This window comes from Coenobita brevimanus, chromosome 51, assembly GCF_032717465.1.
Source record: "Coenobita brevimanus isolate Jiangsu-jjx chromosome 51, ASM3271746v2, whole genome shotgun sequence".
NCBI classification, from domain to species: domain Eukaryota; kingdom Metazoa; phylum Arthropoda; class Malacostraca; order Decapoda; family Coenobitidae; genus Coenobita; species Coenobita brevimanus.
In genome coordinates, this window is record NC_137004.1 from 102,023 (window position 1) to 213,331 (window position 111,309).

Here is a 111,309-nt window from a genome sequence, read left to right on the forward strand (position 1 = left end):
AGCCTGAGTAAAATCATGTAGTGTTTGCCTAAATATAACTTTTAGATGGACCATTTGCAGAGAAAGTTACTTTGAATTAGTTTTTGTAAGCCTGTGACTGCTAGTAATTGTTTTAGTTTTATAAAATGCTTTGGTGTTAGCATGAATAAAAACTGCAGTGGATCAGGTCTGGTCAAAGTGTTAAATGGTGTAGGGGGCACAGGAAGGCTTGATAACAGCTCTTCCTTAACAGCCTATCTATCCATCTATCTCCAGACGCCTTAATCCCATAGTGGGTGGCCACAAACAAATCGCCTCCATATCGCCCTGTCCCCTGCCATTTCACTGTCCTGTCCTCAGCTCAGAACCCCCTCTCTCATATACAACCTTCCCTCATAACAACCCTTTTTGTATATTACACGTCAACATTGTGTACTGTTATTTATGGTGCTTGTATAGTAACAGTGTTGGCATCAGTAATTTACAAAAGCACACTGAGATGAGATGTGCACAATAAATGGCACAAAAAGTGGTGCTGAGAAATATCCAAATCCACCAAAAATACAACTGTAAATGACAATGTTGTACTGATTATGAAAATTGATTTTGCAGGATGAAGGAAGCAGAAGAGGAAGTCTAAAAGATAACCAAAGAGACGAAAGATGTGGCTAAGGTGATGCAAGAAGGCGGCAGTCTGGTGAGTAAACTGAAGAACAAGGTGAAGATGGTGCAGAGAGGGAGCCAGGATACAAAAAGCCTTTGTTACAAGTAAGGCCCAGTATTTTATTCTGTCTATCTACCTATCTACAGCCAGACAAATAAGACATTATTTTTTCCATCTATCTGTTGCCAGATACCTTAATCCCGTAAGGGATGCCAACAAACAAACTGTCTCCAAGTTGCCCTGTACCCTGCCATTTCACTGCCCTTCCCCCAGCGTACACCCCAGTCTTTCATATAACTCTCTACTCCATCCCTGCATCTCATCCTTGGTCTGCCCCTCCCTCTGCCCTCCTCCACCTCACTCACACACACTGTCCTGGCTAGTGTCTCAGTCTCCATCTTCTCCACAAGGCCAATCCACCTCTGTTTATTACCCTAATATTTTCTATCACATTATTTTACTTACCATAAGGAAATCAGATGGAGGGTGAGAGACTGACGAGGAAAGTGTATGTGAGTGAGGTGGAGGGGGGGAGAGGGAGGGGGAGGCCGAGGGTGAGATGGAGGGATGGTGTGGAGAGATATATGAGAGAGGGAGGTGTGAGTTGGGAGCAGGGCAGTGAAATGGCGGGGGACAGGGCGACATAAGAACATAAGAAGAGAGGATAACTGCAGTAGGCCGGTTGGCCCATGCTAGGCAGCTCCTAGAAGAGTAACTGAACTACTAGAATGAGATAAGGATAGCAAAGACGAAGGCTCTCCCCCTCCCTCCAAACCCTCCAACCGAAGCCGGCAGGAAAAAGTCAGAAAGAACACCACGCAGTATAGAAAAACTGGCGTGGACATTTTACAGGAAAGTGTGAAAGGAGAATAGACACTATCATAGTGTAACCTGAAAAGGAAAAATTGTGAATTAGTATTGGTTATAAGATTTCCTTTTTTCTATATCCACCCCTTATTTGTCATATGCTTATCTAGCCTATGCTTGAAACTTCTCTTCATCCCACACACCACCTCACATGCTGCACAGATTTCTTCTGTGAATATCTTGCACACACCTTCCACGTCCCCCATCTGCTACAATCCATATTTACCCAATCGCTCCTCTACTTCTCTCTTATATTCTGCCTTTTTCCATCCTCTTGTAACCTTTCCACCCTCATTGTATGAACCACTTCCTCCTGCCCTTCCCTTCTTCAATTCCTCAATTTCATTTGGACCTTGATTCTCGAAGAAAAAGCTATTCAAGCTTTGATGGTTATCAGCTCCAATTATTCTTTTGCAAGTACAAATGATGATGCGGAGCAATTCATTTCAGTGTTTCCAGATTCAGACATAGCAAAAAAACAACGAACAAGAAGAGACAAAGGTGGAATACTGTATTCAGTGTGGTATTGCACCATACCTAAGGAACTGTGATAAATCTGGTGTCCACAGATTTTTTCACTCCACATCTTTCACGAATCACATTACTTCGTATCCTATCCACTCTCTGTACCCCACATACGTTCCTCAGCAGTCCTCAGCAGTCCCATCTCCACTGCTCTCACTCTTGACTTTTCATTTCCATGCCACACCATAGTCTCACACACTCCTTCATGTAAGCCTCGTGCAGCTGCAACCCTCAAGCCTCTATTTCTTATCAAGGCCTTCATTGCACCAGTTACATTTCTTCCTTGTGTCACTCTACTTTCAACTTCTTTTGCACATTTTCCTCTTTTTTTCTGTCACTGTTCCCAGGTATTTGAACTCTCTCACCAATTCCAGTCTCTCTCCATTCACTGTAACATCACACTGGGAGTCACCTTCTCTCTCATTTACCATCACTTTACTTTTTTCTACATTTACTCTCAAGGCACGACGCTCACAGACATCAGCAAAACTCTGCACTAGCCTACCAAGTTCTTGTCAAGTACTTGCAAGCAGTACTGCATCATCAGCATACAACGAACTGGAGATATTCCATCCATCACCATTCATTACCAACGCCATCCCTCTCTCCATTACTCGTGTTTTTACTTCTCTCTTCACCCCATCCATGTAATATATTGAACAAACATGGGGACATCAAATAACCGTTTCCCACGCCCACACCCATTGTGAACCATTCACTCAGATGCCCATTTACTCTTACACATGCTTCACTACCATCATATATATATATATATATATATATATATATATATATATATAAAGTATATAATATATACACACGCACACATCACGACGCATACACGTACATATACACGTGTAGGCACCTACACGTATTCGTCAAACACACGCACATACTCACCTATACATGAACGTCCGATACACACACGCACACACGTCATACTGAGAAGACTGTTTACAATTACTTACACATGTACTTCAAATATACACACAAGACGACACACCCACACGTCACACTAATAAGATTGTACACACACACACACACACACACACACACACACACACACACACACACACACACACACACACACACACACACACACACACACACACACACACACACACACACACACACACACACACACACACACACACACACACACACACACACACACACACACACACACACACACACACACACACACACACACACACACACACACACACACACACACACACACACACACACACACACACACACACACACACACACACACACACACACACACACACACACACACACACACACACACACACAAAATAAATGGCTAAGGAAGAGGTGCTAGGGAGTTGTAGAATGAGTTTATAGCTGTAATTTTTATCAGAGCGTTCCATTAGGCTGTATGTATAGCTTATCAGACTTAACATGGCTGAGATCTTCATTTTGATGCTTATTTCCCAAAGCTGATTACAGGCTGAAGAAGACAATACCACAGCTCTTCATCCCTCGCACAGCAACTTTTTCGTAACTAGCATCATATTGTATCGTCAGGTTCTTGTTACAGCTCAGCATTCAAGATGGAGAGATGGCAATTTTAGGCCAAGTTAAAGTGAAATTCTGTATCCATTCCATATCACCTTTTCGTGACTATACAGGTCTTCCTTTAACACGGGCCGGTTTTCCATCCCTGTGTAGGTCATTTTACTCATTTCACGTAGTCCAGTGCCAGGAAATGACAATGGTATGGCTCTACATCCTTTACATAGCACTTCTTCCTGACTAGTAGCATGTTTTGGTGTTCATCTGTTGTTACAACTCAGCATTCAAGATGGAGAGATGGTAATTGTAGGTCCATTTAGGGAAAAGAGAGAGTATTGCTTTATATTCTAGTGTTAATGTATCCTTACAGCTCAGCATTTAAGGTGAGGAGATGGCAATATTAGACAAAGTGAAAGTGAATAGAGTATGGTAAACATCTAAGTATAATTTCTGACTTTATTTGCTACGGTCCCTGATGCTTCCTCTACGACGGTTTTCTCTTATGCACCCAGGCTCCTAAGACCCATTCCCAGCTGAATAACATCGTCTGGAATCTAATAGAATAAAAGTACTAGAGTTGCACGATCATTGGAGGGTTAATATTTACAGCATTAACGTTCTCAGACATTTATAAATAGCTCACAGGTGCATAATAGCCTCTTGTATTAGCTAGAATAAAGTAGTAGAGTTTCCCTGAAGATGAGAGGGCCTCCGTGCCCTCTAGGGGTTGTAAAAGTAGTTGGGTAAAGTTTCACACAAGTTTCTGGGCTGAACAAACATGGCATTCCATTGGTCAGTCAGCGGTACCCGGACGATAAGATGGTGAGGCTGCGTTGGCTCCGTCTCCTGATGTAAGTGTTAAATTTTACTGTTTTGGTGTTAAATTTCGCTGTTTTTGCCATTAACATGATTCAGATAGGACACAGAGGTATCTTGCTGCCAACCAGGAAGTGACATAGGTCAAATAGATCCAAAAGACGAGGGCAATAGACGTCGTTTTGCTGGTTAGGGGATAGTGATGGTGTGTAGGCTTCTCCTCTTGCTGCAAGTGTTGGGTTTTGCTGTTTTTGCCATTAAGGTGACTAAATTAGGACACGGGGATATCTTACGGTCAGCCAGGAAGCGTTGTAGGCCAAAGAAATTGTTGAAAATAAGGGAAATGAATGTAATTTTAATAATCGTGTATCGTCACCTAGAGCTATAGTCCAAATTGTTTAGTTATCTATAGCCAGACGCCTTAAACCCGTAACGGGTGGCCACAAACAAATCGCCTCCATGTCGCCCTGTACCGTGCCATTTCGCTGCCCTCCCCCCAACGTACACCCGCCTCTCTCGTATACTTCTCTACTTCATCCCTCCATCCCATCCCCTTCACTATGCCCATTTTATTATAACTTGGCCTAAAATTGCAATTCCTTTATCTCGAATGCAGAGTTGTAACAATAGAATATTATGCTAGTCACGAACAAGTGCTGTTTCAAAGACGCAACTGAGACGCGTGGAATAAACTGCAAATGGACGAAAATTTGGGCCAAGTTAAGGTGAAAGGAGTACAGTACAGAATCATCCTAGATAACATAAAAGTTTCCGGATTAAAAAGAACTAGAAAAAAATCATCATCATCATCATCATTATCATCATCATCATCCTCATCCTCATCCTCATCATCATCATCATCAATCATCATTATCATCATCATCATCATCGTCATCATCATCATCATCATCATCAAAATCACCACACCACCACAACCAACATAATAGCCATCATCATCATCATTATCATCATCAAAATCACCACACCACCACCACCATAACCAACATAATAGCCATCATCATCATCATTATCATCGTCATCATCATCATCATCATCATCATCATCTATCTACTACTACTATCTACTGACAGATGCCTCAGTCATCGTCATTATCTTCATCATCATTATCATCATCATCATCGTCATCATCATTAAATTTTTGCATACCTTCACTCTTACAAACATGCAGACAGTTTGAGTTACACACTGATATACACACAGTATATACTCGCAAAGAGCACGCACACAAGTACGCACACACTAAGAACGCACACACTAAGAACGCACACAATAAACACGCACATATTCAATACGCACACAGTAAACACGCACGCACTCAACACGCAAGCACTGAACACGCACATACTGAACACGTACACTTTGATCACGTACACACAACGTACACACTGACGCACGCACACCCTGCGGCATGTACGCACTATATACGCTCACACGGAGCAGGCACACACTAATGCACGCACGTATTCATTCACGCAAACACTGACACAAGCACTGATCAGAGCACGCACGCACAATAATATACGCACACAGTGATACACACAGGCGCTGATACACACAGGCACTGATACACACAGGCACTGATACACACAGGCACTGATACACACAGGCACTGATATACACAGGCACTGATACACACAGGCACTGATACACACAGGCGCTGATACACACAGGCACTCATACACACAGGCACTCATACACACAGACACTGATACACACAGGCACTCATACACACAGGCACTCATACACACAGACACTGATACACACAGGCACTCATACACACAGGCACTCATACACACAGACACTGATACACACAGGCACTGATATACACAAGCGCTGATACACACAGACGCTGATACACACAGACGCTGATACACACAAGAGCTGATACACACAGGCACTGATACACGCACACTCAGATACGAGCACATAGATACACGCACACAATGATGCGCACACACACACACACACACACACACACACACACACACACACACACACACACACACACACACACACACACACACACACACACACACACACACACACACACAGATGCATGGGCTCAATGATGCTCGGACATTTTAATGCCCGCACGCACTCACGCACGTACCTACGCGCACACACACACACACACACACACACACACACACACACACACACACACACACAGTAAGTAAGTAAGTATTTATTGACCACAATATCCAGTTACACATACAACATTTCAAGCAACAATAAACCTTAACATGATAATGATAAACAGTACATCAGATATTAGCAAACAATTATGGTCCACAAAACAAGCGAAGTATTAAAGGGTTGATCAGTGCATCTATATAGCCTTAATGAAAGATGGAAATCATTACACTTCTGATTAGAAATGTAACTACAATGTAACCAATCACGTTTTTTACGAAAAAAAAAATCCCAGTGATATATCATGGTTAGAATAAGAGCATACAAAATGAATTAAATACACTTTAAATAACATAGGTTATGGTAAACATTGTAGTACACAGTAGCCAAAACAGGAAAGGACCTTATACGCTATCTCCTCAATAGGAAACTGAGCATCGTCACCAATGATTTGACTCAGGAAGTAAAGTTATATCTTGTACGTATGTGCTGAGTCAGTGGACACACCTCCAGTACATGCAACTCTGTTTGCACAGCACCACATGGACAGAACCGCTCTGCTACCGGGAGACGTCCCCGTCCACGCCGATTCCAACGGCCCGTCTCAATAGCCAGATTGTGACTGATTACTCGCAGCCGACTAAATGCCATTCTGTGTACCTCACTAGTTTTACCACGACATTTATAGATCTCGTGAACTGTTAAGGTAGGGTTCAACACATTATAAATTAGGCTTCTAGAAGATGTAGAGTTAGAAATTGATTGCTTTAAAGATTCATTGCCGACTTTAACATCATCAACAGAATTATTAATTAAACTCTTAATGTGTTTACTTGTTGGTGTGTTAGCCGCCATGGTCAGCCTTACACACACACACACACACACACACACACACACACACACACACACACACACACACACACACACACACACACACACACACACACACACACACACACACACACACACACACACACACACACACACACACACACACACACACACACACACACACACACACACACACACACACACACACACACACACACACACACACACACACACACACACACACACACACATGAACACGTTCGAAAACACAGACATAAAGACAAAGACAACGTAACATAGAACCACACCAACATCCTACCACACCTCCAGACAAACAGCCACAGGTCTGCATAGCCTCGCCTCCAAGGATACACGCCATCCCTCCACACAAACACCCACTCCTCTACATATGTAACCTCAACACACAGCTGTACCTCCACCTACGTAACCCCAACCTCACATTAACAAAAGTTGTTCCACATCAACACACGTAGCCCCACATTCACTCATTCATACACGATAACATCTTCACAAACGTCGATTCATCAACACATACATATCCATAACCCGACACACAAAGTTCTATTTCTATATACGTAGCCATATCTTTAAATACATCTAGTTATCCATGAACGCATACACACACACACACACACACATACACACACACACATACACACACTTTTACGTGTACACAGAACAGGCGAAACTTGGAATGTGACACCCGTAGACTTTCAGAGAGCATAATTTCTTATAAAGCGATTTCATGGGCGACCGAAAGTTAGGTTAGGTCACTTTGGGCAGGGTTTGGTCTGATTAGGTAATTTTTGGTTGGGTTGGGTTCAGTTCGACTAGATATAGACGGATTAGGTTAGATTGCTTTAGAATACGTCGGTTTGGATAGGTTTTGGGTTGGGTTTTATTTGGCTGGGTTAGGCTGGGTTAGGTTCGGTTGGATTAGGTCATTTTATGCTTGACTGGGTTGGGTTAGGTCGGGTATGGTATGATTAAGTGAGACTGGGTAGGATATTTTAGGGTTAGATGCGGTTAGGCTGCGTCAGAATTGGTTAGGTTAGGTATGTGGATGTTACGTGAGATTGTGAGGTTAAAAACAATTAGACTGGGTTAGATGAGGTTAAGTTAGATTAGGCTGGGTTAATTTGGGTTGGATTAGGTCATTCGAGGTTAGGCTGGGTTCAGTTAGAGCAAATATAGATAGGTTAGTTGAGACTAGGCCTATATAAATTGGTTTATGCATTACGGTCTATTGTTGGTCCGTCCTTCCAAAGTCAAATATCATAGGAGGTGGGCGTGGTTTTGTGTGTGTGTGTGTGTGTGTGTGTGTGTGTGTGTGTGTGTGTGTGTGTGTGTGTGTGTGTGTGTGTTCGCTTCGTGTTTCGTCTATTTTATATATTTTGTGTGTGCCTTGTGTGACTGAAACTTTGTGTTTGTATGTTTCACTTCTCGTGTGACTGAGGGTGGACTGCTTAAGAATAGCACCCTTTATAGTCACGATTGCCTCTTCCTCAGTATAGCATACGTTTTTTGTTTATTTAGCTCTCTCTGGACGATTGTGTAAGAGCTTCGTGGAAAATACTAGAACTAGAAAGATGGCAGTAGATACAGCCTTGTGTACCAGATATCCTGCCCAAGATTCATTAGCAGATACGTTGCCCAAGTTGAATAAACAAACAAAGTTGAATAAACAAAACGCCTCCAAGTCGCTCTGTCACCCACCATTTGACTACCCTCCCCCCAACTCACCCCCCCTCCCTCATATACCTCTCAACTCCATCCCTCCACCTCATCCTCGGTCTACCTCTCCCTCTCCCTCCCTCCACCTCACCTACATACACCCTCTTAGTCAGTCTTTCATTTTCCATTCTCTTCACATGTCCAAACCACTTCAGTGTATTTCTCCTAATCTTCTCAACCACATCCACATCCAATATGCCGGGAATCGAACCCAGGACTCTCAGGTGACAGCCAAGCAGCATACCACTACACCACGACCAGGTAAAAGTTAACTCACGTTGTCACAATCTTGTAACCAACGTCCCTCCGCCCCCCACTGTGGGCCTGAAGAGGGTGAGTTAACCCCCTGGCACTCGGGCAAGTAGATGCTTTTAATCTATCCCAAGCACTTACGGCAAGTCAGAATGAAGAGAGAACCCGTATTTTTACACACTCTGTTTCCTATGCTTTACTCTCGGGTGGATCAAAGCGTTTAGGATTAGCTGGGATGGAACACTAGAGTAATCCCTGTCATGAGAGGGTCACCATACCATCTTTTGGCTATAAGAGTAGCTAAGCAAAGATTCTAAGCTTGGTAGGACTCGCTGCTTGCCTCTGTCAGTCAGTGGCCGCCGGACGACGAGAGGGAGAGGGAACGTCGGCGCTTTCTTGTGGGTACGTGTTGGAATTTGCTGTTATTAGCCATTCAGGGGGGTAAACTAGGACACAAAAATATATTAGTGGCAGCCAGGGAGTGTTATAAGCTAAAGACATGTAAAAAATATGGGTAACAAGTGTATTTGTCGGTGAGACGAAGAAGGTATCAGTGAGTAAAGGAGATGGGAAGGTAAGGATACGTTGACTCAATCTCCAGAGGTAAGCGTTGGATTTTGCTGTTTTTAGTCATTAAGGTAATGACATTAGGACACAAGGATATCTTGCTGACAGCCAGAATGTATCATAGGCTAAAGACAAGTAAAAAATAAAAGTAATACACGTCAATTTGATGAGACAAGGGGGCAGTGTGTGAGGGAAGGGAGCCGTGCAGCATCTCAGTCCTGGCGTCTCAGTACCAGTGAAATAAGTAAGTATCGTCCTGTGGATTCTCGTGCCGATCAGATTGGTGGACATGGTTTGTTTCCCCTTTGTCTCTGTGCACGCAGCAGTACAGATCAGAACTTGAATATAAAGTGACTACTGAGTCTTGTATTTTAGGGTGAGAACGTGTTGGCAAAAACAAGCTTAGTTCTGTAGTCGTAAATCTGCTGTAAGTGCATTCACGTACACACGCATCTGCTCAAAAAAACACACAAACACAACACACACATATACTCAGACGCACACCCACGTGCACACATGTACACACCTGGACACACACATACATACATGCATGCATACATACATACATACACGGAATGCACCAAGGCGCACTTAATTTACCTATATTTACAAAGTTTATGCTCCTGGAAACAAGCACCCACATATGTTTCAATACACACATACTGATTCATGCAGCCATTGTTGCACGTATACAGTGATGCACGCACACACGCTGGCACAAATACACCGATGCACACACATGGATGCACGCACGCATTGATGCATTCAGACACTGATACACGCACACGACAATGTATGCACACACTGATGCACACAGACGCTGATGCATACACACACTGATGCACACACTGATGAGTACACACACTGATGCACACACATTTATGAATACTCATGTGGACACATTTATGAACGCATCCATTAATACACACACACACACACACACACACACACACACACACACACACACACACACACACACACACACACACACACACACACACACACACACACACACACACACACGATTAGACTGTATGATACTCATTTTTTATAGACGAAGATAGTCGTCCGGTTGCAGCTCATTTTCCATAGCTCAGTAACAGAATAAGGCAGTACTATGGCCAAGCATATTTGTCATACCACTTCTTCGTGACTAGCACCATATTCTAGTGTTAACCCCTTGTCACAGCACTTTATTTAAGAAAGAGATTGCAATTTTACTCCAAGTTAGAGTGAACAGGGTATAGCTATGATGACGAAACACATATTTGTCTCTTGGTTTCCAGATCACTGCACGCGCACTCCTCAGGTCACGTCTTCCATAGAACAGACAACAGAGGGACAGACAGCGTAACTGAATGGCAGGCTAGAGATGGAGTGAGAAGAAGAGGTACACAGAGAACTAGAGATGATACGCGCAGATCCACCGATATCGGAAGGAACAAGGCAATGGATCAGAGTGGAGAAAGGTGAGAGGGGTCCTTATCCTGCAGTGGTGTATCACAAGCTGATAATGATGATGATGATGATGATGATGATGATGATGAAGATGATTGATGATGATGATGATGATCATGATCATGATGATGATGATGATGATGATGATGATGATGATGATGATCCTGATTGATGATGATAATGATGTTGATGCTGAAATGATGATGTAACTCCGTGCAAACTCTAAAACAAGGTTAGATGATGGTGATGAATATGATGATAAAGGTTATGATACTGATATATCTTTTGTACCACATTTTTAACAGTGCTGGGATGATGATGACATGCTGCTGCTGCTGCTGCTGACGATGATGATCATGATGATGATGATGATGATGACGAGGAAGATGATGATGATGATTACGACAACGAAGACGACGACGATGATGAAAAAGACGACGATTTTCAAGTCATTGGCTGAGTCACCTCTCGCGTTCCTTTCTGTTTAACTACGTGTTTTAGTGACTGAGCATTGTGTGTGTGTGTGTGTGTGTGTGTGTGTGTGTGTGTGTGTGTGTGTGTGTGTGTGTGTGTGTGTGCTTGCTTATGTTCGTGTATGTATATCTTGGTTGATGATACCATAGTTATTCAAGTGATAGAATTATTTCCACACAGTCATAGTTTTATTTCAAGGGTAAATATAAGGCCAAGAATATAGGACCTTTTACCTATACAGTTACGAGACACTTACGCTGTATTATGTAAAGCATATTACATCCCATAGATCACATTATGGGGTTTCAGAAGTCACTGATCATCGTCTCTTTATGTATCGTTAGAAAGTGGATGAATATGAGTGAAGTAATACATATATTTTGGTCTTTATTTAAATGGAAGAATTAAGCCCACATACCCTTTTTTTATTTTAAGGATACAACACATGATTATCTACATTTTATCACAGTAGCTCTAGGACCGGCCCTGACCTTCTGCTTCTCACTAATCATTTTCGTATGACAGGTGTTGTACTCATATAGGTTTTAGAGATTATAGTGAAGCCAAGTTACGTTCTACCAACTCCACATTAAGTCACACACCATCACCCCCTCACACCACACCATACCATACCACCCTCCCACACCGTATCACACCACACCACACCAATCTCTCACACTACACGACACGAAATCACACTCCCACACAACACAGAACCACCCTCCCACACCACACCACACCACAAAAATTCCTCCTCCCACACCACACCACATCACATAAAACCACCCTCCCACACCACACCACACCACTTATAACCACACAACCCTCCACACACCACACCACACAACCCTCCACACACCACACCACACAACCCTCCACACACCACACCACACAACCCTCCACACACCACACCACACAACCCTCCACACACCACACCACACAACCCTACACAAACCACACCACACAATCCCCTCACCACACTACACCACACAACCTCCCTCTCTACCACACTACACCACAAAACCCTCTCACCACACCACACCACACCAAACCAAGGGGATTAAACAAAGGGGTTTGAAGCTCCCGCATCTCGTAATTCTGAGCTTGTTTCCAGGTACCTTCACACTCACTCCTCTGGTCACATCTTCCACAGAGCAGGCAACAGACGGACAGGCAGCGTAACTGAATGGCAGGCCAGAGATGGAGTGAGAGGAAGAGGTACACAGGGAACAAGATAGATGAAACTCGCAGATCCACCGATATGGGAAGAGGCTAACAACCAATGTATCAGAGTGGAGAAAGATGAGAGGGGTCCTAATCCTCCAGTGGTAATGTCAGGGCCTGATGATGATGATGATATTAATGATGATAAAGATGATATTGATGATGATGATGATGATAATGATGTTGATGCTGATGATAATGATGATTTAACTTCAGTACGAGGTAACAGAGTTGGGATAACGGTGGTGATGATGATGATGATGATGATGATAACAGTCATGATAACAAATTTTAACGAAGATGATGGTGATGATGATTGTAGTTATGATAATGATAGTAATGGTAATAATAATAATAATGACAATTATAATAATGATAATGAAGATAATGATGATGATTTTTGTCGGTAGGTGGACGGACGGACGGAACTGCAAGAACTTGGTCAGCAGTTAAAGATCCACGATTCCCCATCCATCCATCCATCCAGCCATCCATCCATCCATCCAGCCATCCATCCATCCATCCAGCTCCCACTGATGTTAAAAGCTAAGTCAAATTTCCGTGTCATACGCCTTTTGGAAACAGGGCAGTATTTTAGGAAGCCCTGGAGTCTTCTCAGTGCCCCTTCCTTAGCTATTTATTTTTGCATAGCACGTCTTAACATTTTCTTGTAAGCTATTAAAATCGTCTTCATATCGGCAGAGTTTACATCTCTCTCATAAAAGAGGGTGTTGTGGTGTAATGTGCTGATTAAATCGCTAAGGAAGAGATGTAAAGAATTTCCAAAGCAGCTTACAGTACGATCCTGGATGCAGAAAAAAAAAAACTGAAGCGAAGTTAACTCATGTTTTCAAGTCAAGAAAAAGATTAATTTTATTTATATTTTGTTATGGAGAAATTTGTCCAGATTTTCACATTAAGGTGCAGTATATTCCTAGATTTCCACTTTCCTTTTTATTGAGCCAAAAGCGTAATAGTGAAAAAATCTAATGAAAAATCGAATAGTCTCTCTCTTGACCCAGTGCCCGCCTACCTACAAGATTCCATTGAAAGCCGATTGCAAGTTTTTGATATATCTTGGCCATAGATAGACAGATAGAAAGACAGACAGACAGACATATAGATAGACAGATAGAAATACAGACAGACTGAGAGATAGATAGACAGACACAGACAAGGGTGAATACATAACCTCCTTCAACTTCACTGGCTGAGGTAACTATAGGCACATAAAGCAGTCACCACATAAGCATTATCAAACCCTCCAGCATCCCACCACCAGCATCCCACCACCAGCATCCCACCACAGTTTAAGGATTTGAATTTCATAAAATCAGACTTTACTGTTCTACCAGAAGACCCGCCGACATGTCGTAAAAATACCCCCGCTAATACCAATAAACCAGTCCTGTATGAGACAGCCCTAGCATGTATTCAGTATGGAAGGTGGGTGTTAGCGCCGAAGTGATGACATGTAGAGGTGTGCGGTACGTAGGAGGACTACTGGACCTTGAAAGCAGGCTGTGAAGCGTATGTCCAGAGTCGGTCACATAAAAAAAAAAAAACAGCATCCCACCCCCAGCATCCCACCACCACCAACCCACCCCCAGCATCCCACCACCACCAACCCACCCCCAGCATCCTACCACCACCAACCCACCACCAGCATCCCACCTACACCATCTAACCACCGGCACACACACACACACACACACACACACACACACACACACACACACACACACACACACACACAATACTTATACTGTACTAGTACACAGAACAGGCGAAACTTGGAATGTGACATCCGTAGACTTTCAGGCAGCAAAATTTCTTAGAATTTTATTAGCGAATTTACGGCCGATCGAAAGTTAGGTTAGGTCACTTTGGGCAGGGTTTGGTCTGATTAGGTAATTTTTGGATGGGTTGGGTTCAGTTCGACTAGATATAGACGGATTAGGTTAGATTGCTTTAGAATACGTTGGTTTGGATAGGTTTTGGGTTGGGTTTTATTTGGCTGGGTTAGGCTGGGTTAGGTTCGGTTGGATTAGGTCATTTTAGGCTTGATTGAGTTGGGTTAGGTCGGGTATGGTATGGTTAAGTGAGACTGGGTAGGATTAGGTAGGGTTAGATGCGGTTAGGCTGCGTCAGAATTGGTTAGGTTAGGTATGAGGAGGTTAGGGGAGATTGTGAGGTTAAATACAATTAGACTGGGGTAGGTGAGGTTAAGTTAGATTAGGTTGGGTTAATTTAAGTTGGATTAGGTCATTCGAGGACAGGCGGAGTTCAATTCGAGCAAATATTGATAGGTTAGGTGAGACTGGGCTAAATTAAATCGGTTTAGATGTGATTAGGTTGGTTTGGGTTAGGTGAAGTTGAAATAGGACAGATATGGGTAGGATTAGTGATATTAGTACGGATTAGATATTGTTAGGAGGGATTTCACTAGCACCGGCCACCGTAACATTGGCCTCGTCTGGTCAACCTCAGTTTTCCTTTCACTTTTCCCTGCATATTTCTTTCCTCGACTCCTCATGTTTCCTTGTAGCCTCAGTTCATAATCTCCTTTCCGATTCCCATGCTCCAGTCAAGTTACATTTCCTTTGCCTTTTCTTTATTCGTATTTTCATTTTTTTTTCTCGTCTAGGAATTGTTTCCCGTAAAACTTCCGTTCCTATCGCCTGTTTCTTTCTCTTTCTCGTCCAGCCAGCCTTGTCGTCCATCTTCTTTGTTTTTACTCTCACGGTAATACAAACGTTCCTCACCTTCTTCCCTATCCCCCGAGAGGAAATGGTGGACTGCTGGAGAAGCGCTAGGCAAGCCTGTTGTCCATAGGGATCATGTTCAGATGAGCCTATGGGTACAAAGAGGATGAGGATGAGGAGACGGATGATGATGATGATGATGATGATGAGGAGGAGGAGGAGGAGGAGAGAGACGAGGACGACGACGAGGACGAGAAGTGAAGTTAAAAACACACACACACACACACACACACACACACACACACACACACACACACACAAATAAGACTCAGAAAACCTTATAAACACAACCCCCTCCTCCCATCTGATTCTGTGACCTACGTTTTGGCTTTAGTCTTTCTCTCCTTATTTCACTCTCTCGTAAAAGTCTTGGTCCCTGTCGAAACGCCTAAATTTACTGCATCGTCAGTGGTGTATGCATCTCTCCTGAACCTAAGATCTTCATATTAACTGGTGTATCACTTGAAGATATGAAGATCATGTTAGACTGGTGTAACGCTTAAATATTTATCCACTATCAGTTGTGCCGAGTGCGAATCTTTACGAAAAATAAAACACCAAGTGAAAGATACCCAGTCTTCATGGTAATCATAGTTCACAAATGGGTACTGATCGTTCGTCTCCTCGGCAGGTAGTCCTTTTTCTTCAGTCCTCCACCAAGTTTGCCCTAAGGCTGCTTTATCGTTCACGCCTCACACCAGCAAGCGCGTGCCTTTATCACTATGAGTAATGAAACAAAACGTAACAGATGCAGTTGGATCTCACCTCCCCACCCCACCCCTCCTCCCCATCCCCCCTTTTCTTCGGTAAGTTGAGAGTGTGGACAGGCGTGGTTGCTTAATATGATTAAATATACGTATTATACCAGTACCCATTATATATCTTAACAATCTCTTCGTATTATAATTATATATTTGTAAAATCTATACGTATATTGCAGGTGGGAAATGGCTTATATGGTTTAGATTGGATCGGTAGCATCTTGAAACCCGCTGCTGCACCGCGCATGTCCAAAGCATCAGGTGTACCAATATTTCAGATGGACGGAGAAGTTTTGTTGTCCATAAAATTCGTAGATAAATATGCTCTTTATGCCCCATACTCGTATGCTTAGAAATTAATTAGTAGCATGTGTGATTCCGTGTGATATGCGTAGGAAGTGGTGTGGTCTGGTGGGATGTTGACGCTTTGACCCGGAAAGGTTGTCAGCCCTGACACTTGCCACCTGCCCTGCTCCCACACACCATCGTCTCTTACCCCGGGCACCACTGCAGACTAAGTATTTTATTTGTTGAGTGATTTGTGTCTTCCGAGCGTGTTGGCGACATCTTCAAGAACACGAGTGGCCGGCTGTCGTTGGCCGGGTGGTGGCGTGGGTCTCAAGGTGTGGAGGAGAGACGGTGCCAGCCTGAGGTCGTTGAGGACGTAAGGTGGACTGGCCGGCCACCCCGACGCCACCGCCAAGGTCAGCCATATTGATCTTGGTCCAGTTAGTGAGCGCACGGTGTTTGATGATTACCACTTACTGTAACTTCCTTCCTATGTCAAACTTGTTCATTTCTTAACGTGGTACTTAGTTCGATGTTAGAAGTAAGGCATTTATTATCGGTGTTCAGTTAGTGAATGGTTCAGCTGTGATAGTGCTTACCTACCTACCTGCCGGTGTCGTACATGTAATTTTCTAAGCGTGGTTGATGATTTAGTCTGGGAGTTTTAGCTGGATATTATGGGATATTTAGCTGGATATTATGGGATTTTTAATGGGATATTTTGTGGTTGCGAATAGTCAGTGTGTAGTTGGGTCAGAGATGCGTATACACTTCATTATGCCACGTGTATACATGTCAGCTTTGCTTATACACATCATTATGCCACGTGTATACATATCAGCTTTGCTTATACACATCATTATGCCACGTGTATACATGTAGCTTTGCTTATACACTTCATTAGGCCACGTGTATATATGTCAGCTTTAACAGTATGTATATTTCTAGCATAGTTATCAGCAAAACACGTTTCATTGGTATTTAATAATTACGCCAGAAATTGCATTAGCATTCCTTTACTTTAACTTGGCCTAGATTTTCGTCCTTTTGCAGCTTATTTCACGTAGCTCAGTGATAGAAAAAGACAATGCTACGGCTCAGTATCCATTCCATAGCACTTCTTCATGACAAGCATCATATTGCAATGTTAATCTACTGTTACAAATCAGCAACCAAGATGGGGATGTGATAATTTTAGGCCAGGTTAGAGTAAAAAGGGTATAGTATTAATTGTTAATGAGTACTTTGCGGGTACTTTGACCGACCACGTGCTGAACTGGTCCTTTAAACCTACACAGTTACTGCCCCTCCCACACAGTTACTCCCCCTCCCACACAGTTACTGCCCCTCCCACACAGTTACTGCCCCTCCCACACAGTTACTCCCCTTCCCACACAGTTACTCCCCCTCCCACACAGTTACTGCCCCTCCCACACAGTTACTGCCCCTCCCACACAGTTACTCCCCCTCCCACACAGTTACTCCCCCTCCCACACAGTTACTATTACTACTTCCCTTTCTTCTTCCACATCACCTTCTCCTCCTTCCTCTCTACCTCTCAATTTTCCTTCTCCACCATCTCCCCATCCTCCATCTCCTCCTTTGTTCTCTCTCTCTCTCTCTCTCTCTCTCTCTCTCTCTCTCTCTCTCTCTCTCTCTCGTAAACCACCCAGCGTGTAAGTGCCGGCGTAAGTACACGTTGAAGGGCTCATTCGTACTTACGGTAATGGGATTTGCGTTCAGGAGTGGCTGTGTAAGTAGGATGTCATGTAAGTCATATTCCGTGTAAGTGTGTACGTGTGCGGCATGGCGGGAGGAAATGAGGAAGGAGACGGAAGGAAGAAGAAAGAATGAAAGGGAGGGAGAAAGGAAGATGGGAAGAAAGGGAGGACGGGGGGAAGGAAGGAGGGTGGGTGGGTTGGCGGGGTGGTAGTATAGAAAGAAGGGAGGGAAAATTAAAGAAGAGGGAAGGCTAATAAAACCGTCTAACTTTTGCAGTGAAAAATTTAATCCCACATCCCGATTATATTACAGTAAATTGGAAGCTTATTATCCATCCATCAGTCCATGCATCCTTTCCTCTTGCTTTCTCATCCTTTCTTATTCCCGGCCTCTCAGTCCGCCTCTGTCTTTCCCTCCCTTCCCCTTCTTCCTTCCTTCTACCGGATCCTCTCGTCGCTTACCTCAGTTCTTCTCTTCCATTCCCTTCTTCTCCCTGTACTTCTTCCTCCCCCTTTTTGCCTCTCTTCTTTCTCCTTTTTCACTTCTCCCTTTCTCTCTTCCCTTTCCCTCTCTCTTTCACCTCTAAACTTCAGAAGGCAAGGTATTGACTTAGCGTCGGATTTCCCAAAGAGATGGAGGAAGAAACCAGGGGGAGAGAGAGAGAGAGAGAGAGAGAGAGAGAGAGAGAGAGAGAGGTTCAGTAAGATATCAGTGAATATTGCTGAGGAAAAAAAAAAAATATGTAATCTATGAAAAGACTAGATAAAAAATATACTGTAACATCCGAGGAAAATGCGATGCAGGCTGAATGAAGTAATGATTCTCTCTCTCTCTCTCTCTCTCTCTCTCTCTCTCTCACCCGAACACACACACACACACACACACACACACACACACACACACACACACACACACACACACACACACACACACACACACAGATCACATCAAGTCCAGTCATGGCAGTTTTGATTCAGTGACTCCCATTTGTCATGTAAGTCGTCAGATCTTCCTGTGTTGAGGTACTGAGCCCAGTTCATTACTCTCCATCTGTTTTTTGAGAGAGAGAGACAGAGAGAGAGAGGAGGGAGAGAGGGGGTGGGGGTTATTGCTTTCCTACTTTCGTCTTCCTATAAGCCTCCCCTGCCAATTAGAGGAGCTTAGGTGGGATGGGTTGTTTAATGTATTTGGTTTTCGGATATAATTATGACTTTGGTCTTCTTTTGATGTGTTGAGAGAGAGAGAGAGAGAGAGAGAGAGAGAGAGAGAGAGAGAGAGAGAGAGAACGTGTATGTATGTATGTAGGTGTTAGTGTTCAGTATGTGTATATGACCGAAATTAATATTGTCCATCGACTCGTTAATGCTTGTCTGTTCGTTCGTACTTATATTTTTCATATTAGCCCATCCTTCTTCATCCTTAATCCATCAATCTTTGTATTCATTCATTGATTTTATCACCCATCCCTGTATTCATTTAATCACTCAGTCTTTGCGGTAAAATTAATCAGATCCTCCTCTTTTCTCCTGCCTTTTTCCCCCCTCTCTCTTCGTCCCATTTCCCTCTCCCTGATTCTCTTCCGTTTCCTCCCCTCCTCTCCCTGCTTTCTCCACTCATTCCCTCTCCTATCCCTCCTCCTCCCCTCTCCCTGCTCATCCTTCCCTCTTCCTTCTCGCCTTTTTCCCATTGCTTTATTCCAGATCTTTTTTTCTTGTTCCGGATCCGATTACAGCCATAAGCCCCTCCCCCAGCCACTGAGCCGGCGTAGGAGGGGGAGGGGGAGGAAAGAGATAGGGGAGGAGAGAAGGAAAAGAGACGAGGAGGGGAGAATAATTTGAAAGAGTGAAAAGGAGAAAAGAATTGAAAGCTATTAGGGATGAGGAGGATTTGAGGTGGGGAGAAAGGGAAGGGAGAGAGGAGGATAGGAAAGCTAGAATGTGAAAAGATAATGAGGAAGGAAGAGGAGAGAAGGGGAAAGAACTGGTTGAAGTTTTAAGGGGGGAAGAATTGAAAACTAGTAAGGAAGAGGAGGAGGTGGGGAGAAAAAGAGGAGGGAAGGGAGAGGAGTGGGAAGGAAGATGTGAGAAGCAAGAAGAGGAGAGGGGAGGAACAGGAAAGATCGAGAGAGAGGAGGAGAGAATGAGAAATACTTTGTGGGAGTAGAAAGGAAACAAAAATTGTTCTCCTATATAATTGCACACGAATGTCTTGAGTAAGTTGCAGTGTAACAGAAATGAAGTTACTGTAAGGTGTGTGTGTGTGTGTGTAATTATTCACCGGGTCGGTCAGGATCACTTGATGGTCGTGATCGTCAGCTTTTACCCTCCCGGAAGGGAGCTGAGAGCTCATATAGTCCGATCTAAGGGCAAGGCTGGACCTTCACACACCCACACACCCGTCCCCTTGCTCAAGGGGGACAGTAACCACCCACTTCGTCAGTGAAACTTTTCGCAACCTGAGCGAGGCGCGAACTCCCGTCTACCAGATGGCAAGCGAGAACGTTACCACTGCACCAGCGAGCGGTGTGTGTGTGTGTGTGTGTGTGTGTGTGTGTGTGTGTGTGTAACAACTCCTCCAGTTGCAAATATTTTAACTTAATTTGCCGTGTAAAACTGTGAATATCGTTATAATATTAAACACAAAATAAATTGCATTATACGTGATACAGTTACGCATCCAGCACACAGCATCAGGATATACATTAAATAAATGTACACGACACATGAATATACCTGGTAGGGGGACAGGTGTACCCAGGATCCACACATGTGTATGGGTGTGTGTATCCTGGGTTTATCGACGAACCACACCTGTCACACATTGTCCAGTCTTCCACACAGGTGTCTCATGAACACGATATCAAGAACGAACTAGTGTACCATTTCCGCTGAACAAAATAATTAGGAGACAACAGATTATACTCGTATACAAATAAACGTGTTAATATCAGTAAACAGAGCACTGATTCCGGATGAAGTACACGGAAAGAAGAAAATAAAGGGTTGATTAGTGTCTTTACCTGTGCGGAATAAAGGTGGGGGTGGGAGGGAGAGGGACAAAGAAGAGGAAGGATTGGGAGGACAATGGCGGTAATCTGTTTTGCTCCAAGTATTGTTCCTTCCAGATTCCTTCTCTCTCTCTCTCTCTCTCTCTCTCTCTCTCTCTCTCTCTCATCTTTACCTGTCTTTATTCGCGCTCAATTAATTCATCGTAAGTTTAAGTGTTTAATTCACCTTAAGTTTAAATCCCTCCCTCCCTCTCTCTCCCCCCTTCCCCTACCCACGCCTCCCCTCCCTCTTTCACTCTTTCTTATCATCTCTCCTCCTCTCCCTTCACAAATTTCCTACTCCCTTCCCTCCCACTTTCACTTCCTCCCCCTCCCTCCTTCCCACATCTCTCCCCTCCTCCTCTTTCTCACTCACTTATACACACAGATTATTCCCCTTCACAGTTGTAATCCCTGCCTTAATCCCCGCCTGAATGTTGGTTTAAATCTGGCAGATCGACAACACTAATCCCTTCTCATCATGGTGACCCGGTTCACCTGACCCGCCCTCCCTTGCCCCCACCTGACCTTGTTATTTTTTACCTTTTTCACTTTATCCTTCCATTCTTTCCTCGTCCGCCCTTACATTCCTTTTATCATTTACTCATTCATTCATTCACTTTCATTTAGTCATTCACTCTCACTAGCCCCCTCATTCACTCACATTCCCACTCATTCATTCACTGACCACTCATTCACTCACATTCTCACTCACTCTTATTCCTTTCTCTCTGCACACAGAAAACAAGATAGAGATGATACGCGCAGATCCACCGATATCGGAAGGAACAAGATAACAGGCAATGGATCAGAGTGGACAAAGGTGAGAAGGGTCCTTATCCTGCAGTGGTGTGTCACAGTTTAATGATGATGATGACGACGATGATGGTGATGATGATGATGATGAATGATGATGATGATGAATGATGATGATAAAGATGCTGATGCTGATGATGATGATGTAACTCCGTGCAAACTCTAGAGCAAGGTGAGATGATGGTGATGAATATGATGATAAAGGTGATGATACCGATATAACTTCTGTACTACATTTTAAACAGTGCTGGGATGATGATGACATGCTGCTGCTGCTGCTGCTGACGATGATGATCATGATGATGATGATGAATATGATGATAAAGGTGATAATACTGTTATAACGTTTGTACGACATTTTTAACAGTGCTGGGATGATGATGACATGCTGCTGCTGCTGCTGCTGACGATGATGATGATGATGATGATGACGAGGAAGATGATGATGATGATTACGAGAACGAAGACGACGACGATGATTACGACGACGACGATGATAACAACGGCAACGATGATGACAACGACGACGATTTTCAAGTCATTGGCTGAGTCACCTCTCCCTTTCCTTTCTGTTTAACTACGTGTTTTAGTGACTGAGCATTGTGTGTGTGTGTGTGTGTGTGTGTGTGTGTGTGTGTGTGTGTGTGTGTGTGTGTGTGTGTGTGTGTGTGTGTGTGTGCTTTCTTATGTTCGTGTATGTATATCTTTGTTGATCATACAATAGTTATTCAAATGGCAGAATTATTTCCACACATTCATAGTTTTATTTCAAGGATAAATATTATGGTAAGAATTTAGGACCTTTTACCCATAGAGTAACGAGACACTTACGCAATATTCTGAAAAGCTTATTACATCCCATAGATCACATAACAGGGTTTCATAAGTCACTGATCATCGTCGCTTTATGTATCGTTAGGAAGTGGATGAATATGAGTGTCTGAAATAATACGTATATTTTGGCCTTTACTTAGATGGAAGAATTAACCTCACAGAATTATGCACTTTTAATTTTAAGGATACAACACATGATTTTCTACATTTTATCACAGTAGCTCTAGGACCGGCCCTGCCCGTCAGCTTCTCACTAACAATTTTCGGATGAGAGGTGTTGTACTCATATAGGCTTTGGAGATTATACTGAAGCCAAGTCACGTTCTACCAGCCCCACACACTAAATCACATTCAATCACTCACCCACACCACACCACACCATACTACCCCACCACACCATATCACACCACACCATATCAGTCTCTCACACTACATGACACGGAATCACACTCCCACACCACACAGAACCACCCTCCCACACCACAAAATAATCCTCCTCCCACACCACACCACACCACAAAAAATCCTCCTTCCACACCACACCACACATAAACACTCTCCCACACCACACCACACCACAAAACTTAAAACCACTCTCCTACCCCACACTACACCGCACCACACAACTCTCAACACCACACAACCCTCCACAAACCACACCACACAAACACCTCCATACCACACTACACCACACAACCTCCCTCTATACCACACTACACCACAAAACCCTCTCACCACACCACACCACACCAAACCAAGGGGATTTGAAGCTCCGGCATCTGTTAATTCTGAGCTTGTTTCCAGGTACCTTCACACACACTCCTCTGGTCACATCTTCCACAGAGCAGGCAACAGACGGACAGGCAGCGTAACTGAATGGCAGGCCAGAGATGGAGTGAGAGGAAGAGGTACACAGGGAACAAGATAGATGAAACTCGCAGATCCACCGATATGGGAAGAGGCTAACAACCAATGTATCAGAGTGGAGAAAGATGAGAGGGGTCCTAATCCTCCAGTGGTAATGTCAGGGCCTGATGATGATGATGATGATGATGATGATATTAATGATGATAAAGATGATATTGATGACGATGATATTAATGATGATAAAGATGATATTGATGATGATGATGATAATGATATTCTTACTGATGATAATGATGATTTAACTTCAGTACGAGGTAACAGAGTTATGATAACGGTGATGATGATGATGATGATTACAGTCATGATAACTATTTTAACGATGATGATGATGATTATAGTTATGATAATGATAATAAAGGTAATAATAATAATGACAATTATAATATTGATAATGAAGATACTGATGATTTTTGTCGGTAGGTGGACGGTCGGACGGAACTGCAAGAAATTGGTCAGCAGTCAAAGATCCACGATTCTCCATCCATCCATCCATCAATCAATCAATCCATTCAGCTCCCCCTGATGTTAAAAGCTAAGTCAAATTTCTGTGTCATACGCCTTTTGGAAACGGGGCAGTATTTTAGGAAGTACGGGAGTCTTCTCAGTGCCCCTTCGTTAGCTATTTATTTTTGCATAGTACGTCTTAATATTTTCTTTTAAGCTATTAAAATCGGCTTCATATCGGCAGAGTTTACATCTCTCTCATAAAAGAGGGTGTTGTGGTGTAATGTGCTGATTAAATCGCTAAGGAAGAGATGTAAAGAATTTTCAAAGCAGCTTACAGTACGATCCTGGAGGCAGAAAAAAAAAAAAAACTGAAGCGAAGTTAACTCATGTTTTCAAGTCAAGAAAAAGATTAATTCTATTTATATTTTGTTATGGAGAAATTTGTCTAGATTTTCACGTTAAGGTGCAGTATATTCCTAGATTTCCACTTTCCTTTTTATTGAGCCAAAAGCGTAATAGTGAAAAAATCTAATGAAAAATCGACTAGTCTCTCTCTTGACCCAGTGCCCACCTACCTACAAGATTCCATTGAAAGCCAATAGCAAGTTTTTGATATATCTTGACCATAGACAGACAGATAGACAGATAGAAAGACAGACAGATAGACAGATAGAAAGACAGACAGACAGACAGATAGAAAGACAGACAGACAGACAGATAGATAGACAGATAGAAAGACAGACAGACTGAGAGATAGATAGACAGACACAGACACGGGTGAATACATAACTTCCTTAATCTTCACTAGCTGAGGTAACTAGGCACATAAAGCAGTCACCACACAAACATTATCAAACCCTCCAGCATCCCACCACCAGCATCCCACCACAGTTTAAGGATTTGAATTTCATAAAATCAGCCTTTACTGTTCTACCAGAAGACCCGCCGACATGTCGTAAAAATACCCCCGCTAATACCAATAAACCAGTCCTGTATGAGACAGCCCTAGCTTGTATGGAAGGTGGGTGTTAGCACCGAAGTGGTGACATGTAGAGGTGTGCGGTACGTAGGAGGACTACTGGGCCTTGAAAGCAGGCTGTCAAGCGTATGTCCAGAGTCGGTCACATAAAAAAAAAAAAAAACAGCATCCCACCCCCAGCATCCCACCACCACCAACCCACCCCCAGCATCCCACCACCACCAACCCACCCCCAGCATCCCACCACCACCAACCCACCCCCAGCATCCCACCACCACCAACCCACCCCCAGCATCCCACCACCACCAACCCACCCCCAGCATCCCACCACCACCAACCTACCCCCAGCATCCCACCACCACCAACCTACCCCCAGCATCCCACCACCACCAACCTACCCCCAGCATCCCACCACCACCAACCTACCCCCAGCATCCCACCACCACCAACCTACCCCCAGCATCCCACCACCACCAACCTACCCCCAGCATCCCACCACCACCAACCTACCCCCAGCATCCCACCACCACCAACCTACCCCCAGCATCCCACCACCACCAACCTACCCCCAGCATCCCACCACCACCAACCTACCCCCAGCATCCCACCACCACCAACCCACCCCCAGCATCCCACCACCACCAACCTACCCCCAGCATCCCACCACCACCAACCCACCACCAGCATCCCACCTACACCATCTAACCACCGGCACACACACACACACACACACACACACACACACACACAATACTTATACTGTACTAGTACACAGAACAGGCGAAACTTGGAATGTGACATCCGTAGACTTTCAGGCAGCAAAATTTCTTAGTGAACAATTATATAGCAGATCGAAAGTTAGGTTAGGTCACTTTGGGCAGGGTTTGGTCTGATTAGGTAATTTTTGGTTGGGTTGGCTTCAGTTCGACTAGATATAGACGGATTAGGTTAGATTGCTTTAGAATACGTCGGTTTTGATAGGTTTTGGGTTGGGTTTTTTTTTGGTTGGGTTAGGTTCGGTTGGATTAGGTCATTTTAGGCTTGACTGAGTTGGGTTAGGTCGGGTATGGTATGATTAAGTGAGACTGGGTAGGATTAGGTAGGGTTAGATGCGGTTAGGCTGCGTCAGAATTGGTTAGGTTAGGTATGAGGAGGTTAGGGGAGATTGTGAGGTTAAATACAATTAGACTGGGTTAGGTGAGGTTAAGTTAGATTAGGTTGGGTTAATTTAAGTTGGATTACGTCATTCGAGGACAGGCGGAGTTCAATTCGAGCAAATATTGATAGGTTAGGTGAGACTGGGCTAAATTAAATCGGTTTAGATGTGATTAGGTTGGTTTGGGTTAGGTGAAGTTGAAATAGGACAGATATGGGTAGTAATAGTGATATTAGTACAGATTAGATATTGTTAGGAGGGATTTCACTAGCACCGGCCACCGTAACATTGGCCTCGTCTGGTCAACCTCAGTTTTCCTTTCACTTTTCCCAGCATATTTCTTTCCTCGACTCCTCATGTTTCCTTGTAGCCTCAGTTCATAATCTCGTTTCCGATTCCCATGCTCCAGTCAAGTTACATTTCCCTTGCCTTTTCTTTATTCGTATTTTCATTTTTTTTTTCTCGTCTAGGAATTGTTTCCCGTAAAACTTCCGTTCCTATCGCCTGTTTCTTTCTCTTTCTCGTCCAGCCAGCCTTGTCGTCCATCTTCTTTGTTTTTACTCTCACGGTAATAGAAACGTTCCTCACCTTCTTCCCTATCCCCCGAGAGGAAATGGTGGACTGCTGGAGAAGCGCTAGGCAAGCCTGTAGTCCATAGGGATCATGTTCAGATGAGCCTATGGGTACAGAGGATGAGGATGAGGAGACGGATGATGATGATGATGAGGAGGAGGAGGAGGACGAGGACGAGAAGTGAATTTAAAAATACACACACACACACACACACACACACACACACACACACACACACACACACACACACAAGACTCAGAAAACGTTATAAACACAACCCCCTCCTCCCATCTGATTCTGTGGCCTACGTTTTGGCTTCAGTCTTTCTCTCCCTATTTCACTCTCTCGTAAAAGTCTTGGTCCCTGTCGAAACGCCTAAATTTACTGCATCGTCAGTGGTTTATGCATTGCGGTCTTTTGTTGGTCGGTCCTTCAAAAGTCAAACATCACAGAAGGTGAACGTGATTTTGTGTGTGTGTGTGTGTGTGTGTGTGTGTGTGTGTGGTGCTTGTGTGGTACGGGTGACTTTTTTTTTTTTTTTTTTTTTTTTATGCGAGGAAGAAAGAACCAAAGGCCATGAGCCCGCAGTAACAGTTCCCTCCAAGAGAAAAACAAAATACAATATAGAGCCAAATTCAAGATCCGATCATTTTGAGATGCCTGGACACACTGCGTTTGAAAGACTGGAGATCATAGGCAGCAGGAAATACAGACAGAGGGAGACAGTTCCAGAGCTGACCTGTTGCATAAATGAAAGACTGGGAGTAACGGTTAACTCTTGCATTAGAGAGTTGGACAGAAAAAGGATGAGAGTTTGCTGCCAGACGGGTGCTACGCGCCCGTCGTAGAGGTGGAGGAATGCAAGCAGACAGTTCAGAGGAGCAGTGACCATTAAAGTAGCGATAGAAAAGAGATAAAGATGCAACAGTGCGGCGAAGAGACAGAGGTTGAAGGGAGTCAGTAAGAGGAGGAGAGTTAATGAGACGAAAAGCCTTTGACTCCACCCTATTGAGAAGAGCTGTATGTATACTGTGCGTATAACACTGTGTATGTATGTATGTGTGTACCTGCGTTTGTGTGTGTTTGCGTATGTACATGCGTGTGTGTATGTGTGTGTTTTTTCCCTGCATTTAGTGTCTGGCCTTATGTATGTAAACTGAAATGAGGCCCAATGACATGCCAGTACCCTGTTGTTTGCTATGTAAATTCCACATCCCGACTACTTGTGTTCGGCATGCTGTATGAGTGTGTATGAAGGTGTATGAGAGTGCTGGAGTGTGTTTGAGGGTGAATATGTGTGTATGAAGGTGTATATGAGAGTGTATGTGTGTGTGTGAGTGTGTATAAGTGTGTATGAAAATATTAGGGTGCTGGAGTTTGTGTAAGGGTTTCTATGTGAGTGCTGGAGTGTGTTTGAGGGTGTATATGTGTATATATTAGGGTGCTGGAGTGCTTGTGAGGGTGTATGAATGTATATGAGTGTATGTGAGTGTAAATTTGTCTGTATATGAGAGTTTGGGTGTATATAAGGGTGCATTATAGTGTATGAATATATATGAGATTATATCATGTGAGTGTATGAGTGTATATGACGCCACTTCGGAGCCACAAAGCAGAATATACCAACAGTGAGTGTGTTATATTCTTTTCACTCGAACTTGGCCTAAAATTTATATCTTTTCCATCTAGTCATATAGACGTGCTGTGGAAAGTATGCAGAGCCGCAGCAATATTTTTTTTCTGCTACGGAGCTGTATGAAATAAACTACACTAGGACTAGACTCTAGGCCAAGTTAAGGTGAAAAGACTATGGTGTACCCTCGGTTAAGATAGGCTACACTGGACCTCTTCAGTGTCAGTGCATCCAGTCATGTCCTTCGCCTCTCACTGGTCCCCCACATGTGAGATTTGGGATTCTTTAATATGTGGACAGTGTGTAACATTGTCCCCCCTAAAAGTAAGACTTGGCACCACCTTACCCTTTCCCCCAATTAAGACTTGACCCACCTTGGCGCCCCGCCCCCCAAAAAAAATAAAATTAGGGCTTGGTTCCGCCTTGACCCCCCATTTTCTCTTCATTCATCGAGACCTAGCTACACTACGAGAGACAAACAAAGCATATGAGATGACAAGGCCTCTCTCGTCATCATCATCTCGGGTAGAGGTTGGTACTAAGCAAGGTGTCCTAATAGGTAGTCATTATTCTCTCTCTCTCTCTCTCTCTCTCTCTCTCTCTCTCTCTCTCAAACTGTTTAAAACTGCCAGATCATTACAAAAACTCTAAAAGTAAAGATATTAATGTGAAACAAAGTGCAGATAGCTCACAAAGCCTCCCCACCAGCTTAAAACTCTTGTCGCATTCGGCTAAGCTCTAATCGTTGAAGAGAGAGAAGAATGAGCTGCAGTAAGCTTGAGAATGTCACTCCACGGTACTCTAGGTGGATTATTGTCTGCCTGAGATAATCTTGACGCTAGTATGGGTTGGAACAGAGAGAGTCTTTTGTTATTTCGTGCACAGTTTTGCAGCTTCGCACACACAAGGTACATACGAACATAGGGTGCTTTTGTTAGTTCTGTCTTTGGTATTGTTATTGTTGTTGTGATTGTCTTTGTTACTCTAAATGCAGATAGTGTAGTTGTTGTTGATGTTGCTATTACAATTTAATTTGCCAACTAGGGACTTTTCAAACTGGAGAGGATAAACGTAGCCCTCATTAACCTCTTGACTGATAGAATTAGATACAGCTTTCATTAACTTCTTCACTGATATAGATCTTTTCATACTAGAGAAGATAAACACAGCCTTCATTAACCTCTTGTCTTGATTTTTTTTTAAGTTAAGAGATGTTACGTGCAGCCTTCATTAACCTTTTCACCAACAGAGGTCATTTCCAAACTAGAGAGGATAAATGCAGCTTTCATTAACCTCTTGACTGATAGAGATTTTTTACTTTTAAATTAGCAGAGGTTAGATACAGCCTTCATTAATATCCTCACTGAAAGGAGTTCTTTCTAAAATTAAAAGAAATGATCTGGTGGTGACTAGACTGATACAAAAAAAAGTATGTCATTGTAATCAAGTGGTTAAATACATCATCGTCAGTGGTTTCAGTCCCAATGCTGTTGTATGTTACCTGAACTGCATCCAGTCGTATGGTGTTGGCTGGAATGAAATATAAAATACCGGTAATTAATTCTGAGCCAGAGTGACAAAGTGTTTATTGATATTAGTTTTATTTACGTATTTATTTATGTAGTAATTATATTTCGCATTGCTCCTCTGGATTTCTCTTATACCAAGAAAAGTTGAATCAGGTGACATTCTTTTTTTTTTTATCCATATGCACGGTTTTATGCAGCTTAGGAAAGGCTACTCCTATTGAATAGGCTATTTTATACTTTATCAGATCAAAAAGTCTCTGCTAAGTTGCATAAAATCATCTTAGGTTAGCAGTGATAAAATACAAAATACGTCTCTGAAGGGTTAAGGTAATCCAGAGTGCATGTCATGGAGCCATTATAGCGTCTCATCTCTCTCTCTCTCTCTCTCTCTCTCTCTCTAACCTGACCATGATCACCCATCCCCCTCTCAGCCCAGCTGATAGCCAAGAGTTTTAGTCAGATTGGAAGGTCGATCTGACCAGCAACCAAGGAGACTCATTCCTACCCCATAGCTAAGTTGCATCGAACTTACAGAACTACGACTTAGTATTCATGTCGTGAGAGTGGTCCCGTCCAGTCCGGTCCCGTCAGGTGAAAACAAAATTATTATAGTTAGAAGTCCTAAAATGTATCGCATCAGGAAAATAATATCGTAGAGCAAGCCTTTGAGCCCAGGGGTGTCTCTCATTTCATGCTTGCCCTTTCCTAACGATTTTCTTCAGCCTAAGACAGATTTTCCGAACTGGAAGGGTTAGAATAAGCACTGATAAACCCCTTCAATGCGAGTGGCCTTTCTCAAGTTGAAATAAAATCGTCTATAGTCCTTTCATCTTAACTTGAGCCAGATTTTCATCGTTTCTCAGCTTTTTCACGTAGCTCATTGGCAGAAAAAGACAATGTTATGGGTCTACATTCTTTCCATGGCACTTCTTCCTGACTAGCACCATATTCCAGTGTTAATATATTGTTATAACTAAGCATTCTAGGTGCAAAGAAGACAATTTTATGCCAAGTTAAAGTAAAATTTGTATAGCAGAAGCAAGAACAAAGTATCTAAAATGTCACTTGGATGAAATTAAATCATCTGGTTGTATAAAGAATGAACTTATCAAGAAGGTCACCCAGACACGAAGAGCCAAACTCAGCTGCACTCAACTCCAGACGCGACGATCAGGTGGTCACTGTAATTTGCAGCTTGATAAAGACCCCAAAGGATGGCTCATGTACTTCTCTTTCTGTTGCCGTGTGTGTGTGTGTGTGTGTGTGTGTGTGTGTATGTGTGTGTGTAATTCACCGGGTCGGTCAGGATCACTTGATGGTCGTGATCGTCAGCTTTTACCCTCCCGGAAGGGAGCTGAGAGCTCATATAGTCCGATTTAAGGGCAAGGCTGTGACCTTCACACACGCACACACCCGCCCCCTTGCTCAAGGGGGACAGTAACCACCCACTTCGTCAGTGAAACTTTTTCGCAACCTGAGCGAGGCGCGAACTCCCGTCCACCAGTTGGCAAGCGAGAGCGTTACCACTGCACCAGCGAGCGGTGTGTGTGTGTGTGTGTGTGTGTGTGTGTGTGTGTGTGTGTGTGTGTGTGTGTGTGTGTGTGTGCGCTTTGTCTCATGTACGAGTATAATCAGATTCAGAAATTCTTGATGTTTGGACTATCACCCTTTGTGGACACAGAGAGACTGCTTAGCTAACACCATAGTCTAACCATTTTAAGAAGTTATATCATGCCATTCTCCTACATGTACTATACCATACAGAAACTTACAACTGTTCTTCTTATATCCCCCCATCATGTACCACCCGCTGTACCACGGACTTGTGAAATCAGCTGCAACCTCCCTTTTCTTGCATCACAACCGTATTCTTATTTTTTCCTCATTTCCTTTTAATTCAGGTTCTCATTTAATTCACTTTCACATAATGTAATCCTTCAGTTTCTTCTCTGTCTTTAGCCTCATCAACTCACCATATACTTTTTTCTTTTTTCTCCTTCCCTGTTTAGTCCTTGTGTTTCATATCAGTCCCTTAAATATCACTTGCCCCTTCTGTTTTTCTTTTCGCTTTCTGGTGACTCTTCGCATATCCTACTCTTCTCTTGACTTTCACTTACCTCTCGTTATTTTGTTTTTCTCGTTCTCGGCTTTCTTCATTTTTCATACACTTCCCTCTCTCTCCTCCTTACCCTTCTTCTTCGTCGTTTCTTTCCTTTAGTACTGCAATTTGCCTCCATTCTATCCCCTTTCCCATAAACCAAGTCTCTTTTCGTAGACCAGTATTCTAAGTAACATAGACTGCTTCGTAACACATATTCTTTAGCGATTTATTTTGCATGTCACACTTTAGCAATCTCTTCTATACTGCTTATGTACTTTCAGTGTCGACATACCTGGAATCAATAACATACAAGGAGATATCGAGGTTTAATGCGCAAAATGAATGTCTAAAGAAGAGGTGTCACGAAATATCAAAAGCCACTTATATACGGACCTAAATTCCCATCTCTCATGTCTATAATTTCCTCGTACACACATCTTTACCTAATCCTACACTTCATCTCGCCCTCGCCTCCCCTTCCACTCTTTTTTCTCATTCCTACTTAATCTCTCCATCCTTTCCCATCATTCCCTTTTCACTCTTTGCTCTCAGTTTCTCATAGCGCCCCCTCCCCTTTATTCTACCACTCCACCTTCCTTCCCATTCACTATTTCGCTCGCTTTCGTCACCCTTACATCCACACTTTCTCACCACCCCATCTCTCACACAATCTTTCAGGCTCCATCTTCATCTCAGTGCTTCAAATCTTTTCACTCAGCTTCATCTTTCACTCCATCTCCTCCCTCACCCTCACATCTACTCTCGACCCTCTCCTTCACCCTCACCCCTTCACCCCACCCTTTTCCCATTCCTTCCCTCACTCGATCTTTCTGTCATCTGCTTCATCTCATCCATCACCTTCATCTTCTCCGTCACCCTCACCCCGTTTCTCTATTTCGTCCCTCATACCATCTTTCCCGTTTCTTGCCTCACGCCTATTTATCTCTACGTCACCTCCTTCATTTAGTCTCCTCTTTCACCTCCACCCCTCCTCCCAATCCCCTCCATCACCCTCACTCCATCATCTCGCCCCCAACATCACCCACATTTCCCTCTCACCCAACTCCTTTCTTCTCCCTTAGTCTCTACCCCCTCCATCACCCAGACACACCCTTAACCTTACCCCCTACATCTCCCCACCCCCTCTCCTCACTACCCTCTTTATCATCTACACGCATTCACCCCACCACCTACATCACCCATACCCACCCGCAACTCCACTCCCTCCGTCTCCCTCATCTCTCGTCTCCCCTCTGTCATCCTCCCTTCATCATCCCACACCTTACATTACCCTACTCCACCTCAGTCCCTGCATCACCCCACCTCCCGACCCACACCACTCACCCAGCAACCGATTTAATAATACCAGGGTGTCACTTGGCGTCCCCCTCTGTAGCCCACCAGACATACGGACTCCACATCACGTCACAGGCACACAGGCACGGGGTCTTTATTTTTTTCTTTTTTACACTTTCACTGAGGTCCTCTCTTAGTCGCACAGAAGGCTTCGTAGCATTTCTTCCTAAGCCATTTGTTTTGCATATCGTCACCCTCATAAAAAACTGCCTAAGTCATTTTTTGGCGATTTCTGGATTTTTGCCTAAATCAGTTCTTCATCACGTGGCGCACCTATTGGTATAGCTGCCTTTGCCAGGTCAAGGGTGTGAGTGGTCTAAAATGCGCCTCAAGTTTCTGCCTAAGTCATTGAAAATTAAGAAAATGAGACAGCCTTTTTTCGATTTCCCGAAAAGTAGAAAAAATGACTGAGGCAGGTTGTTTATGAGGGTGACAATATTACACCTGGACAGTCGCTTCTGCTCTGTTGACTTCAGTTTAATATCGACATACTTTGCATCAGCGACATACAAAAGAATACCGAGGTTTAAGGTGCAGAACAAATCGCTTAGTAAATGTTGCCACGAAGCTTACAGTGCCACTTAGAATATAACTCTGACTTGGGTATTGAGGAGGGACGCCTTCATGTGGTGGTACTGATAACGAAGGATGGTTCTCCTACCTGGTTATACAAACTTCTCTCAGTTCCCTCCCTATCCTTAGCAAAGAGGATGTTGAACTGTCAGGGAATAACAACTTCAGCGTGCAGTTCATCCTGTTAACGAATCAGATGAATCTGGGTTGCTGCCGCTACTACTGCTATTACTACTACTACTACTGCTACTACTACTACTACTACTACTACTACTACTACTACTACTACTACTACTACTACTACTACTACTACTACTACTACTACTACTACTACTACTACTACTACTACTACTACTACTACCATCTCGATTAACCTTGTGTGTGTGTGTGTGTGTGTGTGTGTGTGTGTGTGTGTGTGTGTGTGTGTGCGCGCGCGCGAGTGTGTGTGATGGGAGGGGAAGAGAGAGAGGCTGTCCATCCATCCATCCATCCATCATCCAATCCTACGTTGCCCCATGAGGAGCATAGGAGCCCGGGGCTAGGCAGTTGGTGCTGACATTTAAGGTGAGAGTGACCAACCTCACTCATCCCTGAGTGGCATTACGTGAGCAATAAACCCCAACCACCCCTTGGATATAAACCTTCACCGGCTCAATCCGATTGAAGCACAATAATTACCCACTAAACCACCAGGCTGTCAAATTTAGTAATTGGTGTTATAGTAGTTTTCGGAGAGTCACTCCCCTCGATTAGGCTAGCAAGGTTAGATTAGTCAGTAAGTGAAATTAGCTTGTTTAAGGTGGTTTGCTAAGGTTATGTTAGATTAATTAAAAAAAAAAAAAAAGGCAGCCTTAACTATCCGGTGTTCCAGATTACCTAAGCAGTTTTGGTCCTGTCACTGAAATTGAGTGGAAGGAGATTTAAGCAAGTGTCTAATTTTTACCGTCATGATAATGATTACTGGATTCAATTACCATGCATCCCACATTATAAAATGCTGTCAGATACGATACAAAGAAGCAGCAGGGTACGTTCAAGCTTCTCCAGGTGCTTCAAAAATTATAATCATTCATCTTTCACCTATTTCTTCTCCTCAGGACAGCCTATTCCTTCGCATTTTCAGTTTGGGTAATAAAACCGTACTATGACAGGCAAGGAAAAGACCCAAAAGCATCCTCCTAGACAACGACATGCAACGGTCCATTTACATATCCAGGTCCTTACTTCAGTTGTCGTATGAAAAGACTGGCGTGAATGAGATCCTACCCACACGATCTTTCATCTTTATCCCGAACTTCTTTCAAACCCGTTCGCTTGCTACCATTCCTAGAAGAGGTTAGTGAAGTTATAAGAGTAAATTATCAATGACATATATGTCGACGGAACAGGCAGTAGAGTGAGAGATGTAAGGAAGGTAAGAGAGACAGAGAGACATAGACAGAGAGAGAGAGACGAAAAAATATAGCTAATAACAGAGCAAGAAAAGTAGGAGCAGGAACTACACTGCATGGCTCTACATAACCGTTATCCTGTAATTTAAAAAAAAAAAAAACATTTGTAAAGATTGCTCTTATCTGTGTAATCAGTGCTCAAAATAACTTAGAAATAAGTATCCAAGGAAAAGTGGTCAGTTATCATTATTCTGGGAAGCTATTATGACAAAAGATAAAGAGAGATAAAGAGTATGCATTTAGAGGACAGAGTTGACCAGTTTGGCAATAAAGCAGACAAATATAAACGGACTTCGTAATCATCATCATCATCATCATCACCACCACCACAATCAACTCTAATTCACTGTTTGCCATTACCTTGAGTGGGGTGTGCAGAATCACGAAACAGAAAGGAAAGAATATTAAATTTATAGAACCAATCATCCGTGCCGTGTAATATGTCACCCATACATTTCCTCACCATTCAAGTGTTCTCTTTTTTTTTTTATGACATTGTTACTGATATTTTTTGTGATCACTTTTGACGTCGCCACAGTGATAGCAGTATAATCGAAGAACTGCACATCCTAGGTATTTTTGATATTATTTCTTTCTCTTTATAACTGCAAGGAACTTAACATTATTTATACTATACGCTGATCTACGTTTCTTGGCTGCTACCCACACATCAGAAAGTCAAACAGCAGAGGGATAATGTCAACGGATAGCCACACAGCTTAGTATATTTCACTGACCTGGTCTGAAACTTCTCTCTATCGTGATTGCTGTGTTGTAAGTGGAGATTAAGAGTACAGAGGAATGCTAGTCACGAAGAGGTGCTGTTTAAAAGGATATAGAGCCATAGCAGTTTTTCCATTACTGAGCTGCCTGAACGAAGCTGTAAAGGGAAGAAAATCTGGGTCAGCTTAAGGTGAAAGAACAATAGCATGCTCATCACAGCCTTTGAATATTCACCCTTTCAGCTCCAGAACTTACCTTCCTTCCCTGCAAACATTTAACTGTCGCAGGTAAGCTATCTTTTTGTAGGACGAGTAAGAGTCATTGGAAGCATCTGTACTTTCCTGTTCTTATCCATACTGCAAAAACTAACCCAACTTAAAACACAGAGCTGATGGTAAGAGTCTGTGAATCTACCAGAAGACGTGTTGCGCTTTCTACCTACCTTGGGAAAAAAACTTTCAGATAAAAACATAAAGCTTGCCATACGACAGTGACAGACAATGGGACAGATATACCAAGGGGGAAGAATGTAATTATAACCACAAGCATTTACCCTCAGTTTAAATGAGCTTCTCTTGCAGTAAAATTCATCTTGGGTGAAACACACACACACACACACACACACACACACACACACACACACACACACACACACACACACACACACACACACACGTAGCCAGTCTAGCATTCACACACAGCCACATGTCCACACACCCAGCCCCTCCCCCCCCACACACACAGCCAAGTCGCCACGAAGTTTCCAAAGTCACATGCAGTGGAATATGACACAGAAGACCCTGGTTGTGTTATGATTTTTAACCAAAAGAATCCTAATCATATTTTTCTTTCTAAATCTTAATATCTCAAGATTCTATTTAACCTACGAAAGATCTGTGGCAGTGAAGGTTAACTAAGATATTAATCCTTTCGAAGGGGTGACGAGCGGCCAGTAACAGGAGCAGCCAACAGAGAGCTATGTGGCATTTCTTTACTGCAGTGTGTCGCCATATCCCGCCCCACACCACCACACATCCCCGCCAGTCCCTCTCTACTCACCAGTCTTCGAAACTACCTAACATTATCTTTCCAGAGCCAAGAAGTGTAGATGTTGATACAAATAAACGTGAAATACAATTATGTCTTAGTTTCTCTCCTAACCTGAGCATGTCATCAAATAAATAACTGATATCTTGTGTAATTACACTTTTGAAATGTTAACAGGCTTAAATATTAGCCGTAAATAACAAGCATAATTAAGTAAGCATTCTGTGAAAATGCTCTGAGTACATAATGGGTTAATTAAGGACGCCAGAATTTAAGAACAAACCAAAGAAAAGCCAGCGAACACAGGCATGACCAAAAGCACCCCACATGGCCTCCCTAGCATTGGGGTACTGGATATGTTGGTACTCCACTATCTGTGTTAGTCATGGAGGCTCAGTAGTACCCTTAAGACAAGTTACTATATGAAAATCTAGTTGGAAAACTTTGAAAGCTTAGAAGTGCAGAGATACCAAGAGCTGAGATAATGCTCAAAATGTCGTCTCTTGAATTAAAAGGAACCGGTCAAGTCAGACACTGCTCACATGTCGTAACTCTACCGGACATTTCTAGCCTGAAGGTTCCATACTATTCGTCAATGAAGGCTGGAATGCTGATCTCTCAAACTACTACTACTACTACGACTACTATTAACAGTAAACTCCCAGCCCAAAAGCAGTCAAGATGGAGAGTTCCCAGCCCCTACATCACTTCAAAATCTCTTACCTAAAATCTCGTGGCCAGTGACATGCAAGATTTTCGCATGATAATCTGTACGTAGAGCGAATAACATGCTAGTTTATGGAATACAGGAGTCTGCCACAACTCTCCATTTGGGGAAAGGAATGGTTAAAGGAAAAAACGTAGACAGAGGCGAGTGGGAGAAGGCTGTGCTATTAGACTGTTCGGGTGTACTATCGATGTTTTCACTGCCTTTTTTTCTCATATACAGAGTGAAACTAAAGCTTTATTAATCCTCAGATACGCACATCATTGTTAACTGACGTGATCTGGTACGAGTATGGCTGAAAACAAAATATGTAATCAGAAATGCGACCAGAAAAAAAAAAAAAAAATCGTTGCTTCTGCTACTAGTGGATGTTATTACAGTCAACCGAGAAAGCCCGATGAAGTTAAGTGTTTGGCCAGATTTATATATCTGTCTATCAGTCTGTCTGCCTGCCTGACCGGCTGCCTGTCTGCCTTTTCTGCCTCCCTGAATGCCTGCCTGCCCGCCTTTGTCTGCCTGCCTGTCTGTTAGCAAGATTATAAGGAAGAGTAAGCAGATTATCTTATTTCTTAATTTAGATTTTGAATTTACCGTTCTATACAAGCCCTTACGTACTCGGGAACGTTGTCGCTGGAATCCAAGCAGGAAGAGTCAGTGGACAGTGACTAATTGTTCGCAGTTACCCATCCATTTTACTGCTTTCTCTGAATAGCAAGCCCACCCCGACTTAATCAGTGGTGTCACAAAAGGTGCGCGGGGAAGTCAAGCGAGCAGATCATCTCCGTCATTAGACTTTGAGTTAGGTTAGGATGAAGTAATTCGTTTTTCTTATAGAATTCAGTAAAAGGTCAGGGGTACAAGACAAGGATAAAGGTTCAGTCAGCCGTCATGTCCGAGCGAGAGGCTCATCAATTTCGAAGCATTGTGATGAGCAAGTAATAAACAGTAGCTCAGAGATAGACTCCGTGGAGAGAGTGCATCAGTTCGTCACGTCTACACGATTATTTGATTTTCTGTTACAATACTCTAGAATCACAGGTGTTTATTGATAAAGTGGACTGGCGTTTGAATCGGCTGTGAGGCACGAGAGTTGTTGGCGTCACTTCATAAGCTGGTGGATAGATTTTGCTGGATTTTCTCGCCATTGTCCTCCTGCCTGTGATCTCGCCTTGTTCCCGCTGCACCCTCCAAAGGTATGCTGTTTGGCTTTTTCTATACTCGCGGCTCACGACCCTGAGGTTGTCATTATCGTACCCTGGCAACTTACCATTCAAAAGCGCGACCGATTTCGTATCATATTATGCACGAATCAATATAATAAGCACGAATATATTATACACGAATATTATTATACACGAACATATTATACACAAATCACATGCGTCTCATATAATATCAACCTCAGAGGCGTGCGCCACGACTATAATTCTGTACTCGTTTTACTCTAACTTGGCTCAAATTTTCCATCCCTCCAACCTGAATGCTGAGTTGTAGCAATAGATTAATGCTAGAAGACGTAAGTCACAAAAAAGTGGTATGGAAAGGAAGCCGTAGCGTTGTCCGTCTCTTCCAATGATCCATGTGAAGTAAGCTGCAAAAGGACGAAAATTTGGGCCACTTAACAATGAAAAAATAATATACTACGTGTTACAATGATAATCTAGGACGTTGTGGACAGTTGAGAAGTTTGCGGTTTGCAATAGAGGGACAGGAAGACAGAGAGACAGACAGGCAGAAGACAGACAGATACAAGGCAAGGAGACACAAAGGGGAGACGAAGCGTGGCATTATTATTAGTGTAGATGACTACAGAGCACATTGCATTTGTGCCCTAACTTTAAAAGCATGTCTTCTCATGCAGAGGTTCTTTGACGAGTAGTGAACTGACAGACACACACACACACACACACACACACACACACACACACACACACACACACACACACACACACACACACACACACAGATAGATAGATAGATAGATAGATAGATAGTTTATTGACCACAGCTTACAATATATTCTCATATACATAATCACAAAAACATATATGCATATAATATGTACAAAAGATTATAACAAATTCACAATACTAAACAGCCATAGTCCACAAAATAATTGATCAAAATACAGCCAAAAGACTTACCGGTATCTAAGCAATTACAATAACAAAACAAATGATGAATCAGCTGACAAACGTTAATGATACACCATTAAGATATCATGAATTACTTTGCATGTTTTTTCAAGAGTAAAAGCTTCTCCGAAAAGATCCGCCATTCTCCTAAAATTATATTGTTCTCTGATATCCTCTGTTACAGGGCACACCTCTACCACATGTCTCTCTGTTTGAATAAGACCACAGATACATAATCTCTCCTCAATGGGAAGACTACCACGCCCCCTCCTGTTCCACCTTCCAGTCTCCACCGCCAAGCTATGGCCACACACACGGAATCTTGTGAATGATATACGATGTGACTCGCTGACCAAGTGTTTTATTTTATATATGTCATGTAATACAAAGTCAAGATTAATTTCTCTATAAACACGACACCTAGATGCAACTGAGTCTGTAATCATATTGTGAACATTAACAATTAAGGAAGATTTGCCGGACATTTCGTTCTGAATGAACTCCTTAACAATTTTCCCTGTGTGCGTCCTTGCGTCAGTGGTAATTCTGATGGCAAGTGACAGCGGATCGTCACGCATAACAGATCTCTCTAACCACATTCTATGAAAAAACTTGTGTTGGGACCACTTAATAAAGTCCTGAGGTGTCGGATAGCCCGCCTCAGCATAGCACACAAGGTTGGATGTCGACCTTCTCACTCCCAACAATTGTTTCAATGCCCAGTTGTAAAGTTTAATGACGGGTTTAACGTCACCACCAACCCATGACTCACAACCGTACATTAGGGATGAGATCAAGGCTGCATCAAACACTCTCCTTTTTACAATAAACGGGACATCATTATTCTTATTTACAAAAGACACATATTTCAAAACATGACATAGCTTGTTTTTTGCATGCAGCTGAACGGCTGAGGACACGGAGCCATCATTCGTGAAGGGTGAGCCTAAGTACACGTAACTAGAACATTGCTCAATAACCATGTCCCCCACGTAGATCGGCTCCGCGTCCCCATCCTCGCCATTTATCACAAAAAATTTAGTCTTACTACTGTTTATCATCATCCCATAATCTTGACAGTATTGGTATGTTATCTCTAGTTTCCGTATCATGCTATCTCTGCTTGTTGAAAGCAACACAGTATCGTCCATCATGACTAGGATGTGTAACCATTGTAGAAATCCTTCTGGGTGACATTTCTCCTTCATTACCTTTATCATTTCATTGACAAAGAGTACAAATAAGAGGCATGAGGTCGGAGATCCTTGCCTAACACCTACTGTAGCAGTCATGACGGCAGCGCCCACAATACTCTCCGTTACCCGGTACATCGCTGCTATTGCTGCTAGCATCACCACGCCACAACCTAACCTCTTTAGAACTGAAAACAACTTTCGTCTCGGAACTAAATCATACGCCTTAGAAAAATCTATAAATGTTACAAAAAGTTTTAGTTTCTTTCTCTTTGCAGTATCAATAAGGAGGCGCAAAGTAACTATACTGCATGTTCCGTACAACCGCGGTTCTTTTGCGCTCCTGCCTGTTCCCTGAAAGGAGTAAACCATCTTCCTAACCGCTCACATAACACCATGTCATATAGTTTAGCTATGCAATATATGACACTGATTCCCCTATAATTATTAGGGTCTCCTCTGTTTCCTTTCTTAAAAATAGTGAACATTTTTGCCCTCTTCCATGAGCTAGGATACAAACCAGAGAAAAACACATTGTTAAATAACGTTGTAATAGCAAGTATCCACTGCGCTGGGAGTAGAGTCAACACACCCGGGGGGAGCCCGTCTGGCCCACACGCTTTATCAGGCTTTATTTTCTTTACTTGTTGGTGCACCTGTGCGGGCGAGATGGGCTCATCCAGTACGGGGATAGTGACATCAGTTGTCACCTCATCTACAAACTCATTGTTCACATCCTCTCTGTTCAGCACAGACTCAAAATGGAATTTAAAATCCTCATCACTGGGGCACAAGATTTCATCAGGTCTGTCCATGTTAAAGTCTCCTTTCCAATCAATTGCTCTCCACACTCTTGCGTCATCAGCGTCATCCAGCAGCCTCTCCCACCTACCAAGATTGCTACCACCTATCTCTACTGCTCTGTCTACCCTGCCTACATTGTCCTCCGCACACGAGTATAAAGCGTCTGTGATGCGCTTCTCAAAAGCTTCAACATTTACATAATCTTCATTAGGTACTCTTTGCATAATATTATTCACAAATGCTTCTTTGTTGATTCTGTTAAATCTGAGTGACTTTCTCATTAAACAAGTCTTGCCAGCATTTCCATGAAGGGCTGCGTGATCCCCTAGCGACCCCGCCCTCGTCATGAGACTGTCCAAATCTACGCCTGAACACGTAACTGTTACTGTAATGGGAGCATGATCGGAAGGGAGGTCGCCCCGCCTTAACACAGAAAAATCACTCATATAGTCTATCAGAGACGGTGACGCCACACACGTATCCACCTCCGAAACCCAGGTGCCGCGTCTCCGATATGTTTTATCACCAGGAAAATGTTTGTCAGCATACATGAGGTTATTAATGACAACCAACCTGTTATCAATACATATAGTACACAATAATTCAGCGTTATCGTTAGCCCTGTTTACATCATCGTGAATCACTGGGTATGACATATCATTTACATTAGGTATCTCCGCTATCGACAATAATTGCCTCACACGTTTCCCAAATCTAGCATTCATGTCACCGATTATGATGTATCCTTTATATGTGTACCTAGAATTTACTTTTACTTGGATTGAGGCAAATAAGTCGTGGGAGTAATACGGGGAGTCACATGGAGGAATGTAACAGAAGCCAAACAACACACCCTCAATGTTACGAAACTGCATCCAGACTTGATCTCCAATGCTTGTGTCGACATCAAATACCAACGTAGATAACCAGTTCTTAATACAGACAACCGTTCCACCCCGTTCCGCTGAACCAACTACCTTACTCCTATAAGTCACATATCCGGGGAATGACACTGACATAGACGTCTTAACCTCATTAATACTAATCACATCATAATTATGTAGCATCTGCTGCACATTTGTTTTTTCTAACTTTGTGTTCACTCCACCTATATTCCACGACAGTACGCTTATTTTCCTTACTTGCTGTGGTGATCCAAAAAAAAATGAGGGTTCCAGCTATCAATTACATCTGCATCCCTATACAGCTTCCGTTCTCGCGTATCAAGACGAATCGTGCATCCTGCATTCTCCGGTCGAGCCTTCTCTGTCGTCTCTGCTTCACGAAGTCGCTTCCACTCTCGCCTGACACTCGGGTGGACATCCCTCTTGACGTAAATCCTGTTGAAATCACTCCCAGAGGTTTTAAGGCAGCTGGCATTCTCCAAGATGAGACTGCGTTGATTTTTATCAGCCAAAGTGAACAAAATAGGGCGGCGCCTGGTGCCAGATGAAGCGTTGTTTCCAGCCGACGATGTGTTCCACCCACACCTGCTACACCAATTTGGGACCAAATCTTGCCGATTTTGTCCTCATCTGTCGTGGCACCGTCCAATGCTTCGTTTTCATCAGGCACGCCGAGAATAACGATGTTCGACTCTCTCTCTTTTCGGTCCAGTGCTTCTAAGAACTGCTGTTGCTTCACCATTATCTCAGCCTGCCTGTCGACCCGAGCCTTGAGTTCAGTGTAGTTTTTGTTCAGTATGCTATCAGGGGAGGTAATCATGTCTCTCAGTAGTTTCACCTCATTCATAACATCGTCAAGTCTCTTATTAATCTTCGACAGTTCACACACACACACACACACAGCATCCACATCAAACCATTCATCCCCAACCCCCACACTCCACACACAACACATCCACACACACACACACACACACACACACACACACACACACACACACACACACACACACACACACACACACACACACACACACACACACACACACACACACACACACACACACACACACACACACACACACACACACACACACACACACACACACACACACACACACACACACACACACACACACACACACACACACACACACACACACACACACACAGCACTCTCTAGTGGAACTTGCTGGTGAGGAAATGTGTGTATGTAACTGTGATGGTATCGGGAGGTTGCCATGGTAACACACAGGCACCTCGCACCACACACACACACACACACACACACACACACACACACACACAATTTATTTTTGGGTAGGGCTGGTAAAGAGATCTGTATGATCATGAGAGTTAATAGAGACAGCATTAACACTCTTATAGTAGTATGACTCACTCTCAGCTGAATGCCATCGCCCAGCAGTATCTGGAATAAAATACTAGAGTTGCCCCTACTATGAGAGGGCCCGGGAACCATCTAGTGGTTGTAAAAGTAGCTGGACATGTTTTTCGTCTTGGTAGGCGTCGCTACTTGGCTACTTTTGCTAGTGGCCGTATGACAGTGGAAGGACGAGGGTGTGTGTGTGTTGCTGTGCATCCCTGAGGTAAGTGTTGGATATTTGCTGTTTTTAGCCATTAAGGTGACTACATTAGGACACAAGGATATTTCACTGACAGCCAGGAAGTATTATGGCCAAAAGAAATAATACCTATAAGGCTACTAGACGTAATTCTGATGAGACAAGGGGGATGTTAGTGTGAGGGAGATGAGGAGGCCTTGTAGTCCAGTGTTACCGTTTTGTGGAAAATCGTCTGCTAATGTGGAAAAACAAATGAACGACGAGCATGGATGTGGGCAGGCGGACGTCATTCCACACTAGTGTGGAATTTTTTTCCACACTAATTGTTCACGTTATTTTGTAGGAATACGAGGAATTTTGTCATGATTAAACCAACGAATATGTAGCGTTTGTCTATAATACTGTCATTTAAAACAAGGGAGAATACGTCGTTGAACAGTCTACCTCTACCCACCCGGCGATATAATTAAAAAAATATATATATTATTTAGAAGACTCGTGCCAACCATTAGCAGTGCACACTTTGTAATATTAAAGAAATACAGAAACAATGTTGTAAATCGTGTACAGTTGATATACTAGAAAACTTGGATGTGGATAAACTTACTTGTCTCCTGTCTTGTTATTAATCAACATATGCTGACTTATTAACTCTCTTAATCATTTAACGTCCTTACACTTGAATCATAATAGGTCTGACATCATTAATTATACCCTCTCTTCCAGTATTCACAGTATACCAAATTTTATGGTAGTTATACCAACAATACATCCTCTGTCATCCTGGTTACTAAACGAGACCGTGTGCAATAATGACGTCACAACCAGTGTGCAATTCACGGCAACTCTGCCTTGTTCCGCCTCAATGTTGGTGTCTCAGCACCAGTGAAATAGCAATGTGAGTGTCGTCCTGTAGATTCTCGTGCCGATCAGACTGGTGGACTAGGTTTGCCTGCCCCCTTGTTCATGTCCACCCTACAGTACAGTTTGGGACCTGAATGTAAACTGATAAATGCGATTCAGATTTCAGAGGGACAATGTGATGGAAAAAAAATATTGTATGTAAGTTATTTTGTCCTGAAGCGCATGCACACACACACACACACACACACACACACACACACACACACACACACACACACACACACACACACACACACACACACACACACAGTACTCTCTAATGGAACTTGCTGGTGAGGAAATGTGTGTATGTACCTGTGATGGTGTCGGGAGGTTGCCATGGTAACACACAGGCACCTCGCACCACACACACACACACACACACACACACACACACACACGTACGCGTATATTGTGGTGGTGTTCCTTCATTTTACCAAGGCCGAGATAGTCGTTTTTTTGCAGCTTATTTCCGGTAGTTCAGTGAAAGAATTAAACTTACAGCTCTACATCATTTCCATACCACTTCTTCGTGACTAGCACCATTCTAGTGTTAACCCCTTGTCACAACGCAAAATTTAAGAAAGAGATTGCAATTTTACGCCAAGTTAGAGTGAACAGGGTATAGTAGTGATGCTGCAACACACGTATATTTGTCCTACTGTTTACAGGTCAGTCCACACGCAGTCCTTAGGTCACGTCTTCCATAGAGCAGGTAACGCATGGACAGCCAGCGTAACTAAATGGCAGACCAGAGATGGAGTGAGAGGATGAGGCACACAGAGAATAAGATAGAGATGATACTCGCAGATCCACCGAGCAGGGACGGAACGAGTTAACAACCAAAGGATCGGAGTGGAGACAGGTGAGAGGGGTCCTTATCCTGCAGTGGTGTGTCACAGGCTGATGATGATGATGATGATGATGACGGATGTTGCTGCTGATGATGTTGATGCTGCTGATGCTGATGATGTTGATGCAAACTCTAGAATATGGTTAGATGATAGTGATGTATTTGATGATAATGGTGATGATATTGATATAACTTCTGTACTACATTTTTTACAGTGTTGGGATGGTGATGACATGCTGCTGCTGCTGACGATGATGATGACGACGAGGAAGATGATGATGGTGATGATTACGACAACGAAGACGACGACGACGATGAAGAGAACGACGATGATGATGACGACGATCTTCAAGTCATTGGCTGAGTCACCTCTCCCTTTCCTTTCCGTTTAACTTCGTGTTTTGGTGACTGGGCGTGTGTGTGTGTGTGTGTGTGTGTGTGTGTGTGTGTGTGTGTGTGTGTGTGTGTGTGTGTGTGTATGTGCTTGCTTCTGTTCGTGTATGTATATCTTGGTTGATGATACCATAGTTATTCAAATGGCAGAATTATTTCCACACATTCATAGTTTTATTTCAAGGGTAAATATTAGGCCAAGAACATTGGACCTTTTACCTATACAATTACGAGACACTTACGCAATATTCTGAAAAGCTTATTACATCCCATAGACCACAGCACAGGTTCCATAAGTCACTGATCACAGTCTTTTTATGTATCGTTAGGAAGTGGATGAATATGAGTGAAGTAATACATATATTTTGGTCTTTATTTGAAGGGAAGAATTAACCTCACATATTCTTTTTAATTTTAAGGATACAACACATGATTTTCTACATTTTATCACAGTAGCTCTAGGACCGGCCCTGCCCGTCTGCTTCTCACTAACCATTTTCGGATGAGAGATGTTGTACTCATATAGGCTTTAGAGATTATAGCGAAGCCAAGTTACGTTCTACCAGCCCCACACGTTGTCACACACCATCACCCTCTCACACCACACCACCCTCCCACACCGTATCACACCACACCATACCAATCTCTCACACTACACGACACGAAATCACACTCCCACACCACACCACAAAAAATCCTCCTCCCACACCACACCACAAAAAATCCTCCTCCCACACCACACCACAAAAAATCCTCCTCCCACACCACACCACACCACACCACAAAAAATTCTCCTCCCACACCACACCACACCACAAAAAATCCTCCTCCCACACCACACCACACAAAACCACCCTCCCACACCACACCACACCACATCACACCACACAAAATTACCCTCCCACACCACACCACACCACAATAAAATCCTCCTCCCACACCACACCACACATAACCACCCTCCCACACCACACCACACCACACCACACAAAACCACCCTCCCACACCACACCAAACCACAAAAATCCTCCTCCCACACCACACCACACCACACCACACCACACCACACAAAATTACCCTCCCACACCACACCACACCACACAAAATTACCCTCCCACACCACACCACATAACCACCCTCACACACCACACCACATAACCACCCTCACACACCACACCACACCTCACACACAACTCTCCCCACACCACACCTCACACACAACTCTCCCCCACCACACCACACCATACCACACCAAGGAGATTAACCTAAGGGGCCTGAAGCTCCCGCATCTATTAATTCTGATATTGTTTCCAGGTAACTCCACACACACACACCTCAGGTGACGTCTTTCACAGAAGAGATAACAGAAGGAGAGCGAGCGTAACTGAATGGCAAGCCACAGATGGAGTGAGAAGAAGAGGTGCACAGAGAACAAGATGGAGAGATCATATGATGCAGATCTACCGAGCAAGGACGGAACAGGCTAATAATCAATGGATCAGAGTGGAGAAAGGTGAGAGGGTCCTTATCATGCAGTGGTGTGTCACAGGCTGATGGTGATGATATTGATGGTGATAATGATGATGATGCTGATGGTGGTGATGCTTTAACATCTCAACGTATGAGGTTACAGAATGCACAGTGAGGCTGCATAGTCAGGAAATGGATAGTCAGGAAATGGAAGAATATGAGTGCATTTAAGTATTTATGTAATATGATGAATAAGGATGGAAGATTACAGGATGAAGTGACTGAAATACATCAGGGAAGGAGGGTTGCTTGCTCTCTAAAAAGTAGTGATTAGGAAGAGGGAACTGAGGATGATAGTGTTAAAAAAAAGTGCACTGCATGCTGTGATTCCCACTTTAAAGTATGGAAGTGAAGCTTGGATCTTGCTGGAAGGACACAAGTCAAGAGTGAGAGCAGTGGAAATGAGCTACTTGACAGGAGCATGTGGAATTTCATAGAGAGACAGACAGACAAATGGGCAGATGAAGGAGCGTTGTGATGCTGATGTGGATGAGAATGAAAGCGTTAAGAGAAACACTTCGAGATGGTTTGGCCATGTGGAGAGGATGGCGAATAAGAAAATGACCAGAAGAGTGCACTTGGAAGGGTAGAGTTGGAAAGATAGAGGGGGAGGGGTAGACCGACGATGAGATGGAGGGAAAGAGTAGAAACATATGACTGGGATACTTCAGCTAAATGGTAGAGGACAGTACATCATGAAGGCGATTTGCTTGTGGTCACCCCTTACGGGATTAAGGCGTCTGGCTATAGATAAACAGATATAGATAGAAAGGTAGGTGATGATGATAATATGATGATGATGATGATAAGGAGGAGGAGGAGGAGAATGGTAATGATAATGAGAATGACGGTGTAAATAATGATGATGATGATGATGGTGGTGGTGGTAATGAGGACGACAACTACGATGATGATGATTACGATGAAGATCATGATGATGATGATATTGATGATGATTTTTGTCGGCAGGTGGAAGGACGAACAGCAGGAACTCTACCATCGGTCCAAGCATCCACGATTCCACATCCATCCATCCATCCATCCATCCACCCATCCATCCATCCATCCACCCATCTCGCTTGATGTTAACCCTCTCGCACACAATAAGTTTCAGTAAGTTTTCTGGCTCACGATTTTATACAACCAAGCCGCCCGGCCGGGGAGCGCGCGCGCGGCAAATTTGAGCGAATGAAACACATTCTTGCCTTATTTTCGCCACCCAAAAATCCATGTATTCCCATGAAACCTTTCTCAAGGTAGGCATCGATGTTTGTTCTGTCTGATAAACAGGACCAAAACACAGGAAAACACCAGCAAAAAAAGTTATTAGCCCTGGAAGCATGGTCGAGTAAACTGTTTTCACTTCCCAACATCGCCGTTTGAATGTTTTCCATCATACAGGAAAATGATCTAATAAGTTTTTATAGAGAATTTCATCAGCGCCGATTGAGATATGATGTATACTTTTCGAGAAAATGGCCAAAAACTGAAAGCCATTTTCGGAAAAAATTCACTGACCTCTGATAGCTAAATTTTCCCAGACACCTTATGTTTTTATTACATAGTAATATGCCCAAATTCACCAGCTTTCCCAGTCTCAAAGAAGAACCCCATACGCCTCATAGTTCTCGAGTAAATCGAAAGAAAGTACTAGGTACTCCGTCCGTGATTGACTTTCGTGAAGCGCGCACGGCGTACGCAATGTTCCCGCCTACGTAACAACGAATTCTTATCATAAATATTACATAGTTATGTATTGTACATACGTAGAATTTACTGCTATTTATCATGGTTCAAACGTGAAATCGATACGTCCAATAGTTTTCGAGTAATTGGCCGACAAAGTGAGAGTATTACTACGAGCGTTAATCAATGGTAACAGCCGCGAAGAGACACTCATTTCCACCGCCTTTTCTCGCACAAAACGTAATACAATGCTTACATTTTGGTATTGATCATACGTAGAATTTAATGGTATAGATCATGGTTGTTACAGAAAATCGATAAGTCTAATAGTTTTCGAGTAATTGGCCGACAAAGTGAGGTTAGTACTCCGAGCGAATGTCACTGATAACAAACGCGAGGAAAAAAAAAAAAAATCGCCTTTTACCCCCCAAAACGCTACCAAAGGCTTACATTCTGGTATTGATTATACGTAGAATTTAGTGGTATTGATGATGGTTGTAACAGAAAATCGATAAGTCTAATAGTTTTCGAGTAATTGGCCGACAAAGTGAGGTTATTACTCCGAGCGAATGTCACTGATAACAAACGCGAGGAAAAAAAACATTTCCCTCGCCTTTTACCCCCCAAAACGCTACCAAAGGCTTACATTCTGGTATTGATTATACGTAGAATTTAGTGGTATTGATGATGGTTGTAACAGAAAATCGATAAGTCTAATAGTTTTCGAGTAATTGGCCGACAAAATGATGTTATTACTCCGAGCGCTTGTCACACAACAACCGCTAGGAACAAAAACATTTCTCTCGCCTTTTACCCCCCAAAACGCTACCAAAGGCTTACATTCTGGTATTGATCTTACGTAAAATTTAGTGATATTGATGATGGTTGTAACAGGAAATCGATAAGTCTAATAGTTTTCGGGTAATTGGCCGACGAAGTGAGGTTACTCTTCCGATCGCTACCAACTTTTACACACAGTTTTTTCCTTGCACACCTGCCTGAAGACTATGCTACCAACTTTTTTCCCCCCTATCTGTACAGACTGTTACATCTTCCATGGATGTTTTCCTATTGTTATAACCTACTACACATAAACATAACTCTTCTATAGTTACTGCTGTGGAGATTTACTTTCTTTCATATGTGTAATCTGTAGGAGAAAATGGTTATTTGTCTGAAAGTTGGAGAGGTAATGGTAATAGATTATTATATATATATCAACAAAATTTGCAGAACTCACTTCCTCCAGGGGTGTTGTCCAGTTAGACCAGGGATTTGAAGATGAGGAGTTATGTAGTGTGTGTGTGAGTCAGCTTCTCCCTGAGAGTATGAGGCAACGCTATTTTTAGCACACACCACACTCGTTTACGGAAACTCGCAGCTTGTTTGACGTATATTTCATACAATTCCATACGCATTTACACTATCAGAATCACAATAATTCCAGCCCTAAAACACCGGTAATTCTCCCCTCCCGACTTCAAGTTTGCCCCTTCACAACACTCTGTTTCATGCCGTACGTAACGCTTGCTGGCTCCATAATTTCACCAAGCCATCCACAGTATCTTTCACACAATATATATTTATGCCTTGGCTTCATTTATATACGTATTTCCACTCACGCCATACGGCCTACGGGGGGGGGGCGGAGTGGCGAAACCCCGCTACACTGACCATGCGTCTATTTAACTTTAGTATCAATTGCTTCTTCATAAGCTTTCCAGCTGTCTGAACAGATCAGCAGTAGTTTTAAAAACTAAAATAACTTGGTTCTGGTGCTCAGTTTGGTACGTTTATTTTCCTTTTATCAGAACTGGCGCGGCAAACTTTGAGAAAAGTCCCTCAAGTAACTCCTATTATTTTTTTTACTAGGTTTCTAATGATGTCCATAGATCCGTTGTGGCTTTAATAGTTTCCTAGACAACGCAGTCTTGGCGCTGTTCTCTGCCACCGTATTATACCATGTCATATAGTGTTCTCGCTTGCTTGCTCTCTACGCTCGCTCGGTTGAACAATAAATCACTGAAGTAAAGGTGGTATAAAGCCCCCTAAGCCGCCGTAGTATTACAACCCTCGGTATGCAGTTCGTTCCCTGTGGCCTTGTAACTTTGTGTGCCCGAAGCGCTTACAAAATAACTTGAAATAATTTTCCTTTCGTAACTAGACTCGTTTCACTTTAACTTGGCCTGAGTTGTTGTTGTTGTTCTTGTTACATCTTAGGTTCCTCGGGATGTGAACCCTGTGTTATATTGAAGGATTGTCTGTGTTGTGGTGGTGTGGTGCAGGAAGTGAGTGGGTGTGCTGTGGTGTGGGGGTGCCACGTTGCAGTATGAGCACAGGGGATTGTATGTGTGTTATATTTTGTGTTAGTATTGTAGCAGGGAAGGTTGGTGTACTCGTGTCTCTGGGTTCGGTAGTGTCTGAAGGGTGTATGTCTGGTGGTGGCACATGAAGGATGCTGTTTGGTAGAAAGTTTTGGCTGGCTGGGGTGTCTGTGTGTTTATGTATGTGTTTGGTATAGAAAGTTTTGGCTGGCTGGGGTGTCTGTGTGTTTATGTATGTGTTTGGTATAGAAAGTTTTGGCTGGTTGGGGTGTCTGTGTGTTTATGTATGTGTTTGGTATAGAAAGTTTTGGCTGGCTGGGGTGTCTGTGTGTTTATGTATGTGTTTGGTATAGAAAGTTTTGGCTGGCTGGGGTGTCTGTGTGTTTATGTATGTGTTTGGTATAGAAAGTTTTGGCTGGCTGGGGTGTCTGTGTGTTTATGTATGTGTTTGGCAGAAAGTTTTGGCTGGCTGGGGTGTTTGTGAGTTTGTGTATGTGTCTGGGAAGTGTAGAGTCGGGTGGAGGAGGGGATATGTTGCAAAGATACTCTGTGTAGTGTTGGGCGGTTGTTTGATTTTGTTTGTGGAGAGGATGATGCAACATAAGGTTACAAAGGTGGGACGGATCTTGAGCTGAAGTGATGAACTGTGTGCCTCTCATATTCACTTGGTCTCTGACTGAAATTAGTTATGTTTCTTGGTGTAGGCTGTCAGTACTTGTGGTCTTAGTGTCTTCTGCTATCAAGGTATTGTTTTCTGTTCTTTAAAGCTCCTTCGTGTTTGTGTTGGATATGATTACGGCTCAGCTTGTGCGGCAGTAATTCACGGTTGTTTTAATGTATTACTTATAAGTGGAGGATGGAGTTGGGATGTATATGAGAGAGGGTGTGAATTAGGGGGAGTGATGCATAATGACGGGGGACAGGGTGGCATAGAGGCGACTTGTTTGTGGCCACCTCTTACGGGATTAAGTCGTCTGGCTATAGATAGATGGATAGACAGATAGCTTATAGTTTCCATACGGTTTGCCGAGTAGTAGCGATAGTTATCACTAGAATATGATGGTAGTCACGAATGAGTGCCGTGGAAAGGATGTTGGGCTGTAGTATTGGCTGTTTCTGCTACTGATCTGCGTGACATTCTCATATGCTTTAAATGAAACTCTGTGTCAAGTTAAAGTGAAAGGCGTGTATGTTTGTGTAGAAGGAACGAGAGACAAGGAGGTATTCTGTGGCCTGTTTTCTTTGTGCTTCCTACAAGACACAGTAATAGTTATGACGGGGCATTGATGGCAAGTTTGTGGGTCAGCACACACTTACGGCCTCTCATTATACAAGGTGGTCCATATATTACGCCACCCAGTTCTTGTGTGTTGCGGGCACGGCTCAGTGAACATTACCAGTGTCTACCCTGCATCATTATCTATTTCCCACAACCCTCTTCAGGCTTAGCTTTATAATATAGGCTTTAATTTAGGTCCACTGATTGCATGGTGGAGAATTCCCATAACCTTTTTTATGCTTAGCTGTATAACATTGTATTGTATAATCTTTTATATCCACGATCACAAGGCTGAGTAGTAATTTGGTGAAGCGATCAGAATGTCTTAGCTCATCACAAAAGCCGTCACCAGAACACACAAGACTGCAGAGCGCAATATACTTATCACCTATATTAAGTCAAAGCCACAGAGTAAAAGGTAATGAAACAAGACAGAAAATATAAGTTTTCATTATTAACACTTCAGTATAGAATACATTAACAGAGACAGTAATATAACATATGCATTCAAAAGTAGCATTTGTCCACAGAACATCCTGGAGGGGAGAGACCCGACTTGCAAGGCAGATCACACCATCACCACCAGGCTTCTCTCGGCAGGTCAGGGCAGATCACCAGCAGCAGCAGCAAGTCATCTCACGGCTGGGGAAGACACGACACCCTGCCGCCGCCGCCGCCGCTGCCGCCGCCACCACCACCACCACCACCACCACCACCAGGCATCTCAGAGTAGGGGAAGACACCACACCACCGTCAGGCTTCTCACGGCAGGGCAGACCAAACTTCAGCATGGTATGACAAGTGTGGCAAGGAAGCAGCGTCAAGGCAGCTGACTCCAGCACGACCTGTGGACCAGATGTGTATTAGTTCAAATCAGTGTTAGCTTTAGTTATTTAATCTTCTATCTATCTCTATCTATTGCCAGACGCCTCAATCCCGTTTGGGGTGGCCACAAACATATCGCCTCCAAGTCGCCCTGTCCACCGCCATTTCACTGCCCTGCTCCCAACTCACACCCCCCTCTCTCATATACCTCTCAACCCCATCCCTCCATCTCATCCTCGGCCTCCCCCTCCCTCTTCCCCCCTCCACCTCACTCACATACATTCTCTTATTCAGTCTTTCACCCTCCATCCTCTCCACATGGCCAAACCACCTCAGTGAGTTCTCCTAACGCTTCCTATCACATCCACATCCACACCACAACTCTCCTTTGTATCCTCATTCGTCAGCCTGTCTCTCCATGTGACTCCACAGGCTCCTCTTAAATGACTCATTACCACTGCTCTCACTCTTGACTTGTGTCCCTCCAACAACGTCCAAGCTTCACATGCATACGTTAGAGTTGGTATCACAATACTGTCATGTAGTAACTTTTTCACTTCCATGCTCACTTCCCTGTTTCTTATCACTGCTTTCAAAGAACCAGCAACCTTTCTTCCCTGCTGTACCCTTTCAAGCACTTCACCCTCCAAACCTCCATTCTTCTCATCAAACTACCCAAGTACTTAAACGTACTCACATTTTCCAATTCCTCACCATCCAACCTCGCTGTACATTCACTAACTTCACCTCTCTCAAAGACCATCACTTTACTCTTCCCTACATTCACCTTTAGATTCCGTTTCTTACACACTCTCCCAAACTCATCCACCAAGCCTTGCAGCTCTCCTTCGTCTTCATTTAACAACACAGTATCATTTGCAAACAACAGTACAGGGAGTTTCCAAACACTACCTTCTCTCACAAGGCCACTCCAACATTCACTACCCTACCTTGTACCTCTTTTATTACCCCATCCATGTACAGATTGAACAACCATGGAGACATGACACATCTCTGTTTCAACCCAACCTTCAAAGCGTGGACTCATTAGACTGCTCAGATTCTGTTGGGAATGGCACACAGTTAGGGAATTATATCACCAATATTTTATCCCAATTTCCCATACAGGGTGTTGCATGAAATGTTTGACAAACTTCAGAAAGTTGTTCTTGGGGTAATTTTGAGTTAAGAATTGCTGCATCAACCTGGGCTAATTTCTCGTCTATTATGCTCAGGTTCTGTAGGGAATGGCAGCAGATTAGAGACTGGTATCGCAAAATTTTATCCCCTGCCACCACGACCAGGCCGTTTATTTTTAAATCCCATTGTAAAACTGTAGAGATATATCGGCAGGACAGTAAATAGTGATCCTACTCTGGTACTCTGTATGGAATTTCAGAGAGAGAGATGATGATGCCACTGATTCATGGGGTTATCTTTAATTTAACAAGAAACACTTTACTTACCTCTCTATTCAGTTTGCACGAAAGCCTTATTGGAGATATAGTATATTGAACTGGAAGGACTGCATAACTTACATCCTTCATTAGCCATTGCTGCTACCTTTAAATAAGAATGATCATACTGAAGGTAATTACTAGCAGCCTTCATTAACATATTACTGTACTGTAATTAGGAGAGAGGTTTCATAAGTTAATTGGAAGTCAGGAGACAGCAGGAATATACCATTACTGTTGAGGGGGATGAATTTGTGTGTAGGCTATGATATAGGAAGCATATCTCAGAATATGGATGTACAAGGTTAATCATATCTTGTATAGTACTTACACTTTCAGATTTTATAGCTTTTCCTTTTGTAATCTTTACTGAATGATGCAATCAGTTCATGATTACACATTATATAATCTCAGACTTCATCTGTGTCATTGTAGTTGGCTCACCTTGACAAATTTTAGTCCTTCTGCTGCTTAGTTCCTGTATATAAGTGGCAGAATAAAACAGTATTATGGTTTTGCATCCTCCCCATAGATCTTCATTGTGATTTGCATGATAATCTAGTCTTTATCTCTAGAAACAGCTCAGCATTCAAGGTGGAGAGATGCCAGGTTTTTGTCAGTTTAGGGTGGACATGTAGTCTATATGGTTAGTCTTTATTGTTTTATGTATTCATTATTATTATTATTATTATTTTTTACTGTGGATCAAATTTAGCGATTCATCTCTTCCGTTTATAAATCGGTACAACAGATAGGCTTTCATTCTCAAGGTATGACCACTGAGTACTGTACTGTCTTCCTGTGCAGTGTATATTTTGTCATTTGTACTCTCATTTTAAGTTTCATTAAAGAATTTGTATCATATGTTTAGTTTCTGTGTCACTCAGTGTGTTAAGTTTATGTAATATATGGTTAATTGTTTAAGTCGTGCCGTTGGATAGCAGACTTAGTTTCAGTTTTTACTTTCTCCCTTTATATAAGTAGCAACTGCTCTATATTCTTTCCATAGCACTTGTTCATGATTAGCATTAAACTGCAGGCTTAGGTATTCCAAGTAGCTCAGGAAATTTCGAAATATCTCCTTCTAAAGCGACATTAATAGGTACATGACAATTTAGTTTAGTCTGTGCATGTTGTTCAATTTCCCATTTTTTGTAACATGTAAAGAAATAAAATACAGTAGAAGTTTTAGCCGCTATCCTAATGGGGGCGCGGTAGCATGGTCAGTATAGTGCTGGCTTGCTAATCAGGAGGACCCGGGTTCAAGTCCCGGTGTGATAGAGGTTTCTTTAAAATGTGGCTGAGGGAAGTTTGCGTAGCAGACTTTCCTTAAAACCACAAGGCCCCATACACTTCAGCTCACACACACGAAGACACTTACACACACTACTACATACATACACACATCAAGACACACACACCAAGACACTTACACACACGCTACTACATACATACACACATCAACACACACACGCTACTACATACATACACACATCAACACACACACGCTACTACATACATACACACATCAACACACACACACCAAGACACTTACACACACGCTACTACATACATACACACATCAACACACACACGCTACTACATACATACACACATCAACACACACACGCTACTACATACATACACACATCAACACACACACGCTACTACATACATACACACATCAAGACACACACCAAGACACACACACGCTACTACATACATACACACATCAAGACACACACACAAGACACGTACATAGCCACAGCCACCTTAACATAGTAGACACACCACACACACACAGAGGGTGGGACAGACACACCACAGGCAGACAGAGAGGGACATATACAAAACACAGGGAGTGAGAGAGAAGGGGGTTTTATTAAAAAGTCCAATTTTGGTATACCTCCTGTGGCAAAATTGATATAGCCCCCCCTTTAATATTTTTTGGATATTTTCATTTAGTGCCCCCCAGGCCCCAGACCCACTCGGCTGAACCAAATTGTCTGGCGTCAGCTCGAACATGATATACCAGAGTTATGCCGGTCATGCGGGGGTTAATGGTGAGTGTAGTAACTGTCAGGCTCCTATGACTCACTCAGCCGAACAAAATCGTCTGTCAGCTGGAATGGAATACTAGAGTTGTCCCAAGCACCAGAGGGTTAAGAATCTTAACCCTCTGGTGCTTGGGACAACTCTAATACCCCATTTCAGCTGACTCAGACGATTTTATTCGACTGAGTGAGTCATAGGAGCCTGAGTCATAGGAGCCTGACAGTGTCAATACCGACACCATTAACCCCTTCACGACCGACATAACTCTAGCATCATGTTCCAGCTGACGCCAGACAATTTGGTTCAGCCGAGAGAGGATCCTAGGATCCTGAGAGACACTATAACATCACAAACAAAATGCAAAATGCCTTCCCTCCATCTTGAACGTACTATAATTCATTTACATTAAGTAAGCTCGTATTTTCGTATTTTTGCAGCTTATTTCATGTATCTTAGTTAAAAGAAAAAAAAAACTACGAGCTGGTGAATAAAACCAACACTTGTAGACGACCTTACCTGTGTCGTAGCAGGAAGGGATGTCCCTTCCTGCTACGACACAGGTAAGGTCAGATAGGAATTACACCTGACCTGTCCGGTAATGTCCCCCCCAAAATCCCCCTTGAGTTAATCCCTGCTTACAATCTACCCCACCCCACCTCTCCTTTACCCCACCCTTTCACACACACACGCATAAAAAGGAACCCTTGTATAGTCAGTACGTCACTCCCTCTCACTATCTTGACCACTGAAAATGGTGGCAGTGTCCACCGAAACTGTTTGGTAATTATATTCTTCGTCTACAAGTGTGGGTTTTATTCACCGTCTTTGATTATCACGCAAGAGTGATTCATCCAGCCAATACTACGAGCTCTGTATCTTTTCATAGCCCTTCTTCGTGACTAGCATCGTATTCTAGTTATCTATAGTTACAACTGAGCATTCAAGTTGGAGGGATCACAACTTTAAGCAATTACAGTAAACAAACAAACAAAAAGCAAGTGTCGTCCTCTTGACCTCTCGTCTTCGCAGGAATGCAGCGGTGACGCCATCTTGTGCGCGGAATGCGTGAAGTGCAGGCTCTTGAGTGGAAGGAGCACGGAGCCACGGGAGACTTAATAATATTCGCTAGTCAGCCAGTCTAGAAGCCTGGGACATTTGCCTGAAATAATAATAATAATAATAATAATAATAATAGAAATAACAAAACCAGTCATATACATAATTCAATATCTTAGTCACTCGATCTGTCCATTCCGCCCCTTCAGTACGAGGACGCATTTCTGTAAGCTATTTTTTTTCTAACATGGGAGGTTCGATACGTTTGATTGAGCCTATCCATAAGACTCCTAAAGCTGAGTAAATGCCTCTGAAAGTTGCAAAATATAAAATATAAAACGTCTATGTGATATAAAAACCTTTGTTCACCTCCGGGACTCGATCTGAGGCACCTAGAACAAGTGCTGACGTCATGTTTACACTTTGCTACCTTGAGACGATTTCCTGGAGCTTAAAGAAACCCTCTCGGGATAATGGGACAGACACAATAACCCCTTCAGACAGAGAATGACTTAGTTACTTTGTTCTAGGTAACTGGACGATTTTATTCAGCTTAGGAGATCCCCTCGTAGTGAAGGGGTTGATGGTGACTATCTAACCCCTCCAGTACGAAATTTCTTTCCAGAGTTGAAGAAAATCGTCTGGAGGAAGAAAGATGAATACGGAAAAAAGTGTTATTGTGGACAATTAGTTAGATAAGACTGGTTTGGTTAGGGTAGGGTAGGGATGGGACGGTTGTGGCAGGGTGGGGTAAGGTTGGGTTAGTTTTGGCAGGACGGCGTAGGATTGGGCCGGTTTTGGCAGGGTGGGGTAGGACTGGGTCGGTTTTGGCAGGGTGGGGTAGGATTGGGTCAGTTTTGGCAGGGTGGGGAAGGGTTGCTCGGGTTTGGCAGGGTGGAGTAGGACAGGGTTGGTTTTGGCAGGGTGGGGTAGGATCGGGTTGGTTTTGACAGAGTGAGGTTAGATTGGGCTGATTATGCCGAGGAAGGGCAGGGATGGGTCGGTTATGGCAGGGTTTAATAGAGGTGGGTCGATTAGGGCAGGCGAGGGTAAGCATGGGTAGGTAATGGTTGTGTTGGGGAGGGTAGGATAGGTTATGGCAGGGTAGGATAGGGCTGGGTGGTGGTGGGCTGGATAGGGTAGTGTAGGGCTGGGTAGGGTAGGGTAGGCTGAATCAGGGTAGTGTAGGGTACAGAAGAGAGGTGGTTATAACTGCCGTTTAGTTCCGTCATATCCAACGCCTATTTCACTCAGTTATACTACACTGTCTCATCAAATTTGGGGCGATCTTCTCTACGATTTTTGTTCTTCTCCGCTTAGTTCAGTCCTTTAGTTCATTCATGACCCTTGGTTTTCCTTTTTATTTTTTTTTTATGTGGTGGAGCGCAGGGGCATGAGGCTAGACCACCATAAGTCCAGAATATTTAAGGGTAGGCCACCAAGCTACGCCCTGGTAACGTCTACACATCAAAACATCTGTCCACCTCTGGGACTTGAACTGCAGAGCGCTGGACGCTGAGCTCCCGGTCTGCGGATGTCACTTTTACACTTTGTTAGCTTCTGACGATATCCTACAGCTTCAGAAAACCCTCTTAGGATGACGGGACAGAATCATGTAACCCTTCAGACCAAGAACGATTTATTTACTTTGTCCTAGCTGACCGCACGATTTTCTTCAACTTAGGAGATCCCCTGACAGAGAAGGGGTTGATGCTGGCTGTATCTAATCCCTCAAATTCAAAATTCCTCTCCAGAGCTGAAGCAAATCGTCTGGAGAAAGAATGAAGAAAACTGAAGAAAGTGTTAGAGTGAAAAATGAGTTAGATAAGATTGGTTTGGTTAGGGCAGGGTAGGGTTGGGTCGGTTATGCCAGGGTGGGGTAGGGTTGGGTCGGTTTTGGCAGGGTGAGGTAGGATTGGGATAGTTTTGGCAGGGTGGGGTTGGACTTGGATGGTTTTTGCAGGGTGGGGTAGGATTGGGTCGGTTATGGCAGGGTGGTGTAGGGATGGGTCGGTCTTGGCAGGGTGGGGAAGGGACGGGTCGGTCTTGGCAGGGTGGGGAAGGGACGGGTCGGTCTTGGCAGGGTGGGGTAGGGACGGGTCGGTCTTGGCAGGGTGGGGTAGGGACGGGTCGGTCTTGGCAGGGTGGGGTAGGGGCGGGTCGGTCTTGGCAGGGTGGGGTAGGAATGGGTCGGTCTTGGTAAGGTGGGGTAAGATCGGGTCGGTTTTGGCAGGATGGGGTAGGATTGGGTCGGATATGGCAGGGTGGGGTAAGATTGGGTCGGTTTTGGCAGGGTGGGGTAGGATTGGGTCGGTTTTGGCAGGGTGGGGTAGGGATGGGTCGGTCTTGGCAGGACGGGGTAGGATTGGGTCAGAGTTGGCAGGGTGGGATAGGAATGACTCAGTTTTGGCTGGGTTGGATAGGTATGGGTCGGTTTTGTCAGGGTGGGGAAGGGTTGGGTCGGTTTTGGCAGAGTATTGGTTAGGTTTCGGTTGGTTTTGGCAGGGTGGGGCAGGATTGGGTCGGTTTTGGCAGGGTGGGATAGGAATGACTCAATTTTGGCTGGGTTGGATAGGTATGGGTCGGTTTTGTCAGGGTGGGGAAGGGTTGGGTCGGTTTTGGCAGAGTATTGGTTAGGTTTCGGTTGGTTTTGGCAGGGTGGGGCAGGATTAGGTCGGTTTTGGCAGGGTGGGGTATGATTAGGTCAGTTTTGGCAGAGTGGAGTAGAATTGAGTTGGTTTTGGTAGGGTGGGGTAGGGTTTGCTCGGTTTTGGTAGAGTGGGGTAGGATTGGATCGGTTTTGGCAGGGTGGGGTAGGATTGGGTCGGTTTTGGAAGGGTGAGGTAGGATTGGGTCGGTTTGGACAGGGTAGGGTAGGTGTGGGTCGGTTTTGGCAGGGTGGACAAGGATGGGGTCGCATTTGGCAAGGTGGGGTAGAATTGTGTTGGTTTTGCCAGGGTAGGGTAGGAATGGGTCGGTTATGGCAGGGTAGGGTAGGATTGGGTCGGTTTTGGCCGGGTGAAGTAGGATGGGGTCGGTTTTGGCAGGGTGGGGCAAGATTGGGTCGGTTTTTGGCAGGGTGGGAAAGGATTGGTCGGGTTTGGCAGGGTAGAGTAGGACTGGGTTGGTTTTGGCAGGGTGGGGTAGGATTGTGTCGGTCTTGACAGGGTGGGGTAAGGTTGGGTTGGTTTTGGCAGTATGGGGTAGGGATGGGTCGAGTTGCGTTGGGGAGGGTAGGATAGGTTATGGCAGGGTAAGATAGGGCTGGGTGGTGGTGGACTGGGTAAGGCTGGGTAGGGTAGTGTAGGGCTGGGTAGGGTAGGGTAGGCTGAATCAGGGTAGTGTAGGGTACAGAAGAGAGGTGGGTATAACTGCCGTTTAGTTCCGTCATATCCAACGCCTATTTCACTCAGTTATACTACACTGTCTCATCAAATTTGGGGCGATCTTCTCTACGATTTTTGTTCTTCTCCGCTTAGTTCAGTCCTTTAGTTCATTCATGACCCTTGGCTTTCCTTTTTATTTTATTTTTTTATGTGGTGGAGCGCAGGTGCACGAGGCTAGACCACCATTAGTCCAGAATGTTAAAGGGTAGGCCACCAAGCTACGCCCTGGTAACGTCTACATGTCAAAACCTATGTCCACCTCTGGGACTTGAACCGCGGAGCGCTGGACGCAGAGCTCTCGGTTTGCGGATGTCACATTTACTCTTTGCTAGCTTCTGACGATATCCTACAGCTTCAGAAAACCCTCTTAGGATGACGGGACAGAATCATTTAATCTTTCAAGCCGAGAACAACTTTTTTACATTGTCCTAGCTGACCGCATGATTTTATTCAGCTTAGGAGATCCCCTGATAGAGATGGGGTTGATGATGGCAGTATTTAACCCTTCCAGTTCGAAATTTCTCTCTACTGTAGAGGTGAAGAAAATCATCCGAAGGTAGAGAGAAGAAAACAGGAAAAGTTATGTAGTGGTGAAAGGGCTGTACAGGGAAGGGTAGGTTAAAGTAGGGTAGAGTTGGGTCGGCAATGGCAGGGTAGGGTAGGGTAGCCTGAGGTAGGCTAGTGTAGGGTTGAGAAGAGTAGGGTAGGGTAAATTGACTGAATAAGTATATACAATAAAATCTGGCGATACAACAACCAGGATCATATGCCGCCGGATGACGAGAATAAAAGCACTCGAAAAGATGAAATACACACACACACACACACACACACACACACACACACACACACACACACACACACACACACACACACACACACACACACACACACACACACACACACACACACACACAAAATACAATTGATAATTAAAACAAGAAAAACACTAAGAACACTAAAACCAGTGTATACTAAATTTTAAACGGTAGTGCAGCTGCCTACACCAAGCAAAAGTTTCCCCCTCCACCACAACAAGCATCCTCTCCAAGTACCAACAGAAGACTACAATCCCTCTCCTGCCCGGTGCTCAGAGAGGTAACGATGGCGCAATTCCCCAACAGTGGACACCATCAGCAAAAGCCGAAGAGTCAGGGGGACGAAGCATTCCACACAGAAAGTAGGGGGAGAGTCCTCCATTAAAAATCAATGAGAGAACCAGGAATGGCCCATTCGGAGCCAGCATAAAGCCGTCTCCCACCTGCATTCAGACCTCGGCAAATGAAGGGGCCCGTTTACCCACAAATATCACACATTTTGTTGGCCCCCACCGCATCCCACCTACTCTGCCAGTGGGAGCAAACAGTGAGTGGTTAGATGAATATCACTGAGCGAGGCAGGGGAGAGGTGAGGATGGGCGAGAGGCAGCAGCCTTTGCCAGAGCGTCAGCATGCTCATTGCCCACAATGGTACAAAACCACAAAGCAGTCCCTAGCAAGCACAGCCATTCTAAAACACTGTAGACAACAAAAGAGGATTGGACGGGAAAACACAAAATGGAGATCGGCAGAGTCGCTAAAAACTGTATAACAAACAGGAGGGAAGCTAAATATCAATTTGACTGCGAGTAGAATAGCAGTAAGTTCTGCGATAAAAGTAGATACGATGGGGGGAAGACTCCTACCACGAATGAAATCGGGAAATATAACACCCAAGCCTGTCCCCTCACGGGATTTCAATCCATCAGTACATACGAGAATCGAGACACTGTGAGAGGAAGCATGTTCTGAAAAAATAGCAAAGAGCCGCCTGTGAGGAAAGAAAGGCCCCTCTCTCAGGAAAGTAAACACACGGTTGCACCCCTGAGAGGAGCCAGGGAGCCATCCTTGGTACACGCACAGGACAAACAAGAAAGGTTGGAACATCCACATCGCCCAAGGCAGCCTTCACCCTGTACCCAAACGGATGTGGATAGGGAGGATACGGCGAGGCAGACACTCCCTCCGGAACAGAGCCAACAAAATCTTCCTGAACTTTAGCAAAGACGGTGACACTAAGGACACTAGTTTGAGGCACTCCCTCCTCTTGAGGATATGAGGGAAACAAGGTGGCACCAATACGGAAAAATTCCATAATCAGTAAAGGCAACCTACCACGCAAACCAAGATGGTGACCTGCAATACCTGGCTTGTGAAACGGTAGGACAACAGCCCCCCGCCAAGAAGCAGGAGTGGACGAATCTCTCCAAATTCTATTTATAAGACTCAGGAGGAAGGACACTGCTTCATCATCCAGGTACCTCAGCACTGCATGGGGAATATTATCGACTCCGGAGAAGTGTCATGACAGGGAAAGGGTGGACCAAAGTTTACAACAAGACAAAGGGATGTTGTAAGTCTCTCCGCCCCCAGAACGGATGTCCAACACCTTAATCTCCTCCACCTCCCTAAGCCTGGCAAAAACCGAAGAACGAGTATCCCTACAGGAGACCTCAGCGGTAGGATAGGGTAGGGAACGCTAGGGCAGGGTAGGCTGGGGTAGGGTAGTGTAGGGCAGAGAAAAGTAGGTTAGGATGGGTTGGTTTAGGCTAAAGTAGGACAGAATAGGAGAGGGGTAAAATGTGCCTAGTCCAGGAACGAAAAATATATCAGTTATCCATGTAACTAGCGTTTTCTATTTCGGTAGATTATTTTCTTGTCTGCCTAAAGTATCGTGATGTACGAACAATGAGATTAGATATCGAAACTGTAAGAAGCGAATTAGTTACAAAGACGGTATTTTGTTTTGGCTAACGTTACATCGATACGTTCAGCTAAGAGCAACTCGGCAGAACTGAACAGTATATGACGTGCTAGATGAACGCTGTGACCGGAAAATAAATATATATGTATATATACTTCAGCATACAGTAAGCGATTTTATGTTAACTGAAGAGAAGCCACCACAGCTAATGGGTTAAGTTTACACACACACACACACACACACACACACACACACACACACACACACGTTGCGAAAAGTTTCACTGACGAAGTGAGTGGTTACTGTCCCCCTCGAGCAAGGGGACTGGTGTGTGCGTGTGTGGTCACAGCCTTGCCCTTAGATCGGACTATATGCGCTCTCAGCTCCCTTCCGGGAGGGTAAAAGCTGACGATCACGACCATCAAGTGATCCTGACCGATCCGGTGAATTCACACACACACACACACACACACACACACACACACACACACACACACACCATTACTTGCAACTGGCTGGCCTATCATACAGCCATATCCTATATTCATGAAGTACAACACATCTTACATTTATGTAGTATGTAAAAAAAAAAAAAAAAAAAAAAAAAAAAAGATGGTTATATAATACAGAACTGGGAAATATGATGATGATGATGATGATGATGATGATGAGAGGGGAGTAAACAGGGTGAGATGAGGAGAATGAGAGAGATGGATGGACATAACAGTGAATGTATTATGTATATTAACCTGACAAATGCCGAAGTAAGCTGGTAAGGGTGAGGTAATATGGAGCCTGACCCTACCGTGACACCATATAATTATTGATTTATCCACCGATAGATCTATATATCTATCTATAGCCCGACGCCCTAATCCCGCAAAGAGTGGCCGCAGACAAAACGCCTCCAAGTCGCTCTGTCACCCACCATTTGACTACCCTCCCCCCAACTCACCCCCCCCTCATATACCTCTCAACTCCATCCCTCCACCTCATCCTCGGTCTACCCCTCCCTCTCCCTCCCTCCACTTCACCTACATACACCGTCTTCATTCTGTCCTTGACCTCCGCGGCAGGCAGACGTGCTTCCCAGAGCGCTTCATCACACAGTAATTTAACAACTGAGTTGAAACTGATTGGATGCACTACAAAACCAACGTCCCCTGAAATGGCTAGTGCCATGGCCATGAACGAGGGAAGGGAGGCCCCCTTGGGTGACAACGAGGAAGAAATAGATATGGATACCGGGTTTACGGAGGTCATCAGTACAAGAGAGAAGAGAAAGAGGATGATACGCGGCAGCGAGAGGGAAGCGAGTGATGAAGAAGAGGACAGAGACAACAAAAAGGTAAAGAATAAGTCGTGTGGGGTAGATGGAGGTGTTACTATACCATGTGATACGGGGAAGGCAGCTGGAGTGCAGCCGACTACACCACGTGGGTCAGGAGCAATGCCTAGCCAGGACCGTGACGAGGCCACCCCAAGGAATAGAGTGAGGCTTCTCTTCCCCACCAACACTGACCTAAATTATCACCAAAAACTACTCTGGATGGTGAAGCTTGGACTTGCATATCGACGGTTCGAGGTCCTGTTTAAGAAAGGTAGGCAGAGACCTTACGTCACAGTAGGAAGTCAGGAGGCAGTGGAGATGCTGACCACGACTGGTTTTGAGGGTGTGACACTGCAGGTTCCGGAGGAGAGGGAGAGATGCACCAAGGTTATCGTGTTTAGATATCCCATAATACTAGACCCAGAATTCCTCCTGAACGACCCTAGGTTTATCTGGGCCAAGCGACATATGAACAAGGGACAGGAGAAGAACCAAGTGATTGCCCTAATGAAAGGGGACCTCCCATGGCAAGTTTTTATTCCGGGTGCTGGATACAGAAGCTTACGGCCCTACATTAAGGAACCAGCATTTTGCCTTCGCTGCAGCAGGTGGGGACACAGGGCCTGGCGCTGCCAAGAGGACACACGCTGCAGATTCTGCGCTAGGAAGCACGAGTCCAGCGAATGCGGAGAAAAAATCAATATGGGGACACGTGTCGAACCTCGGTGCTGTAACTGTGGTGGAAACCACAATGCAAGGTCTCCTCTGTGTCCAAAAAGACCAAATTATCTGGCGCGAGGGTCCGAGGGGCAGGAAGAAAGGACAGAAGAGCAGAGGACAAGGGGAGGGAGAGAATCAACGGATGGAGGTGTTGGCCACGTGAAACAGCCCTGCCAGGTCCAGGTTGCACCAGGGAGGCAGGCGTGGGTGGGAAAGCCACACGTGTATGGGGAAGGTGGTGAGGCAGAGTGGCCGCCCCTGGGGAATGCCTCGAGGGGTCCCAGGGACGAGCTGTGTGATGGCGACATAGCCCCACCTGCCAGCAGCGCAGGTCACATCTCACCCCCACATCCTAGTCACGTGGTCACCCCATCCCTCACAACACCACAGCCTAACAACAACACTCAGCAGGGAAATGGTGAGTTAATCATATACATAAAAGAACTGGGCAGAAAACTAGAAGCACTAGAAAAGAAAGTTAATAAACTTATGAACCCGACAGAAAATGCTGAATACAATAGTGAGAGCACAGACAACATAGTAAACAGCAACAGTGAGAGTGGACACGCCAAAAAGTCTCCAGAGAGTAAAATTGTAATAAGGGGAAAAGAGAAAACGCTCAAAAACTCACAAGGTTCTGACCAGTGGTGTTGCAGGTATAGGAAGGGTTTTGGAAACGTGCCAGGATGATGAGAAAAAGTGTAAAGTGTTTAAAGGTTGGCTGGAACTGCATAAACATATGGACAAGTTCTCCAAGGAATTAGAGGAAATATCAAATATGGTATTAGAGACACTTATGGATAATGGGTCCCTGCGAACTTAGGGTAATATCTTGGAACGTGAATGGATTGAAAAATAGAATTACAGACCTTCACTATTATATTTTAAATCACTGTATAGATGTGATACTCCTTCAGGAGACGGGGGATAGGGATGGCAATCTGTTTAAACTCGGTGGATATACAAAGTATCAACTTATGGCGGGTGATGGTATACGGGGTGTATCTACATACGTAAGAAATTCCATTCCATCGGAGCTGTTAGAATGTCCCCACAGGAGTGAAGGTGTGGAGTCAGTTTCCGTCAAAATTTATCTGAGTGAGGGTGTGCTGAACGTAATTAACCTGTATGTTTCTAAAAATTGCTTTGCCGTTAGCTCTCTGCCTGATACTGTTTTTAGTGAAGTGACCTTAGTAGCTGGGGACCTTAATGCTCGTCACAAAGATTTGGAGACAGAGGGAAAGACCAATACTAATGGCGTGAGATTTAGACAGTTTATATTATATTACCCTGAATCCAAAATACTAGGGACACGTGTGTGTGTGTGTGTGTGTAGATATTCGCCCCGCACATGTAGGGGCACGGGCAAACAGAGAGCCCGTCAGGGAAAAGGCTGAATCAAGCTCTCGATTCAGAGCAAAGCGGGAACAGCAGGCTGAAGGACGAGGGGAAGGCGGCAGGGGCAGGGGAAGGTGCGATGGTCGGTGGTGAAAAACGGCTGCCCGATGATCGACGAGCACGACGGGGCAGCAGGCGGAAGGAAGCAGAAGAGCTACTGGGTAAAAAAAAAGCACCTCAAGTCTGCCCATCAGAGTCCGAGATGTCGGTGTACTCGGAGTCGCGATCTATATCCTCGTACAACTCTAGCTCCCCCGAGTCCCTAAGGCGAGGTGGAACGCCTAATGGGGAGTCTTGAAGGACTCGGCTAAGAGCTAGAGTTATGCCTCGTTCGAGCCTGGCGGAGAGGAGCTCACGAGTACACGCTGCATCGTCGGACTCAGCAGAGGATGGCAGAACAAGGGCAGGTGAGGGGCTTGCAGGCGGCGGATCGGTGGCGGAAGTTGTGAGATCCACTCCCTCAGCAGCAGGTGGAGAAACGGGGGGGGAAGGGCCCTCGACGTCTCGGTGGTCGGGCGAAACGGGGACGGCAGCCCTTTCCCCCTCGGCTGCAGACGGCAAGGAGTGGATCTCAGCAACGGTGGTGATGGTGTCAAGCTCCATGGCCGTGATCGGTGCCGGGTCGGTAGGGGGAGAGACAGACGAGCCAGTCGCCCTGTTGAGGGGTCCGTCCAGGCACAGCCGTTTGCGCGGTGTACAGCGGGGCCGAGGTGGAGGTGGCCGGGACTTGGGCTGCGCAGGAGGCCGCCGGGGACGACGATCTGGACGAGGGGCTGAATATGCGTCTCCGACAAAGCTCTGGGGGATGACAAGTCTTGGTAGCCCGTTCTCCTCAAAGATCTGAGGGAGGAGAACGTGCAACAGAGCCTTGTCACCCCCACAAAAAGCCTGTTCCGTAGCGACGCACAGCGAGACCAGGAGATTAGTCTCCCCAGAACACCCAGGATCACGAGACTGGCGTCTCTGGGCCGTGGGGCGCCGCCGTGCATGGGCAGAGCCCTGCACAGCAGCACCTCCCGGCCCAGTGACATCCGTAGCCTCGGGACCCTTGGGTGACTGACGGAGCCGAAACTCCACAGTCTCACCCTCGCCAAGAGAGCGCCGAAAGTGTCGGGGGTTAGGTGCAACGATCCCGAGTCTTCGCACGAAAACATCAGCACCGGTGTCTCGGCGCTTGATGAAGCCGTACCCAGACTTCACGTTGAACCACACCACCGCACCTGTGATCTTCGTGACTCCCGGCGGTTTAGAACTACTGCTGGATGCCCCCCTCAACGGGTCGTAGGCGGTGGCAGTAGAACGTTGGTCGGGTATAGCTGGGAAAGTCTAGGGGTTCCGCTAGCCAAGTTTCACTATGATGGCAGTGATCCTCCTACGGCTGCTAGACCGGAACTGACGAGCCAATACTACTATTCAACATCCTTTCCACAGCACTCATTCGTGACTAGCATCATATTCTAGTGATAACTATCGCTACTACTCGGCAAACTGTATGGAAACTATAAGCTGTCTATCCATCTATCTATAGCCAGACGACTTAATCCCGTAAGAGGTGGCCACAAACAAGTCGCCTCTATGCCACCCTGTCCCCCGTCATTATGCATCACTCCCCCTAATTCACACACACCCTCTCTCATAGACATCCCAACTCCATCCTCCACTTATAAGTAATACATTAAAACGAACGTGAATTACTGTCGCACAAGCTGAGCCCTAATCTTATCCAACACAAACACGAAGGAGCTTTAAAGAACAGAAAACAATACCTTTGTACCAGGAGACACTAAGACCACAAGTACTGACAGCCTACACCAAGAAACATAACTAATTTCAGTCAGAGACCAAATGAATATGAGAGGCACACACTTCATCACTTTAGCTCAAGATCCGTCCCACCTTTGTAACCTTATGTTGCATCATCCTCTCCACAAACAAAATCGAACAACCGCCCAACACTACACAGAGTATCTTTGCAACATATCCCCTCCTCCACCCGACTCTACACTTCCCAGACACATACACAAACTCACAAACACCCCAGCCAGCCAAAACTTTCTGCCAAACACATACATAAACACACAGACACCCCAGCCAGCCAAAACTTTCTATACCAAACACATACATAAACACACAGACACCCTAGCCAGCCAAAACTTTCTATACCAAACACATACATAAACACACACACACCCCAGCTAGCCAAAACTTTCTATACCAAACACATACATAAACACACAGACACCCCGGCAGCCAAAACTTTCTCTACCAAACACATACATAAACACACACACACACACCGCTCGCTGGTGCAGTGGTAACGTTCCCGCTTGCCAACTGGTGGACGGGAGTTCGCGCCTCGCTCAGGTTGCGAAAAGTTTCACTGACGAAGTGGGTGGTTACTGTCCCCCTTGAGCAAGGGGACGGGTGTGTGCGTGTGTGAAGGTCACAGCCTTGCCCTTAGATCGGACTATATGAGCTTTCAGCTCCCTTCCGGGAGGGTAAAAGCTGACGATCACGATCATCAAGTGATCCTGACCGACCCGGTGAATTACCCCAGCCAGCCAAAACTTTCTACCAAACAGCATCCTTCATGTGCCACCACCAGCCATACACCCTTCAGACACTACCGAACCCAGAGACACGAGTACATCAACCTTCCCTGCTACACTACTAACACAAAATATAACACACATACAATCCCCTGTGCTCATACTGCAAAGTGGCACCCCCACACCACAGCACACCCACTCACTTCCTGCACCACAACACAGACAGTTCTTCAACATAGCACTGGGTTCACATCCAGAGGCGCCTAAGATGTAACAAGAACAACAACAACAACTCAGGCCAAGTTAAAGTGAAACGAGTCTAGTTACGAAAGGAAAATTATTTCAAGTTATTTTGTAAGCGCTTCGGGTACACAGAGTTACAAGGCCACAGGGAACGAACTGCATACCGAGGGTTGTAATACTATGGCGGCTTAGGGGGCTTTATACCACCTTTTCTTCAGTGATTTATTGTTCAACCGAGCGAGCGTAGAGAGCAAGCAAGCGAGAACACTATATGACATGGTATAATAGGGTGGCAGAGAAATGCGCCAAGACTGCGTTGTCTAGGAAACTATTAAAGCCACAACGGATACTGGACAGCATTAGAAACCTAGTAAAAAAAATAATAGGAGTTACTTGAGGGACTTTTCTCAAAATTTGCCGCGCCAGTTCTGATAAAAGGAAAATAAACTTACCAAACTGAGCACCAGAACCGAGTTAATTTAGTTTTTTAAAACTACTGCTGATCTGTTCAGACAGCTGGAAAGCTTATGAAGAAGCAATTGATACTAAAGTTAAATAGACTTAGCTTTTAACATCAAGCGAGATGGATGGATGGATGGATGGATGTGGAATCGTGGATGCTTGGACCGATGGTAGAGTTCCTGCTGTTTCGTCCTTCCACCTGCCGACAAAAATCATCATCAATATCATCATCATCGTCATCATCATAGCTGTCGTCGTCATAATCATCATCATCAATATTTACACCGTCATTCTCATTATCATTACCATTCTCATCATCATCATCATTATCATATTATCATCATCACCTACCTATCTATCTACTGTATTTATCTATATCTGTTTATCTATAGCCAGACGCCTTAATCCCGTAAGGGGTGACCACAAGCAAATCGCCTTCATGATGTACTGTCCTCTACCATTTAGCTCAAGTATCGCACTCATATGTTTCTACTCTTTCCCTCCATCTCATCGTCGGTCTCCCCATCCCCCTCTATCCTTCCAGCTAACTCATGTGCACTCTTCTAGTCATTTTCTTATTCGCCATCCTCTCCACATGGCCAAACCATCTCGAAGTGTTTCTCTTAACGCTTTCAGTCTCATCCACATCGGCATCACAACGCTCCTTCATCTGCCCATTTGTCTGTCTGTCTCTATATGAAACTCCACATGCTCCTCTCAAGTAGCTCATTTCCACCGCTCTCACTTGCGTCCTTTCAACAAGATCCAAGCTTCACTTCCATACTTTAAAGTGGGAATCACAGCATGCAGTGCACTTTTTTTTCATACTTTCATCTTCAGTTCCCTCTTCCTAACCACTGCTTTTTAGAGAATAAGCAACCCTCCTTCCCTGACGCATCAATCCAGTCACTTCATCCTCTAATCTTCCATCCTCATTCATCACATTACATAAATACTTAAATGCACTCATATTCTTCCATTTCCTGACTATGCAGCCTCACTGTGCATTCTGTAACCTCATACGTTGAGATGTTAAAGCATCACCACCATCAGCATCAACATCATTATCACCATCAATATCATCACCATCAGCCTGTGACACACCACTGCATGATAAGGACCCTCTCACCTTTCTCCACTCTGATCCACTGATTGTTAGCCTGTTCCGTCCTTGCTCGGTAGATCTGCATCATATCATCTCTCCATCTTGTTCCCTGTGCACCTCTTCTTCTCACTTCATCTCTGGCTTGCCATTCAGTTACGCTCGCTCTCCTTCTGTTATCTCTTCTGTGAAAGACGTGACCTGAGGTGTGTGTGTGTGGAGTTACCTGGAAACAAGCTCAGAATTACTAGATGCGGGAGCTTCAGGCCCCTTAGGTTAATCTCCTTGGCGTGGTGTGGTGTGGTGTGGTGCGGTGGGGGGAGGGTTGTGTGGTGTGGTGTGGGGAAGGTTGTGTGGTGAGGTGTGGTGTGGTGTGGGAGGGTGGTTATGTGTGGTGTGGTGTGGGAGGGTGGTTATGTGTGGTGTGATGTGGGAGGGTGATTTTGTGTGGAGTGGTGTGGGAGGAGGATTTTTTGTGGTTTGGTGTGGTGTGGGAGGGTGGTTTTGTGTTGTGTGGTGTGGTGTAGGAGGGTGGTTATGTGTGGTGTGGGAGGGTGATTTTGTGTGGTGTGGGAGTGTGATTTCGTGTCGTGTAGTGTGAGAGATTGGTATGGTGTGGTGTGATACGGTGTGGGAGGGTGGTTTGGTATGGTGTGGTGTGAGAGGGTGATGGTGTGTGACTTAATGTGTGGGGCTGGTAGAACGTGACTTGGCTTCACTATAATCTCTAAAGCCTATATGAGTACAACACCTCTCATCCGTAAATGGTTAGTGAGAAGCAGACGGTCAGGGCCGGTCCTAGAGCTACTGTGATATAATGTAGAAAACCATGTGTTGTATCCTTAAAATTAAAAAGAATATGTGAGGTTAAATCTTACCTTTAAATAAAGACCAAAATATATGTATTACTTCACTCATATTCATCCACTTCCTAACGATACATAAAGAGACGGTGATCAGTGACTTATGAAACCCTGTGTTGTGGTCTATGGGATGTAACAAGCTTTTCAGAATATTGCGTAAGTGTCTCGTAACTCAATGGGTAAAAAGGTCCTATATTCTTGACCTAAAATTTAACCTTGAAATTAAAGAATGAATGTGTGGAAATACAGTAATTATGCCATGTATCCAACTATGGATTCATCAGCCAATATTTACTCGTGCATACAGCAACAAGCATGCACGTAAGCACACACACACACACACACACACACACACACACACACACACACACACACACACACACACACACACACACACACACACACACACACGCACACACACGTACACACGCACACGCGCACACACACGTACACACGCACACACGCACACACGCACACACACACACACACACACACACACACATGCCCAGTCACCTAAACATATGAGGTTAAACGAAAAGGAAAGGAGGATGTGACTCAGCCAGTGACTTGAAGATCATCGTCGTCGTCGTCATCATCGTCGTTGTCGTCTTCATCTTCGTTGTCGTAATCATCATCATCGTCTTCTCGTCGTCCTAATCATCATCATCAACGTCAGCAGCATGTTACTGTCATCCCAACACTGTAAAAGATGTAGAACAGATGTTATATCAGAGTCATCACCTTTATCATCATATTCATCACTGCCTTCTAATCAAATTGTAGAATTTGTACGGGAGTCACATCATCATCATCATCATCATCATCATCATCATCATTATCATCATCATCATCATCATCGTCATCATCATCATAATCATCATTGTCATCATCATCATCATAACTGTCATCATCCCAGCTGTTTCATAGAGTATATAGTTTCATCATAATCATCATCAACACAATAATCACAGCTTAGTTTACTGGTACAGGAGTTTCAACATCACAGTTGTCATCATCATTATCATCATCATCATCATATTCATCCCATTTCTGTTAGTTCGTACAGAGGTTAGGTCCTCACCGCTATCGCCAGTAGTAGCTGTATTATAATCATCAGCATCATTATCATCACCATTATCATCATCAGCCTGTGACACACCACTGCAGGATAAGGTCCCCTCTCACCTGTCTCCACTAAGATGCTTTCGTTGTTAGCTTGTTCCGTTCCAGGTCGGTGGATCTGCGAGTATCATCTCTATCTTGTTCCCTGTGTGCCTCATCCTCTCACTCCATCTCTGGTCTGCCATTTAGTTACGCTGGCTGTCCATGCCTTACCTGTTCTGTGGAAGACGTGACCTAAGGACTGCGTGTGGACTGACCTGTAAACAAGAGGAAAATATACGTGTGTTGCAGCATCACTACTATACCCTGTTCACTCTAACTTGGCGTAAAATTGCAATCTGTGTCTTAAATTTTGTGTTGTGACAAGGGGTTAACACTAGAATGGTGCTAGTCACGAAGAAGTGGTATGGAAATGATGTAGAGCTGTAAGTTTGTCTAGTTCTTACACCGAACTACGGGAAATAAGCTGCAAAAAAACGACTATCTCGGCCTTGGTAAAATGAAGGAACAACACCACAATATACGCGTACGTGTATGTGTGTACGTGTGTGTGTGTGTGTGTGTGTGTGTGTGTGAGTGTATGCGCTTCAGGGCAAAATAACTTACATACAGTATTTTTTTTTCTATCACACTGTCCCACTGAAATCTGATTCGCACTTATTAGTATACATTCAGGTCCCAAACTGTATTGCAGAGTTGCCGTGAATTGCACACTGGTTGTGACGTCATTATTGCACACGGTCTCGTTTAGTAACCAGGATGACAGAGGATGTATTGTTGGTATAACCACCATAAAATTTGGTATACTGTGAATTCTGGAAGAGAGGGTATAATTAATGATGTCAGACCTATTATGATTCAAGTGTAAGGATGTTAAATGATTAAGAGAGGTAATAAGTCAGCAAATGTTGATTAATAACCAGCCAAAAGACAAGTAAGTTTATCCACATCCAAGTTTTCTAGTATATCAACTGTACACGATTTACAACATTGTTTCGGTATTTCTTTAATATTACAAAGTAAGTGTGCACTGCTAATGGTTGGCACGTGTCTTGTAAATAATAGTAATTATTTTTTTTTAATGATATCGCCGGTTGGGTAGAGGTAGACTGTTCCACGACGTATTCTTCCTTGTTTTAAATGACAGTATTATAGACAAACGCTACATATTCGTTAGTTTAATTGTGAAGGGTCTGAATAACAATACATGTTAGTTCCTCCCAATCAAGACAAAATCTCCCTTATTCCTACAAAATAACGTGAACAATTAGTGTGGAATGACGTCCGCCTGCCCACATCTAAGCTCGTCGTTCATTTGTTTTTCCACATTAGCAGGTGATTTTCCACAAAACGGCAGCACTGGACTACAAGGCCTCCTCATCTCCCTCACACTAACATCCCCCTTGTCTCATCAGAATTACGTCTAGTAGCCTTATGGGTATTATTTCTTTGGGCCATGATACTTCCTGGCTGTCAGTGCGATATCCTTGTGTCCTAATGTAGTCACCTTAATGGCTAAAAACAGCAAATAGCCAACACTTACCTCAGGGCAATGATGCAACAGCAACACACACACACCCTCGTCCTTCCACTGTCATACGGCCACTAGCAAAAGCAGCCAAGTAGCGACGCCTACCAAGACTAGAAACTTGTCCAGCTACTTTTACAACCACTAGATGGTACCCGGGCCCTCTCATAGTAGGGACAACTCTAGTATTCTATTCCAGGTACTGCTTGGCGATAGCAGTCAGCTGAGAGTGAGTCATACTACTATGAGAGTGTTAATGCTGTATCTATTAGCTCTCATGATCATACAGCTCTCTCTACCAGCCCTATTAAAAAATAAATTGCAAAGGAAGTCTGTGTGTTACCATGGCAACCTCCCACACCGCCACAGTTACATAAACACATTTCCCCACCAGCAAGTTTCATTAGAGAGTATTGTGTATGTGTGTGTGTGGATGTGTTGTGTGTGCGTGGGGTGGGGAGTGAGGGGTGTATGGTTTGATGTGATTGCAGTGTGTGTGTGTGTGTGTGTGTGTGTGTGTGTGTGTGTGTGTGTGTGTGTGTGTGTGTGTGTGTGTGTGTGTGTGTGTGTGTGTGTGTGGATGTGTTGTGTGTGGGGGGGGTTGGGGAGATGGGGGGTGTATGGTTTGGTGTGGTTGCAGTGTGTGTGTGTGTGTGTGTGTGTGTGTGTGTTAGCTCACTACCAGTCAGCGGACCTTGGTTATACATAAGGAGACATGCTGTTAAAGTTGCGGCACAGATAAAATGTGCTATGAAGTCAACTTCACTCACAATAACGACACGCTTCTCCCCTTTCCTGTCTCCTTGCCTTGCGTCTGTCTGTCTTTCTGCCTGTCTCGCTATTGCAAACCACAAACAACTCTCAACTGTCCACAACTTCCTAGTGTCATAGTATCTTGCATTATACTCCTTTTTTTCAGGGTAACTTGACCCTGATTTTCGTCCTTTTGCCGCTTACTTCACATGGGTCATTGGCAGAAAAGGGCAACGCTACGGTATTAATCTATTGCTACAACTCAGTATTCAAGTTGAAGAGATGAAAATTTTAGGCCATGTTAGAGTAAAATGGGTACAGAATTAATGAAGTGAAACAGCATACCTTTGGTGGGTGCAGCGAGAACAAGGCGACAGATCACAGGCAGGAGGACAATGGCGGGAAAATCCAGCAAAATCTAACCACCAGCTTATGAAGTGACCCCAACAACACTCGCGCCACACAATCGGTTGAAACGCCCGTCCACTTTATCAATAAACACCTGTGGTTCTGAAGCATGATAACAGAAAAAATAATCGTGTAGACGTGATTTACTGATGCACTCTCTCCACGGAGTCTACTTCTGACCTAGTGTTATTGCTTGTTCGTCACAATGCTTCGAAATTGATGAGCCTCTCACTCGGACATGACGGCTGACAACCTTTATCCTTGTCTTGTACCCCTGACCTTTTACTGAATGCTATAAAAAAACGAATTACTTCATCCTAACCCAATTCATTATCCAATGACAGAGATGATCTGCTCCCTTGTCTTCCCCGCGCATCTTTTGTGACGCCACAGATTAAGTTGGGGTGGGCTTCCTATTCAGAGAAAGCAGTAAAATGGATGGGTAACTGCGAAAAATTAGTCACTGTCCGCTGACAATTCCTGCTTGGATTCCAGCGACAACGTTCCCAAGTTCTTAGGGGTTTGTACAGAATGGTAAATTCAAACTCTAAATAAATAAGATAATCTGCTGATTTTTTCCTATAATCTTGCTAACACAGGCAGGCAGACAGGCAGACAGGCTGGCAGGCAGACAGACCGATAGACAGAAATATAAACCGGGCTAAACACATAGCATCATCGCGCTTTCTCGGATGGTTGTAATATAACCCCCTTCTGGCAGAAAAAACAAGATTTTTTTTTTTTTTGTCGCTTTTCTCATTACCCATTTTTTTTTTCAGCCTTACTCGTACCAGATCACGTTAGTTAACAATGATATGATTATTTGGTGATTAATAAAGCTTTAGTTTCATTTTCTATATGAAGCATGGCGAGGCACGTGGTGAGGCAGGCCGGCGTGACAAGGCAGTTGGTGAGGCAGGCTGGCGTGGCAAGACACGTGGTGAGGCAGGTTGGATGCAGGACGAGTAACAGGTCGAGTGGGAGAGGCTAGTGTAGTGGTAGGTTGAGTGGAATTTTCCACGGTAGGCCTGGAGTCTCATGCTGGTGCGAGGCCTCTCCTGCAGCATTTCCTCCTATCTCCCTCCTCCACCTCCTCCCTTTCTCCACTCTCTACCTCCTCTTCCATCTTCTCCACTGTGCCAATATCCCTTTCTCCAGGATCATCAATATTATCTGAACCATTTCCATCATCAGAAATGGCAGATGAACGCACAAAGTGAAAAGATCGCTGCACAGTAGGAAACTCACGGTCCCCCTCCTCATCTGACGCATACATTTCCGCACTCAGCATGGCGAGGTCACTTTCCTCAAAGGAAGAGTCCCCACTCACAATTGGCGATAATGGCAAGTCCAGTTGTCTCCCTATCGCACTATCACTAAGGCCTTTCATTTTCGGGCCTTTGGACTTCACTAGTGTCGAAGTCAGTGGCTGCAGGTGCTCAGCCCTGGGTCCAGACACAGGGAAAATTTTTTGCATATGTCTATCCATGATGGAGGTATGCAGGCAACTGGAACGTGACTGGGATGTGCAACGGAGGGTTGCCAGTGGAAGCGTGTGGTGGAAATAACCAGAAGAATATTCAAACAGTGGTTCGAATTACTACATCAATACAGTAATCCCTCCACTATCCGATGTAATAGAGCTAAAGGCATGTCCAGAAAGTGGGTCCATCCGGAAAGTGGGCCCCCTGGCTCTTGGACTGGTACTTATGGACCCTAACCTAGCCTAACTCGGAAAAACACCTACATAACTATCTACCGGACATGCATAGCACCTATTTAAGACCCTATTCACACCAATAAGGGACATAAAAAGGTGAAATAAATGCAAAGGAATCAGAAAATGAAGTTTTAGAGGTGAGTATGTACATTATTAAACATTCTGGGTACTTACAACTAGTCCCTGGCTCCTGGACTGGTACTTATGGACCCTAACCTAGCCTAACTCAGACAAACACCTCCCTACTGCACATGCATAGCACCTAAGACCCTATTCACACCAATAAGGGACATTAAAGAGTGAAATACAATGCAAAGGAACCAGAGAATGAGGTTTTAGAGGTAAGTATGGAAAAGATAGTACATTATGAAACATTCTGGGTGCTTAACAACAAGTCCCTGACCATCTTGATGAATAACCTACCTTCTCTCAGACTCTGACAGTAAAAAGGTGTTCCTGAAGCACCTGTAGTAATCAAGTCTTGCATTGAACTTAGTCATTTGCATTCAGAATTCCAATTTCTTAACACTGTGCACTCTGTTTTTATTTGCGCTCCATTGTTACCTTCATGAAATCAGTGTTGCACTCTGCACTTACGTCTTCACACTCAGAATTCTAATTTCTTAACACTGCGCACTGTTCTCTTCACTGTTCAACACTGTAAATTCCCGTGTGGTCTAGTGGCGAGTTCTTGCTGTTTATTCACTGTCAGAGTCCGAGAGTAACTGATGCAGGTGGCCTAGGGGCGCGTCGCTGGTATGTGGTGATGGACTACCCACTGCAGACGACTCTGAAGAGAGGCACAAACTCACGTCCAGTGGTGACTCCACCGTGCCTGATGTGCTGGGCTGTGGCACAGAGGATGAGGGCCTGTCCTGGGGAGGCAATAGCGCGGAGCCAGGGCTGGGCACAGCAGGGATCATGGGTCTGAAAAAACTGTCAATGGTTGATTGACGCAAAGAACAATGATTTTGGCGATTAATGATGTGCTGCCTGAAAGCACGCATTTCCTCCATGAGTCCCAAGGGCCTCATCTCCCTGTCGCAGTCCGGATGTTCCAGGTAGTCGTAAACGAACTCTATGTGCTCCCGGAGTGCACTTAGCTTGGGGATGGCTGGAATACTGGCACACTGAGAGGAGTCCACATCATCGTCGCTGTCCTCGTCGGAATCTTCAAGCTGAATACTTATACCTGCAACTGAAGATGCGATCTCAATATCAGACATGATCTGATACCCAGGATCGCCCTTGTCGTCATCCAACCACTCACGCACTTCATCCACATCAACATCGTCGCCATGCGCACAGAGACATACATGGAAGTCATCCACGTTGAAACCTAGAAAACCGTGAACCACATCAGTTCCGAGAAGCAGACGAGACCAGCCATTTTCTAGAGTCTTGACAGGGACTTCCATGCACTGGCCCAGTCGTAGATTGCAGATTTGATGTTGTAGCGACGAAGGTTTTCCAAAGTCAGCTGGCCTCGTGTGTCCCATCCCTCCCTGCACTCATCCTCATCCTCAAGAACAACCATCACCTCGTCCAGGAACTTCCTTCAGTACAGCCTCTTCATTGCCAAGATCACTCGTTGGTCCATTGGTTGGATCAGAGCAGTCATATTAGGTGGCAAAAACATGCACCTAATCCCACCATACTCAACCACCAACTCCTTGTCGGACAGGTGCGCAGGTGCACTGTCCAAGAGAAGGAGGGCCTTTACCTGGTCGTGCAGGATTCCCAGTTTCTCCATCTGGTAATAAATGACCTCCTTGACAAAATGGCAGTGGAACCAGTCTTTGAAAATCTTGGCTGTGAACCAAGCTTTCACGGAATGGTACCAAACGACAGGAAGGACATCCATCACCCCACAATGACACCGAGGCTGCTTTGCATGGCCAACAATAACGGGCTTGAACCAGTGCATGCCGTTAGCATTAGCACAACACAAAGCAGCTAACCATTGCTTGGAGAGCTTGCAACCAGGTACATGATTCTCCATCTCCATGGCTAGAGCGTTCGTTGGTAAAGAGCGATAGAATAAACCAGTTTCGTCAGCGTTGTAGCCTTGACCGAGAGTGAGGCCCTCCCTGTCGATCAAGCCCTTCACCTTCTGCCAAAACTCCTCTACTCCAACCTCGTTGGCGTCCAAAGCTTCACCATGAGCCTTACGGTTGGAAAGACCATGCCGTAACTTGAACGCGAAGAGCCAACCCTCAGATGCCTTGAAGTCTGCGGCGACGTGAAGCCTTGTGAACTTCTCAGCAGCAGCCTTCAGCTCTGTGCCACGCACCAGCACACCAACAGCACTTTGTTGACAATACCAAATCAGTGTGGAGCGGTCGACTTCTGAATACCAGGGAGTAAACATCATCTTCCTCTCCACGTTGCGTTTGTTCTTCGACAAGAAGTCAGCCGTGTACTGCATGATTTTATCCCGGGATCTCTTGATATCAAACAATGTAGATCAGGCCAGTTTGAACTCACGGAGGATACGTGACGTCGACCATCCCTCGTCCACCTCGTCCAGTGTCTCCCTCTTCTTCTCCAGAGTCAAAACCACTCTCTTCCTCTTCTCAGGCAGCGGGGCCATCATCACACACACAAAGAAGAGGCATGAGAGGAACAGGAGAGCCTGCAGCAAGTAGGGCACCACCACAAAAGCAAGCACGTGGGCAGCCATGATGAGGAGCGTGGACTCACAACAAAAAACGGGTGGTAAGTGGGGAGGATGCAGAGGAGCTTTAACGGAGATCGGCGGAACTACACACCAAAACACAGCTGGTCGCGCCACGCAGTGAGATCAAAATACAGGGGAAAAGAATTCGGATTTTGGGGGGGGGGGGGGGCATTTGGGGGTTTTGAAGTCCAGGACCCAAAATGTCCGGTAAGTGGGGAGTCCAGAAAGTGGGCGTCCGGATAGTACAGGACCCACAGGTCCCCAGGTCAACGTGTATACATGACACCCGGACGCGATGGGTTAATATAGCACATGATCAGCTCCCATCCTGAATCTCATCACATGATGCTGATGACAGGTGAGTAACATGACAAAAGCAAGAGTAAGGTTTTCTGTGGAAAAAGAAACAAATACTATATTATCCCTGGGGGATGTAGGAGCCAAGGCTAGTCTGCCCTGCTCCAGAACACTTTAAGAATACTAAAGGGCAAGTAACTGGTCAATGCCACTGGAGGCGGTCCATTAAAGAAAAATTTACAGCTGCTTCTTGAAGGGTCACCATGATTGGTGCCAGACTGGTACACTGGCTCTAAGACCTAGTCACCTGATTGGCTTAGATTTGATTCCAAGGAGATTTTATGGTGGTAAACAATTATTGCAGGGTTACTGAAACAATCATAATTAGTGTAAATGCTATGTTTTATTTGGTTATGATTTTGGGTCCACAACACAAAATACATTGCTCATGTACAGTACTGTACATAAAAATAACTAATTTTTCCAGATTTTCATCTCAACAAAATTAGCAGAGGGAATATGGTTGATTTTTACCCCAACTCGTGACTGTGAAACATGTTATTCTAAATACATATACTGTTCATAAAAGCAAATGATACAAGAGGAAACCCTATCTGTCTGGTTAAGGAGTATATCTACCTAAAGAACTGAGATAATGAATGGTAATCTATTGTTGCAGCTACTCCTATTTTAGGATTTGCTGTGACTAACATACTGTACTTATCAGAATAACATGCCAAAATAATACTACAGCATTTTTCATTCCGTATGAAACATATCATGACTAGTGGCTTAAGTTTGGCACAATAATTAAAGGTTTCACCTGTGAACATACTAGAGTACTAGTTTGAGTAGAGAGATGTATCATAATGGCCCTGCTAAAGAAACCTTTATTTTTACCAATACTGCTCTTCAAATTCCATTACCTCAAGAATAGTGCTCATCCAATATTCTTGGCACATAAAGCCAGACATAGCAGAACACTATGCTTATAGCTAAAATATAAAAAAGGCTGTATTTTATGTACCATACCTTAAATAGTTAGAGGAACTGATGAAGGACAATAAGAGGAGTGAGGCTAACAGTTTTTGTTCTAAAAATGATATGTTTATGGTAAGCACACAGAGAGGAGTCAGATTAGATAAAAAGATATTTTAAAACTAAGTCAAACAACATTTGCATGAACGCAGCAGGAAAGTGGAAGACCTAGAAAAACCTTATTACAATATACACAAAAACCTCTCCTCTGAGATGATGCCTAGTCAGAACTAGGATGAATGAACGTGTTAGGGAAAATTATCTTACTGCTGAAACACTGGAACTGTTGTTGTAGATATCCCTCTGAGATACAGTATCCACTGTGTTCAGTATCTGAGTTAAACCTATGATGATGGAAGAATTGGGAATGAAATTCACTTTAACAAAATATGTATCTGCACACTGTTATTGTTTGGGTTGCCCATCTGCTGACACAATATGCAAGTCAGGAAGACATGCTTTTGTTTGATCTATTTAACATTTAATATAACAGCCTTGATAGCTTTATATCTTTATCATGTTATTTTATATTAAATAACAAACTGTTACAAATACCTACACAAATCAATTACAGCTTTTTCAGAAGACAGATTCAAGATAATTAACAGTTCTATCTTTATACCACTCCAAGAGGGCAGACAGTTCTATCTTTATACAACTCCAAGTGGGCAGACAGTTCTATCTTTATACAACTCCACAAAGGCAGACATGAGATTGCTCCTAAACAATGCTGCAATGTAAACCTAGTAAATATGGATCCGGATCCGCTATTACAGTAAGTGTCATATTCTGACACTAAGTGATTAATCAAATAAATCTCTTATGTTAGCCTAGTTATGGACTGGCTGGATTTGTGATCTATGTGCTACTTCTAGAAATATTACTAGAGAAGCAGGACACTCATGAGAGAGATTTATAACCTGTATGCAAGAAGGGATATACTAATGAGTAAATAAGATATCGGATGTTTATATCATTACCAAGAATTAAAAAAAATATTCACGTCTTATGTGGCACATGAGAAACTTCTTATTAATACAAAACCTAACTTACAACAAAGCCTACAGACTACAAGCTAACTGCTCCCATCTTTATCTTATTTTTTTTTTTTCCAGGGCAGGCATCAGTAGGGAGGCATGACTACCCATTATTTGGTATCACAAACAAGCAGTTACTGTATTTCATAAAACAAATATGCTATTATCAACTAAACAGCCACAACATTAAGCCTGCAATGTAAACATCACAAAGGCTACACCATACATACCCACCTAATAATTATCACTTTTAGAAAGTTGAGTGTTTTTTGTTAATATCCATTAATGATTGGAAAAAAAAACACACACACACACAATGAAAGGCAAGTTTAGAGATGGTTTTAGATTTCTACTGCCATTTTTATATCAGGAATGCTTTAAGGTGCTGGTACGTAACAAGAATTATCCGGTTAGCAGCTGTTAGAAAACTTCTTAACTGCACAAGAATCATTCCGAGACTAAATCCTTGGGCTGCAACACACACTATCAAATTATCTCCAGAGTGAATATAATTATTATGCTTTCAAAAAAATGTTTAACATTTACATCTATAAATTTCACTGCTTAAGTGTCACAGCCATAATACACAGTACAATATCATCAAATATTATAGCTCAATAACATTATTAACAATTACATCATACACTAAAAAATCAGTCCTTAGCTGGGCTATTTTTCTGATACTTCCAAGTATATTTCAAATACAATATAGTATTACAGTGCACATATGACAAAGCTGAAAATCCAGTTTGACTAGCAGTATTTTCTACCCTGTCACAAAATAAATAGACTCCCAGAGGATGACTCTGCTAAATCTCCTTTACACTGCACTTAAGAATGGAAGACTGGAACTGAGAATACTTTGTAGTACACAGATAACAGGTGAGCTGTAAATTATGTCAGATGTACAGTTCCTCAACCAGAACTGCTTTAGTGCATCATAAATGCTGGGGACAAATGACAACATGGATTTACAGTTTATAAATTTCAGCAAGATACTTTTAATTCATCTGGGAATGCTTTGTATAGTTGTACTCTAACCTGGATACTAAGTGCTGTAAATGATCCTAAAATGACACTTGTGCATAGTCAGAATGGCAATATGACTCGCACTATTTTGATGATGTCCATTATGCAATACCTGATAGACAGAGAAAAAAATAAATTTTCATAAAGCTAATGTTATCCTTGTGGTCAAATAATTCTGCCCATGCAAAATGAAGAGACAGGTGGCTCAACATTTGCCTAACTTCCTCAACAAAACAGAATCACGCACTTCCTTATATAACTCTGAATTTAATACAAATACTCTGTACAATACTCCACAGATAAGACAATGCATCTAGACTTCAAAGTATACTCCATATCCTACATATGGTACATTAGTCCATTACTTAATACTGTCACATACTGATTGATCAATAATCTTTAATACAGTATCTGGGGTGACAGATGCTACTGTTTTTTCAAAATTCAACAGCTACACAGGTGTTGTTCACAGACACGTGCAACACACTTCAACAAGTTGGGGAAAAAAGAAATTAGTACAGCATCTGAAATTAATGCTAAAATACAGGGCATGTTCAGTTAGGATTTTCACTCTGGCACTGATGGTGACAATAACTCACTTTAAGGCAAGCCTCATGCTGGTACTAGCTCACACTGCTTGTACTGCAGTCCATATGCTTCACTTAGTGTAATCTAGGTTACAGAAACAACCATTACTGTGCTTTATCACTGTCCTCTGAAATTAGATATATGAGCATTTTATGTCTTTTAATTGAAGCACAGATATGTGTGCAACTACAGTAAGCAATATTAAAAAAGCATCCTGTAGTATAAAATGTGCAGCTATTTATGTACTTCGAATGAGTCTTCGTGAAAATAAATATCGTGCATTTTTCAGTCTTACCCCTTTATGATGAACTTTAGTAAAACATTGTAATAATATGTAAGATGCATGTGTGACTTATGTAAGAGGATTTTTAACACAAAGAGAACATGCGAAAGACTACAGTCTTAACAAAGTACAAGACAGGGAAGACAGCACAAAGTATCACCTCAACCATACGAACACGTTACTTATATGCTCCTACCCTCACATTCCTTCCATTACACATATTTTATGGTCCCTCTTATGGGGAAATGTGAGAAAAACTGCTAATGTAATTTCCAATGTATAGTATACCAAGTACCAAAAAAAATGCAAAACACAAATTTGAAGTGCTACACTATGTGCTATATGTAAACATGACATAACCAAGATTATTTTGGCATTACTGAATAACACTACAAGAAGCCCCCATTTTACGAATGGTTGACTTACGAATTTTCGACTTTACGATCTTGTACTTTCAGTACAATATTCAACAATTACATGAGATATTCAACACTTTTTCATAAAACAGGCTTTGTGTTAATGATTTTACCCATCTCTTGGCTAATGTAAGTGTTCTAAGCATGTTTAAGAGGCTTGGTAGGCTTGGCTGGGCTATGACATTCGGTTTGTTAGGTGTATTCAATGCATTTTCGACATGAAAAATTCCACTTATGAACAATTTCTCAGAACATACCCAATCGTAAGTCGGAGACCACTGTAGTGATAAAATCAAAAGACAGACATTACTTGTTATGATGCAATAAGAATTATTCTTCCCATGTACAGTATAAGATACAGCGATCAGGGCACGCATACAGCATAGCATCTTGATCTGCACACACTTTAATAAACACTATGAATCCCTTGGCTTTCATGCAAGTACAGTGACTCCTTATTTTGTGCACATCTCATTATTATGAATCCAATTTGTGTGACATAATATACATATACCAACAGTCATTTGCATGGGAAGTCAATTTGCAGAGTATAAAAAAAAAAAATGTATGTAAAAGTTATGGATATTCAGAACCCTGTACTTTTCAGTGCTAATACTGGCTGGTTTGCAAAATTTCACACACACTGTATACAGTACTATCATCATAAGTGAAAAATACCATTTATGTGCCACTTAATATAATTACTACATTATGTCTACTGATGATCACTAAGTCTTTAATTATACTGTATGGTATACACTATATTCACATAACTGAGTGGAAAAAAAGAAAAGAAAAATCTCCAGATGGTCAAAAAGGGGACTTTAAGGAAAATTTTGTAATTTTCCTCTTCCCCATTAGCTAAAAAAAAAATAATAATAATATCTTAAATCTCTTTTTTGCCAGAATTCCATTTCCATGGCATATTTGGGGGATATAATAGCCATGCAAAGCAAAGGCTCCATGAAACACTGGAAAGAGAAAGAAAAAATATATATATGTTCCTGGGGTCTGACGGATAGGAATTTAAACAAAAAGCTCAGATAGATCTGTGCTTCTGACTGTTTGATATCCTGCTTTCTGCAATTCTGTTTATTATGGTGGACTCACCAATACCATGGGTTGTGCAATATTTGTATTTAATGTATATTCATTGGGTGCCCCCTATAACCATGTGCTTCACCAAGCGATTTAGAATGCAAATGCAGCATGGAATGCATGAGTGTTTTAAGACTAACCTTCTCTTATATAATACAGTAATGACTTCCACAGTAATTACCTAACAACATTTGTTTACAATGGACCTGTTACTATAGTGATGGACTTACCATAACATTTTATACTGGCACCAACAGGGTGTCTACATGTGGTGGTGCTGTGCACCCTGGGTGGAGCACCTGCGGCATTCACCCAGAAGCCAAACCTCCCCATATTTTCTTTCATCTCACCATGGGAAGGACCCAGGTCTGACCCTGGTGAGGTGCTGTCTATCACAAGGGAGAATGGATCTCTACACAGTGTATGCGCTATAATGTACTGTACCTGTAGGATGGCCCCACAGAAACAGCTGCTTACCTGTAGGACGGCACCACAGAAACAGTTGCCAACATGTGGTCAACAGGTTTGCTTGGTCAGACAGAGCAGGGTTAAGCAACAGCAACAACATTTTAGATTATCCTTTTCACATAACTCACTGAACTTTTTTCACATAGCTCATTCAATTTCTTTTACTTCTCCTTTAGTTTTCTCTTTTCTTTTCAATTCAGCAGCTAAAAGCAACTTATGAAAGCCACAAATATTGCAAGAAAGTTGCATTTTATATTTCTTGTGTTTATAATAATTCCTGTTTTGCATGTTAACTATTTTTTGGTTACTGATACTGTTACCTACACACTGCAAAATGTGACATTTTTATCCAGACTACAGTCTTATATGCACTGTCATATATGTCCCTGCTAACAAATTTATCATCAATACAACAGCTTAATTTATAAAATAATGAAATTGTCTGAAAATGCAAGAAGGTATCACATTAGATATATATTAAGTTAGTTCAGTATTAATTTAGGATATATATTAAGCTATTTAGAAGTTGTGGAAGCAATGAAGAAAGTTAAAATGGGGAAAGCCCAGGAATTGATGGAGTGTGTGATGAAATGCTGAAGCATGGGGGAGAGTTAGTAACAGAATGGAAGTGGAAGATGTACAGATTGGCCTGGGAGGAAAGAAGAGTACTGGAGGATTGGAAGTCAGGTATTATTATTCCCTTGTACAAAGGAAAAGGGGAAAAAGAAGTGTGTACTAAACATAGCGGCATTTGTCTTCTAGTGTAATAGGAAAAGTGTATGGTAGGATACTTATTGACAGAGTTAGAGAAAGAACAGAGAAATTAGTTGGAGAACAACAGGGAGGCTTTAGGAAGGGAAAAGGTTGTGTAGATCAGATATTCATTTTAGATCTTTAGTGGAAAAGTTTCTAGAGAAGGGAAAGAAGTTGTATGCGGCCTTTATGGATTTGGAGAAAGAATATGGCAGGCTGGATAGACAAGGATTATGGAAAGTATTAAGAATATGTGGAGCAGATGGGAAGTTGTTGAAGGTCGCGAAGAGTATGTATGAGGGTGCTAAGGCTGCAGTGCGTGTGGACAGTAAACTGAGTGAATTTTTCTATTTGAAGGTTGGGTTCAAACAAGGATGTGTCATGTCTCCATGGTTGTTCAATCTGCATATGGATGGGGTTATAAAAGAGATACAAGGTAGGGCAGTGGATGTTGGAGTGGCCCTAGTGAAAGATGGCAGTGTTTGGAAATTACCAGTACTGTTGTTTGCAGATGATACCGTGTTGTTAAGTGAAGACGAAGGGGAGCTGCAAGGCTTGGTGGATGAGTTTGGGAGAGTGTGTAAGAAACGGAATCTGAAGGTGAATATAAGGAAGAGTAAAGTGATGGTCTTCGATAGATGTGAAGTCAGTGAATGGTACAGTAAGGTTGGATGAGGAGGAAATGGAAAATGTGAGTGCATTTAAGTACTTGGGCAGCGTGATGAGTAAGGATGGAAGTTTAGGGGGTGAAGTGCTTGAAAGGGTACAATAAGGAAGAAAGGTTGCTGGTTCCTTGAAAGCAGTGATAACAAACATGGAAGTGAGCATGGAAGTGCAAAAGCTACTACATGACAGTATTGTGATACCACCTCTAATGTATGAAAGTGAAGCTTGGACCTTGTTGGAGGGACAGAAATCAAGAGTGAGAGCAGTGGAAATGAGTTAATTGAGAGGAGCATGTGGAGTCACATGGACAGACCAAATGAGGAAGTGAAGGAGCGGTGTGGTGTGGTTGTGGATGTGATAGGAAGCATAAGGAGAAACACACTGAGGTGGTTTGGCCATGTGGAGAGGATGAAGAGTGAGAGACTGACGAGGACAGTGTATGTGAGTGAGGTGGAGGGGGGCAGAGGGAGGGGGAGGCCAAAGATGAGATGGAGGGATGGAGTGGAGAGGTATATGAGAGAGGGGGATGTGAGCTGGGAGAAGGGCAGTGAAATGGCAGGGGACAGAGTGACATGGAGGTGATTTGTTTGTGGCCACCCCTTACAGGATTAAGGCATCTGGCAATAGATAGATAAATAGATGAAGTTAGTAGAGTCATGCCATAAATGCCATTTGTGCATGTAGTGACCATCATCCACCTACTTGATGTAGCTACTCCTGCCTACTTCTTCCTTCATCTTTATCATTTTTTTTTTTCTGTATCTGCCCTTCACTTTTCCAATTTCTCCCAATTTTCCTGCCACTTTTTATTACTCTTCTTTCCTTCTCAGGTGACTTTACATTGAATGACAAGCCTTATGGCTTCCTGTAAGCCAGGAAACCATTTATAATGCTGGGTGGTAACCATACAGCTTAACCAACCCATACATGTTCCCCATAAAACAACTAACTTACTGATAAACGGTCACCCGTTACAGGATTATTGCATCTGGCTATATATATATATATACTGTACATGACAGTATTGTGATACCAACTCTAACGTACGGAAGTGAAGCTTGGACGTTGTTGGAAGGACACAAGTCAAGAGTGAGAGCAATGGAAATGAGTTATTTAAGAGGAGCCTGTGGAGTCACATGGAGAGACAGGCTGACGAATGAGGATATAAAGGAGCGTTGTGGTGTGGATGTGGATGTGATAAGAAGCGTTATGAGGAACACACTGAGGTGGTTTGGCCATGTGGAGAGAATGGAGGGTGAAAGACTGACGAAGAGAGTGTATGTGAGTGAGGTGGAGGGGGGAAGAGGGAGGGGGAGGCCGAGGATGAGATGGAGGGATGGGGTGGAGAGGTATATGAGAGAGGGGGGTGTGAGTTGGGAGCAGGGTAGTGAAATGGCGGGCGACAGGGCGACTTGGAGTCGATTTGTTTGTGGCCACCCCAAACGGGATTGAGGCGTCTGGCAATAGATAGATAGATAGATAGAAGATTAAAATACACAAGCCATCCTTGGACTGATGGGGATATGGTACTATATCATGATAACCTGAGAAAACAGACTGATGTCTAACCAAATTGCATGGCAATGAGTCAGTAAAATCCCTGAATTAGTTTTACAATTTCACTGTCTTCTGGGAAAAAACATCCTGGGCAATAACCCTTTAACAAGTAACAGCACGCAGATAGTGCACCACCTGTGCCCTACATGTCTGATCTTGCATTACAACCTTAACTCTTGGTTTACTGCTTTCAGAATTTAATAACTTCATCCCTGTTTGACCCTCAACCCTTCCACTAAGACTGGTCCAAACTGGGTGAAACTGTTTAAGCTGACTTTCCCTATGTCACTGGCCTCTGACCTACTGTTCAACACATCAGTTCACTTAATTCTTGCCTGATCCCTCAACCACTGCACCAAGTTTGGTTCCAACTGGATAAAAACTCTTTTGAGTTACACTTGCACACTCACGAGGAAACACAAGATACACAGAAAAACACACATACATGTTCAGCAATAAAACAGTCTCCAACACTGCTGTGCTCTAATGAGGTAGTTCTGTATTAATACGAAACAAACGCATTTGGGGACTGACAGCTAAACGCATGTCAAAATATGCTGTTGCCTAATAGTACAAGCTACCTACAAACCATGTTTGAAGAAAATTTGCAAAACACCGCATTTCACAGAAAGCCAATCCATATTAACCCCTCCGTGGCCACCGGTGTCTAATGACGTTTAGCTGATAAAATGCCGCAGGCGTTATTTGAGTGCGACCTATAAAAAACTGCAAAAATTTTTGGGAAGTGAACAAATGCTCTGAACATCTTCAGACTGACCTACCCTACACTCCCATACACCCCATCAAGCAGTTCAGAGCCTGCCGCTGTGTTGAGTGGATTTTCGATTTTTTCACTCCTGGCCATGCCTAAACAAGCACAACTACTCCCATTATCTTGACCCAGGCAGAACATATCATCTTTGTCCTCTCCTGCAGAACACACACAACCACCTGTTTATGATTATGAATTAATACAGGCACAAACAAAACAGACATGATAATAAGTGAAAAATACATTTTTGTCTTGGTATCTTTACCTATTTGCTCAGGTTTGTTGTAATGGTTTGGATCATTCGATGTAGTGCGACTTGTAGAGAACTGTGAAAACTTTTGGGAAGTGAACGAACATCTAGGACATAAGACTGACCTTGACTTCACCCTCTCACATATCATCTGTCAGTTCACCACCTGCCGCCGTGACGAGTGGATGTACGATTTTTTCCGTTCGTGGCCATGCCAAAAAACATGTACTGTAGTTACACCCAGTATCTCAATTCCGACAGAAAATATAATCTTTTTCCTCCCTTGCAAAACACACACAACCACCCTGTTTATGAGACAGCAACATATATTGCGAAAAAAACAAGGTACAGGAATATGATAGAGAAAGGTGAATGTCTTGTTACGGAAAAAATACTATTTCTCCCATCTGTAAACGTATTTATTTCTGCTTTGTCTCTGTATTCATAATAATTAGACTTATTCATAGTTTTGAAACTGCATTATGATTCTATATTTAGCCATGCACGTGGTGTGGGGGCTGGAAGTTGCGACTCAACTTCCGTATTGCTAATCGGATCTGACCCTCCACTTTCATCTCCCGAGGGAAAGCCTAGCATCGGAGGATGGGCAATTTTCACATTTAGGACTGAAAATTTAACCCTTTCACTCCCTTTTCCAAGCATGGGCACAGCGATAACATAAACAAAAAAATCGAAACTACCATAAAGATATTTTATATCAAAAAGGTGAAAAAATATTCATAATAATTTTTTTTCCAGCCATTCCTAACATATTTTGTACTGAAATCATTCGATATCATCATATCTCATATATGCGCAACATTTCAGCACCATTCGCATTGTTTTGGGGGTGAAAAAAAAAAATAACACCTGCGAAGTTGCACTGTGGCGGGTCTCTGGGGGACAGATATCAATTGCCGATATTTCTGCAACTTTCGTGCTCCATTGCAAGCCACAGAATGGGTCTAGGAAGCTGGGATTTGCACTGTTAGGTGCATGTGACCTTTCTCTTCAATATGGCCTGGAAAAAAAAATCAAATTTCGAAACTTCAGAAAATGGTCCCCATGTCGGCCTGGGGTGCACATAAGATACCAGACCCACAGCCATGGAGGGGTTAAAAAATATATGACAGCTGGCATTCAGTCGTCTAGATCAAATCCTCACCAAAAGTAATAAGCTTCTGCACATCCACATAGTTGCTATTTCCTGAGGGTTTAGTGAAAATTTATCCACAATTTATCGAGAAATTTTGGCAAAAGATACATGCACTCATACCCCGATTTCTGGCAGTGTTGTGTACCAGTAGGAGAGTTCGGTCAGTGAGTATGTCAGATATTGAAGCAATTTTCCCCATAAGATACTGAAGAAAAGCCAGAGATGCATTCCAGACCGAAACTCAAACTCTCATATATCTTACTCAATCACTAGAGACTGATACAGAAACACCATAGGTATGTTATTATCCTCATAAAAAATACTATTGCTAAAAAATGAGACATCAAACATCACATGCAGGAAAGTATGGTGGGTGAGACATGTTATGTGAGATGCTTCAGGGCAACTGACAGGCAGGCAGCTGGCAGCATCCCAAGCAGGGGTGAGGGGAGGGCGAAGGAGAGAAGAGGGAGACAACAGAGGTGGGGGAGGGTGGGGGGGCTGGAGGGAGACAAGCTGGAGTGGGGGAGAGAGACAAGTGGGGGTGGGGGAGGGTGGGGGGATGGGGAGGGAGACAAGCAGGGGTGGAAGAGGGCGAGGGGACAGAGATGAAGACAAGCGGGGGTGGGGGAGGGTGGGGGGACAGGGAGGGAGACAAACAGGAGTAGGGGAGGGCAGGAGGATGAGAGGCGAGACAAGAAAACCAGGAGGGTGTGGAGGGAGACAAGAAAGCCAAACTGTCCTACTACCCCCACCCACCCAGTCTCACTGACTGACTCACTCACTCACTCACTCACTCTGACTCACTCTCTCACTCACTTTGGTCGGTCTGACGAATCGACATTGATCGATGCGCTGGAAATTGGGGTATGGGTGCACGCGCACACACACACACACACACGTACAACTTTGGGAAAGCAAATTTTACATGATTGAGAAAAGTTGTTGGTACACTGAAAGCAGTGATGAGAAATAGGGAGGTGAGTATGGAAGTTAAGAAGTCACTGCATGATAGTATTGTGATCCCTACCCTGATGTATGGAAGCAAGGCGTGGACCTTGCAAGAGGGGAACAAGTCAAGAGTGAGAGCAGTGGAAATGAGTTACTTGAGAGGAGTATGTGGAGTGACGTGGAGGGACAGGTTGACGAATGAAGAAGTGAAGGAACGTTGTGAGGTGGATGAGGATGTGGTTGAGAAGATTAGGAGAAATACACTGAGGTGGTTTGGACATGTGAAGAGAATGGAGAATGAAAGACGGACTAAGAGGGTGTATGTAGGTGAGGTGGAGGGAGGGAGAGGGAGGAGTAGACCGAGGATGAGGTGGAGGGATGGAGTAGAAAGGAATATGAGGGGGGGGGGGAGTCGGGGGGAGGGTAGTCAAATGGTAGGTGACAGAGCCACTTGGAGGCGTTTTGTCTGCGGCCACCCTTTGTGGGATTAGGGCGTCGGGCTATAGATAGATAGATAGATAGATAGAGAAAATTTTTTGAAAATGCGGATTGGAGAAAATTCAGAGAAACAAGAGAGATACAGTGGAAGTGGGATATCTTTCTAGACCTCTATAATTTGGGAGTGGAAAAATTTGTACCAAGAGTAAGAGGGAAAGAAAGCAGGAAAAAGGAGTGGTTTAACAGAAGGTGTATGATAGCAAAAAAAGAAAGAGATAAGGCATGGAATAACTGAAGAAAGGTAACAACAGAACAAAGGAAGAATATAAAAGAACTAGAAATGAATACACAAGAATACGTAGAGAAGAAGAAAGGAATTTTGAAAAGGGTATAATAGACAAATGCAAGGATGAACCCATACTATTCTATAGATTTGTTAATGGCAAACTGAAACAAAACGAAGGAATCACCAAACTGAAAGTCGAAGGAGAGGTCTATAAAGATGCAGCAATGCATGCTGAAATAATGAACAAATGTTCAATCGGTTTTCACTAATGAAAAACAGTTTGTGGAATGGGAAGGAGTGATTAAAAATGTACCGGTGATAAAAGATATAAAAGTGGAGGTACAGGAAGTGTATAAATTGCTGGAAACTCAAGATGTAATGAAAGCCCCAGGACCTGATGAATTTCTAATTGGGTACTGAAGGAATGCAGAGAACAACTGGCGGATAAAATTCACAGTTTAATCCTGTATTCTCTGGAAGAGGGGAAAGTGCCACAAGAATGGAAGAGGGCAAATGTGGTACCAATTTATAAGGGAGGAAACAGGGAAGAACCCCTGAATTATAGACCAGTGTCTCTAACCAGCATGGTCGCAAAATTGTACGAGAGAATCCTGAAAGACAGATGGATAAAATATCTAGAAGAGATGAATATTTTGGCTGAATGTCAGTTTGGATTCAGAAGTGGAAGGTCATGTGTTTCCAACTTGTTGAGCTTTTACTCAAGAGCGATTGACGTGGTACAGGAGAGAGATGGTTGGGTGGATTGTGTGTACTTAGTGAAGGCCTTTGACAAGGTACCTCATAAGAGACTAATGTGGAAACTTGAATATATAGGAGGACTGAAGGGGAAACTCCTGGAATGAATGAGAGACTTTTTGAAAGACAGACAAATGAGGACAGTAATAAAGGATAGGACGTCTGGATGGAGGGAAGTAACAAGTGGAGTCCCTCCAGGCTCGGTGTTGACGCCAGTAATATTCCTGATTTACGTAAATGATATGGTAGATGGAGTGAACAGTTATGCAAGTCTGTTTCCTGATGATGTAAAGATCTTGAGGAAGGTAGAGGTTGAGGAGGATTGTAAAATGCTGCAGGAGGATCTGGATAGGATACATGATTGCAGCTGGACGTGGGAAATGAAATTTAATGTAAAGAAATGTAAAATACTGGAAATGGGTAAAAGTACCAGGAGGCCATCACTGAATTATTTGTTGGGTAATGAATTAATCACAAAAATGAGGGAAAAGAAATATTTGGGAGTGCTGGTCCAAGATAGTTTGTCACCTGGAAAACACATTAACAAGATAGTTAAAAAGATGTATAAACTCTTGACTAACATAAGAGTAGCATTTCATTATATGGATGAGGAGATGATGAAAAAATTGATAGTGGCCATGATCCGCCCCAGGTTAGAATATGCAGCGGTAGTGTGGTCCCCACACAAGAAGAAAGATATAAACAAGATTGAGAGAATACAAAGAACAGCAATCAAGATGGTCCCCAGTCTGGCACATCTGTCATACAGAGAGAGGCTGGAAAAGCTGGATTTGCCTTCCTTAGAGGAAAGGAGAAAGAGGGAAGACATGATTGCAGTGTTCAGGACTAAGGTGGGAGTAGATAAAATTGACAAAGAAGATCTGTTTGTATGGGATAAGAGAGCAACAAGAGGACACGGAATGAAATTGAAAAAGTCAAGCTGCTTGAAGGATATCAAGAAATACAGCTTTCCTTACAGAAGTATGTATAGACTTACGGAATAGCCTGGACAAAGAGATCGTTCTGTCTAAAAACTTAAACGAGTTTAAAGCTAAATTTAACTTACTGAGAAACAGCAACGAGAACCCACGAGCATAGCACATTTCATGTGTCATTATCTATCTATCTATTGCCAGATGCCATAATCCCGTAAGAGGTGGCCATTTGACTTTGAGTTATTTGTTCTACGAGGAGGGGCACTAACCCTCCACCAACCCACTTGCTGACACGTAGGGAGACAATTAGGTATATTAGGTAAATACATAAATATTTGGAACGACTTAGATGAAAAGGTGGTGCAGGAGAAAAACATTCATGTGTGTAAAAGTAGACTAGATAAATGTGGATATGGAGACAGGACAACATGAGCATTGCTCAATTCCTGTATACTACAAATAGGTAAATACACACACACACACACACAAACACACACAGTAACACTGGAAGTGGAAGCTATATAAATCTGTTTGCAGATGATGCAGAAAATACAAAGGAAAATTACTAACACAGATTCTTGGAAAAGGCTACAAGAAGAATTAAAAAAACTTCATGAATGAAACAATAAATGGCAAATGGAATTTCATGTGACAAGTGTCATGTAATTAAGTTTGGTAAAAGTATGAAAAGACCAGACTGGGCTTATAAGTTAGAAAGATCAACCCTACAAATATCAGAAAGGGAGAAGGACCTAGGAATGATTATCATTAACAGACTATCTCTGGCTGATCACATCAGTGAGAAGGTACATAATACATTGCCTGCTAATATGAGAAGAGCATTCACATGTATAAATGATGACATACTGAGAAGATAATAACATCATTCATCAGATCAACCCTGGAGTATGCATCAGTAGTCAGGAATCCTCATCTCAAAAAACACATAGATAAGGTTGAAAAAGTACAAAGGGCCGCTACAAGATGGGTACCAAACTTAAGGGATCTATCTACTATCTATCTATTGCCAGACACTATAATCCCATAAAAGGTGGCCATTTAACTGAGTTATTTGTTTTACGGGGAGGGGCACTAACCCTCCACCAACCACTGTAAATGGTTTCTTAGCTTACAGGAAACCATTTGGTTTGTCATTCAATGTAAAGCCACCTGTAAAGGAAAGAAAAGCAATAAGAAGTGACAGGAATGATGCGAGAAATAGGAAGAGAGGAGGGCAGGCACAGAAAAAGAATTATAAAAGCTAAGGAAGAAGTTGGCAGCACTACATCAAGTGAGTGGATGATGGTCACCACCACCTATCTAAGCTGTGAAAAAGACTAGAAAAACTGAACCTACCAACACTACAGAAGAGAAGGAAAAGAGGAAACACGATTATGCTATATAATCACATATCAGGGAAGGAGAAAACAGACATAAATGAATATATAACCTACAGGGAAGCATCAGCAAGAGGACTCTGCATAAAAGGACATAAAAAGAAAAGCAATACAAACTTAGGGAAATTCAGTTTCCCAAATAGGGCAATTAATCAATGGAATGCATTACCAAATGAAATAGTGTGTGCCAAAACTATTCATAAATTTAGGAATATGATGATAAAAATGGTTTAATACACAGGACAGTACGAGCTTGACTCATTCCTGTAATGATCCACTTAGGTATGTACAGTTACGTATGCACACACACACACACACACACACACACACACACACACACACACACACACACACACACACACACACACATTCTATATTGCCTTGCCTTACTAAAAGTGATAATACTGCTTAGTGAAAATTTTCCCAATATTCAACTTTACCAAAACTCAGTTATGGTTGAAATACAGGAGGTTCACTGCATACAAAATAGGTGAAGCTGGCAATACTGGTGGCTTTCTTTCTTTCCTTCTCCCTCTCTTCTAGTTCTAATCCTCCATTAACATATAAGCACAACAACCAGCATATAGTTTTTTCATACACACTTCTACTGTACCAGCTAACAAAGCTTTTCCTTATACAGTGACAAAATACTTACTGTGGAGAATTCACAAAACATTTAAAAGTAATCTTTACATGATAGGCATTTATGTTTGTGATTGTCATACAATACAAAACTGTACAATAACAGTAATTATCTACATGCCGAGATGCAAACAACATATAAGTGAAAACTTCCATATACAATACTGTACTATATAGTACTGTACATGTATTTGAAATGTGTCAATATATAATATCACTGACATTAGTTCCATATCATGTATCAAGAACTAACGCAAACATTATCCGTTATACTGTATATGAACTGAAAATTTTGCTACCTCTCTTACTTATATTCACAGCCTTATTTCCATTACTTAGAAAATTTTGGCCTCAACAGCTGCTTAGTACTGTTACTGTACCATTTAACTATGGTACTAAATATAAAACTACTAAATTCACAGGTCTTCAATTTCATTATTAATATTTGATCTACCTGTATTGTTCGTAATGCAAAAAAACAAAATCCATAATACTGTACATGGGTAAGCTTCCTTCTTATACCTGGCCTGGTGAGCACAAAAGTCTGAAACTGAGTAATCAAAAAAGTCAGGAATGACTTTAACTATATTTCTATCCATCCATCCATCATCCAATCCTACACTGCCCCATGAAGAGTGCAAGAGCCCAGGGCTTGGCAGCTGGTCCTGACATTTAAGATGAGAGTGACCAGCCTCACTCATCCCTGAGTGGCATTACGTGAGCAATCAACCCCAACCACCCCTTGGATATAAACCTTCACCGGCTAAATTCGATTGGAGTGCAATAATTACCCACTACACCACCAGGCGCCAAAATTTGGTTATATGGTTACCACCCAGCGTAGAAAATGGTTTCCTGATGCACAGGAAACCATTTGGCTTGTCACTCAGTGTAGAGTCACCCACAGGCTGAAGGAAGTGGAAAGAATGAAGTAAAGACAGACAGAAAAGGGAGTGTAAAGTCAACCGTAGGCAGAAGGACAAGGAAAGAATGAAGGAAAGAAAGACAGAAGAGAATGGAAGGAAAGAAGGATGGAGAGGAAAGGGCAGACACCCGAGAGCAGCACTACATTGAGTGAAAATGGTAATAAAAAATTATTGTTTGCATTATTCAATTCATATACTAGTTCAAAAGTATTTTGCAATTTCACACAAAAACATGCATGCATGAAGTATACAGTCAGACCTCCTTCATCGTGGTTAACTGGTCCACCAAAATACCGTAATAACAAAAACCTGCAATAGCCAAATAAAACAATAAGTGAGAATGAATGTACTGTAATTGGTTCAGGTTCCACAAGTTTGCATTCACTTTTTTTGTCTAATACCCAAATAATAACCCTTAAACAGACTGGAGGGACTTCATCAGCAATGTTTACATTGATAATGCTATTCTTGACTGCGAACCAGACGACTCTTTTCTCTCACGTTTCAAATAACTAACTTTGTGATACAAGATTATTAAAAATGTATTTGTCTGTGACTACAAAATTCTCATAATCACTCTTTCCTAATCATCAATGTTTATGTGAATATGACACTTCTCATTTCTCATTCTTTTAGTAAAATTAATTTTATTCTTAAACAATTTTGTCAGACCTTCAGTTTACCCATAATTACTGCCATAACCAAATCAAAAGCTTACTTCCATTATTGGTAGCTACTGAGACACCTTATAAGTGAGTGTGGAATGCATAAAGCGTCATTACACTCTGGGGTTGTTTTTGTTTGGAGGCCAGTCAACGTGAGGCACACCATTACCACACTAACCGACATGTAGCTACCTAGAGACCTACTGCACTAGCCACCTGTATCTTCATGCATATTTTCACACAACAGTCTGCTCTGAATGGTGTATTATACGAGCTGTTTGGAGGGATTTAATACTGTAAGACATTTTAATCATGCTAAAAACAAATCAATAAAGCAGTTTGCAGTTTAGGTGTTTTTCTGTGGCGCTAAATATATTAATATATGTTGTTTACAGTCAGCATATTTTTTCACCCATTTTAGCCCCTTCATTGCGAGGAGGAACACAGTATTTCTGTGGCTCCCACTGATTTTCCTGAAATTTTCTTGTAGGTTAACTGTAATCAATGTGAATTTACCTGCAACACTGAAGGTAATGCATTATTTTCATAAGACACTGAGCAAGAAAAACTGCAAAAACAAAATCAGCAATCAAGGAGGTCTGACTGTAATTTGTGAGAGTGGAAGTTACCATAATTTACAAATTCCAAAAATTAAATTTATGATATTGGTACAACACCAATTTTCCGGCACCATTTTGCTGGACTTATGGAGGTTATGTATGAAACATATACAGTTATAATTTAACAAGGACAAATGGAGATCATATATAATAAATCAACAATACAACTCTGGTCCACTATTCTTCAGCATAATCACACTCATGTTCTAATTTATGTTCTTTATGAAACAACTGAGCCTGGTTTGTTATCAAGTTACCTGACAACTCCACTTCATCAGACATTGTCAAAACCATTCCATCGTTACTCGATCATGCTCAGTGCTCTTACAAGCTTCCATAGGTTTTCTGATGTTCACTGCTTCTTCGAATCAATCTGCACAGAATTCACGTATTTTTTTCCCTTTGTTTCCTTATATCATAAGCGCTTATGAACCAGTACCATATATTTCACAGTTCTGCACAGGAACACTACGGTCCAGTTTTTTCAACAGTTCTACGGTACCTTATCCTGTTTTATTGTTCTTGTTTTAGCATAAATAAAGTTTTACTGCATTAAATCTTCCCAAATAGTGGTTAATACACCATTATGATCAGACAGGCGAGTGAAAATATGTGAAAATATCGGTGGCCAGTGCAAAAGGTCATTCAGCAGCTACATATAAGTTACTATGGTAACGGCGTGCCTCGTGGCCACTGGCTTCCACACACAGATAACCCTGAATGTAATAATGCTTCATGCACTCCACACTCATTTGTAAAATGTCTCAGATACCAGTGATGGGAATAGCCTTTTCATTTGACTGTGGCAGTAATTATGAATAATCTGAAGTGGTGACATAGCATTTAAGATTGAACAGGTATATCCCGGTTTAATGATGCAATTGGTTAAATAAAAACCCATCGTTAGGCACGGTATTGTATCTCGGGGTAGATTTAACATGTAAAGTATAGGGATGCATTTTTGAGCCTTGGGTTTCCCCCCCCAACCAAGTCCTAAACTCACCCAAATGAGTCCAAAAACAAGTTTAAAGTCAATCTAAATGGCCTAACAGCTGTAAAAGAAGCTAACCGAAGACTAACACCTGTAAATAACTCACAACAACCAACAAATAAAATTCGGAAATCATCAAATATGTCTGGAAAAAATCAAGCTTAGTAAACTGTACCCCAAAATGACAATGTTCACCTCATCTATGACTAAAACACATTAATCTAAGTCTAAAAACAGTTTATAAATCAACCTAAACACACAATTTCAGTCTAGAATATCATTAAAATTGGTTTAAAAAATCAAAGCCCATTGTTAAACCAGGGTTTGGCTATTGTTAGGTGGGGTATGGTGGTATTTATTGTTAAGCCAGGGTATCACATCTAGGGGTATCATATATCAAGGTACAGTATACCAGTAAAAGGAGAAATTTGATAAGAAGTGTCATATTCACAAGAACAGAAACCGATGATTAGAAATGGCTACTTGTGTGAATTTCATATTCCTAGGGAAAATACACTAATGACAGTGCTATCTCACAATGTTAATTAGGAGAAATATGAGAGATCTGTGTTGTCTGTTCACAATCGAAAGCAGCAAAATTGGTGTAAACACTGTTGATCCAGTCCCTCTACTCTTTTTAGGGGTTATAATTCAGGCAATGGGCATTTATTCCCATTTATTGTTTTACCTAGTTATTGAGAAGTTTCATCATTGCAGTAGTTTAAGGACCAATTAACTACAATCACGGTGGTTTGACTTTAATGGAAGAAACCGGCACTTACGCTTGACACCACTAATGACACTTGCACCTTTCTTAAATGTTAGTAAGATGAGAAAAGAATCTGACAAAATACAGGGGTCACCACCACGACTTGCAATAAAAGCAATCCAAGTGATCACATGCTACAATCAACACTAAATGTGGCCGCCTGGTAAACTAAACTGACGGGCACAGGAACTTCAAATGCCCTCTTGTACTTTTGTCCGGATTAAAAGAGGTGCCGGACCATCTGATGTCAAAAAAATTGGTGTTGTACCTGTATACTGCTGCAAACATGCATACTTCACTTGCACAAACTTGCACACTGTACATTCATGAAATAAAACATTTTTATACTAGTAATCAGTAAATACTGCGAACTCTGAGCACGTCCACATGCCCTGAGGCTGGCTGGAATGCTTTAATGGTCCTTACCCAAATCTACATAAAGCCATTATTCTCATTGCAATACATACTAAAACTTCTTTGTAAGGGACAACTTTCATCCTTTTCTTCCTCTTTTGTACAAAAGAAAAGTACTGTACATAAACTCGCAAACTTATCAAGATAGGAGTACTTTCTTCTTCTTATATTGGCCCTTCACAGTAAGATATAGAGTAAAAGTTCATTCACCCATTCACTGCATCAGTGTTTGTTTACAAGTACATTCTGTGTGAGGCAGTTTTCAAATACTTAGAATAAATTTTAGAAAAAAAATAATATTGTCAAAAGATGGAGGAAAAAAATCCCAAGTTCAATGGTATATAACACAACATAGCAAACAAAAAAATTACCTCTGAAACAGGTCCATGAAGTAATAAATATTCCCTGTGCAATGGTGCCAGGCGAACGATGTGTTATGCTTGCACTGTGTCCTCAGTGTCAATCTTGCAATCAGATAAGATGTAAATAAGCATCTAAACCATCACTGTCATCATCTAACAATGTATCACTGTCATTACTACACTCATCCAGAGATTTCATCCAATATTTGCTTGGGCTATTGCTAGTGGTGGCAAGGAGAAGATTTCGTACCGTTACCTTCGGCATTTTGTAGGTAACTGAGCTCAAAGCTGAGCTTTGCTCCTTGTAAAAATCCATAATCTATGTATGGCAATATTCTATAGGGTGCCATGAGCTGCTAGCTTATTTATTTTGTGCCACTTCTGATGGTGGAATTTTTGAAAGCAGGAACCATTTGGACTCAGATATATATGATACAGCTGCAATCAATAGGTTAATTCAAACACTGATAATCCAAAAATCCCAATAATCCGAATTTCTGGAGGTTGACAAAAACTCCAAAAGTAAAAAAAAAAAATCAAAATTAACAAAAAAATTCAAACTGGGAGCCAAATGCGCCAAAGTGCCAAGCGGTGTGGTCATGTTAGTTTCACAGAAGAAAGCTTCTGTATACAGTACTTTGATAAACTGGTGCATTTCGTTGAACAACAAAATCATTACAATGGGGCTGTGGTGATCAATTTCCATATCTTGCAAAACGAGTTCTACAAGAAAGGTGTGCAGGCTGTCATGCAGGCTGATATCCATGACTGGCTGAAGTGCATGAGTAACCAGGAAGATAAATCCACTGATGGTTTCAGGGCAATGGGAGCGTTCGCACTGAGTGGAAAATCTGCCAGACACCACCAGAAACTATGTCTCATTTTCATTTTGACGGGCTAAGGGGGTTTTAGTTAAACTTCAGTGTTCTCTTTCTAACTGATATTTACAATATTGGTTAAGCATATACCTTTAAAAAATGTAAATCACTCTTACTTGTGCTATTACACCCAAAATATCGCCAAAAAATTCGTATATTTATATATTCTTCCCTATGAAGGTTAGGACAGTATCTGCCGATGAGACGGTTTTTGGACTGTCAGAAGCAAAAAAGGCGTATGAATATTGACATCTGTATATAATCTGACTTGTACAAAAAATGGCACATATGGTCTATCCATAGTTTAATATAAGTTTAATATTTATTAGACTCTAAAATGTTAACGTGTATCAAAGCCTAGGGCTGCCAGACATACGAAGCAAGCCAGCTGATGGAGCAGATCACAGTGCGAGTAAAGACACGGGTGTTTTGGTTTGCTTGGAAAACTTGTTGTACCGGAGGCAGCAACTAAATATCAACATGCTTTTTTGAAGTGAATTAAGTTTTATTCTTAATCACAGGGAGTTGAATGTGTTAGTATGAATTATAACTAACTTTTATATGTGGTTAAAGATATACATATATATTTCTATGCATGCATAAACCAGGCTGCAACTGCTGTGAAATATTTTTTCTATTACTATATTTTTTCATGCTGCATTGACAAAGCACTGTTTCATGGAGAAGAAATAGAATATTTACATATTTTTACAATATGTAAGATGCATGAAAAAGGTCATTCAATCATTGCCTGACATGTAACTTTTTTTCCATCTGAAAAATTAAAATATCAGTGATATCTGGCATTTCTCCAGTCGCGCGAACACTCTCATTCGCTGTCAATTTGCCATCACAACAATAACAAGACAATTCGCCATCAGGACAATTCGCACCCTGGATGATTCCCCGTCACTCTATAAATATACTTATTACTGATTAATTGATACTTTAATAACTAATTTTCAGGGGGATCTATCAAAGTCTATGTTCATTCAATTGCATAGGCTTTGGGTTTCATAAGTTGCACTTTTAGACAATAATTAATTCGTTTCTACCTCGCTGTAGTTGACTTTGAATTATATTCTAGCATCACCCATAGCTGTCTTCATTAATTTCCATTGGTACTACAACATCCTGTGAATATTTTAAAATGACTCTGAAGAGGTAGAAGTATTCAAAAACTAGTGTACTTGCTAAATAACCTGATATGAAAATAAATGATGAGGCATCGTCCTGATGGGGAATTGTCCATATTTTGACAGCAAATTGTCTGACGGCAAATTGTGCTTTTACAATATGTGCATATTATTATTAACCCTGGACTTACTCTCTCTAATTGGATTTACCTGCCTACAACTGCTGTTTTCAACACAATGCATTACTGGTGACTTAAACAACCCATAACATCTCTTAATTTACCAATTACAGTTTGTGTCTTCAGTAATAATGAACACCATTAAGTAAAAAAATTGTGTAATACGTCAAGTAATGTTAATATGTGCCATATTGTACTGTAATATGAGTGAATGAAAAGTGATCTATTTGGTAAAATTTCAGTTTAAACATGAAATTAAGTGTCTTAGGGGTCCCACCCAAAAATCCAAAAAATCTGATAATCCATATGATTCTCGGTCCACTGCCATTCGGATTAATGGACTTTTACTGTATTAGCAGCTTGAAGCACTGGCTGTTATTCTGATAATACCTCTATTATTTACGGCATGTTGGTAAATAACTAAACAGATATTCCTTCAGTATCAAACAATTCTACTTATTATTAATTTTACATACAAAATTCATACGACTGAAAAACTAATTCTTAATTAATATAAATTCACTGTATTATTGATATACATATTTTGCTCAAATATTCTCAAGACAAATGCAATCACAATCACCAGTAATAGAAGTTTGCTACACCAATGCAAGGAGAGTGTACAGACACACACACACACACACAATACCTGTATACTCGTGTGTATATATATATATATATATATATATACGAGGCCCCACGTGCAAGAGTATACCCATGCGCCACCTTGTCGAAAATTGAGATAATGCTATCCCACAGTCTCTCAGAGTATGTACTTTCATGTGGACTTGGTGGATGTGATGTATGACCCAAGACATAAGGGTGAAATCCCATAGAAATAACATTGCATTTACATCGCCACCCTTTATCCAGCGCTTTTCGCCACTATGTTGGAGCAAGAGTATACCCATGTGCCATCCTCGTGGAGAATGGCTTCTCAGCGCACCATTTTATGCGTGCGGTAGTGTTACCAATCACTAAGGCAATGAGGATAGTCTTGTCCTAAGCCTCTTTGCTGCGCTGTAGTAATACTAATGCTCTCGTCACCAGCTTTTTCTGGCTGACCGAGCAATGTGCATGCTCTGTTGGGTGTGTCATAACCTACGTAATTTTGGTGGTTATAATCAAGGAAACGATGTCCAGGGATAGTGAACATGTGGATGATGTGGAGGCCATGTCTTCCACAAGTGTAGCTTTGGGCACCCAGTGTTTTATAAGCAGAAAAAGAGGAATGTTTTACAGCCTCTAACTGGACCACACAAGGACATCGCATCACCACTGTATTCATTGATAAGATTATGAATGTAAAACATCATTATTCCTAGTATTACTGGTGTTATTTTGTTTGTTATTGCATTTAATAGATGCAAAGTGTCTATTGTTCACATAAAAACACAGAACACCGAGGACCAGGTGAAAAAATAAAATACTGTACTGCGTATTGATAATTTTTTTGAAAAATTTATAAAACTTACTTTTTATGAATATAACCAGGCAAATTCATAACCAGCCACTCTACAGACATTCAACTTCATCTTACAACATAAAGGAACTCATTAGCTATTGGCATGCAGTACTAGTTTATGCATAAAAGTGGCAGCATTGTATGCTAATAGGTCGATTTTTTTGTTTTTGTTTTTTTTTGGGGGTAAAAACAATAGTACCTTTACTAAAAACTTTTTGGATAAAGCAGAGACAATCAGCTTTAAAATGATGTAAACGCCATTATCCTAGGTACAGTATAATAGTTTTTGCGGTATCGTTCTTCAAAGTTGTAAAAACTTTAAACGTGAAATCTGCCACTTTCAAAAAATGGTGCATGGGTATACTCTTGCACACAGGGCCTCATTATATGCATTGTGTGTGTGTGTGTGTGTGTGTGTGTGTGTGTGTGTGTGTGTGTGTGTGTGTATTTACCTATTTGTAGTATACAGGAATTGAGCAATGCTCGTGTTGTCCTGTCTCCATATCCACATTTATCAAGTCTACCTTTACACACATGAATGTTTTTCTCATGCATCACCTCTTTGTCTAAGTCATTCCAAATATTTAAGTATTTACCTAATATACCTAATTGTGATATACACAGATTGTACTATGCTCGTGGGTTTCCGTCGCTGTTTCTCAATAAGTCAAATTTAGCTTTAAACTCGTTTAAGTTTTTAGACTGGATGATCTCTTTGTGTGTGTGTGTGTGTGTAATTCACTGGGTCGGTCAGGATCACTTGATGGTTGTGATCGTCAGCTTTTACCCTCCCGGAAGGGAGCTGAGAGCTCATATAGTCCAATCTAAGGGCAAGGCTGTGACCTTCACACACGCACACACCCATCCCCTTGCTCCAGGGGGACAGTAACCACCCACTTCGTCAGTGAAACTTTTTGCACCCTGAGCGAGGCGCGAACTCCCGTCTACCAGACGGCAAGCGAGAACGCTACCACTGAGCCAGCGAGCGGTGTGTGTGTGTGTGTGTGTGTGTGTGTGTGTGTGTGTGTGTGTGTGTGTGTGTGTGTGTGTGTGTGTGTGTGTGTGTGTGTGTGTGTGTGTGTGTGTGTGTGTGTGTGTGTGTGCATGAGCGTGTGTGTGTGTGTGTGTTTTGTGTGCGGGGGGGTGGAGGGTGGGGTGTACAGATTGATGTGGTAGCAGTGTGTGTGTGTGTGTGTGTGTGCGCACTACAGTATTTTGAAACAAAAAGTCAAGCTAGAATATTCAGACTGACTTCTAAAACAGCTAGACTTCAGACCAGTTGTCAGAAACAAACATGGAATGAGTTCCAAGAGTGTGAAATGCCCAATACTGCATACATGCTCCAAGAGATATCATCCCAAAACTACTGCACTTACTTAGAAATGAGATTACAGTACTTCCTCCAACCTGGTGCTCAACACTGTTCTCTAAACCAAAAAACACAGCTTTCAGAGCTAAAACATTTGCTTTCAGCTCTTTACCAGTGTCTACACTGATGTGCCTGTGTGCAATATACCCAATGTTGTTAGCAAGGTATACTTATGTTTAAAATGCATCCATGCTCCATCTTAAGTCAGAGTCATAATCTTGTACAGTTAAAATCTCAATATCTATACATAATATACAATTACTTCTGCTACTCATCAAACTATGGTACAGTATAATGGTATCTTATGCTATGTAGTATTTGCATCTCATGAGACAGCCAATAAAACTTATGCTTCTCACTGAAGTCAACTAAAATTTTTAGGTTAAATTCCAAAAAGCTTCAACTTCTCTTAATTTTGTACTTTCTTACACCCTGCTGTCTTAAATCTTATGGTATTTTTATCATTCTATATCTTTGTACATAGATCACTTATCATAATGTATGGAATAAGTAAGAATTTGTTTTCACCTAAAACCCTGGCCTTTTTTTTATGTACCATATTACTAATAGCTTTTCAAATACAATATAGCATGAATTTCAGAATAGTACTGTACACATCAAAATATGGTACACTCTTCGTTTGGCTATAGGAAGCAATATGCCATACACTGGTTGTATTTATCGCACAGAGTTACAAGTATGACAGCCAGTGATATTACATGATGTGGATAATACAGTGTAGCTTCCTAGCCCCTAGTGCTGGATGTGGACATCTTCATATGCTATCAATAATATTTACAAGTTGCTCTGCTAGCTAGTTATACAAACATCCCTCAATTCCCTCCCTATCCCCCCAAAAGAGAATGGCGGGCTGCACAGGAAGGGAAACTTCAGGCTGCAATCTGCCAGGTTTACATTTTCATTTGAGCCTGGGGTTGCAATTACTACTGCAGTACTACTCTGGACCTTACTCAACCCTTCTTTCTCCTTCACTGCCCATACTGCTGTTTGTAATGTGACTACCATTACGATTCAGTAGCTTACATATAGTTGAAACATAATCTTTCGGTAATTTTATCATGATACAGCAATACAACTGGTTTTTGGTAAGTATGAATACTATGGCAAGTTCATGTATATGCTACTTCTCTTGTTACAGCAGCATCTGAATGCATAACACCAGGATTGTGGCATTACTAAAACAACATGAGACCTGAAAGTTCTGTGGGCTGTTCGTTGCATAAACGTCACAGTCCACTACCTTTCTGCAAGGAGGTGATGAAGTAAAAGAATGTGTGCATTCATGTATAGGGATGGTTGCCATTTGTATGTCATCTTAAAAACAAATTATCAATATACTCAAATACAGTAATTTCCCATTTATCCATCTCTGCGTTAACTGGCATACATCATTATCCACCAGAGCAAAAAATCTGGCTGAATTAAATCAATATCCATCTTCAATTGCATTATCCATAAGCATGCATGGGAACTGAATTTTTCAAACTGTCCACTACATTTGGCACTTCCAGCAACACCCCAGCCATCCACAATTCCCGCCAAAACAAAGCCCACTCCACTTCAGTCAAAAAGAGTAAGCCATCTGGTGCTGCCATTAGTAGCCTTTGTTGTCTGACCTCAGATTTCACCAGGAATTGTAATTATTTTGAGGCCCTTCAGTCTGCTCACTTGCTTTACTTAATCATCATCATCATCAATATGCTGACCTTCTTTCCCACTCTTGGGCAGGGTGAGGAGTAGCAACATCCAGACAGCCCAAGACTGCCCAATCCAATGGGCCACACTTCCATTCACTCATCGTTCAAGCCCCAAATGCGTCCAAAACATTCACCATATTCTGTACCTTCACATAAAAGTATCCGACAGAGTCAATCCAGACACTGTCACATTAAAAAGGGGTGCCAAATCCCTGATCATGCACTTTTTCTCACAGCATTCATCCAGCCAGCTCGATCTCATGTCCGTCCCCTCGCTTCACCAACTTCCAGACCTCTCTTCCTCATACACTCATCCACCATATCCCTCCACCTTCTCCTTGGTCTACCTCATCTCCTACCTCTTTCAAATTTGGTCAGAAATACCTTTTTCACCACTCTGTTGTCATTCATTCTCTCTGCATGACCATGCCACCTCTGCACACTCTCTTCCATTCTGG

The 111,309-nt window shown here is 42.9% G+C and overlaps 1 pseudogene; it reads right to left on the reverse strand.

The window, feature by feature from the left end:
- Window positions 1-43,829: 43,829 nt before the first annotated feature.
- On the reverse strand, window positions 43,830-79,635 carry LOC145400276 (uncharacterized; annotated as a pseudogene).
- Between the last annotated feature and the right edge of the window lie 31,674 nt (window positions 79,636-111,309).